Source organism: Rosa chinensis, chromosome 5, assembly GCF_002994745.2.
Source record: "Rosa chinensis cultivar Old Blush chromosome 5, RchiOBHm-V2, whole genome shotgun sequence".
Taxonomy (NCBI): Eukaryota; Viridiplantae; Streptophyta; class Magnoliopsida; order Rosales; family Rosaceae; genus Rosa; species Rosa chinensis.
In genome coordinates this window covers 80,682,638-80,821,106 of record NC_037092.1, presented here as the reverse complement: position 1 = coordinate 80,821,106, position 138,469 = coordinate 80,682,638, and the positions used below count along the sequence as shown (strand labels likewise).

Here is a 138,469-nt window from a genome sequence, read left to right as displayed (position 1 = left end):
GTCTGCATAGAGGAGATGAGAAATAGGAAGAGCAGTAGGTGAAATTTTAAAACCAGACAGCAAACATGAAAATTCTGCTTGTTGTAGTAAGTTGGAAAAACCCTCTCCAATGAGCAAAAAGAGATAGGGAGACAATGGGCAGCCTTGTCTGATTCCCCTACTTGGAGTGATATGGCCAAGAGGGTTTCCATTCCATAACACCGAGAAAGAGGCCGTTGAGACACAATCCATAATCTTCCTGACCCATTGTACATGAAACCCCAATTTCAACATCATTACCTCCAAGAAACACCACTCCACCTGATCATAAGCCTGTGCCATATCCAACTTAATTGTCATTGCCCCACAACCTTCTGTCTTTAATCTTTTCACAACATGGGTAACTTCAAAACCAATCATGACATTATCCAATATATTCCTGTAAGGAACAAAAGCTCCCTGAGTTGGAGAGATGATCGATGGGAGAACTTCTTTAGGCGGTTTGCAAGAGTCTTGGCCACTAACTTGTAGATCACATTGCAAAGACTGATTGGACGGAATTGAGAAACCTCGGAAGGGGACAGTACTTTTGGAATAAGAGTCAAAAGAGTGTGATTAAAAGGCCTTATGGAGTCCAGACCATTCAATACCCGTAAGCAGAGAGCGGCAATTTCATCTCCAACAATATTCCAAAACCATTGATAAAACAATACTAACATCCCATCCACTCCAGGGGATTTCGATGGAGGCATCCGAAATAAAGTGCCTTCCAATTCAGCACGCTCAAAAGGCTGCAGCAAACTCCTGTTTTGTGTAGGTGTAACCATGGGTTGAATGTTGGCCAGGACTCTCTCCATTTCAATTCCACCCGATTTGGTAAAAAGGTCTGAGAAATAAGTACAGAACAAGTCCCCAATAATATCTGAATTAGTTTGCCAAACTCCTTGAGAATCAAAAAGACCAAACACAGTATTATTTCGTTGTCTGCCTGAAGCCTTTTCATGGAAGTACTTGGTGTTCCTGTCTCCAAGTTGTAGCCAATCTGCTCTTGATCTCTGTCTCCAAAGAACCTCCTCTTTATCCTGCAACTCCACAAACCGTGTCTCCAATTCCATAATAGAAGCCAAATTAGCATCTGTAAAAGACTCTAAATAGGCCCCGTCCAACCTACGTTTCACCTCCCACAACTAGTGTGTTATATTACCAAAATCAACTCTACTCCAATGAATAAGAGCATCAGCACAAGAAGAAAGGCAATCCTGTGCAGAGTTTCCCATCGCAATAGAAGCAGCCCAGTTATCTTTGATGACCTGAGAACACCTGGGATCAGACAACCATACTTCCTCAAAATGGAACCTTCTTTTTCTTCTCATTCTGGATATCACCAACTGCAAGTCAGTGTGTAGAGTAAACAGCAAAGGTCGAGGATCCGAAACTTTACTAACCAAATGTATGCAAGAGATGTGAGGAAAAACAGCCAATAAAACAGTATTTGCAACTCCACGATCAAGTCTTTCCTCCACCAATTCAATACCCTCTCTCCCATTAGACATGTAAACGGATACCCCTCAAAAGGCACAGAACTGAGATCACATTCTTCCAACACCGCCCTAAACCGCAGCATTTGACCCATTGGTCGTTACCTTAAACTAGTTTTTTCCTCCACTGCAACAATCTCATTAAAATCTCCAAAGACAAACCATTCATCTAAAACGGTAGAGGAGATTCGGCGGAGAAGCTCCCAGGAATGGAAGCAAGAATTAGTCGAAGGATTACCATAAAAGCCAGTAATGCGAACTCTATGCTCTGAATTCACAGCAACTCCATCAATATGACCCACGGATGAAGAGATAAACTTAAATTCCCAATCAGAATTCCACATCATCATTAAACCTCCACCTCCAGTTTCACTTCTACCTACTACTGTACAAGACAAATTCAAATCTCCACATAAACTAACCATTTGTTCTTCTTCCAATTGAGTCTCCATCAGAAACAAGAAGTCAGGTTTATGGGCCCTTAGAAAGGTTCCAAGAGCTCGTCGTGTCCGGGATCAAGCTAGACCCCGGACATTCCAACTGAAAATCTTCATTACAGGGTAGGCGGGAAAGAATGCCCAACCTGAGAATCAGATTTCTCCTTTGAAGAAATACTCAACTGCTTCCCCCGCCTTCTGGTATGAACAAAATGGACCAATTCTTCCTCTGCACTCGGGACTGCCGATTTCGCTTTGCCACTATCTCCAAATCTGCGCTTAGCCATTGGTGGAGAAAATGTAGTAGGAGGAGATTTTCTTGGACTCACACGCTGAATGTCAGTTGGGCAATGTAAGGGGACAGTAACCAACCCAGAAAAATCAGCAGGACTAGGATTAGATTCACCAACTGCCTCCGGATGAGTATGGTATGAGTTATCACCAACCAAATCGGAATTAAACATAGGCATGGGCCTGTCAAAGTGCAAATCAACATAGTTAGGGCTTGGGCCTTTCTTCCTTTGTAAATAGACCGGGCAAGAATGCCATGGAGCTCTTGAGTCCCGTTTTAACAAAACTGTCTCCCACAATTTCGTTTATCATTCAACTGTTCCTTTTGTTTTTTGTTTCCTTGTTTTATTCTTTTTTATTTGGTAAAAGACACTAGACAAACTTCACGCGGGTGTTGAGTTTTTAAAGAAAAATTATGATGAGCACTAAAACGTGAAGAAGTTATAGTGTAATTATAGGAGATACTTTTTCAATTTAGTTTTAGGGGAAATGATCATTTACCCAATTTTAGCTTAAAAATTGCCCACTTACCCAAACACTCTAAGAGATTATTTCCCTAATACCCAATTAAGTATTTTTTTAATTCATTTTTATTTATTTTGGGACAATTTTGCCCTCTCCTTCTTTGTCACTTCGAGAAATAAGTCATTGGAGATCTTGCTTGACTCCGGTGGCGGACTCCGGCGACCGGTGATCGGACTCCAGCGACCGGTGACGGAACTCCGGCGACCGATGACCGAAATTCAGCAACCGGTTACCGGACTGGTGACCGGATTCCGGCGTCTGAATTTATTGTGTTACACCCCACATCTGATGTACCCTTTTTACTGAGTTACACGAATTTCTATATGTTTACCGTTCGCGGTTATAATTTTAATGTTTAGGGGGGTGGCTAAAAATTGACTTTTTATGGGTTAATAATTTGAGAAAATTTCCTTCATTAAAGTTGTAGAGGACGTTAAACCGAGCGCGTGCATATGTGGTACGTAAAAATCGGAGTTCGTATGCAAAAGTTATGAGTGAAATAAGGAAGTTACTATTCATGATAAAAATTTTGATAAATATAGAAAGTTACTGGGTAGGTTTCCAAAACCGGAAACTCACCCCTCTTTCTCTCTCCTCTCCCCCGACTCTTCCCCCTTCCCTTCGGGTTTCTCTTCTTCCCTTCGATTCTCCACTTTCCAGCCACCAACCGGCGTGCAGCCGGTCACCACAGGGGCGCCACAACCCTCTCTTGACACTAGTGACCTAGGATTTTGGAGTTTTGGCCGTGAAAGTTCATATCGAAGCAAGGATTGCTCCGGTTGCAGTTTTGGGATTTCGCCGATTTCCGGCAATTCCGGCCACCAGGTTAGCATCGAAGGTTCGGTTTTTGATGGAGATCATTTCCCCTAAGGTAGTTTATTCCAATTTGCATTGTGGAGGTCAAATTAACGATTTTTCATTTCTAGAGTTCTTGAGGTTTCGGGCCTTTTCTTCACCGGCTTGATTCGACTACTTCAAGGTAAAATTGGATTATGTTGCAGTTGGGAAAATTGTTGGGTCTGTTGTGTAGATGCTAATGCCGGAATTTGGTGGTCATCGGAGGTAGGGGTCGCCGGCGCGTGGACCCCACGCGCTGCCACTGTAGGTGGCGCGTGGTGGCGCGTAGAGCTACGTTTTGATTGTAATTTTAGTTCCATAAATCCTATAATGATTGTAGAATGTGATACATGAAGTTTGGTGGAAATCGGAGGAATCACGAATTGAGTTTAAATAATTAATTATCGATTTTCGTGAGTTCGATCGCCGAATTTCTTTCGGATTCACTTTAGATATTACATCTATGAAAGATTAATGTTGGAGTATTAAGGATGGATGTTGTAGAGAGTTGGGGAGTTGGATTTTAGGAAGGGGGATGTTTTGAATTTCCATTTCTAAGTATCGTAAAGTTAAAATTTCGTCCTGTGAAATATATATTTATGAATGTTATTCGTACAGGACGAGAGGAGTCTCCATATGAGGAAAATCACGAGCGACGTCAGGATTGACCGCATATTGTGAGTGGACTTTTATTTTCAAGGATTGATGCATGCAATCATTTATTTGCCTCCGAATGATAAATTGTTTATCGTATTACATTTTCGAATTTCATGATTGATCTCTGATATTATTTTTAATTTATGCGGATTCAGAATTTATACCATTTATTTTATATTTATATTCGGCTAATTGAGATTATTATGAGATTTACGAAATAAGATTTCGATGATGAAGTAAAACTTTATACTTATTTATACCTTATTTATTTTGAACTTGAGATGATCTTGGCGTGCGGGGTCACGTCTTTATACACTTGGATTCTTATTTCGTGAGATATGTGGGGAAACTATACAGATTTATTGACTTTCGACGATCTTCTTCCTCACCATACGCGGGTCATGTGATTAGGTCTCCTCCTCACTTACTTTGTGTTTGTGAGTGGCAGTTGAGGTAGCTTTCTCCTCCTCACGTGGGTGGTAGTCGAGGTAATGTTCTCCTCCTCGCACAATCTATGTGTGAGTGGCAGTCGAGGGTAGGTTGAGCCTGAGGGGCTCCATTCCCGTATGGTGAACTCTTTTCCCCATATCCTTTTGTTGTTGTTTTTGACTAGCGGGGCTAGTCGGTTTTTCTTGAGCGGAGCTTCTCGTGGTTTTCTTAATTATTGCATACATCGGGAGTTTTATTGATATAAATGTGGAAAAGTATAAACTCCTTTTTCCTTTCAATTATTTATTTTTGTCCACTCACGCTAACGTTTTTATATACTTTTCCCTGGGCCCTTCGGTTTCAAATGCCCAGATTGCAGTATTGCTGCTCGGTGTACGAGTGTGAGCCATAGTGACCGCACCTGCTTCCGCCATCACATTCTGTAGGTTACCTGTTTAACCTACTGCACTCCTTGTCCATTTATATTCCTAGAATGCTCTGATTACTAAGGGATATGTGACCCAAACTTGTATGAATTATATTTGAGGTCTATGACCTAACTTTGGTGATTGTAGTAACTTTTACCTTTCGGAGATTATGTATGATGTTATTAGCTTTGAGATGGGATTGGTTGAATTTGGGAGCAGGGTGGCCCCAGGAGTTATGGTTGGATTATTAGAAGTGAATTTTGGTTTTCTGCAGGATTTTGGGTTATCCATTTTTAAGGGAGGTTATGCCGAATTTTTTTTGGTAAATCTCCTTTAGAGGTGGGTCCCGCAGGGCCACTTCGGGTTCCAGGGTGGAATTCGGGGTGGGTCTTGTCATATTGCCCCTAATAATACCCAGTAACCATATTATTGCCCCCCAGTAATCATATTATTGCCCTCCAGTGAATTGCATAAACTCTCAAAACCAAAATGAATACATTACAGACACAATTGATCAATTTATATGCATATTATTGCCCCCCATTACTCATATTATTGCCTCCCAATAATCATATTATTGCCTTGCAATAGACATGTATAACTACTCGATAAAACTTTCACCAACGTGGCCCGCTCGGACTGAAAATATATCGAAGAGGAGAGAGGTAGTGCAGAGTTCGATCAATCCCATATCTGTCAAATCCGTAGAGTTCTTAATCGACAATGACTCCAGCCCCAGACACAGAGCTATGTCGTCGAGCTGGGACCCAACCACCGAGCACAGCCCATGGAACTGGCCAAGCTTGAGAGCTCTCAGTCTGGGACACTTGGAAGCAAGAACCTCCAAGGCCAGTCCACTGTTCCTCACGTTCTTACACACATCTAGTTCCAGCTCTTCCAGCAAAGGAAACCCGGAGAAGAAGTTGATCAAAGCCGCCCGCCCAATCTGAGCGTCCTCTGATGTGAAGCCGTCGTCGTTTGGATCCCCACGCGCGTTGGCCAACGACGATGTATCGATGAGATGGATGACTCTGAGCTCCGGGCAATTGGTCGATATGGCCAAGAGAGCCTCCTCCCCGACGAACCCTATGTATCTGAGATCGAACATACAAGCGACGAAGAGCTGCTAAAGCTTGGGGTAGGCCTCGGTGATGAATCGGATCTCATTGGCTCTAAAACCCTCGGTAAACGACTCCGTCAAGAGATTGAGCTTGGTGAGAGAGAGGGCCACGTTGGGATGGGAGGAGAGAGAAAATAGATCGAAGAGGGGAGGGGGGAGAGAGAGAGAGACTGAGAGGAGAGAGATTGATAAATTTAAATTTAATAATACGGGCAAAATTGTCAAAAGATGTTAGATTGGGTAAGTGAGGCTAAAAAACTCTTACTGGAGTAAGTGGGCAATTTTTAAGCTGAAATCGGGTAAGTGGTCACAGCCCCTTAGTTTTAACGGAAATGATGGAAAAAGTCACATTAGAGTATGAAATGATAAAAATGTCACCTAGTTTCCCACTTGATAAAAAGGTCCATTATGAATTGTTAGTGATATTAATTTAGTCCTTATTAATAATGAAGTGATGTTAAAATGTTAAAAAAGGTCAGTTTTTAATTTTTTTTTTATTCTGATTCTACCCTTAAAGCTAATACCACGTTTATAACCGTTCATATTCAAAATTTCATAGCTCAAATTTTCTCTCTCATTTGATTAGAGATTCTCTCTTCGAGTTTCTCTCTTCGCCGCCAGCTTCTGATTGCGCTTGGTCTCTCTACGATGATTTGAAATCTCAATTTTGAGTGATTTTGGAGCTTCAATCAACAGCTTTCTTCTCTTTTTCCTATCTCTGGCTTCGTCACTCTTCCCCGTGATCACGTCACTTCTTCTTTTTCTTCCTGTACTCAGTCCTCAATTACAAAAAGGTTGACTGAGACCGTGAGATTGGAGGCATATGAGACTATGACTTCATCTGTATCACTCTTTCCCTATTCAAGCATGCACGCGATTAGATATCCCGAACGGTTTTCCAATCCACGACCGGTATTGGAATTTCATCTTTAATCAAGGTAAGTCTAGGTTTGGATCAGTGTTTTTAGTGAGATTTCCTCAATGCATCTCGACATTGTTTGCTTCGAATCGATGAATATTTGTTTTCACGAGCTTGAATACTGAGAACTTACGTATTTTGAAATAATTCTCAAGTAGTTGGTAGAATTTTCAACATATTTGGTTTTTAGGTTTTGAGATTTCTGATTATCTTAGTTGCTTACTTGATTTTCAAAGATTTGAGGACAAATTTGATGTGAATTAGCAATTTTGTGTGCTTTGATATATAGATTTGGTACTGTAGCTTACTGATATGTGATCTTTCGATTAACTTGTGATTATCTCCGCACTAGTAGCTTACTTGAATTCGTAGAGGTTTGATTTCGAAGCCAGAATTTTTTTTTCAGTTGAGCTTTTTGATGGGGTTTGAATTTGCTATGCAATTTTATTTTTGGTAGGAACTATGTCGTCAGTGGACATGGCATAGGAAAAGTATTATTAACACACTTAGTTCAGCAGCGCTATCTCTACCATCTTCTCTAATAGATTTTAGGTTGGCCTTTTTTTTTCAAATTTGTTTCTTCAATTTGTGGCTGTGTTTATGTTGAGTTACTGATGAGGGTGTGGGCAACTGTAAGATGTGAGCAATGTTCATCAGGTTCCTGATCACCAGGTTGGTTAATGGTTATGCAACTTTTGGCATGAAACTTGTGTTTGTTGTGGATTTCTATTTAATTTGTTGGGTTGGGTTGTGGATTTTATTGATTGTTAAGCAACATTTGGCTCTTAACATGTGTATTGTTTGTGTTTATTTCTGTGAATTATAAATCAAAATGATTAGTTTCCTTTCCTCATTGCATCTACATATCAAACTCATTGGGTTATCACTTAACGTATCTGAAATCCAGATTCTGGTTTCAGAATCGCTAACAGCTTATATTTCTGTAATGTCCACTATGTGTATGAGATATGTCCTCTGGGTGAATGCGATGGCCTTTTGCTTTGCAACTTTGGTATGGAATTACATGTAGACTAGTTAGTGTGGCGAAACGAATTAGATAATAAATGCAGGTAGCTAGTTCAAACAAGTCAATCTAATATCTTGCAATTTGGATGTGCAGATGATAATGGATTCATATGCCAATGATGCGGATGTCTTAAGAACAAATAAAAGATACGAGAGATGGAAAGTAAAATAAAATCATTGCAGGAAAAGGCTCGTATAGCTGCAGAGTCTGTAGGCTCTTATATCAGTATCCTTCTTTCTTTGTCTTAAGCATTACTGATGTTATTTTAGCAATTGGAGGTTTTGATTATTGACAATATTTTCCATGGTTGTCATCACTAGGATAGACAGTGGTTGCTTGATATAATAGCTTTTGTACTAAGGAAAGAGAATTAATTACATATTTTGATATTGAACAGCTTGATCTTTGACAACTTTAGCTTACCAGGAAGTAATAGCTCTGTATAAGGCAATCAAGACACTCCAAAGGCAACTATTTAATCCTTGTTACATCTATTTGATCCCAACTTGGGAGGGGATTATAGAGGTAGCTCATTGAGTTTAATTATTTTCTTGTAATAATGAAAGTAGTTGGGTAATTACAAAGCTTTTCTTTGTTTTTGGGTTATCTAGGTGTCCTTATCATGTTGCTCTATTGATTGAATGTTTATTTCAACTATAGCTTATGCTTAGTGAGTCATGTTTGCAGTGCTCTGTAAAGAATGTGGAGTTTAGTTGCCTTGGCATTATGATCTTCAAATGCAAGGCTCTCTTTCTCTATATATTCTTTTTCTCGGTGTGTTTTTGGCTCATACTCCAGCATATGCAGAGATTGTCTTGAATTTTCCATATAAGCTCTTCGGGAAATGCACGAGGAGTCCGCTTAATATCACACCTGTGAACACATCTGGATTTGTACAAAGCCATAGCAAAAATTAGTTTCAAGAAAAGTATAGCTCTCTTGTCTAGTTATAGGCTCAAATTAGTAGGATTTTTTTTTCATCTCATCATTGTATATATTTGTATCAGGAGTGGTATATCTAATTTGTCCCTATATAATCCAGACCAGTTTATACTTGACTAAATTGATAGCAACTTGCATTCATTTACTTCCCTGCCGTAAATTGAGAAACCTTCTATAAAGATCAATTACACTGTTAAACATTGACATCGATATAACAGTGACTTTGCCAAGACTTGGCAAGTGACATGTGATTGACAGTGACTTCAATTACATGATCAGTGACTTGGCCAATGATTCAAGGTTAACAGTGACTTGGCTAGTGGCCTCACTAACTAAGGACTTGGGCTGGCTAATGACTTCACTGGCCTGTGACTTGGTTAGTAACATGTGTATAACAGTGACTTTGCCAGTGACTTGATGTTAACAGTGACTTGACCAGAGATTGACAGTGACATGTTCATGACTGTGACATGGCCAGTAATTTGGCCAGTGACTTGAGGTTAACAGTGACTTTGCTGGTGACTTAAGGTTAACAGTGACATGGCCAGGGATTGACAGTGACATGGTTAATAACATGCAATGTCACTTGGCCAATAACTTGGTTAGTGTTAATCTGGCCAACTCAGGCAAATGGCAAGACCAGGTCACTGTTAACCTTAAGCCATTGGCCAATAACCTGGCCAGTGACTTAAGGTTAATAGTGACTTGGTCAAGAATTAACAGTGACGTAGTCAGTGACATGTTCATAAAAGATCAGTTTGGCTGTGTCTTGGCTAATGAGTGACTTGGCCAGTTACTTGGAATATTACTTTAGAAGGTACCTAAGGACATGAATTTCTTTACAGTTACTTGTTCTATATATTGGCTTATGACATTAGTTGTTTTAACATTTACTCTGCCAAATCACGGCTGGTGACTTGTTCAATGTCTTCCACTAAGATCCATAGACTTGTTCAGTTTCTTAGCTAGTGACTTGGCTAATGACTTGGCTAGTGACCTGGCCAGTGACTTGGCCACTTATTTTTAGTATACAGTAACTTAACCGATGACCTAGTCCATGACATTCAGGTTGTCAGTTCCAGCGACATTCACTTTCTCTGTAACTTGGCCAGTTACTTTAGAAGGTACCTAAGCACATGCATTTTTTTCAAAAGATCATTGCAAAAAAACTTTTATATACTAAAGCAATCTCTGTAACTTGGCCAGCGACTTTCACTTGGCCAAGTACATGTACAATTACTTGGCCAGCTACATGTACAGTGACTTGGACAGCTACATGGACAGTTACATAGAGATTCAGTGACATTCAGTTCCTCTGTAACTTGGTCAGTAACTTTAGAAGGTACCTAAGCACATAAATTTCTTTCAAAAGATCATTGCAAAGAAAATTATATATAGTAAAGCAATCCAAAAACTATATAACATGTATTGAAGAAGCTCTCCAAAAACTATATAACATGTACTGAAGGAGCTCTCCAACCTGTCCTATTCCCTAAACAAATTTCTACAATTCGTTGTGTGTTGAGTTCCGGCTGTGCCTACTTTCTGCAAATGACTTTACCACATGGGCTCTAAATTTCAAAATATCATCATTTGTTAGTTGGCTTGGAACTGTCTCTTTTTTTGAAATTTTCTCCATGTTGTACATCACAAAAAGCCTGCAATCCAATCTGTTCGTCACATAAAAATTGAAGTTAATGAATTTGAACTTTACATTAATAGCTAATTCATGCACAATTCTAATAACAAACTAAGCACTTCAGTTTGTTCATTCTCCAGCAATAAGACAAATAATAAGTGAAACTCAACCAAAATTGCTTTAGTCATTCAGCAAAAGAACAAAAAATAGTTAATTCAGCTGGACCCATAGCAACAAGATAAGATATTTTTTTTTTTTTTCAACTCCAAATTCCCTAACACTGTTCTTAATTATGTCATCCCTTGCATCATAATCATTATACCTAAATGACTGCTCAGAAGCCAAGCGTAACAAATAAATTTTATTGAAAACCTCACACAAAGTGAGATCTTCTTCTATGTTAGCTGCTCATCACTGCTAGTAAGGTGCAAAATAGTCGCAACTACTAAATGGTCAACACACACAAGGCAACCGGAGTACCACACCACAATTACATTATACAACTAAACGCATCACATACATCATTGTTATTATCATTCATTTCATTCCACAGAACAGTGAATTGAGTATTCGAAACCTGGTCGGTAACAGCCTTGGCCATGCGATGAAAATCCTTCCTCATCACGGAGTTGTGAATCAAACTGGTTGGCTTGTTCTACTTCCTGGTCATAGTGGTGTTGAGCACCACATACTGGTCTTTGCCTCCAGCCTGAATACTTAACAGTCTTCTTGTTAGCCAAACCTACTCACCAAACAATCCAAATCGAATCACAACAAAATCACATATTTGTAGTGTTTATTATTAGATGTATTAGAACAAATCAATCATTGGGTTTGTTATTTTATGAGGCAGAGTTAAATTACCGGAATGCTTTTAGGAGTGGAGGTTGTAGAGGTTGTTAGGCTCCTTGTTGAAACGGACGCCGGCTTGACCCCGGCCAAACTGATTGACTAAGGAGTTGTTCTTCTTGACAATCTCCCAGATCAACTGTCCTGGAACGATGCCATTGGAATCTAGCAAAAGTTGTACCAACCGATACAAATGGATTATTAGATAAACACAAGACTAGAAGCTCCTGCTCCGGCGAAGAAGCGCAGAAACGACGGCGTAGGGAGACCGAGCGTACTGGATGCCATTGGAGAGGGGGAGAGGGAGAGGGAGAGGGAGAGAGAGAGAGAGAGAGAGAGAGAGAGAGAGAGAGAGAGAGATGAATGAGTCCGAATGGATTGGCCCTTAGTTTTATCAATTAATTGTTCTATTAATTTGTTATCGAGTTATGATTTGTTGGCGCCGAGACAGTGTCTGGTTGGACGGCACAGGTCGTGAGCGACTTGGATTGTGGCGGCACAGGTCGTGCCGGAGTGGGACAGTGCAACCTCGGCTTGAGTGTGCGATCAGTGGGTGAAGAGATGGATGGACATTGGGCCTGATTTGTTTTGTTGGACTTGGACCTAGACATCTTTTATCGGGGCTCTTTGGGCTTCTAATTAGTTAGTTTTTTCTTTCTAAATAATTCCTTGCTTTACTAGGTTTTAGTGAGTATCATCGAGTCTAGTTTACTCTGCCTATTTACTATGCAATAGTTAATAGTCTATAGGCTCCCTGTATGAGCATAGAACCGTCAAATGATTAGACATAATCTATGTATCACTGTGTTACTACCTCAAACTCTTTATTGACCCCATGACGGCAGAGGGAGGATATGTGATAGCCATTTCTGACTTGAATTATTAATATATCAATATGATATTCATTAAAAAAAAAAAATTTAAAAAAAGGTCGTGATTTGTTGATTGAGGTCCTTATGAAGCATGATTTGTCTTTTATTTGTTATATAAGTTTGGACTTTGGATCATGAAATTAATTTTATAATTCATGTGATTTTTTTTATAGGATTTTGATAAGAGCTACAAAAATGGTGCCGCTTGAAGTATGAAAACTCAGTTGCATAAGTATTTTGATGGAGAAAGGTCGGACAAGAAGCAAGAGTTGATCGAATGTTCTACCTTAATGAAAAATAGAGCAATTTTGTTATTTATTCTTGTTCGTGTGGCTTGTGATGCGTTGGCCATACTTATTACATTGTTGCTTCTGAATCAACATTTAGTATTAGTGATAGGTTCCTAGATATCATGGTTTTTAGTGTATATTCGAGTTGACTTTTCAGTACGTAAGAGAGGTAAATTATGTAACTTTTGTCCGTCTTACTTTATATATATATAATAAGAGTTAAAAATATGATTAAGATCATGTGACATAAAAATGTATGATATATATGTTGAACGCATATTGGTGAGGGAAAACAAAATAAATCCTCTTATGATTTATGACCTAAATGTAAGTCAATATATCATATTTGCTATAAAAATAAAAAAATAAAAAATATATATAAATAATTAATCATGTGGTACAAAAAATACAGAAAAAAAACATTAAAAAATGAATGATTTTTTTTTTGAGAATAAAAACAAATGGTTTCTTCATTTTTTTTTTTGCACAGCTAAAATAGAAAAAAAAATAATAGTTCATGGCATTTTCTTATTGATTGGACATTAATTTTTGAAACTCAAGTTTGATTAAGAAATGTATATTTAGTTAAGATTTATAGAGTGATTAAATCATTGAAATGACTAAATTTTTTATTTTAAAGATAATAATTTGTTTGAAAATTCTATAGTGAGGTTATTTGAGGAAGTTTAGTGAGGTTTAGTGAGTAAATTTAGTATTTGAAAATTTGATAAGAGGTGTAAATAGCATAGAGGTCAAGTGAGTAAATTTGGAGGTTCTAATAGAAAAACTCTTTTGTATCAGGCTAAAAAAGCAACATCGAGGTTTAAGCAGCTTAGAAACACATTAGGATGCAATTCTAAGAAACATCACTGCGCTTTGTGCATGTATATCTAGAACAACTCATCAATTGTAAACCATATACTTGGGCGTCGCACTAAATTTCTGGTACCCCTTAATAACTTTGTTCACGGCATCAAGGAAGTCCTTTTCAGTCACCGTCTTCCTCCGTGCACGAATGGCAAACATTCCAGCTTCTGTGCACACGCTTCTTATATCGGCTCCAGTGGAATTAGGGCACATCCGAGCCAGAAGCTCAAACCTAACATCTCTTTCACAATTCATGGTCCTTGCATGGATCTTAAAAATCTGAGTTCTACTCTCCATATCAGGCAGACGGAACTCGACCTTCCGATCCAATCTTCCGGGGCGCAACAATGCCGGATCTAGAGTGTCAGGCCTGTTTGTTGCCATCAACACCTTAATGTTTCCCCTTGCATCAAACCCGTCGAGCTGGTTCACAATCTCAAGCATTGTACGCTGAACTTCAACGTCTCCGCCAGCACCATCATCAAACCTGGCACCTCCTATGGCATCTACCTCATCGAAAAACACAATGCAAGCCTTCTTGGTCCGCGCCATCTGGAACAGCTCTCGAACCATCCTAGCTCCTTCTCCAACATATTTCTGAACAAGCTCACTCCCAATGACACGAATGAAGCAAGCATCTGTTCGATTGGCCACGGCTCTAGCTAGAAGGGTCTTGCCAGTTCCTGGAGGACCATAGCAGAGAACACCCTTGGGAGGGTCAATCCCAAGCTTGACAAACTTCTCAGGGTGAAGCAATGGTAGCTCAACCACCTCGCGCATCTTTTCGATCTGGTCCTTACATCCACCAACGTCGTTGTATGTTACATCTGGCTTCTCTTCCACAGTCATCATGGTCACAGTTGGATCAATTCTGGGAGGCAGAGGAATCTGAATTTGAAATTTCTGTTGGTCGACCCCAACACGCATGCCTTCTTCTATATCAGTTGGGGAAACCCTCTCGCCCAAGCCGACCACAAACTTTGCAATATGCGCAACGTTGATGACGTATTTTGCATCTTCGGAATTAGGGTTAATTATCTTGGTGCATCTTGCCACCTTGAGAGGTTTCTCCCCCATCATCTTTCCATCCGAAATAAGATCCCAGTGGGTAGGAGTAGCTAGGCCAGTGTCCGATTCCTTAATGCCACATAAACTGTTCAAGGTTTTAGCCTTGTCTTTGATTTCCTTCTCCACGTTTTTGATGGGAGTTGAATAGGGTCCTGTTCCATATGTTTTGAGGAGTGCGATGTCGTCCTCGTCGAGGGGTCTAGGGTTTTTCTGGTCTTTCATGTTGTCCTCCGGATCAGGCGCCATTACAGTAAAGGTTAGAAAAGTTTCGAATTGATTTGAGTTTAGAATACTGCAGCGAAATGCTGTAAGCAATTGATTTAGTTTAGTTTGGCTTAAAGCTTGAACCTTCGCTTATATAAGCTTCGCCAGTTTCCATGTCCGTTTAGGATTAGAATTAAGAATCAGAATTAAGATTAGTAAAGGAAAGCAGTAAAACATAAGGACAATATTTTTGCTAGTTTCCATATCCGTTTAGAAATTAACTTTCAGTCTTTGCATAGGAATACTTTACATATTTGATTACAGATTAAGACAGCCCTTTTTTTTTAATTAGATTAAAGTCCAAAATTTAGACCTCATATTAATTGTAATCCGCATCGATTTTTCTTATTAATTGCGGTCCAATGACTCAGTTGTCACCTCGGATTTATTTCCTTTTCCATCTCGCTGACTCAATCCTCATTAATTTTTCTTTTTTACATGACTAATATGCCCTTGTTGAATGTCTTTGCACATAAAATGCAAGAATTAATCATATTAAAATTAGCAATCTGATTAGTATCATATTTGATGTGTATCTTTCTTAAATTATTCTTATTGATCCGGTATAAAATTATGAAATTGATATGACATTGAATACTATATTTATTGTAAATCATCCTAAAATTATTCTAATTTAAAAGATGTCTTCTATAAGTTAAGAATCTTTTCTAAAGCAATTTTTTGATAATGTTTTTCTTCAATACCAAAGCTTCTCTGGTTATGGCTCTTGTTCGTAATGTCAAGTTTTATATGAACGTCATTCTCTTTCTTTAACATTAAGCTTTCTTGGTCAATGTATTTTCTTATCGGCCCTATATGATTATGATCTTTTTCATGTAAATCATTCCATGGATGGTAGCTATTCTTCTTCTTCTTCTTCATTTTTTTTTTTTAACATTTCTTTCTTAACTTACCTTTAACCTAGAAAGGAACATGTGTGTGTGTGTGTGTGTGTATTTTGTTGGTTGATTAACCACTATTGTTACCTCATTCTAAGGTAAATATTGAGCTGAAATTGTGATTCAATTAGTGAATTTAGAATTATTTACCTTATTTGGTTCTAAGGGTAAAATAGACTATTAAAAAAAAACAAATGGACCGCAATTAACAAGAAAATATGCGCGGACTACATCCAACTTTTATATAACAAAAAGGACTTGGATCAAAATATCTCTTTTTTTTTTTAAAGCAGATTAATCCGTTTTGAGCAATGTAAACGTAATAAATAGCCAATACTCAGATTAATGTCATATTGAAATTTACTTGACTCTATTAAACCCTAAATGACATCAGGATTGAAACTTCCAGCAGGGACAAAATTGGAGTTGCATTGCAGAGCTTGCTTCAGATGCAAATTCAAGCCATAGTTGTTAACCTCAAGCGCTCTCAACTGCTCTTGCTGTTGAGCCACCAACTCCTTCATATGCTTCAATTCTCGGCTTCGACCCTCTAACTCTTTCTGCCGTTCAAGTAGCACACACACAGCTCGCTTGAGCACCATATTCTCCTTTTCAAAGCTTGCACCGATCGATTTCTCGAAACCCTTTAACAGTTTAACACTTTTGCAGCGCGTGCCCTAGCATCCTCCACACTAACACAAGTTATCAATTCTCCGATAACCAATTCAACCCAATCCGCAGTACCATCTTCAGGAATGGGTTTCTGATCTTGTGGTACTTTTTCAGCAGAACCAGAAGTAACCCTATTCTCCGTCAGGTGAAGCTCGCTCAGGCTCTTGATGGTGGCATCAATATCGTAGCAGGACTCTTGCAATGCTCTATCAAGAATCTGGAGATCCATAAATTAGGTGAGAGAAAAAAGAGCGAATTAAGTTCGAGTGAGGAGCGGAGAAGTGATGAAGAAGTCTGATTCAGAGAAGAGAACTCTGAAGTATGAGGAAACTTCCTTAAATACAAATGCATGGGTTGCAAATGGAAGATTAGCCGCGAAATCTTAACTAAGCTATAGTTTCCAAATCCGTGTAGGATTTGATTTTGTCGGTTTGCCCCAACGTACTAGGAATTCCAAAGTCTTTCAGGAATGGTGCGGACCAAGCATTTTATTTCCACGTGTACAAACAAAAGTGAAAAATAATTTTCTTTCACAATTAATGTGATTGGTTACTAGAATTGAAATTCGACCTTTATCAACATTTTTGTTGAAAGATAGTTGAAACCAATTGCTACTACAAATGAAATTTTATTAATACTTTACTCAATTCAAAGTTTCAAATAAAAGAATTCTTCATGAAAATATGTGTTCAAAGATGTAGCGGCTCAAATAGAAAGCGAGGCCAAAATGTAATCTTATTCACAAGCTCCCAATTTTTCTTTTTAGAAAATTAGAGTATATATTGTTGGAGAGGAAGATATCATGTTAGAAAAGTAACAAAAGTTAATATAACTTATAAGTGGGTGACTCACATCTAATTGAACCGAAGTCTTTTGTGATTATACATGTCTCAAGTTCCAATGTGGGAATTAGATGGTTAATTGATTTCACTTGCAGGCCTAGAGCTAGGTTGCACGTGAGGGGGTTTGTTGAAGAGGAAAGATCCATATTAAAAATTACAAAAGATAATAGAACTTATTAGTGGATGACTCACACCCAATTGTACCGAGACCTTTTGTAATTACAACCCAACACCTAACATGTGGTTAAGTTAGGACAATATTGAAAGCTAAGCTATTGAACCAAAGATGAAGGAAGAAGAAGATGAGAAAAACGGAGAGAGAGGGCGAGAGAAAGCGTATAAAACGGACCGGGCTACATTGTATATTCTCTGTTAATTGTGAACAGTATATCAACAGCCTATTTATAGGCATAACAAAATTACACTAACACCCTTTCATATTCCTAACACCCCCCCTCAACCATAGGCTTGGGTACAAGCATATGGTTGGATCTAATTTGAAAAGAAAACCCCCACAGAAAATCTTCAACTGATGTGCTTCTTGAACACTGAAAAATGGTAGAACTGGTGCATCTTCAATTCAACCCATAGTTCTCCATAGCACTTCAATGTAAATAATTGATGGAGCTTCCATTCTCAGTTCAAATTCTAGAGTGCAAGAGCTGCTACCACACTATTTCCCTCAATTACCATCATACGCCTGTAGCAGTCACTGAGAATAGGAGATAAACAATAAGTGGTCAGAGAAGGTCTTGTTGAAAATTCACTGGAAGAAAGAGCCCAACATTATGCCACTGTGAAACAGATTTCTTCTCAACTGCACATGCTACTGCCAGATTACTTTATACCCTGTTGCTACAATGCATAAAGTCTAACCCCAATGGTATCAAACTCTTCAGCTATTTAGAACATGTGAAAATCTAGTCTACTCCAAGAATAATGAAGAATCATCAAAGTGAAATACTTATTAGCCCAAAACAGATATCTCATCCTTATCAAGCTGATATATCACCATAGTATTACATCAAACTTCACAAGTTTTGTATCACATAATTGAATCCATGAAAAGCACTTGCTGAACCACCACCAGCAAAGACAAGAGATAGCAACCATGCAATATAGGCCATGCATACCCGTTCTACTCATATGACTAGTAGCTACAATCATCAAAACCACTCATCAATCCCCTGCCTCATCAATTTGAACACCATATTACTGCATTCACATAGAGACCAAGTGAACAAGCTGCTGACCCTTTACCAAAAAAGAAGATGGAAGATCATTATTTGCTAGTACCACTAACACTTCCCCAATCTACCAATATGTCCATGTAAGCAGAACTCCACCCAAATATAGACCATGACCAATAATAGTTGTATGCACCTCCAATTGAACGTATCCATACTTGTCGAACCAGAGCCATCCATTCAAAAAAGGAAAAGAAAAACTTCTTCTATTCAACTAAATTTTCTTCTTTTAACAATCACTTAAATCTTCTTCTTCAAACTGCATTCAATTCTTCTTGTTCAAACTGTATACAACTTCAAAATTCAACCACTTTTCTGTGGTGACCTGAGAGGGGGGTCACACAGCGCCGTGACTCCGAGCCAATGAGGAATCGACATGTCACGAATGACATCTCGATAGCTCATCAACCCGAAACCGCAAGGCCTTTTGAGTTTAGGTTGTTGGTTTACAAAACGCTTTATTGGACAAAAGTCACAAAACATTCTAGCAACCGAACAACATATTTTCGCAAGCGGAATTTTAAAGTGAGCTAAAAGATTTGGGCTTACAATCGGAGTCCAATTTGGAAAATAACAATCACGAAGTGAAAACAAGTATGAGAGATGCGCCCCAGGGTTACGGGTCTCTCGAAATTTTGTGAATGAGCGAATAGAAAACAAATAAATTAGTGAGGAAATAAATAACCAAAATACTTCAAAATCCGATAAGGGACCAAAACCTTCCTTTTGATAAAACTAAAGAGAAATGCGCCAAGCCGGGCCATGTGCCTCCCTTGTACGCTTCCCGACCACATGCTCGAAACCTGCACACTATAGTAGGGGTGAGCTTTCGTCCTCGCATGCCCAATAGGGGCCGACCCAACCATTCTAGGTTTGAAAACAATATACTTGAAAATATTTACGACATAATATTGTGATAGTTGCAGCAATGAGGTGGTCGTAGTTCTTGAGCAGAATGATTGCTATACCATTTTCCATTCTGGATCAATGTCCATAGTAGTCTTGATGAATTCTTTGTCAAGAAACGGTACTCGAGCCTCAACACCCCAAGCTGAAGTCGATTTGTTGGCCCTCAGACAGTCGTACAGGTGAAGAGCTTTAATCTGTTGAATAGTCACAAAAATTCAGTAAGAAAAAGAAGTCATAATAGCCATCAATGGTAGTAAAATAAAATCCAGTAATATTGCAAGTACATAAACATATGGCACAAAAACAAGAGAAGAGAACAATCCAGAGATAGTGTATATGGAATAAGTTCTGGCATGTTTCTTGGTGAAACTCCTCCTTGTGGAAATACAAGTAGCCACCAAAGATTTCATCTGAACCTTCACCAGAAAGGACCATTTTTACTCCCAGAGATTTTATCTTACGAGACATAAGAAACATTGGAGTGCTGGCTCTGACAGTCGTCACATCATATGTCTCAATATGGTAGATAACTTCTTCAAGTGCATCTATGCCTTCCTGAGATATGAAGCAAAAAATAGAAATTATTTCTTATGATTAGTATATATCCAGGCCTTTTCCTGGGATTACTAATGTAGAAAAGAATTGATGAAAAGTGAGAGAATGAGATAGATTGGAAGAAGTAGAATGAGTAGGAGCGAGAAAATCAAAACAAAAACAGCTGATAAATTCCAACATCAGTTTGTATATATTGCAATACTTGAAAATCTATACCAACTGATCGAATGTCATAACTCGACAAGGGTTCAACAAGCCTGCTCAATACATACCAATATTGGAAATCAAAGCAATCAAGCTGAAATAATTAAATATATAGAAAGCTAGGTAAGAAGCAGTTACAATGTGTTTTCTAATACAATGTGTTTTCTTTAGGAGTAGTTTAATTGCTAATGCCACTCACCATATAAAAGATCTGAAACTCCAATCTATTTATGGTAATCTATACCTCCCATAGTCATAATTAATTCATAACGTTATTCAATTCAATTGTCTCTGCTGCTTTTCTTCATGAACTCATAATTATGAATCTTGAAGAAAGTCTTATATCCCAAAATTTGTTACGAAAAGCATAATCTAAGTGAAGGAGCTATCACGAAAAGCATAATCTAAGTGAAGGAGCTATCCAATAGAGAAAACATAAATTTCAGCTGCTAGTTGCGTATGATTCTTTAAGATTGATATGGTAAATCTATTGAAAAGAAAGGAGCACAGATTAATGGGTAAGTAGCTAGGGAAGAAAGAGAACACGCATACCAGTTATTAAGACGTCTTGAATGAGAAGAGCACAGCAGAGGAGAAGAGGATGAGACGTACGTCATGATCGTGAAAAACCCTAGATTTGTGCGTTTGCTTTTTTTTTTTTTTTTTCTTTTTCTTATTTGTTAACCCATGGGTTTTAACTCTGGTTAAGAGAGATAATTAAGTTGTGGTCCATTAGATTTAAGTAAATTGATCCAAGGGCTAAGAAAGGAGCTTCACACTTTAATTTTAAAGCGGAGCTCCGCTCTGGATTGGATCTGTATATATATATATATATTATCTAGTAACCAAAAGGCTAAAAGATATATATATATATATATATATATATATATATATCTTTTAGCCTTTTGGTTACTAGATAATAACTCTTATCCACGTCATTTCAATTTTTATCCAATTTTTACATTAAGTTTAACTTTTGATATGTTTTGCAATATGTTCATTAAGATTTATTTGTCTTATGCTATAAAAGATATATGTTTTTTAACGAAATCACACAGTTCCTCACCTGCTATAAAAAAATGTCGAAAAAATATAATCAGATTTGATAATTAATTACTTATTATCGTGTCCTACAGTCCTACTATAAATATATAAAATGAATTAAATATGACGCGACACTGTGTTTTGCTAGCTATAGACTCATGTCCAACATTTGTTACGAGTCATAGTATATTAAAAAGTATCTTCGTCACTAACAATGAGCCCAAAATTTTCTAAGGCCCGTAATAGACTCAAAATCTAACCGTTGGAAAAGAAAAATAAAATAAATGGCCTGAGGATCGGACCGTTTGGAGAAAAGTAGCCGTTGCCTTGCTCTCAGGTCATTCCCAACAGCCTTAAATACCAGAGCCTCTCCTTCTTCTTGCTCACAAAAGCAATCGATACTAACCATCTCTATTACTCTCTTGCGCTCTGTTACTGCTAAAAGCTCTCTTTTCGTTTCATTTGTATTACTCTGCTGCTTTAATTCTCTCTGCATTTTCATTATCAATGGCTGAAATGAAAGATTGCCACCACCACGTAGTGGAAATCCCGGTGGACGAAGAGCACCAACAGAAGCTCTCGTCCTCCATGACCATCATTTCGGCAATCCAACACCACCCATTGATGGAAATCTCCGAGAGCCCCGGCCATTTGCTTCTTCTCAAGCTCTGGCGAAGAGAAGAAGACCTCTTCGGCCGGCGGATCGCTCGGAGGGAGACCCGAATGGATCTCATCCGCCGCGAAATCTTTCAACTGTGTTGCTTCTTCTTGATATTTCATGCCTTTTTCTTGACCATCTTGTTCACTTCTTCTGTAAACTCCGAGAAGGGGAGTTGCCAGAAGTGGTGGATTCCGAGCATTCTTTCGGTTTCGACTTCTGTTGTGTTTGTGGTTCTTGTGCAGGTGAATCTGTGGAGGTACTGGAAGGTGTGGGGGCAGTTGCAGAGGGAGAAAATTGAGAATCGAGCTCTGGTGAGGTGTATACAGGAGTTGAGGATGAAGGGAGCGAGCTTTGATCTGTCCAAGGAGCCGCAGAGTGGGAAGAGGTTGAAGAGCTCGAGTGTCGAGATCAAGTGGAAGCCGATCACTTGGTGCTCGCAGAACTTGATCACCATCTGCCTTGTTTGCTTTGCAGGTTTGTAATCTTTGTTGTCACATGTATAATGTGCGTGTTGTGAGAGAGATGTTATATACAAAGGGCGCATGAACTTTATTCTTGGTGGTCTAGGAATCTGATCGGCTTCTTTGCTTTGCAGGTTTGGTGTTTCCTGCATCCAAATTAATGCTTTGCAGCGGCTTCTGAGCTTGGGGAGATTCTTAGTTCATCTTCATCTTTCTTAAGGTATTGAATCGTTTTTTTTTTTTACAATCCAACTGAATGTGCATGTTGTAATAGAGATGTTATACATAATCAGCACATACAATTCATGAAGGAAAGCATTGACAACCTGTACTAAATGTAGGTGTTTCCTGCCTTGCAGATTTATGATCTGTTGCAACTTGTGAGCTCAAGGATCTGCGGCGACTTTGAGCTCGAGGAGTTTCCTTTTGATGATCTTTCTCAAGGTATACCGTTGATCTTTCTCTAATCTAATGTACATGCTGTGAGAGCAGACTCATACAATTCAACCGTGGTTTTTGACAAATTTTATCCTATATACAGGCTGTAAATTTGAAAGATATTGCAACTGAGAAGGGAAGCATTGCGATTCATTGCAAAGTAAAAGTAACAAATCATGCTAATTGCAAGAGCATCATTATGTTTAGAAATGAGATTCTGCTTGCTCCTGAAAAAGTGCTTTGTTAGGCACAATTTTGGTTGATTGTGTGAAACGCATCGGAAGCCTACTGCCATCAAGTATCTGTCATGGTGGCTCTTTCAATCGTCAGATCCATCCTTGACTTCGAATCTTTACAAGAGAACTGTCCGATCACCATCCAGACTCATGCCAACAATCAAAGTACATTCCTTTCAGGTCTCTAGTATATGAAAGAGAGGAAATCGATCTTATCTCCATAATGACCTCCCAAATCTAGTGCCTGCTAAGAGATGAGGATTATGCGGCATCTGCGAATGCGATCATATCTCTACTACTTCCAGTCAAATAAAGGGGATCACTACTACTTCCACTCAGATAAAGGGGATCACTACTACTTCCACTCAGATAAAGGGTCAGATAAAGGGGATCACTACTTGTTGTGCACTCTTTATAGAATGATGTAATTTCAAATAGATGTAACGATGCAATGCTCTCAGTCAATTAATCTACTCGTTTACAGCATGGAACTCTCTCTCTACACAATTTACAGCTGTACAAGACAATTGTCCCATATAACATAGTAGATTAGTACTATTACTTCAAAATAAAACTTTCAGCTGTATAACAAACTGTTCTTTTTCACATGAACAAGGGTGCTCCACTTACAAGCCAAAAGATAAGTGTGAAACAGAATCTAATGGTGGTCAAATATCCCAAAGAAAACCTAGAGAGCTGAATGAGCACATGGAGCAAACAGAACTAAATGGTGGTCGCATTTTATAATCCAAAAGACGCAAGAGAGATGCAAATCGCAAATGCATTAGCCCGTGCTTGTGAAGCCGAAGATCCTCACAATACCTGTAACAAAGAAATCCGGGAAACCAAGAAACCAAAAACAGCATCAGTTGAGTTTGTTCTGTTGAATGAGCTTGGTGGAACAGGAAGCTTTTCATGTTACCTTCATTGATGTTGTCCTTCCCAGCATATGCAAGTAGATTGCTTTTAGGATTCCAGTCAACACTGTTCATGGCAGGCCCACATGGAATTTGATGCACTGTACGCCCAGTTTGAACATTTGACTGTTTTATACGGCAACAATTTGATGACTTAGATACAGCAAAAAGTCAAGTGCAGTGATAAATCAGCTTCCTAGAATGACAGGCTGCAACACTTCTAGTAGAGGCGAATATACTTCTTGAAAAGATGAATGACAAGAGTAAACCATACTTACTATGTCAATGAAACAGTCTGTACTGCCAGAAGCAAGATACTCTCCACTGTGGTTGAAGCTTATTGTCCTCACAGCCGATCTGAGGAAAGGTACAAGAAGAGGGTCATACCACGACAAGGACTGCAGATGATTAAAGCCTACTTAGCTAACTATGAAGAAAAAAGTTTACAGTGGCCATGGTTACTCAATTCACATACTTTCTATGATGTTATGGATTATGATAGGGAACCTCAAGTAGAACTCACTTAATTTTTGTAAACGTTCGCACACAGAGCAACTCTGAGATATCCCATAGGCTGACCAAGGCATCGGCACTCCCAACAGCAAAATATCTGTCATAGTACAAAGGGCACGCAACACAGACCAAGGCCGTCATGTGACCTCTTGAAAGAATTGTTGCAGGGAAGAAATAGAACAACATAAAATACCTAAACATTTTTTAGGATGGGATCCATGAGAGGGGGAATGCTTATGTAGGTAGTTCAACTATTATAGCAAGACAATAGCATAACAAGGTAAAAGTTAGAACGGTGTTGTTCTTTGAAAATGAAGAAACAATAGAACTTTGTATCATACCTTCCACATGGGTCAATTGCAATGCAGTGGCAACCAGCTGTATGAGCCATGAGCCTGTCAAGTGGTTGAAGAGATGGGTATGATAGTACTTCAACAACACCTTTCTCATCTGAAGAAATACAAAAACTTAGTGTTCCAGCAGATAGAAAGGGAAAAGAATTATTGTAATAAATTGTTCTCACCCTTTCCAGTTGTCACGAACAAAATATCACTTGTTGTGTTCCAAGCAATTTCATTTACCTGGAAATGAAGACTAAACAGTATAACCATGGACTAGGATGAAGCATTAAAGTATAAGGATCATAGAGAACAAATAAGTTATACCTGTTTTCACAACTATGCATGAGTTCTACTACCATAAATTAGTGGAATTGATTGACAAATAACTTTGAAGAACAAATCATGGTATGTAAGATAATGGATATAAACATGAAAAGCATTGATGTGACTGAGAAGGAAGAATTTATTTGTTGACAGATTTTATATATTACAGCTTCAACATGGACTAGACACCAAATACAGCTTTGCCCATGCAATATGAACCATATTTTACATCTGTAGAACAACCTCGTTCCTTTCTAATATCACACCTGCAATAAAAAAAATGAAAAAAGCTCGGATTCAAACATCATGAGAGAGATTAATTAACATCATAAACATACTGATAACTATGAAACAGACAGAAGGAACAAGGTTTTGTAACACATGCATTCCTTCTTAGGATCAGATTTTGAGTTGCCTTTGCATATCATACACATGAACTGAATATCTCAAGGTTGAGCATCAATTCTTTTCCCAAAATCCTCTACTATTAAAGCTAAGCCTCATATACAACATGAATTAGAAAGAAGGAAAAATAGACAGAAGGAAACTAAAAAAGGCATCTATTAGTTTTTTTTACCTCGCAATGGAACTTCCTCTTGTGAATTGCCTTAAACGTCCGAACATCCAAAATTGTCAATTCGTTGTTCTACATTTTAAGGAGAAAATGCAAAGACCATTAGAAGAACAACAAACATCCATAGCTAGTGATCGATACTCACTAATCACAACTCAAACAAATAAACAGCTCAAAAATTCTCCAACTCACACAACAGAGCTTCCACACAACTAAGCATACCGTATCACCAACTGCTATGAGCTCGCCATCAGGTTTATATGCAATGTTAATGTTCAGGCCACTAAGTTCCGCTAGCTGCACACACTTCCCGGCTGCACAGACCAAATTACAAAATCACATATAGCATCACACAACCGTTGTCCTAGCCTTATATCGAACAAATCAATAGATCAAACAACTCACTACGATCATCCCAGAGACGAACAGTTTTGTCCATAGAGGCAGTGGCAACCAACTCGGCATGCTTGGGATCCCAACACAGATGCTCCACACTATCCCTGTGCCCCTTCAATTCAACAGAGTTACCCTGCAACATGTATACACACAAATCTACATATAACATCGAATTTACCTCACTATATTGATTGAAATTAGTAATAACTACAAGTAAATCAGAGATTCAGAGTACCGGAGCTTACATTTCCATGAGGCTCAATGTGCCAAACCCTAGCGGTCTGATCCTCAGAACCCGAGGCGAGCTTGGTTCCGGTGAAGTTCCAAGCCACCGATCGCACCTTTTTCACAGCGAAACAGTCAAAATCGAGAGGAGCAAGAAATGAAGTAGGGCTTGGTGGATGTTGAAATTGGAAAACGAAAGGTCACAGAAAAGAGAGTTACCTCCTTCTCATGGACACCGTACTCTCTGCTTAGGAGATTCTTGAACGGCGTCGTCTTCTCCATCTCCGGCGGGTTTGAGTTTCAGATCAAAGTCACTGAAATTTGAGTCTGATTGGAGCGCAGAGAGAGAGAGAGAGAGAGCGAAAGTGAATTGTGAGTAGCGGGAAGAGAATTGCCTATTTATATGTCATTATTTGGGCTTGACCCGAATTATGGTTCCGAGGAAATTGGCTAAGGGCTATAGCCCAATGCGTAACAAACCATCCGATTGGACTTGCATAAAAGAGGCCCATGTGAGGATGTTAAGGAATATTAAAGTTCGAGTGTAAGTTCAGCTCAGTTGCTTAAGTTCGAGTCGGGCTTAACCTCGAAGTAAGTTTTTTTTCAAGCTCAAGTTTGGCTCGACTCATGTATATATTTTTTTTAAGCTTGAGATTAATTGAAAATGACCAAAATTTGAAATTATGCAACTTGGAGCCACGATGTCCAAACAAGGCCAAGAGTAGGAGAGACATTTCTTGGAACATTTGCCGAGGAATGATTACTTTTAACTAAAAATGTAGATAATTTTACTAAAAAATGGGAGCAATTTTGTGTAAATTTTTTGAGATTTTTTAGTGTTTAATCTCAGGAGTAGGCTAGAATGAACCAAAAGTTTTGTAGACCAAAAGGGCCCCACCGACGTGGCCAGTTCACAGCCTCAGAATTTGGATACTTTTTGTTGACAGTTATTGAGACGTAAAGTGTAATTTATGTGCCGTGATGTAAAACGAGGAGGGGTTTCTGGTATTTATCTCCAAACCCAGCTTCCTATAGAAGTAAGTTGCATCTACAGAAAACCAAGCAGAAGGATCCAATTCATATAGAATTGATGCTCGGTTTCGAAGAAGATGACATTGACATGCATCCACAAAGGCAGCAAAGAAAACTTGGACTGTGAATAACCTCAAAACTTTCTCAGTGTCTGGGTCACTCTTCTTATACTTCAGAGTAAGATCAAGGACCCAAAATCGATCAAACTGGCGAGATGATTGGGTTCCATCAAATAGTTCTGCGCTCACTTCGAAGCGGTGAGATAGCCAGCAGCACAAGTTATTAGCTGTAAAAAAAGACCAAAGAGAAGGAGCCCAGACCAGATATTTTTCATGGTTTTGATGCCAGGAAATTCTGATGTTTCGTAGAGAGGAAGATTGGCAGAGACTACTATTTTTAGTCTTGCAAACTTCTCTCCTTCTCGATGCAGCCGCCTATGTCCTTCTCCCCTAAAAGCCCCTGTGTAACTTCATACCTTACAGTTTCATCTAACTTGTCCTATGTGAGTTGACCTGGTCAGTCTAACAGAAAAACAGACGGCATCTGTTGGTCTACAAATCTTTTGGTTCATTCCAGACTTCTCCTTAATCTCATAAGAAGCAAGGTCTAGCGTTGTAGCGGCTTTTGAGCTTTGGAGAGTCTCCTTGGAGACGATGGCGGACGCACGTGAAGACCAATGAGGACAATGGCCCTTTTTTTTTCTTTTTCTTTTTTAACCAAGTAAATCATTCATCTCAAGTCAAAATGGCACGGATACATACATTCTCTTGTCAAACTCAAGGGCAAGTTTAGGACGTGGTATGCTAGCACCACCTATTAGACAACCAGTGCTCACTTATTCAGCGAGCCCAAGAACTATGAAAATTAACACATAGCAATTAGGCAAAATTCAGAAATAAAACTAAACTAAATTTTCTCCTTGCCCATAACACTTGGGCTAGGAGCTTTGGAAGGAATGTAGAAGTGATTTTCTGAGTCGATTCTCTTGGATCCCAAAGTCGAAACCCTGAAGAACCCGAGCCCAACAGTTTGGTCCACCAAAGAGCCCACAACCAAAGGGTACTCTTATCAGCATTGAACACCCCAAACTCCTTTGATTTGGGCACCCAGATTAATTCGGGCCACCAAATCCAATTGGGCCCCCAAAATGATTTGGGCACCCCCACTGCTGCCTCGTTGGCCATCACGGCCGATGTTGCCGTCGTCCATCGTCCACCTACCGCCGAACTGCTCGCAGCCAGGTCCTCAGACCATATTACCTCTTCGACATGACCTGTTTTCCCCACCGCTGAACTCAACACCATGGTCGAGTTTAGGTGGCCAATAAACTCACGCCATGGTCGAGTTGGTATGGCGTTTAATATTGTCAGACTTACAGACGTGACCTGTTTTCCCCACCGCTGAACTTGACGGCAGGAACCAATTGGGAGGAAATTAGGAGTTTAGGGACTTTTTAGGTGAAATTCGAAGGTCAGGGACTGAAACGATGAAACCCTATAAGTATAGGGAGTAAGCAGTATTTCCCTTTGTTTATTGTTAAATTCTCTTTCATTTTGATGTTATTTCTCCGTTTGGCCCCTAAATTTAATCATATACACACACACTAATTTTTAGTCTTGACCCTTGACAAAAAAGAAAAATTTGCAACCCCTACCACAATTAACCATGTCTTTAAATTTTTAAATAAAGTATAAATAAACAATATTCATATGATACTAACATTAGTTAAACTCTATTACGGTTCTAATGTTCTTTTAATTTGTTATTTTGTTCCTTTCTTTGTTGAAAGATTGAACTAGCATTGGGATTTTAGTCTAGTGTATGGAATTCGAAAATAACTATAGAATTTCTAATTCATTTTTCATTAACTGCTTGGCACTTGTTTGTTTAAGAAAATTTATTGATTGTTTTATTTTAACTGATTGCAAAAAGTTTTGCGTATTGAGAAATACATTGATTGAAATTTAATCTTTTATTCACTAGGAAATCTATAGAACCCATAGATTGAAGTTTTGTCTCATTCATCAAAGTTTTGTTTTATGGTCGTTCAATTCTTCCCCCCCCCCCCCCCCCCATGTACAAAAAATTCCCTTGAAGAGTTTCCTCATTCATAATGAGGTTTTTCCGTTTTTGTAATCCGCATACAATTTGATCGTGGTTTTGACGAATTTTAGTTCTCTTCACGGTAAAAACTTGAGAATGGAAAGCATTGAACAGAGAGCTGTAGCAAGAAACAAGTATATTGATGACCGCACCTTAACACTTTCTGTTCAAAATAATAACTTTCAGCTACGTCTAATTTCCTATATCCTTCGAAATAATATATGGGGCAATAAGCAAGAATAATGACTCTAGAACAACCGTAAGACAATGTCTTCATGCAGCACTACTAGCTAAGACCAACATTAATAGCGCATCATGCAACATAGTTTTGGCTCCTCAAGCACAAAAAAAAAAACACAGAAAACAAATCGAGAGAAATATAAAGGCTTGACGCTCAAGTTTACATCAAAGCGGTGGAGAATCCAAATTACAAGACAGTTAAAACATAAAAAATTAAAAACCAACCAGCATTCGAATGACTGTCCCCAGCAATCACTCTTCTTTTGTTCTGCCTCGTAGTTTTTCCAGGCCTCTAATTTCTCATGCCCCGAGATTCACCATAATCATTCGGGTACAGAAACTAAAGTTTCACCATATGAAGTCGTGTGAAAATAATGCCTACACCTGCGCAACTCTTCAATCGAACGCTGAAGACAGCTGGCTTCTCTTCTTTACGGCATTCAATCCTGACCAACTCCTTGCTGCCAAATAGTTGAATCACAACTGTACCGCCTTCTGTAACAGAACACAGATGCCAACCACAGTGTAATGAAGTGAACACATCTGGTAAATCTTATTTTCTAAATCCAAAGAGTTTAACCCAAGATTCAGGCACCGCATACTCTGTCATTCCCCAAATTTCGCAACCAACCCCACCATCTGTCTTAAACCACACACAAAGGCATTCCCCTAAAACAACCCTCATGTCTCTGTCATAATCTGCGTACCAAAAAGGCAATGTCATTTCACGGAACTCCTCCTCTGCCGAATCAAAAGCATACACACTCGCTGGGCCTGAAACTCCACGGCCGTAGTTAATCCAATGGATTGCTTCATTTGAAAGCGTCCCCACCTCGTGATGGCAGTCTGGTGAAGACACAAGTGAGGAGCTTCAATAACTTTCCAAGAGTTGGCCCTCAGTGAAAAGATATAGACATGAAAATGTGTGCTATCGCCCGGGATTACAAAAACAAGCTTGTAGTCATCTGTGGACGACACGTAACCAAAACCAGAAATTACAAAGTCTAGGTCATTTTTTACTCCCTTCTCGTCGGTGCATTCAGTCATCCTTGGACTAGGTATTTTGCGAAAAAATCCGGTTGATGGATTCCAGATAGACAAGGCTACCAAACCAGTTAAATAGGAGTCACCTAGAAGTACCAAACCATTGCACGAGGTCCTTACTAGCTGGTTACGTTCCTCTGATGGGAAGGTGAGGTGTCTGACTGAACCTTTGAAATTCTCTTCCCATGATTGAAATTGAGGGGACTCCCAAAAATATTTGGGGTCGATGGAGACGAAGATCCTTTGGCTGAGGGTTCCCTGCTGTAATGCTAGTTGAAGTTAAGATTTGGCGAACTGAGGATCGGAAAGGATGATAAAACGTACGCCAACGTTTTGACACACAAGTGAATCGGATCAATGTTTTGACCGGCAACCCGCACAGAATTTTCACTACAATATCTTCAGGGATATCGAAGGCCTCCTCCTTCTTCAACATTGACAAGACCTAGAATGTGTGAAGAGATTCAGAGAGTGGGTTAAATCAACTTAATATAGTATGCAAGTACTTCATCTGTAATATCACTGATTCATAAAGCAGGTTCAAATTAAATTAAGAACATTGTGATCAAATAACAAACAGAAGTACAAAACAAGCAGTATTCAAAATTTTGCTCCATAACATGTATTCTTAACTCGTACATCCATCAAAAGCTTGCAAGTTTAAACATAAGAAATGCTAAATAACTCACAAAAGTGCATTCATGTTTGATTGTTCTACAGACTTAAGGTATCGTAGAGCCCAAAAGGACTGTAAACCATGAAACACAAATGAATTCTTCAAATAGAAAGAGGGGTATGGATTATGATCAAAACCCTTGCAATTTTGCAAGATTAAACAGAAAGCAAATCTGCAAAGCCGGCTCAATTCACATTAGGATTTCTAGACGCGTATTTGGTGATCGAATGAGACAAATTAACTTATCGAAGCTACTGCTACTAGCTTTTACCACTACGTACAACTCAAAAGCCTATGCAACAAGCTTGATGAGTCTATTTAAAAGAAGCTTAAAAGAGTAGATCAGGACCGCATCATATAATATTTCAGGTCCTAGTTTTGCAGCTCATGTAGGATAGGATCATAGGAATAGGATTGAAGAAAGAAGAAAAGAAACAAAGAAATAGCTTTGAACGTAAATATGGAATGAAGGTTTAAGAAAGGTTATTAAAACCATCAAAATTTAGGAAAACTTAAATAGAAAAGCGCGCTGTAGGGATATTGATTAAGGAGGAATCCGCTAGGCTATAGAGTGGAAAAAGAAAAGTACTGAAAGCAACACGTACAGACAGTACTACAAGTATATATAGCTGAACCTAACTAGCAGTAATATATATATATATATATATATATATATATATATATTTATATACTTAAGAACAAGAAGTCAAGAACCAATACACCATAACCCCAACTGGCTAACTGTCTAACTCTCTCTGTTTTCTCCGTAAATAACCAATGGATCAAAAAAATGTTTCTCCTTGTTACCCTAAATGGCTGACTAAGGAGAAAGCGGAAAATCTGAGAAAGGAGATGAATAAGAAAAGAAAGAAAAAAAAACCTGAGATGATGAAGATGATCTTTTCTGGTTCTTAAGACCAGCTGTTTGACTTGAACCTGAGGCACTTGACTTCAGAATCCTCTTCATTTTCGGGTTTAGGGACAAGCTGACAGACGGAAAAAAAAATAGAGCTATAAATAAACAGAGTAGCCAAAGCACAATCATATTCTGTCGATTTCTAATAACTGGCTTAATGCCATTTAACATGTGCAGACTGCAAATTGATAAAACTTAAAGCAAATTGATACAAACTTATTTGCTAAGCCTTCAACACATGAGTTCTTTCATGGCATATTAGCATTGCTTGCTATTTCATAGTTCACTACTTGCTATTTAACTTGATCTCAAGAACACTAATCTGTTAATGATAAAAACTACTTGATTACAAAAACCACTCATTCACATCCTCAAAGATTCAATCACTTGCATCTTGTGTATAAAGGAAACACCATTACTTACGGTTAAACATAGGCTTAAACTACAAAGCCCAATGATTCCCAGTATAAATAGCCTCTACTCGATCAATCCTTTGTGAGTCTGTCTAGGGTTTGGAATCGTAAGGACAGCGACGATGGACGAGAAGGAGGAGATGAGCATTGACGACAATCTCAAGGTGTCAGCGTTTGACTCATTTTCTGTTGATGTGCACAATCCAGATGAGATCGGTAGTTCGGTACCTTCCTCTTGTCTTCTTAGTCTTCCTCTTGTTGATCCATGCATGCTGATGAGCACCTTCCTCTATTGTTCTTTTTCCCTGACGATGAAAATTTATAATTGCAATTATTTATTAAGAGTAGTGTTAGGGATCCCAAACTTTGTACCAAAATTACTTACCAAATGACATGACACATGCCATATTATCAATTTAAATGTTGACATGGATTTCCTTGTTGGATATAAAATAAATTTCATGTTTTTTTTAAGAATTAAGAAAACTTATATTAAATAAAAGTCACAATTAAACAAAATACAAAATTAATTTAGAAAATGAATAGATGTAGTTGTTAACTTGTTATAGCAATCTGGCGCTCTGCAACCTTGATACCCAGATCAAACTATATATTAGAGAAGAAAAAAAAAAACAATTCCCACATGAAAGATTATAACTGGGTCTTTGATGTTTGAGTTTTGAATCAATCTCTACGAGTTTCTTAATGTCTTTCTTTATTTCTTTCTTACCTAAAGCTTTTGCAGGTTAATGAGGCCTTGAAACCATGGCTTATTCCGGTCGTCATTGGATAAATAGAACTAAGTAGGGATGAGATCAACTAGCTTGTCCATAAATTGAGAATGCTGATGGATAATAGACTTCAAATAAAGAATTGGATAAGAATCAATATTGGTCTCTCTATCTGTTTTATTCTTCATCCTTTTCTCCATGAAACCAATAACATTGGCTGCTCTTCACGAGAAGCAGTGTAATTATATTTGTAATTGCTTTGATTTTTGTAAAACATTAGGGTTTTGATAATATACAAAATATTTTCTCAAAAACATTCTGTTTTTAAATTGAAAATAAAGAAATTCATGTCATTGAAATTTATGGAATGATATTGATGAAGTGTTGTATGCCACATCATTTGGTACTCAATTTTGGTATAAATATTTGGTGTCTCAAGCATTTTCCATTTATTAAACGTCTGGTGAGCATAGATATGAGACCGGACTAGTATATTTTGTTTCAAGGAATGATATATACTTATATAGCCTGTGACTTTAGCGCCCTGATTTGTAACTTCAGAAGCAGCGCCCTGTGCCAAAAACAAAAAGTCAAAAACATTGACTGCATTGTTTGCTCTTTGTGCAGACAAGGATGCTTGAAATTCACAGCTGGTACCGGGATTTGCTAAGCTTGGCTATGGAATGAGGTACGTGTTGTTTGTTGGGAAAAGTAATGGAATAGAATTAACAACTCCAATCACAAAAAGATAAATATGCAAAGAAATGAACGAACAAAGGAAAGAAAACACTGAATATAACATAGTTCGACAAGATGTCTGCATCCACACTCTACAGGCCGCCAACAACGAGAACTTACACAATAAAATAATGAGTAGGTACAAGAGACACAACTTCAAGAACACTAGCTACTTGAGCTTGGCAAGAAGCATTTTTTGACGAATGGTTTTGCCTAGAGGTGGAGATAACATTTTCGCTCAAGTAATGAGGAAAATGTACGAGATATGAGAAGAGCAAGGATAAGTTAAATGAACGAGCGTTAAATGTTTAGATACTTGGCAACAAATGCGGTAGCATAGCTTGAATTTAACCAAAAGAGTCGACTTGAAAAATATAAAGATACATTTACTCGACAAAACATACGAGCTTTCTCTATCTGCTATACAAACAGAAAATGAAACAAGGACCCGACAAACATCAGAAAGTATCCTTGGCTTGGCGTATGACACCCAATGCTTCCGCCTCACTTGCTGAGGCTGAAATATTTAACGACTGCCGGATCTCTGTACTGGATGTGCGAAGAAAAGGATTGCAAGTCTTCTCCAGTAACAATGTGGTAGGAACCTGATACATGACAACAGATCCAACAATAAGGGCATGAAAAGGGTCATGTGTGCATCAACACACATGAAACACTGTCATATGAAACCAATATAAACATAGATATTTTCTTGCTCTATGAATCAGATGGATTTTGGGATCTGTGAATCTGCATCGGGTGTAAAAGCTACTACTCTGACGAGATGTAATCACATTCTTACTATCCAATTAGTGGCTTTCCAACCGGATCCAAAGTCACAGATCACTAAATCCAACCTCAAAAGACCACACTATTAAAATAAGAAGCCAGCATATTTACCGTAGGCACCCCTTTGCTGCGAAGATGTGCGACACGGGCTGCGTAGGATTGAAGTTCTTCATTCTCAGGCTCAATAGATAAGGCAAACTTAGAGTTACTCTGTTACAAATGGTTGCCTCAAGTCAGTTCACTGTCCTGAACTTTAAAACATTATATAGCTTACAGAAAACTGAAAAAGTAACATGACTAACCAATGTATATTCATGACCAAAGTATACTTCTGTATCATCTGGCAAAGACATGATCTTTGTAAGGGAAGACTGCATCTGTAACAGACAATCAACTGATTAATAAACAGATTTTAAAACAATAAACAGATTTTAAAACACATACAGAGACACCCACACAGAGTATATATATAACTATATTATTATTTATGAAGTTGAACAAATGTAACAAGATAATTATTGCTTTGAAGTGTTAAAAAACCAAAGGACCTTCACTATTAACTGCTTTGACCCACCATTAAGTTGCGAAGTTTTGCTTTTAATGTTTTATCTCAAGGGCGAGCATTAATCAAAGAAGACAAATGCCAACACATAACTACAACTTTGTTTTCTAACATTTACTGCAAAATTCTATAGGAAATTTCATCTTCTGGAAGCAACCCCTCAAACAAACTTCTGACAAACTCACTATTTTACAGGATGTTCCCTCCTCAAACTCAAACATAGCACCAGTTTTGACTGATCAAACAATAGTAAGGACATAATACATAGGCCAAGAATTACCTGGTCAGGTGTTCCTTCAAACAACTTGCCACATGATAGGCTGAACAAAGTGTCTCCTGTAAATATTGACCCTGACCCAGGAAAGTAGAAGCTGATGTGACCTGCAAGCAGCAAATTAAGACCAAGACATAAATTACAAATCAACAAGCAAGGAATGATGGTTCATCTGTAAATGTCTTAAATGTGGAAGCACATCTATAAAGCTAATTTGCAGTTTGCAATGTAGGCACTATGATTCTAGGTCAGCACATTTACACGATTCTAGTAATCTTTGTATACCACAATTCCATTTGTACAAAATTTCAAATATTAGTTTTGCGAGAAGGAGCTGACAGCATGATTCCCAGATCATATACAAGATAAATGGCATATGATGCTTACAACAGTTTAATTATTCACAATAACTGGAGTGGAAGAAAGAAAAGGTGGTAACAGAACATCACAATATGCCCAAGAAGTACACACATCCAAATACATAAAGAAACACTAGAATTAAACTAAAAGAGAAAAAGAAAAAAAAAAGAAGAAAAAAAAGTAGATTTCACATATGGATTAAGTGTCCAGTCAATGTGATTCTAGCAGGTAACACTAACGAAAGAAACTTGCAAATTGCTTTGAGAGCTACCGTCAGAGTGCTAGTCAAACACCAACAATAATCATATTTTATAACAATGGAGTAAGGCAATGGGGTGTTTAGCAGGAGAGTTCAATGGATTAGTCGAATGTAGTCAAGTAATGAAAATGACCTTTGGTATGACCAGGCGTCCCCATAACATGGACCTCATGGCCTGCAAACATCCATTTGTCTCCGTCATTCAAAACAATGTCAATGCCAGGAATTCTGTCTCGGTCTATTCCTGAACCAATCACCTACAAACAACAATTGCATAAGTACACATGCAGAAAACTAGTGAGCCTAGAAGGAAGAGTTTTCTGTAAACTATGTAGCAACTATTGGCCAAAGGAGATCTAGGCAGTTCTGATTCAGATTCTTCACAAATCTGAAACAATTAACAATAATGGCTTCGTACAAATATAAAATACCTTTTCTAATGTTTGACATTGTGCCATATGTTCACAAAAAAGAAGGGTAAGTATCACACAAATGCTACCTGATCTTCTGCCAACTCAAGAAATTGGTACCCAAACTTTCAATTCGGTCAATAAGGTATCCTATCCATTGAAAAGAAAAAAAATCTGATACATACATTAACCGCCATCATTTTTTCCGCTGAAATGTGTCATGTGCTCATCCCCTTCACTTTCAATTTCTTAGATATTCATCTGTGCCTTTTTACCCATTAAACTTGCGGACAACACCATTTAAACTTTGAACTTTCTTAACCCGTGACACTTTTCCATCTTCAGGGACTCCCTCCAGCTCATAGAACTCAAAGACGATGATGGAGTATCACAGTCTTTGAAGTCCGAAGAAAAGCTACTTCCATGGTGGCCAGAGAGAAAAAATCTCTATCACTGGACATAGATATACCTTCTTCTTTTTCATGGCAGAAAATGTAGGTCCCAAAATTATTTCAATAGTTTGGGCACTTTATTGCTTGAAAGTTTGAGTACCAGCTTGCCTTAAAGGTAAAATTTTAAGGTCCTGTACCATTTAAACCAAACACCCCCCCCCCCCCCCCCCCCCCCCCAAAACAAAACAACAACAAAAAGAAAGTAGCAAGACAATGCAGGAGAAAAAAATTTGATATAATTCTAAATAGGTTACTTTAATCTACAATGTAAGCAGTTTAATATACTACATCATGTATTCTCCTATGGTCCTACATAATGACCTTTTTAAAGTAAATGACTTCAAATGTAATGCTTGAGCATATGTATGGTCTAGAGTGGTAAAGCTGTTTAAATGTCATATAAAGCCAGAATGCCAAAACATACATTCAGATACAACTCTGAAAAAAGAACCAAACTTTAAATAATTGTTTCAATTAAGATTTACTCTGCTTGAGAACGTCTACTGAGCACTAAGACTACGAGAAAGAAACTAAAATACAAATGACAAAAACTAAGCAAGTGATACTGGACAGCTAAAAAAAAATTCAGCAAAAACTAATACCATACCTTTGCACCGTACCTTGCTTTTAACTCTGCATTTCCCCCAGTGTGATCATGATGATGATGAGTATTCAGTATATATGTCAGATTTCGGTTTTTCTTACTCAAAGCATCTATAACAGGAACAGCTTCAGAAGGATCTACAACACCAACTGTGCCAGTATCCACATCGTGCAGAAGATACGCATAGTTATCTCTAAGACACGGTACCTTAAAATGAAAAAGAATATTAAATTCAAGTTGCAAGCAATGAGCATGAACAAGAACTTTTTTTTTTCTCTTTTGGGTCTGGAGATATTAACTATTGGTTGAGGTGAATGAGTATGAATGCGTACAAATTATGAGTGCACTTGTGTATTTGCATATACACAAACATATAATAACAAGCACAACCACAGGAGAGAAGAGGGGGAAAAGGCTCCGATGTGGAAATGAACAAAAACAAGATTTCAAATTTCACTTTGGAACAAGCATTTTACCAGCTGAATACAACATTTGCAAATCGAAATATCCACTTTTGACTCCGACAAAAGCTCATAACTTAATTACAACGCATCCCTACAGCAATTTGTCTAAAGCAGTGTAAATTACCTCAATGAGTTGCAATAAGCCTCTGCGGCACCAATGCAACTAACTACTTTAATGATCCATGTCACCAGCAAACTTAATCTAGAAATAGTGAACTACATTATCACTCTATATAGTTCAGTGATCATCACATCAACAAAATGCCGAGCCACATGGCCCACATTAAACTAAATTACTAAAGCCTTCAAACTTTCGATCCGACACAACGAAATTTTCGACATAACTATACTCAAAGCCTATACTGATCTAGGCACTCAAATCTTTCGTACACTATTCCAAAGCAAAACCATAGAGAGATCTGTGAATGCTCACCAATTCGATTTGCAACGAGGCCGAGATTTTGGAAACACTGCAGAACTGAGAAACTTCAAGCGATCGACTCGCCGCTCCACGCAAGGATTTCAACGGCACAGACAAAAGTTGCATGAATCCATACAAGAGGCCTTTCCTAAAGCAAAGCTGCCTCATCCCAGGCCAAACACACAGCCCACTCCTCCCCTACAAGATTTTCAATTTCCACAAACAAGACCGATTCAGCAATCAAAATCAGCAAAAACAAAAATCACAAGATTCAGAACACAATTCAGAAGAGATATTGGGAAATGATGAGAGAAATAGAGAAATTGAAGTGCGGAGAGAGAGAGAGGATGGGGACGAACCCTAGAGCAAGGGAGGGAGACCATGGCGGAAGAGGCCTTAGAGATCGTCGTCTGCATCTGTCTCTCTCTCTCTCTCAGAGAAATGGCTTTTGCTTTTTCATTTGGCGCTTTGGGTTTGTGCGTTGGCACTTTTTAGTAGTTGAGTTCTGAACCGACCAGAAATTATTAATTATGATAACTTTTTCCTCTTTTTTGGAATATAAATCTCACCCACTTTTTTGCATAGTCCACCCTTTTCTTTGTATTGATTAATTGTATTTTCTTATGTTTTCTCAAATAAAAATAAATAAATAATAAAAAATAACTTAGACGTGCACCACATGTTCATCTTCTTCTTTACCAAAATCACAAAAATTCTGCTAATTAATTATGACCATATTTTTTTTTTTCGGACCCAAGTTCATCTTCTTTTTTACCGAAATCACAAAAATTAAGATGAGTTATGACCATATTTTTTTCTCCAAACAAGTGTTTGTTTTTTTCGCTGGAAAACACTCACCTGAAATTTTCAAAGAAAACTGTTTTTCCGACCAAGTGTTGGTGAAATTTCGTCTTTTTCTCGTTTGTTGATAAAATACTGATAAATAAAAGATGAAGTCTTTTTGGAATTCAAGCGGCATATTTTCGGACAAGTAGTATGATGACAAATAAGAAGAAATTTGGTGAAAATGAAGATGAAGTATCGCAGTTGAAATTAATGCTTTGCGGTGGCAACTCATCTGTACTTTTGACGAATTCTAATCTTAGCTTGAAAGATATTGCAACCGAGTATGAAAGCACTGAAGAGAGAGCTGTTGTTCGAAAAATGAATTGACTTGTGAACAAACCCATCCTGCACATTACAAGAACATGTGTCTCTTTACTTGCAAGAACAATAGTTTCTGACATAGTGTAACACATCTTTGAATGTGCTTAGTCTCGCTTGCATGAGCACCGTTAGCCTTACTGTATGTGTGCGCCTTGCATTCAAATTCTGATTGCACACTTCTGTTTAGGATTGCGAGTATTCAAGATGAAGGATAAAATGAGTGAGCATCTCTCTCACTACCTTGGAATTCTATATAGCCTGCTAAGGGAAGAGGATATGCAACTACTGCGCATGCAAGATACAAGTGTTAAACCTGTTTAGAGATTACTATTTCCAGTACCTGAATAGTACGCGTATACTTATTCTGTATTATCAATGCTAACTTCCAAAGCAATTAATTTACTCATTTACGTAGTCCTTGTTCAATTACAACTGGCAAAATGGACCACAAGGGACAAGGAACTAAACGGCGACCATTTATCATAGAATAAAAAGTTAAAAACTGCAGCTGTTGTCTAATACCGCACAACACTGTTTTGGGATCATGGAATTTCAGTATCGAAGTTAGGGTTGCATGCACAAGAGTGCTCCACTTACAATCCAGATTAAAATGGCAAAACAGAATCTAATTATCAGACATTAGCTCGAACTTTTGAAGCCAAATATCCTAAAGATACCTGCAACAAATTAAGGTAACCAAAACATCACATCAGTTAAGATTGCCTTGTGTTAATGGATTAGCCTGGTGTGAATAACAAACAGTAATTTACCTTCACCAGGGGGTTTGATCTTGTCATCCCCAGCATATGCAAGTAGATTGCTTTTAGGATTCCACTCCACACTGTTCATGGCAGCCCTACAAGGAATTTGATGCACCGTCCGCCCAGTTTGAACATTTGACTGTTTTATACAGCAGCAATTTAATGAATTAGGTATATCTGAATTAAGCAAAAAAAAAAAAAAAACATATAGATAAAATAAAAAAATGGCAAGACTAGCAAGGTAGAATGACAGAATGCCGCCTTTATAGTCGAGCTCTCTTCCATAAGGGAGAATACTGCTCTTCAAAAGCTGAATGACAGAGTAAGCCCTTTAAGATAACTTACTATATCAATAAACCAGTCTTCACTGGCACAAGCAAGATACTCTCCAGTATGGTTGAAGCTTATTGTTCTCACAGGCGATCTGAAGAAAATTACAAACAGAGGTCATAACAGGACAAGGAATGCAGATAATTAAAGTCTTTGCAGCAAACTAAGGAGAAAAAATGTACAGTGGCCATATTTTACTCAATAACTGCAGAATTACAATTTTGTTAAAATAATAGTACGATAGGAAAACTACAGTAGAACTCACTCAAGTTTTGTAAATGTTCGCACACAGAGCATCTCTGAGATATCCCACAAGCTGACCAGGGAATCGGCACTCCCAACAGCAAAATATCTGTCATGGTACAAAGAGCATTAAAGAGTATGTGACAGGGTTAAAGTAGGAAATCATATAGTGCCTTCAAGAGAAATTTGGAGAGAGAAAAAGAAATAGAACAATGTAAATACTGTATATAAATGCATTCTAGGATAGGATCTATGGAGTGGGCATGCTGATAGTAGGCAGTGTTCAACTATTACAGCAAGTTAATGGGCAGATGAGATAAAAGAGGTTCTTCCTTTGTTAAATGAAGAAACAATACTACTTTGTAGTATACCTTCCACGTGGGTCAATTGCAATGCAATAGCAACCAGCTGTATGAGCCATTAGAGTGTCCACTGGTTTAAGAGATGGGTATGATAGTACTTCAACGGTGCCTGATCAGAAGAATATATAATTAGAATATTTAGCCCAGCAGGTAGAGAAAATAAAATTGATTGTATTAAACTGTTCTCACCATTTCCAGTCGTCAAGAAGAAAATATCACTTGTTGTGTTCCAAGCAATTTCATTAACCTGAAAAGGAAGAAGACTTAACAGGACTTAGGGGCATCCCTTGAATTGAAGCATTCATGCTGATACAAATAACTTACTCATGTTCTTCCAACTGTGCATCAATTCTACATCCGGTAACTAGTGGAATAGATTGACAAAAGCCTTTTGAAGACAAAAACATGGGGATAGATGTTGTAGTATTACAGCTTCAATATGGACTAGTCATCAAATACAGCTTTTTGCATGTGATATCAAATCATATTTCGATTTGTAGAAAATAACTTATTCCTTTGTAATATTACACCTGTAACGATAGAATGGAAAGTTCGGTCTTGAACTTCAGAAGAAAGAGAGATTAATTAATATTTTACATATGCTGATAAACCCTCTTGTGATTTGTGTTCCAGATAAATTCCTTATTGATGTCAGTTTTCTAAAGCTACCTTTGCATATTATACCCAAGCATTGAATTTCTCAAGTTTGAGCTTCAAAAGTTCTTCCAAATGCCTAGTACTATGAAAGCTAAGCCTCTCGAGAACATGCAACAGACAAGTCATTAAAAAAAAAACATCTCTTTGATAAGTTACCTCATAATTGAACTTCCTCTTGTGAATTGGCTTAAATTTCCGAACATCCAAAATCGTTAGTTCATCGTCCTACAATTTAAGGACGAAACAAACAAAACCATAAGAACACCAAACATCCATATCTACTGAGGAAGCAAACATCCCTCATACAACAGAGCTTTCACACACAAGTAAACATACCCTATTACCAACAGCAATGTGCGTCCCATCCGGCTTATATGTAATGTTAATGTTTTCGCCACTAAGCTCCGCTAGCTGCGCACACTTCCCAGCTGCAGCACCCAAATACACAATCACATACACCATCATAGCATCAAAATTCGTACCTCTACACCCAAAAAGCTATCAAATTGACACATCAAATGACTCACTCCGCGCATCCCATAGCCGAACGGTTTTGTCACCGGAGGCAGTGGCAACCAAATCAGCATGCTTGGGATCCCAACACAGCTGATCCACACTATCCGTGTGCCCCCTCAATTCCACACCTTTAGGCTTACTCTGCAACATAATAAGTATATAGTTTTACATAAACCGGTCCAACACAAAATTTTCATGCTTTATTCATTGAGATAACAACAAATTTCAATGCTTACATGTCCGTGAGGCTCAATGTGCCAAATCCGAGCGGTTTGGTCCACGGAACCCGATGCGAGCTTTGTGCCGTTGCAGTTCCAAGCCACAGAGTGCACCTTTAGACGGTGAAAGAATCAGAATTGAGTGGGTAGAAAATGGGAGGGGGGGGAAAGAAATTAGGGTTTAGTGGATGATGAGATTGGAGAGGAGATGGTATTTTACCTTCTTCTCGTGGCCGTGGTACTCTCTGCTGTTGAGGTTCTTGAACGGTACGGCCTCCTCCATCTCCGGCCACCCAGGTTTTGATAATTTACAAAATTTGACGACTTTGTTATAAGAACGAGCGAAGTGTTGGGGAGGAGTTAGGAGTAGCGGGAAGAAAATCCCCTCTGTATCTGAATAGATTCTGTGAGTAATTGTGCCCTCACCAAATAAAAAAAAATTACACATTTTGTTAAGTCTCTCACTTTTATTTTATTTTTCTATGTACTGGAAGGGGTAGTTTAGAATTATTGTGACTTAAAAAAAAAAAAAAAAAAAAAAAAACTATTGATGTGCTGTATTGTGAGAATAAACAGCTGTGAATTAAAATAGTTTCGTGTTTGATAAATAATATTTTTAAAAGTGTTGTCAATACATAAAACAATTGCAGAGTGTGTTTTGATCCACAACAGCTCTTAAAAACAACTTGTAGGCTGCTTCTAAAATCTACTACGATTGACCTATAATTTTTAATTAAAGCTGTTTTTTATTTATTTACCAAATATAATCAAATCTAAAATTTCGAACAAAAGATGATTTTTTCAAAAGCGAAACAATCACAAACGGAGCTGAAGTGGTGTAAGTGAACCAGCATATCTCAACATTTGATATTTATAAGTAATTTTAAAATAAAAAAATGCACTTGATGTTATCCAATCATCCATTCTTGTTGGAACGAGCACAACATTAGAGATGTGAGAGACCTAAAATGATATGTATAAATTTAGTGTGAGCACAACTAAATACGACGCGAGCATAACATTAGTAATGGTTATCATCTTTGTAGAATATGTGTGAAATTGAAAAAGAATCTCGAGAGATAGACATATTAATAAAATGGGATTGAGTCTCTCAATGGAAGAGCTCGAGAGGGAATAATAATGGATCAAAAGAAGCAACTATAAGAAAGAACAAGATACTATTCTACTAAATTATATAAGTCATTCATTGTAATCGAATCTCTGACTTAGCCTAATTTAATTCAATTTCAAACTCCTCTCACTACGCTAATCTCAAATGTCATCGGATATATCTTTTTTTTTTGTTACAAACGGGGCCTACAAGGCCCAAACACAAAAAACAAACATACTAAGAACTAGAGTAAGCACTTCTTCTTGCTCTAGGCACAGAGGCTATGTCATCTAGGTAAGGTTGAGCAGCATGAATGGGAGTGTCATCAAGAGTAATGAAAGATCATGGTTAATACTATCTTTGGCCAAGGCGTCTGTAGTCATGTTGCACTCTCTGAAGATATGCCTAATATGAGCATCCCCCATGTTGTTCATGAGATTTAGGCAACCACTCAGAAGAGAACCAAGAGGATGATTGTCAAGAACAGCACTCTGAACCAGCTGCACCAACACTGCAGAATCAGACTCAACCTCAAGTTGAGAGATGTGCAAGCATGCAGCCATTTTAAGCCCAAAGTACAGACCCCAAGCCTCAGCATCAAGGATGTTCCCAACACCTAAATTCACTTGAAATCCACTAATCCAGTTGCCAAAATGATCTCTGATCACACCCCCAGCACCAATCTTGCCAGAAGAGGAGCTCCTAGTACCGTCCACGTTCAACTTGTAAAAATTGTCAGCAGGTTTTTGCCAGGCAAGATAAACATTGCTATAAATAGAATCAGCATTTTTCCTTAGGTTGGTCCCAGTCCACTCATCAGCATAATTCCAAACAACATTCAAAGGGCATGTAGGCATGGCAAAATTTGGATCAAAGACAACATTATTCCTCCATTTCTAAGTGAACCAACAAATGAAAACAAAGAGGCTGCACCATTTAACATTTTTCTGGATGATAGTTTGACAATGAATTTGCGCAGCAGTCCAACCATTCCAATCAAGAGAGAAAGAATTGGAAATGCTACCAGTTTCAGAAAGGCTTTCCAAATGGCAGAGGCTCTAGGACAATCTCTGAACATGTGCAAGAGGGTTTCATCTGCAACATGACAAATCGGGCATAAAGTATTATGAGTAAAGCCTCTTCTAGCTTTTTGGACATTAGTCAGCAGCTTTCCATGCATAACCACCCAGAGAAAAGACTTTGAGTTTTGGAGGAACATTAATTTTCCAAATAGTATTCTAGTGTGAGCTGTAAGGCTTGCTCAGATCAAACTTGAAATTATAAGCAGATTTGACAGAAAATTTACCATTGGAGGTAGAACCCCAGATAAGAGAATCACTACCACCATTCACAAAGCCAGTAGGAATATTAACAATTAGACTCACAATGTGGCTTGTCACCAAAGTAGTGAGAAGATCCAGGTTCCAGCCAGTCTCATTCCAAAACTCACATATGACAACATTAATATTAATAGTGGCTGAAGGAAGAGCAAAACTGATAAGGGGAAAGGAAGTAAGCCAGTGGTCAGTCCAAAACTTAATACACCTGCCATTGCCAACTCTCCATTTTAAACACTTTCTAAGCAACTCCGCTCCATAGGAGATACTTCTCCAACTACTAGAACAGACAGTAGGAGGCTTATAATCTCATCAATCAGAAGGTTTCTTGTGAGATACTTAGCCTTGAAAATAGAAGCCCATAACCCATTATCATTTTGAAAAATTCTCCAACTTGCTTTGGAAAGCATTGCCTGGTTCATGTCAGCAGTCTTTTTAATTCCCAAACCACCCAAAAACTTGGGTTGGCACACCAAGTCCCAGTTGACAAGGTGGATTTTCTTTCGGCATTCAGTGTCTCCCCAGATAAAATCTCTATTCAACTTGTCAATTTTGTCACAGAGGCTGAAAAGGCAGCCTGGCAGTCTGCATTGCATAGATAGGAATTGAGGAAGTAACTGATTGGACTAAAGTAAGTCTACCAGTCATGCTAAGCACCTTACTTTTCCAACTAGATAACCTACTCTAGACTTTATCAAAAATGCCCGCATAAGTATGCTTGTTAACTTTCGAGTGAATAAGAGGCATACCAAGATATTTTCCAAGATCATTAGTTCAGGGAGAGCCACAAGTCCTGGCAACCTCAGTAGCAATTATCTTATTAGTATTTGGAGAACAAAAGATTAGAGACTTCTGGTAACTAACAACCTGTCCAGAGAGTGAGCAAAAGAGATCAAGCCATCTTTTGAGAATAGTGGCTTGATGAGTGGTGGCCTCAGCAAAGAGCATCAAGTCATCAGCAAAAAATAGGTGAGACACCATAGGACCAGATTGAAAGTCTCTGACAGATTTCCATTGGCCAATATCCACAGTAGATTGAATGAGATGTGATAGCTTTTCCATGCAAATAACAAATATGTAAGGAGAGAGGGGGTTACCTTGTTTAATCCCTCTCTGAGCTTTGAAAGATTTAGTAAGCTCACCATTTAAACAAATCTGGAAGCTGGTGGAAGTAATGCAATGCATGATCAACTTCATAATCGGTATAGGCAACTGAACTTCTCAAAGCACACTCTCAATAAAGTCTCATCTTAATCTATCATAGGCTTTAGACAAGTCAACTTTCCAGGCAAAGAAACCCTTATGACTACATGACTTCTTGAACTTAAAGAGCATCTCCTGAGCAATCATGACATTATCTAAGATGTGCCTTCCAGGAACATAGCTAACTTGATTAGGACTAATAAGAGTTTTCATCAAAGGTCTAATCCTAGCCACAAGGATTTTGGAAATCACTTTGTATATGGTGGTGCAAAGACTAATGGGTTTGAAATTGGCCATGTGTTGGGGTCCATCAATTTTGGGAATAAGGGATATAATAGTGTGGTTCAAACCAGCAGGAATTTTGCAAGATTCAAAGGCCCCTTGAACAACCTGAAAAATGTCATTAGAACAAACTTGCTAATGATTTTGATAGAAAATAGCTGGAAAGCCATCATAACCAGGGGCTTTAAGGCCACCAATAGCAAACAAGGCATCCTTAACTTCAAGAAGAGACACAGGTCTACTAATGCTCCCCAGACAAGTTTGATCAATAGTAGGAAAAAGCCCGAGAATAACAAATCTATTGTCTTTAGGGTCTTGTTTAGAAAAGAGATCAGTAAAAAAGTCAACAGAAATATTTTTCATGCCTTCAGAGTTCGTGCACCAGAAATCATTACTATTAAAAAGACCCTCAATCTTATTTTTCCTCCTTCTAACAAGGGCAGTCAAACGGAAGAACCTAGTGTTCCTGTTACCTTCCTGCAGCCACTTATCTCTGCACTTTTGCCTCCAAAAAAGGTTCTCTTGATCTCTAATATCCTCATACTCCTTGATGAGGTCAGTTTCCAGATTAATGAGGAAAGGGTTCTCATATCTGTCTCTTGCTTTTTGAATACCACCTATTCTAGCCAACAACTTTCTTTTCCTCTGGAATAGGTGTCCAAAAACCTCTTTGTTCCACTGAGATAGAGCAGCACAAAGAGCATTAATTTTGGAGGGAAGATCACCAGATAAGGCATTCCAAGTGGAGGAGACAAATTCAGAATAATTAGAGTGAGAGAACCACATAGCCTGAAATCTAAAGGGGACAGCATTTCTGTTGATGTGAACATTTGAGAAAGACTGCATCATAATGGGACAGTGATCAGATCTTGTCTTAGGCAGGTGCTGAATAAAGGCCTCAACAAACAAGGATCTCCAAGCACAACTGCAGAAACCTCTATCAAGTCTTTCCTTCACATAATTGTTACTCCAAGTGAAACAAGAGCCCTTGAAATCTTGAATCCCATGTCAATTAAAGCATTTCTATTGATCCAGCTCCTAAGACCACTAAATCTACCAGTCAAGGAGCCACAACTTTTATCTGCATCAGAAATAAGTTCATTGAAATCACCAATAAACATACAAGGAAGATTAGTAGAATCAATAAGATTATCTAAATAATTCCAGAGAGAGGCTCTAGAGGTGTGGTTAGGGCTAGCATAAATCACATAAAGCATCTAAGGAGACTTTCCAGGAAGAGTAATCTTCACATAAATTGATTGGAAATTGTCATCAATAAAATCAATATGAGTTTTAGAGCTATTCCAGAGAAGCCAAATGCCACCAGAGAATCTAGCAGCCTCAACAACTCTAAAATTAGAGAATCCCAGCTTTTTCAAAGAGTCTTTAGCTTAATGAAACTGCACACAAGGTTCACAGATAGCTAACACATCAATAGAATTAATTTTAACAAGATCTGCAACAGCAAACCTAAAATTTTCACTTCCAGCACCTCTAGCATTCCAAAATAAGACTTTAATCATTGAGAGGTAGTGAAAGAAAAGGCCAAAACCCAAATTAAGCACCAACCATGCCCTCCTCATCATGAGGAGGTAGGTTGTCATCAACTATTAGTTTGCTATTGTCATCAAAAAAAATTTCAGCAAAACAATCAGAGCCTTGGCTTATAGAGGATTGAGTAATCATGTCAACAACAGGCTCCTCAAGGGGGCAGTGTCCAAAGATAGCCGATATGCCATCACCAGAAACATTAGAGTCCATGTTTTCAAAGGAAAGTCTCTTAAAAATATGATTCTGATGTTCAGTGGCAGATGAGGTGTTACTTTTAGCTTTTCTTTGGTAGAAGACATCAGGCTTGGAACCACTTGAACTCCCAAAATTAGAGACATCTTTCATTGGAATTCTGGAATCCACCTTGGTCTTGAAGCTGGGATTTTCATAAAATTTTGGACCAATTTTAGATGGTGAAGTGCCTCCATCATTTGCAACATTCTTCACAGTGGCTTGAGAGTTACTAGCATTTTTGGCTTTCGAGGACACAGGGGCTTTTTTTCTTTTTCTCTTGGAAGCTTTGCCAAAGTTTCACAATGGAAGAAGTTGTTTCAACAGTATTATCATCCATGGTCTTAGCAGGTAATTGAGACTCATTCTCCTCCTATAACACAGCAAATCTAGAACTAGAGTTACTGTTCTTTTTGGGGCCACTAGCATAATTGCTCTTCTTTTTATTCATGTAGCTCATGAGCATCCAGGGGCCCATATCATCTTTTAACACAGCATGAGTAGCACTAGAGTCAGCCTTAGATAAACCATGGGACATGTTCACATCAGAACCATCAACATCATCACAATTAGGAGCAAGAGCACTAGTAATGTCAACCACATGGGTTTTCTGTGGAGAAGCCCCACTAGAGTTAACTTTTAGAGAAGGACATTTATCTTTAGGGTGCCCAAAACAGCCACATTCAAAGCAAATAAGAGAAATGCCTTCATAAGCAACTTGAAAAGCAGTAGATTCAACCTCAACACAAGGCCTCAAAGGTTTACTTAGGTCCACCTCAATGCAAACTCTAACAAACTTACCCCTCGATTGACCAAGAGTAAGCTTATCAACTTTAACAACATCCCCAAGGATTTTTCCAATCTTTGCCACAGTAAACTCCTTAAAATATTTCACAGGCAGTCTAAAAATTCTAACCCACAAATCCATTTTGCCAATTTGCTCAGTCATAGGATCGAAATCCGGTCTCCATTTTTTCACAATAAGAGTTTGTCCAGCCAAAATCCAAGGACCACCACAAAAAGCATGATTCATATCTTCTTCAAGAGTAAATTTCACAATGAAAAAATCATTGGGGAGATCAATTAGCTACCAACCACCTTTAAACTGCCATTTCCTTCTCAGACCTCTCAACATAAAATCAAAGGTGTTGGTAGAATTCGGCTTAGCCATGAGTTTGACCACCACAACACAACGCCATTCATAATCAAGCTTATTATGAACCTTCTCAGAGAAGGAAACATTCATACCATGTTTGCCTAGAGAGTAAGAGAAGTCCTCATCAATGAATTCGAAATCCACCATAGTTTGTCGAAAACGATCCACTGGATTCTTAAGAGTACTAGCATAGGTCATCTGAGGTTGTAAACGAGATGAGATTTGAATAGAAGAGTCCAAATCCTCCATACGAAGAGCCTCCAAGTCGAAGCTGATATCGTCACCGTTGTTCGCACGTTTGCGTTGAATCGGCATTGGAACCTTATCTCCACCACTTCCCGGTGGAAGGGCGGAGAAAACAAAGGCCGGCGAAGCCACCAGGGAGATCCGGCAGCCAAGAAAACATCAGGGAGAAGGAGGTCAACGGAGGCCAAGCAGAGTGAAAGTTAGGTAACGGCAAAGAATTTAGAGAAGGCGCGTGGGGCTCGTTTCAGAGTTTTCTCTCCCTAATTTCAGATAGCTTTTTTACCGAAAAATATATATATATATATATGTGTGTGTGTGTGTGTGTGTATACGAAGCCGTTCGAGAGCGGACGTCCACAACCCAGAAAAAGTGCTAACGTCGCTCCTTCGGCCTCGATCGAGCGTTGACAGCGTGGCGCGGCTTGCCGAATGGACGTCGGGGGTCTGCGAAGCCGGTCTGCGGTTAGGTGGAGTCGCTGGCGACCGTTCTGCAGTGCTGCACAGAACCTGCAGTTGCAGGTGAGGTGGCTGCCCAGAAACCGACAACCCCGACCTCCTCCGACCTCGATCGCTGCCCAGAAGAGGTATGGGACTCCTCCGGCCTCCCTTTGGCCAGCCTAGCGCCGCCGTCGCCGCCGCCTGGAACCGCTTGCTGCGTCGACGTCCAAACTTTAGTGAAAGTGCGGACGTCCGCCTATGATCAGGCCTGTGATATATACACAAAGTTACCAAAAGACATGTATGTTTTTAACGTTCCATAATGCCTCGATGGTAAAACAATCACATGGTAGACCAGTAGTGGTCAAGTTGGTCAACCATGGAGAACACAAGTACACGAGTTAGGCGGCCGTTAGTAACAGTAAATAGATTTCTCCTCACTTCGGCTCCACAACTCTGAAGAGAAATCAGAGACCCAATCAAACTTCACCAATATGTCCGATTCTCCGTCGTCGTCTGAATCCAAATCGCCAAGTGACGCCAGCTCGTCGGATTTCTCTCGCACTTTCAAGTACCTATTGGGTCAGTTTCTCCTTCACTTGTTTTCTCAGCTTTACAGATGATCACGCAAATTGGGTATTTACTATTTACCCCATTTTTCTATTGCATCAGCTACCCAGTTGTGTTCAAGAGGAATTCCATTCATAGTCAATGCTGTGATCCTCAGAAATTTCCTTAAAGTTGAAGACTTTGCGGTAAAAATCACAATGCCTATAACTTTCTCTATGATTTTTGCTTTGTTTCAGTATAGCCCACATGGAAAGATGCAAGCTTTAGTTTGTTTATACGCTTAGAATGGTATTGGAGAATAGTCCAATCTCATAATGCACTAGAACTCTAGCAAAGCAATGTCTGTTATGGGTTTGAGGAATGTTTTCATTTGATTTAGGATTGTTTTATTGAAAGTAAGTTCTGTTTTTCTGCAGCTATATGGAGTACAGTTTCCGCTATTTGTGAATTGCGTGTTGTTTCTCAGCCGGGAGGGGTTTCGGCGAGCATGTCTGCGACAGGACATGAAAAGGTGATTGTTTTGGTTTTGTTAGTAATGCATTTGTGTTGCACTAACTAAGGACTTGTGATCAATGTGTGTTATGCTGCAGCGATGGTACTTCTACAGAAGAAAATATAGCAAAGATCATGAAATTTGCGTGGTTGGTTCCGCCGTGTGGAATTATAATTACTACTGCAGCGTCTGGTTTTGTCTTTTGGTGGAAAGGCTTGAGCTTTTCTGATCCATATGGACAAGGGATCTTGATTACTGGTACATTCTTGAATATGTCTTTGTGTTTCTTTTGAAAACTTCATGGTGTTGCTGTTGCTTCTCTATGTCTATGGATATTGTAGCTAATCTAATTTTTATGACTATGATATATATGTTTGGTTAGAAATCCACATGTGGTTTTTGAATCATTGGTATTGCTTAGACTTCAGAATTGTTGATCGTTGGAAATCTTAATCTGTTTAACTTTGCTTGATTGAATTCATTATTCATTTTAATGCCTCACTCACCTGAGTTATTTTCATCTGGCAGGTGGTGCGTGTATATTAGAACTATTGGCAGAGCCCTTGTATATCCTATCTCAAAACTTGCTGCTGCTTAAATTAAGGCTGGCAGTTGAAACTGCCGCTACTTTTTTTCGCTGCATAACAACAGCCATTCTCTTTGGCATGCGAGCTGACATGGTAATATCTTTAATCAAACTATTCACTTTGCTCACATATTCTCTATTTCCATAATAGCACCAACCAGGCAGTGTGTAACAATCTTATTTGATTTCCCTTTTGTGATATCCTCGGAAAATGTGATGATGTCCATAAGTTCCTTAGCCAGACATGCTTTTCTTTAGTAGAACTTTTTATTGGTTACTGGACATGGAACAAAACTTGTAATATACTTATTATTTTAACTAACTATTTGAGAGGCTATGAAGAAACAAAGTCAAGACTGGCACACATAGTCTACGATATAGGACCCAATATATGGTAAAGTCATATTTCTTCAGGGTGTTCAAGATTGCTTAGATCCTTGTAAAATTCTCTGTTGTGAAACTGGCACCGTTTTCTCAGATTTTCTAGTTGCCACTCACTAAGTCTAAAGGTATTCTTGCCTCAATAAAGCTGTTATCTTCATTTTATAAAGTTTCCATCAGGATTAATGACCAATTATGGCATGGGAGTGGTATACTTCCCCTGTTAAAAGATTCATCAGTCGAAGCACTTCTCTATACTTCTGTACGTTGTGGCTAGAAGTCACTGAATGAGGACTAGTATCTTTGAGTTGGTGGAGTCCTCTGTTATCCAGGATTCCAATCTGAAAGGGGAGGAATTAGTAATGAGCAAGGTATAGAAAGGAAACCCAGTGGGAGAAGTATATGTGGCTAGAAGTCAGTGAACGTGATTAGTAGTAACTTTTGAGTTGGTGGAAACATCTGTTATTAAGGTTTTCAAAACTGAAAAGGTGTGAACGTTTAAAAATGAGCCAGTACATGTAGGAAATCGAGGGGGTAGACTACAACTGATGTGCCTAACCGCATCTACTTAAGGATCATTATAATTGTTGACCTTAGGGCATGGTTGTGATGAGCATGAGAAGCTCTGATGTTCTATTCATGTCTTTTCAGTGTCATGTATTCCAAAAATAACTTACCAAGTTTGTTTCTATTCTGACAATGAGGGTAGTACATCTCTTTGTTTGTTGGAATTATGTATATGTTTCATTTATCTATCTTATGGCCTGTTCTATGTTTCCTTATATAGCTTGTTATGATTTAAACCCCACCAAGTTGGTGGTTTTCGGAGTCAGATGCAGATTCTAATTAAAAGGTCCAATTGATCGGTTGCAGGAAAAAGAGATTATATTTGCATTGTCACAGACTGCTTATGGACTGTGCTTGTTCTCAGGGTATTGGGTCTACTTTCTTTGTTTTCGTCCATATAGAAGTTCTGCTCTTTTCCCCTTCAGGTATTATATTCTGTTCCCAGTTGTACATTGTTATATATATACACTTCAGGATGGTGAACATCCATTTTCTGTAACAACAAGGAAGTAACTTGTCAAGATAATGCACTTAAATTTTTAAGCAATGAATATAACCCAGCATTGACTGAAAAACGTTCTTTGTAAAGTAACTTTTAAGTAGAAAGAGAAGGAACTATTAAGATCTAGGTGAAACTTCTGGTCATCACATCTCTTGATTTCTTTGATAGTAGAAAACTGGAAATGACTTATCTGTTCAGGGCAAGTTTTTGTGTAAAGTTCTTTGTTGGTCCTGGTCATATCTGGGAAGCAGTAAACCTACAGTGCCCTGAGCTTAATGTGAATAGAAATGACGTGTGTGAATAAATAGTTTATATTTATATAGTACATGATCAATTGTGTGTCTTTGTGTAGTTGGTTGGAATATTGTTGCAAGTTATACTCATTATTTACTCATCAGATTCATTGTTGTGGTCCAATATTTTTTCCTATTCATATGTAATGCATCCAAAATGACAATATGCAGTCTTAGCTGGAAGGATAGATTTATTAGATTTAATTATAAGGTCAATGTACTGCTCTTGACAGCTTAATACCTTTCACAGAGCAAAGAATAAGAAGAATTATGATGGGGAGCTGTTAAAGATGTGTGAGTTGTTTGCTTTGCAATCCTGTGTGAAATTGATCCTTCAGGAAGGACAAAATTTTGTTCTTTTACAGTGGGCGACATATTATAACCAAGCTGTATATGGATTTGTAGACAATTTAGGTAATTTTCTTGGTTATATTTTGGGTCATACAATAATCACTTTCTCACCATGATAAGAGCTGATTTTTTTTTCTTTTTTACCTAGACTATTTTGACTGAATATTATGTCAGTAATTTGGAATTTTTCGTTTACTAAATTTATTACATTTCAGGGAGCCTGGTGGTGAGGATGGTGTTTCTTCCTTTTGAAGAAAGTACCTATGCTACATTTGCAAGGTCTGCATCAGGTTATTCCTATCCTCTGTTTCATGATAGTTATTTTCATTCTATACCTGATTTGTCTTGCTCTTAAGTCAACTTCTACCTGCTTTTTGTTTCTAGTGATTTGCGCTAAAAATGATTACTGGTTTTGCTTCCATGTGAGAAAGCTTTGCGGTTTCATTAACAGTTTAAAAGTTATACTCTCAAAAGTTATGCCATGAGAAAGCCATTAGTTGTGTGGCACTGAAATAGCATTACATCATGCAGGGTTCAATTTTAACAAACTTTAGTTTTCTCCTGATATCTTTAATTGACAGGAAAAGACCCAGATAAGGACAAGAGGTTGGGAGGTAGCCTTACAGAAGCCCTTAAGCTGGTTTTGTTAATAGGTGTGTGCTTTTCCTTTTCCGTGTACTCTGTTTTATACAAATTAAACATAAGCATATGTGTATATATAGTCTCCATAAATAGTTAAGTTATTAGCATCTCAATCCTCAGACAACTGTGACAAACCCGGATAATATCTCTCAAAAAAGTAAAAGATAAAGTTCACTTTATCATGCAGATATGCCTTGATTTATGTTATTTCAAAAGATGAGATCAAGGTAGTGAGAATACTTATGTTGACATTTGACTTTATTCCTTAGTGATCAAATTAGAGGGTCCCTTCTGGTAGGGAATTCCCATGGGACTCTGATTCGATTTCTCACCACTTAATAAATGCTACTGGTGAACATTAGCATTATTTCTGTAGGAAGGTTCTGATTTTGACATTGATTAAAAGAGGAACAAACATTGTTTCTACAGCTGTTTCTTCTTTATTATTTTCTTGGTCTCAAGCTGCTTGGATGGCCTGTAGGTCTTATATTTATGGCGTTTGGCCCGAGTTATGCTTATTCTCTCATCAGATTGGTGTATGGTCAAAAATGGAGTGATGGGGAAGCATCAACAGCCCTGGGATATTATTGCTTTTATATTATTGTTTTGGCTGTGAATGGTGAGTAATGTTCAGATTCTGTTTTTTAATATTCATGGGCTTATCAGCATGCCCCTCTCTGTAACTGTCTTGCTTAGCCTACTACCAAAACAAATAATGCAAAGAAATAGTTATTAGTTCTGGTATAAATAAACGAGATGTGAACACTCACAAGTCTAATTTCCCATAGAATGTTGAACTCCTATATTTAAAAGTGAAGGGTATACCAATCTACTAAATTTCTATATTTGGAACTGTTAAACCTTTTAAATGTTGTGAATGTTTCAAAATGGGTTCACCTATATGGAGTCATTAGTGGTCTGGTTTTAATTCAGATACTTCACCTGTATGCATAAAAGTATCAGGCGAGAACTGAAATTGTTCTTTGATATGCAGGAACTTCTGAAGCATTTGTACATGCAGTTGCCAAGAAGAACCAACTTCTGTGGTCAAATCTTCCATCTGTTCTGATAACAATTATATATGTGGTACTGAATATCCTGCTGGTAAACTCCGCTGGCGCAGTTGGCTTAATTTTGGCAAATTCATTAAGTATCCTTTACTGAGTAAAGACTGTATGGCTGTTTTCTGAAGATCCCTTAGTAACATTTTTGTTTGCATTCCAACTGTTTTCTTCCTGAAACTTCTCTGTTCTCACTTTCTTCTCTCTCTCATCCATCTTCCTTCCCACTCTTTATTTAAGTGTAAAACTATAACATTCTGAAATGGACCCCTGGGTCCTTTTTATTTTTTTGAGAATGGGACCCTTGGGTCTTACCTTTCCTCTCCTGCTTATTTTTTAAATTCTTTTGATATCCTTTGCACTCTTTTTTCAAAAGTTAACTTTTTATAATATAAAGGATCTGCAACATTATGTCATTATTTTTGTAGCAATGAGTAAAAACAATTGGCCTCAAAATGTATCTGAGGCCAATAATAAAGAACAGTTGATGATCTTTTGTTTGTACAAAATTGCAAGTTGCATAACACAGTAATATCGATGATTTCATCAGTCTCAATACTGTGAACAGAGTTATTTGGATTGTGCGTTATTCCAACTAAGTTCATTAGGTCTCTGGTTCCTTGACACGGTAAAGATATGATTTTGAGAATATTATACTCTGGGGCATTCATCAAGCATTACTTCCAGGTATGGTTTATTCATTTTTCTTGCATGTTTCATGAGTGGTTTTAACCTTGTATGCGCTAATTTTTCTGTTTTCTTTTCACAGGATTCTTCCTCATTTTCTTTTTACAAATGCTTACCTGAAGGATGGAAGGTCTTGCTGTTTTCAGGAATAACTACTATCATTTCTGAGAGAATATTTCTAGACAGGAAGAATTTCTGGGCGACTTTTGTTGTTCATTTTACCATTGGGGTTGCTTGCTTCTGCACTTCCGCATTTGTCATGTATGTGCCCTGTTTCAACATTAAAGTTGTTGTTATCATGATATTCTTTGTTACTTTTAATTGGAGATTATCACTCACTGGTGATAATTGTACTTTCCATTAACAGATATCGTCATGAGAGATCCCTTATCAACAAAATCATTCCCATCAACAGGATTTTCCCAAGCATCAACAAAATTGTCCGCTTCCGTGATCACTCAGACTGAAAACAAACTTTTTCCAATCTATCTATGGACGTGGAGAATATTTCCTTTGCCACTAACCTGCTTACAACTTCGTATGCATATCTGGAATTGGGGATTCCCGATTACGGCATGCATTTTTTGTATTGATGCACCAAGAACAAGAAGATGATGGAGTTGCAGACAGGAAGACAAGAGCACAAGTGGGAAAAAACACTGACATCATAGATTCTGTTCGAGTTTCCATCAACAAGCGTACAACAAGATAGATGGATAGATAAAAGTTAACAAGGAGTCCCATTTAGTGGGAATTTTTGATAATGTGTACACGAAGATTTCTTCTTCTTTTTTTTTCTTTTTTTTTTTTTCGAAAGGATACACGTTTACATTATTTTGATGTTAGAATTCCAAGGCGGGGGGAATTGTCATGTAAATTTCCTATGGCTTAAGATTTCAAACGCGTAGAATTGCAGAAATGTAGAACCCCGGACTTCAGAAGTGCGAAGTCTAAGCCTTATGGCTTAAAATTTACATATAGCAAAGAAACGTTAGCTGAAGAAGTTCAGGCAAACTGGAAACTGGAAAGTAAAAAAATGCTCTACATATCAAACTCAAGATTGATTCAAGGCCAGAAAAGCAGAAAAATACGAAGTCATGATGAATCTTGCACACTTCCAAAGTTGCAGTAAACTAGTATAAAATAATAAAAATTCAACAGAATTGAACAATACATTACCTCTTTCACATCCTGTCGAAAAAAAAATTACCTCTCTCACATTTTTTCGTAGAATTCCATATCTTTAATGCATGAAGCGTGCTCAATGCAGCAAATTTCATTCCCCCTCAACCAAGATTGCAGACAAATCATGTTTAATGAGCTCCTAAAGTTACCTATCAGTCTCCCTCCAGTGCTAAAATCAGACGCAGAAGCCACTGTGCTCACTTGAAAGGCCGTTACATCCTCTGCTATTAATGCCAGAACATGATATTTGGGGCCATTCATCTTCCACCGCAGCAATGTTGGAGATCACATGCATTTTCAGCTATGTACTCGAGAGAGTCCAGGGCGTACTTGTCTACTTCGTGTGCAAACCACTGCCTTGATTTCTTCAACTACCTTTCTCCAATCTTTCAGTATTGGAGCTTTTCCTCTACTTCCACTTTGTCTCGGTGCTTGTTACAGTGCTCCGTCTCAAATACAAATAAATTAGGTTTCAAATTTGACTCGTCCTTTTTTTCCTCAATTCTAATAGTGTCAGATTACTATGGTTTACTTAAATTTTAGCATTATCAAATGCGATCTTACTCACGTCAAACAATGACGCCATTTTGACGTGCGTACAGTTGGTAAATCACTGTGTATCTTTTGACTCTCTCTACCTTATAATAGATGACACCCTATTCATTTGCCAAAAGTAATAATCGTACTCAAATTCTTTTTTTATTTTTTCCTTGTTCGGTGCTTTGTTTATATTATTGAATTTCCATATGCAGTAAATTCAAAAAAAAAAAATTATTATTTAATGGTTCCGGACTACCACGTGACATCATTATGTGGTGGTCTGAGCCAATAATATCACTTGAATTTTGTGAAAACCTTGCAGGGGTGAAAAACATTAAATTAAGAGTCCAATCAGCAACAAGTACGAATCATATGAGTCCATGACATCAATCCAGACCACCACGTGTACCAAGGTCTGAGATCATATATTATAATTTCTTTATGAAAAAAACTACTCCCACAAGCAAAAGGAGAAAAAACAATAAATTTACTGTGTAGATACTGTAGTGTGGGTGAAAGTAAACTAAAGCAGTGTGAAACCAGAATGAGGTATAAATTAATCCACCGACGCAATTCATCTTGAATTGAGATTCCACAGAGAGAGATAGAGATAGAGAGAGAACGTCTGGTAGGGAATCGGGATCGTCCCACCAGCTCCCTCCACACAGTCCACACACAGAGACGACGACCGGAAACCACGACGACGACGACGGCGATCGGACCCTGGGCTACTGAGATGACATCATCATCGGGCGTTGGTGGAAGGTACATGGCTTACTCGCCCTTGCCGTCGGCCCCTCTCTCTCCTCACCTCTCCGGCCTTCGGTCCGTCTCCTCGTCCGCCGCTCTCGTCGCCGAGCAAGAAAAGTATGCTTCCTTCTTCCGAGATCTAATTGATTTATAACCATGGCTGTTTATCTAATTCATATTCAATCGAATACTGGTTCTGGTTGTACTACTATATATGGTTGTAGATGAATCTAACTGGATGAGCTATACTTAATCCGCAACTGAATTGTTGGCGATCTGATGCTTCTTAGCTGCAGTATTGTTGATTTCTTGATTTCTTCTCAAAGAAGAGAGCTCGATTGGTTTCTTACGATTGCTTGATTGGTGATGTGATTACTTTTGTGTGCAGATACCTGTCTGAGCTATTCGGGGAGCGTCAGAAGCTCGGTCCATTCCTGCCTGTGCTGCCAAATTGCTGCAGGTTGTTGAACCAAGGTCAGTTTCAAACTTTCGATTCAGCTTGTGAATGGTTACGATAACTGCTGTTACTAGTGCATGTAGGTGTTCACATGTCGAGATTCAAGCACTAATATAACTTTTTAACAACTGCGACCAGTAAGTCTGAACCGAGGACACTGTGCACGATTTGACTAACTTTACTGGTCAGGGACCCATTCCTATAACATGACTAAGCTAACAAACAGTTAATACACTAAGAGTGGTGAGAGTAGGTAGCATTAGATAGTCTAGGTTCCATCACCCACTTAATTGACATACAGTTACTTTTAACTTGGTAAAATGCACTGTGCAGTAAGGTCTTAGAGATGCTCTGCTAATGCGCCCAAGCTGTCATGTTTGTTAACTTGATTTGGGCAATTACTTCTGAATGATATAAAATAGATTGCAAGGATAAGCAATAGAAAAGTTTGTTTTCTTGTACTAATTAAATTGAATTGGAGTTGTATATCTTGAAACTTCAGGTGAACTTTATTTGCTAGGGAAGGATATTGAAAACATTGTTTAAGTGATTAGTTTGGTAAGCCAATTCCAACTCTGAACTAGGTTTGGATCATATACTTTGTTTCGAGTGTAGTACGCACATTAGTGCTATTAAATTGACTTAATGGACTTTGGCTCATTGCCAACATAAGTGTATTTTCTTTGTTCATTTAAGACTTGGGAGGACTCCCTTTCCTTGCGATTCCTCCCTTTCCTAGCTTTTACAGATGATAACTTTTGGAAATGTTGAAAAAGTACATGTATTGCTAGGATTTAGTAATTGTATGTTCACTTCCATGATTTTAATCAAGGAGGAATTCCTCTCATTGTATCCCTTTCAGTACCCATTTTTGTCAAACATCTCTTTCGGGTCGCTATAGGTAGCTTGATTAGTTTGACTTGGAGCAGATCTTGTTGGTTTTGTTTCTTAATATAGATGCCTTTGTGTTTTTTTTTTTCCCTTTCCAAAGTCATCTTGAGGCTGGAATCATCTTTGAGGCCAGAATCTTTTGGTTTCATGAGTTGGAGAGGTGTGAATTTAACAGGGATTGGGCTGTTTTTATGCTGTTTTTATGTACTAGAGGATAACTGCTTAATCAATTTGCCCATTGTATATAATATGGTACTGCCGATGTTGTTACATGGTCATTGGGAATTTATGGTGAGGACTTCATTTTCAGATACATAAAGACTACAAGATCAAAGCGAACCTCTGTTTGGTCTATAGTTTTGGCTTGTAGTCGATATTGGGATTCAATATGAGAAAGCTCAGACAACTAGTTCCTAGGCATACCTGATCTAGAAGTCCTTTTTTGAAACTGAGAGTGGATATTGTGTGCTTCTTTCTTCCTCTGTTTTCTTTCTGTGTGTATTTGTACTTTGTTTTTCCTTCTCTCCTAGAGTAATCTTGGTAGCTGACATTGTTGAGAACATTTGACATTGATATTTCAAGTTTTAAGTGCTTAGGTCTGATAGTGTTACACAAGTAGCGGTCTTTGCCGGGTGTGTATTCTTTACTGGATTTTCCTTTTCTCTAACAACTTGGGGTTCTCTTGTATGAGTTACTCGCTTGACTGGTAGTAGTTGTAAAGAATCTATCACTATCTTTTCAAATAATAGGTTTTCTTTCTTCATTAACTTTTATCATTAATTGGTAGTTCAGCACTCTTTAAAGTTAAATTTATTACTTGAGGGAAGCATTGGGTTTAACTGACTCAGAAAAAATCCGTGTTGTCTCTCCATTTTGTCGTGACTGCTAACCTTATAACAAATGCTAACTGGTACATCTTATTCTTGAAAATTTGACATTTTTGGAGCAGAAATATTGCGTGTAACTACACTGTTGGGGAATGCATCAGTTTTAGGTCAAAGTGGACTTGAACATGCTAGCCCCCTGGCTTCTGGAGGAATGTTTTCAAATGGAGGTGCCGATATGAACGGATGGGCATCACGGTTTCAATCAGAAGTACGGATACTAACCATTAACTTAACATAACCTTATTGTCCATCTAATTTTACTGTTCTTTAGAAGCATTTCTGACACGATCTTTTACATCTCATGCTAACTCTTTAACATTTGTTTAGATATGCAATTTAATTGCAACTTTGTGACAGGTAGTCTGAAGCTAACATCGAGATGCAAAGAAATAACCAATTAGCTTTGCTTCTGGAATCCTCCTTCATTTAGATGGTTCTCCATTTATTCTGCGTTTTTCTTTTTGAAACAGACTAAATTAAATTGTTATATCTCAAGTATTACACATGACATAAGATACACTTCTCCCTTACTAATGGGGAGTGATCGAAAGGGTTTGTTTGATAGGAGATAATGGGAGTACTGATTGTCTTGTGTGGTGTACTAACCCCTCAGTTATACTTGTGCAACTATTAAGTTTGGCTACCATCTTTGTCTTCACTTAGAATTTTTAAACATCTGAGATACTGGATGCCTTTATATGGGGTTCAAAGGGAGGGGAGGTGGGGTGGGGGAAATGAATGCATAATGATGTTATTTTGTTTCTGCTAGATACCTTGAAATTCATCATCTTTTACATTCTCAGTTCCATTGTGCCTGCCATACTGTACAGTTTGAATGATTTATTTGTTTATTGCTTGCTGATTTTACATATTCTTGAATCTGTAACATGATGCTTAATGAATATTGGGATCTTGGAGGTTTTTCAAGGACCGATACTTCTTGTTATTTTAATGCAAAAAGGAACAACAAGCACTATTATATGTTATTCGTTTTAACATAGTTTGGATTGTACTGTCCAGATGTCAAGTTTATTACAGCCCTCATCAACACAAAATTGGCTTAGTCCTCAAAGTAGCTCATCTGGTCTAATTGTTAAGCGGACAATCAGAGTGGATATTCCCGTTGACAAATATCCTAATGTATGATGAAATACTAGATCTTGTTTAGTTTCTCAGTGAATTTCTCTTCTGCCTAACAACTCTCCAATTTTTTGCAGTATAACTTTGTTGGGCGGTTGCTAGGTCCTAGGGGTAACTCGCTTAAGCGAGTGGAAGCAACTACTGAGTGCCGTGTTCTGATCAGGGGCCGTGGTAGCATAAAGGATCCAGCCAGGGTAATGTACTTTTCTTAGATAATTGCACATAGGCTTATCAGTGGACTTTTCTTAGATGTATGCAGAAGAATTCTGACCGGCACTTATGATGGAGTCTGTTACTCTATTTTGTAAATAAAGTTTAATTTGCTGTTCAGTTCTCACTCCTTATTAAGAGGATCTAATGTTACTTCACTGTAATATTCTTGTTTTACAGGAAGATATGATGAGAGGTAAACCGGGGTATGAACATTTGAATGAACCTCTTCATATACTAGTGGAGGCAGAACTACCAGTTGAAATTGTTGATGCTCGTTTATTACAAGCGCGTGAAGTACTTGAAGATCTGCTCAGGCCTGTGGTATGTTTTTTCTTTCCTTGTGAAGAGAATTTTTCTTTTTCTCTAGTAAATTTTGTTCATTCTGCCTGCAAGCCTCACTATCAACTATCTTGGCATGATGTCTATATTAATTGTGTAGGATGAATCTCAAGATTTCTATAAGAAGCAGCAGTTGCGAGAGTTGGCAATGCTCAATGGTACACTTCGTGATGAGGGTTCTCCCATGTCTGGTTCTGTGTCACCCTTCAACAACAGTCTTGGTGGTATGAAGAGGGCAAAGACCAGGGGGTAGTGGATTCTCATTATTGGAGAGCTCTTGGAGCTTCTTTGTTAGTTTCTGCGAGTAAACAACAGTTCTCGCGCCACAGATGTTGCTGTGTCAGCCAATCCTCCAACTGCCATCGGGGCACTGGCAACTCCATTGTGTGCCGGTTCTAACTTGTTTCTATATGAAGTGTGTGTACCTACTGTTCAAGAGAGGTTAACGTATCGCATAGAAAGAGGACAGTTTGATTTCAGGGGGTTTGCTTTGTATGTTGCACTAAACAGTTTGGTCAGAGCATTAGCTCTCCTAGGCTGTTGAAAAAACTATTATAAGTGTGTGATGGCAGTTTTGTTGTGGTCATGGGTTTATGTGGACAAGTTAAGGATGGTTTGTATATGAGTAGTGAGGCGAAAAATATGGTCTAACGCTGTTTTATGGATTGGAGTATGGTGTACTATTTTAGATTGCATTCTGTAGTAATTAAAAAGCTTTCTTGATGGTGTTCTGGGCAAGGTTGATTCGTATGTTATTTGTTTCTAGCGCACTGCAAAATTTTGTAATTTGGTCGTTGTATTTGAGCTGTGATTACAGGTTACCATTGAGCTCGAACTTTGAAGAAATTTGGATTCTTCGATGATGTATGGTTGACTCAATGGCAATCGATTTACGCTTCTGAGTTATCTGGATACTTTCTGATTTTCTCTTTGGTCTAAAGTCAATATCATCATAAACTCGCTCAAAATTTTTAGCACGCTCCGGAGCATATGATGCTATGAATTTTTCAGCCTCTGGATCTATCATTTTCCATTCATTCTCATGGTTGAAAAGTCATGGTAACATTTTAGCACTAGCGAGCTCTTTGGAAGTTTTGCTCAAGTGTTAAAAGCACATGGCTCATCATGTGTAGGGCAGCAAATTGATCATTTCTCCTCTAAATAGGAAGACGAGAGAGAAAAGCAATGTCCCGAAAATCTTACCACAGAACTGCGTTTCATGAAAGTATCTACTAAAAGAAGAATCCTTAACAGCAAGAGAATATTTACAAGGTGATCTCAAAGAAGGAATGATTATATCATTCTACATGCTCTATATCATTCTACATGCTCTATATCAACTGGGCCATTATTGTAAAAGCATAGAGACCTTATACAGCAGCTTCCCTGACTTGCTCTAAATACCAGAAAGTGGCCTCAAATTATCAAACCTTCTCTTCACCTTCAGTCTTCATCCTCATCCTCAAGATCGTCAATTCCAATCCATCGAGTGAATGCAAAAAGGAACTCCTTGAAGTTCACCATTCCATTTTTATCCCAGTCCATCTCTTCTGCAACAACAAACAAGAAAAAGGTTTAGTCAAGAGAGTTTCTCCAACATCCAACTTCAGATCATTTATCAAACTGAAGTAATTCCTATGAGTACAACCATAGTTCATCTGGATGCACAGAGATGAACAATACTGGCTACTTGATACTAACATCTCTCAGCATCCATAATTGTTCAGAAGTAATAACAAATATATATATATATATATGTATAGAGAGAGAGAGAGAGAGAGAGCAAACCAAATCTTTTCATGGCTATTCGCCCAGAGGAGCGTTCTCCTGTCGTAGTTTCATTAATGGACTGAACCATTTCACTCTTGCTGACATAACCATCCTTGTTCTTATCCAAGAACACAAATGCATCCACCAATGTTTCGAAGGTGGCCTCCAGCTTTGGCATTCCCATATCCACTTTCTAGCAAAGTCATGGAAGACAAAGAGAATGAGAAAAAAGAACGAAAAAAATACAATAGTAAAATGTAAATTGCTTTGCAGACAAATGGTAGCTTAAAAAAGAATCATATAATCAAGTTTTATGTTCTGGATACTTTTTGCCCAGCATTCTGATCATCCTTCAGAAGAAAGACGACGCAAATAAGAACGATGAACTCATTAAAATTGATTCCCATATCCTCATTAATATCGCATGCTGCAAAGAGATCATCGATTTCCTCATCTGTAAACGAGACTTCCAGTTTTGAGAAAGCTCTTTTCAATTCATCATGATCAATGATGCCATTTGAATCCTCATCTGTAGAGAAAATCATGACAGTTAACAACCACTTGGGACATTTTAGGGGAGGGGGAGAGTATGGAATGGATACACACCAAACTGCTGAAAAATATCTCTGCAATTTCTTAAGCTCTCATCAATCTTTGGGAACTTCAAGATTATGCTGTTGAATGATTTCATGACACTTCCTTTAGCTGCTCTTCGCTGCATAGCTTCAACCATTTTGGCTTCCAGCTTTGTTTCAGATATCGAAAGACTCCCACTATTGGCCTTTCCCACTACAGCCCCCATTGCCAATTAATAAGACAATATTTGGGAAGCAGGATTGGATTGACTAATGTGCCTGCCAAATAGAGTAAATGAAGACTTCAAATGACATCCGAACAGCTAATGCAGATAAATGCGAGGCACAAACTACAAAGTGATACATGCACACAAATCCAATGAGACAAATCAAATAAACAAATGAGTATGACTAAAAAACTATACGACTCAATTCCAGCCTTCCCAGATCACAGAAGTCCACTTTGAATGAGATTAAAGTGATGCCCAAAATAAGGCATCATGCCGGTGAACATCTAACATGTTATTGCTTTGAATGTAAAGTTTCAATTATGAAAGTGTAAAGTAGTACTGATAGCCGAATATAATGAGAAAGTGAAGCTCTGATTAGGGGACTAGGAGTAAATTCTGACATTAGGCATGCGCTATGTACTTCAATGCTTTACCAAGGGTAAGTGATGCATGTCTACAATTGAATGTATAAGTAACCAGTTAAAAGACATATAGATCACATGCTACTAGATTCAATTCACTCTCAAATGATCCAAAAATAACACCAACAACTACTTTCTCTTTTGCATTCCTGAGAACATTCTGGAATGGTAAATTGTTCTATGCTTAGTTCATTAACAGCAAATCGATTGACAAAACTAAGAAACACATGAAGAACAACGAGAAAAAAACAAATGAAAGTGAAAGTGCAAGCTTTGACCAAATGAAAAAGATCATAACTTGAAAAAGACAGAAGAGGCACACCAGAATTTCCCAGGCTCTTCTAGACTGTTACAAGATCAGAAGCACCAAGATGTGCACTTGATCAGAAATGGGCTTCTCTTATTTATGCCTGACAATCAATCACAAACCAAATAAACAGAGGAAACCACCTCACAAAAAATCGTAAGGAGAAAGATCCATCAAGCAAAGATCAAAGCTTTGAACAATAGGATGGTGTTGGAAACAAACGAAGCAATTAGCCAAAGTTAGAAGCATAAAAAGGAACCTGTTAGTCACCTTGATGTTTCCTCGTCTTTGGCTTCTGAACCAATATTTGTGCTCAACCCACCACGTATTGTCGTCCCTCTCCACCCATCCAACCCCTTCTTTCAAAATTTACAACAAGAACCACCTTCGCTGACTTTTCACAAATTATAAATATACAATTGGTCCCTCACCTAACCAGCTTTCTCCAATTTATAGTTGCCCAGTATTGCCTGGACCGCTGCACGTATATAACAAAGGTGATTTCACAGGAAGCATCCAAAAACCATATCTGGGTGTGAAACTTTGCTTGCTTATGTTACAAGTGGCAATCATGCATTAATTGTTACATTGTTTTCTGGGCCAAAATGCAATTTTTTGAAGGAAGGTGCCTCTTCCATTCAATTTCCCATCTTTATCAGTTTTTTAGTGAAAGGTAACATAAACTAATATAATTTTCCACTGATGGCTCATAATCCATGGATAATTGCTATAATTTGTCCTGAATTAATCATACTCCATTATCCAATAAGTCTTTCACGGCTTTAAGTTAAGCTTTTGTAGGGTCTGAAAGCGACGTTCCACTCTAGTTATGCTTTGGATATTCTTCAGAGACGTATTCATGCAATTACATTTCGAAAGTAAATGTTCCTAAAAAAAAATTTAGACTTTTCTTTGCTTATTTACTTGTAGAAAAACTTTTACCAACAAATCAAAAGAAGGGAGTTGTGCTCTAACTATTTAGAGTCATTACGTAATATTTTTTTTTATTGAACAAAAATTAATTAATATGAAACAACATATCTATTCCGGAATTGCACGACAATATTTTGCTAGCATTTTTAATGGTTGGTTCTATGCTAAGTTTATGTGGAATTTTATATTCTACAGTTTCCATCCAATAAAAAGTATCTTCCCACCCCTCGTTAGTTCCAGAGGACCAGAGGCGGAGCCAGAAACTTAGGATCACTGAGGCACAAAAATAATAAAATAATATTAAAACATAAATTTTTTTAGAAAATGACAAGAACCAACCATTACAAGAGTTTTCCACATCACTAAAAAGTATCAACTAGTGACGGAGTTAGAACTTCATCATAAGTGAGGACTTTTAAAATTATGTCAAGTTTATAATAGCAAGCCACATGAAAAAATAGTAATATTAATAATAATTAGTGCTGCATGAGAGCATTAAACCTGTGAAAAAATTTAAACAAATATTACCCTAGACCTTAATGTAGCAAAAACTTGATCAACCCACTGCACTAAGCTAGCTATTTGTTATCTTAGTAGCTTAATTATTTATATAGTGAAAAGTTGATTGGGTCACGGGACCCAGTGTGCCCCAATGTGGCTCCGCCACTAATTAGTTCATAAGGACACTATTAATTGAGACCTCCTTTCAATTCAAGGTTAGCACTACTAAATTATCTTAAAGATTGAGTAGTGCTAGAGAACTCAAAAAACTATACCAAATTGCAATTCTAAATGATGTGGCATTTGCCACCTCATCCCTAATTATTTCTAACATGTTTTTTTATATCAATTAGTTTTGATTTACAATTGCAACTAATTGCTATATTATTATTTTTAAGAAAAATTGACAAAAATATATTGTGAATCTGCAATCCCAAAATTGATCTACAACATCATGGATCTTCATATACTACCATCGCCTTCGTCGCCTGCGGCACCAACATCTACTATTAATATATGGTTAAGGGCTTAATGCATATGTTGGCCACAAATGTATTTGAAAGTCTATTTGTAATCACTGAGGAAACTTGGTCTAAATGGTTGTTGGTGCATAAGCCCTTCAATAATCCCATGATCAAATTCTCCAAACATGCTTTTGTTCTTGAGATACATCATGAATATCTGGGTTGTTAAAATCATCATCGCTTGAGATTGGAATAAAAATAAATTGCAATGTATCAAAATAAATCCAAAATAAAGAAGATGACTGTCAAATACAACAACTACAAGGTATACAATGGCTTTGAAAATCAGAATCTCTAGGAATTATGATAAACAACTGTGAGTTGAGAGGAATTAAGATTTATCCTTTATTTATGCACTTTTATATCTAATCTTCGTCAATCATCATCTCCAAAGATCATAGCTTTGTCAGAGCAATTACAATCAATAGAAGAATCATATCTGACCAACATGTTTACATCCTTTGGAATGATTCCAGAAATTAAAACAAAAGACAAAGAATTTAGTGGTGGTGGCATGGATATGGTGGCTGTTGGACGATGAGTTTTAGAGATTTTAGGTTTTCTTCAAGACATAAGTTTGGGCAATTGTAGGATTGATTAACTAAACAAGTTTCTTCTTTTATTATTTGTTAGAAATGAGCAAATTAATATCGACATATGTTTAAACAGAAAGAAAAAGAAAAACAGGAACATCCCTGACGCAGTCAATGCCACATCATTTGGGATGGATATTTGGTAAAAAAATTTGGGCATTTTCCTTGATTTATAATGTTAATAAAATTCACAAATGTTTGGCCTCTTCATGATCGCGTAAAAGACACATTGTTGGTTCTTAACAGTCCTTTAAAGTTTTAATAGCAGTAATGTAATAGTATAGCAATTGTCGAGGCTGCTTCACAGTACCAGTTGGGGTGGAGGGCTGCTTCACAATAGCGTTGGGGATTGGATATATATATGTATGTTTTCTGCCAATTTTAGTGCGGATAAATCATTGCACCAGGACTTTGATCTTGAAGATGGCTAAAGGTAAATCTTAGACGTAAGATATATGTTGGAATATGAAAAAGGGCAGTGGGAAGCTACCGACCTTTTTCATGGTCTCATCTCAAAGTTGTAGAACTCTTGTTGGAAAATAAAATCACTCTCTCTCTCTCTCTCTCTCTCTCTCTCTCTCTCTCTCTCTATGTGGACAAATATAATCAAATAGATCATGTGTAAAAGGGCACCTCCTTGAACAAGGAGCCGCTTGGAAACACAACTATGGCCTCAAACATGAGGATGGAGAACAACGTAGACCAGTTGAAAACGGATCTAAAAGGATCATTGCTAACCTCTCTTCTCAATTTTAGTGGTGTAGTTTACACTTTTATCAAGAGATGTTAGGTGCAATAGATATGTTTTTTTGCAATTTTAATGGTTTAGTGTAGACTCTTATCAAGATGTGCTAGGTGCAATAGATATGTTTTGGGTAAATTCATTCTATAGTACCTGAGGTGTGGACAATTGGACACTTTGGTACCTAGTCTTCAAAAGATGGCAATTTGATACCTGAACTTATACTCAATTTGACACTTTGGTACTTTTGTTAATTTTTTAGTTAAATGTAAGGCTAAAATTGACATTTAGAATATATGTACAAAAACAAAATAAAAAAGATGAGTTTTGTGGGTTGATGACCGTTTTTTGTAATTTTAACGGTGTAATGTAGATTCTTATGTCAATTTTTGGTTTCAAGTTCCAACTGGCAGATTTAAGTGAACCTAAAATTTGTCCTCATCTACATTCCTTTATGGACTATAAATGGAATTATTTCAAGAAAAAATACTATCTATTGTGTCCACATCTAAAACGGAAAAACAAACACGGGTTCGAACAAAAAATAATGAGGGAGTGGCAAAATAAATGTGAATTCACCACAAATAGAATGAATTCATGAAATTGCTGACCCATCATTCAATGAAAGAATCTCATTTCATGTTTTGTTGAACTATTTATGTATTATTATTAATTGAATATGTAAAGTTAAAATTTAGCTCCGATTGATTTAGAGATGGATAAAATTTAATCCTTACCAAATGATAAGCTAGGAAAAGTAAACAAACCAAACTAAAAAGAATAATGAGAATCAATTCTCTAAAGTGGGCCAAAGTCCATATGCAACTGCTTGCACGTATAAATTTAGCTTACTTAACACGCGTACAGTTTAAATTTCCAACTAATAATTAACTTTTTATCTTTTATATAATTTTATTTTTGTCTTCCTTACCAAGTAATAAATCTAGCTTGATGCGATGAAACCCTACCACATCACCCTTTTCATTCAGAAAGTTGACATCAAAGCAAAATTTCTTTCTTTTTTTAACAAAATCTCTTCAAATAATATAAAAGAAAAAATATAAAACAAAAAAAAACAAAAAGAGGGAAGTAATAATAATAAAAAAGAGTGTGGCAAATAAGCAGGTGCCGAAGAAGGAGCCCACGTGTGTCGAAAAAAAGAAAAAGAAAAAAAAAGAAGGAGCCTACGTGGCGGGAAGCCACGGCCACAAATCAAAATTGGGCTTCAAAGGCCGTCACTTTTTTTTTTTTTTTTTTTTTTGGTGCCCCCCTTTATGTTTTTTCTACATAAACCCAAACCCTTTTTATTTCTCTCTCATTTTATCTATCTCAAGCTCAGTCGGAGAATCCCTCTCTCTAAAAACCAGCACAGAAAACCCTAGTGCCGGTGAGCCACCGCCCTCCGCCTTATTTTCATCTCGATTCACTCAATTCTCTCTTTCTTTTCGTCTTCTCCGGCCTCGCTTCTTCGATTCATCGGAGAATTTCGAGCCTTGGGGTTTTTGATTGTCGTTTTATGGGGTGTGGAATATTAACATGTTTGTTTTATACAGTTGTGAGATTTGTTTATTGAATTAGTGGATTAGAATAATGAATTTCGGTGTTTGTTTTTGTTTCTGTATAGATCGCTTTGATTTTTTAGCTCATCAACTTTGTTATATGCTCTGTTTTTTTCAAGTGTTGAAAGTCTGGACCTTGTTGTTGTTTGATGAATTATGGTTGATAATAGAGGGATAAATCATGTTTTTGATGTGAAATTTTGTCGACTTTCGCCGGATTTTCTAGTCTAATGGACTCGAAATATGTGTTTGAGGATTTTTTTTTTGTTAATAGAAGTGCTTCTTGGAGAAGCACTGGATGAGCTTTACAACAGTAAACACTATTAAGGATAATTTATAAGCAGGTTTTGGACATGCATAGAACTTTAGTGTTCTGTCACAGTATGGAGTAGCAAGAAATCGTTATTCTGTTATCTGTGTTTCCTTTTGTTGGTTGTGGCTCTCAATTGTATGTCATGGAGATTTAAGTTCTGATTTGATTGTGTTTAATTCTATATAGGGGTTTAGGAGTTTGCCATGGCTTCGAAGCGGATCAGCAAGGAGTTGAAGGACCTGCAGAAAGACCCGCCAGCTTCCTGCAGTGCTGGTTTTGCTTCTATCATCTCATTTATTTTCACATTCTTTTCAAATCTTCTGAAGATATGGCTTTAGTATTCACTAGTGTTCTTCTATTCACTGATAGAATGTTTGTTGTCATATGTCATTTTTCCCATTTGATGCTTATCCTGCTTTAGATAATGGTCTTTGTTACTCAGCACTCTGTTACTTGTAAATTTCTTATGATTCCACCCTGAAAGGATTGGTTACCCTGTTTTTCACTGGTTGGATGGATGTAACTGTGATTTTAAATTATTGAATAAGCTTTTTGACCAAATGTGTATTTCGTCAGAACCCGGTTTTTTATGGAGAGGAGAAAAGAAGCGTTAAAAGTTTTTCTGTTGAAGTTTACTAAGATGTTACCATAGGTACGGATTTCAACTTACAGCTTCTTTCTCAACAGGTCCTGTTGCTGAGGATATGTTCCATTGGCAAGCTACGATTATGGGTCCAGCCGACAGCCCATTTGCTGGGGGTGTTTTCCTTGTATCCATTCACTTCCCACCTGATTACCCTTTCAAGCCACCTAAGGTACATATAGCCTTGCCATGAAAAAATTCATTTCTTGGTACCATCTAGGGGGCTAGCTTTCATCAGTCTGTTTTAGGTTTTCGACTTTAACACAATTCGGAAGTTTGTTTCTCTATTTTCCCTTGGGGATAACCATATTTTGCACTCTTCATGCATTGAGCAGGTTGCTTTCCGGACAAAAGTGTACCATCCCAACATTAATAGCAATGGTAGTATCTGCCTTGACATCCTCAAAGAGCAGTGGAGCCCTGCTCTGACCATTTCCAAGGCAATGCACTAGACTAAATCTATGTGAATTTTTTTTCTTTTCTTTAGTATCATCTTGCTGCATGCGTATGTTATCTTGATAAAAAATGATTGTTTCTTGCAGGTCCTTCTCTCCATATGCTCACTGCTGACAGATCCAAACCCAGATGATCCTCTGGTGCCTGAGATTGCTCACATGTACAAGACTGATAGAGTCAAGTATGAGACTACTGCTCGATCCTGGACTCAGAAGTATGCTATGGGTTAGAGGCTCTTCTTCTGGCTGATGAATCTATTATGTTTTATGATCCTTATAGTAAATAAATAGTTTTAAGTGGAAGTGAGTCTAAGATGTTTGTTCTTCTTTGGGTCCGTGTTATTGCCTCTTTGGCTTTGGTGGATGTTTATGTAGTCTCATTAATTAAGCGAAGACAATGTTATTTTCAATAGGTGGTTAAAGTTGTTGAAAATTTGATGGAGATTTTGTCTTTGTTCTGTCTTTTACATATACTTCATGTTGCCTGAGAAAATGTCGAGTGCTGGTTTGTGCCCTGGTTTTCCATTTCCATGAGGCATTTTGGTGCCATTACATCCTCAACCATGTTCTCATTGCTACTCTGTCTTAACTAGTGTGTTAGTACTCTTTTCCTTTTCACCAACCTTCTCCATTCACTTTTCCAGTTTAGAAATCTTAATTTTCAACTCTGTTTGTTTGGGATGTGGCGATTGACCACTTCCCACCTTTTTCACAACCTTCTCCGCTCCTCTCACAATACCTATACATTAAATTTCCTACTGAAGTTCCAAGTCTCTTGACTTCGTTGGATTCACTGCATTGTTGTTATCAATTGTGGTATCTTCAATTACACCTGAAAAATTTGAGGTGGACATTATTGCTGATACTGAGTTGGTAATTGTGAATCAGTACAGACTATACATGCAGTTCCCGGTAGAGATTAGACAACATTCGACTATGCTGCCTTCTTTTGCTGCTTGTGTGCCAATTCTTCATTAGTAGATAGTAGATTAAAGCTAGTGAGGTCAAGCATGGTAGAAAGGCTTGTAGTATGCCAAGTGCTCGAAAGAATTAGTTACAATGGACTAGTCTTATTCTTCGTTTGAGGATGGAATAATATCTAGTGAGGTTTGCTTATTCGGCAGTGCCCCCATGTTGTTGGGTGGGGTACTAAAAATTAAAAAATATCTGGAGTACTAAATTTTAAAAATATATCTGGAGTAACAAAAATTAAAAAATATATATCTATGTTACGTATGGCATGCCTATAGTTTGCTGTATTCTTGTAGCAACTCTTGCAACAGCCACACACCCAGACCCGACATTAGTAGATACCCCATGACCGGTGGTCTTGGCCGCCAACAACTGTTATTGTCTGGGCCGCCAGTGTATATCATAGGTGAATGGTAATCATATAACTGTGGTGGAAGCGGCGAATCACCCGATCGTAAGCCTGGTAGATTAGCACAAGCAAGAGCTTTTCCGACGCGAGTGGTTCTAGGCCTGACATTGAAACATTGAGACGAAAGAGAGCCTTCGTTGCCATTGTATGTAAGATCAATATCTTCCAGTTCCACATTCTGGCATGGCACGATCGGACTACATGCAAGGTTTACAGCAATTGGAGTTGCAGACGAGCCTTTGATGTTCTTGAACCTCACATTACTGATCTGAACTTCCGACGGAGTATTCTGTTTGCATCTATCCTCATCTCCCGAGCAGTAGTTTTGGTCAATGATGATAGGATTCTCGACATTCACCATTACAATATCCTCAAAGAGGATATCCGAGGCAGTACTTACACCAGGAGAATCAGGCCATGTCTTTATTCTCGCGCCATTGGTTGTGCCAACAAGGGTGCAGTTCATTATTGTGACTCCAAACACGGGCTTTTCATCAGGCTTATATCCAAGACTTCCTATGCTTATGCCGTGGCCTGGTCCGCAAGTAACGTCGGTCACTAGGAGCTGGTTGGTGCCTTCGCCAATGGCAATACAATCGTCTCCGGTAGCAATATTTGTGTGAGTGACATTGATCCTTGTTGAACTCCCAATGTCAATTCCATCCGTGTTAGCATCGTTTGTAGGCGATGTAATGGTAAGGCGGTCGAACACAATATTGGTGCACTCGGAAATACTTATGTGGTATTTCTTACTATCTAGTGAAGTTATGTCCATAATTATGGAATTGGTGATGGAGGAGAACCTGATATCTCTGATATCACCGTCTTTCGAACCATGTGCTCCTTGGCCGTCAAAAGTTCCACCACCCCATAAGGTGAGCATGTCAATGGAGCTAAATGCAACCCAAGTATCTGAACTTCGGTCTTTTGGAGCCTGCAGTGTTCCTTGGATCTTAACCTCAATCGGAGCCTTGCAAGGACCTTCGAATGTTGCTTCTTTCAACTTGTACGCACCGCTTGGAACAACAACCTTACTTGACGACTCTGATGCACATGCATCTCTCCATGCCTTTGCCAAACCCTAAAGACATTACCAGAAAAAAATAACAAGTTAATATATGATGACAAACCTAATCATATGCATATTTGCAATTTGGCATTCATACAGAATTTCCAGAGATAATATTGTACCTCTGCAATATCAGAGCCGGGCTTTCCACCATAGATTGAACTAGTCACATCAAACACATCGGCTTGGGATGTAGTTGTAGACGCTAACAATGAGAGCACAAGTATTGCCAGGACATTCACCAATTTCAGACCCATATGTTTTGGTTGAAAATGCGAAAGACGAATAAGTTTAAGAGTAAGTAATCTCCACTACAAACCAGTAATCTGAATTACGTACTACATGTACTTATGGGGAGTATCTTGTGTCCTATTTCCACTTGGGAAAGCAATAATATTACAGGATAGTTATGAGGAGTATCTAGCTCATGTCCTATTTCTCTTCAATAATCCCCTAACTGAAATAAGAAAAGGAAAACATGGTTCAGAGGGTATTTGAGATCGATTCGTGACAGCTTGATTCTTAGCCATTTTCTTCTTGCCCTTATTTGCAGACTCCTCTTCGACAAGCTCGACGAGCTTCCAACTGTTCTGTTCAATGAATCAACCTACATGAGGTTTGGAACTATTAGTGCTGCTGTCCACGAGTATAACCATATCTGCAAGTATTTGTATACAATTTTTCTGATAACTAATTTAGTTTTCAAGGAAGTTATCAACCACTTTCCGACGAGTTATTCTTCCATATGCACAAAAGCAGTGACGGAGCCTGGGGCAACAGGTGCATGCCACCCTCCTACATCTTGCCAAAAGCTGTATCCATTTCATGTATATCGGGTTGATTATTGGGCCTTCAATATTTCATGTATAAACTATAGAGCAACTAGCAACATCAAGCTTATTGGGCCCCTTTAGTCCTTATGCCAGTAGGTAATAGACACATGTGAAACTAGGAAAATAAGATTCTCGGATGCATTTGTTGCTTCTATTTTCTCGGTAATAAGTTGTGGCTGATCCTCTGTCATCGTTTTATTATACTTTAATCACAAAAAAATCATGGATGAGTGATGTCGGAATTCACCCAAGATTATCATATATTCATATTTATTCACTTAGTAGGAGGCGGAGTTGACTCGAGTACATGTACATCATTCACGGCTTTGGAGCCATTACCTGGTTGATATACCAATATATACCAATAGAGTTGGCACTTCGTCAGATTTAGATTCTGCATGGCTGCCTCCGCATGACTATTTTTCCAATCTCGTGGTGTACTGGAGAGTACGAGCTCCTTATTGTCCTTCCAGACATGAGAAGATAGGTTTAGACTCAATGGGCTAGCATTATGTTATGAGTAGGCATGTTAGTGACTCCTGATTGTATTATTTATTCTTTATTTAACACTTCATTCGATAAAAAAAAGAATCGGATGAGAAAAAAAAACATAAATAAATAAAATAATTCTAATGTTTTAAAATTTAAATTATGATGTCTCAACTCTCAAGTACATAGAATAGAGTTCTTCTCTAATGATTAATTTGTTTTTGATAGAATCTTCTCTAATTCTTGGTTTTTATGAATATGGAATAACTGCGGAACGTAGTCAATTGATGTAGGGCATGGTACTTCCCAAAAATGGGCCAAACCTGAACAATAAATGGTGCTGTTCTGAAAATCTAAGGTCATTAATGCTGGTGGCCCATTGGCTTTGGATTCATCACTGTCCTTTTGTCCTTGTTTCTTTTCTGTCGATCTCATAATTTACCGTTAAGGTAGGTAATTCGATGAACAGAATTAACTACATGAAGTTAGCAAACTTAACTAATCGGCTATATATATATATATATATATATATACAGGCCTTCTCCACTGCCGACGTCCGCAGTTTTTCATTGGTGCGGATTTCCAGTTTTGACCCACTTTCCGATCATATTTCCACATCTTAACCGTTCAGTTTTTAGGTCCTAATGTATAGATCACATCTGCAAAATTTCAGCCAAATTAGTGATCGTTAAGGCATCCGAAACTGCAATTTACAACAATGTACACGAACTGTTCCGATTCGGCAGATTCGGTCCGTTCGTGTAAATTGCAGTTTTGGATCCTTTAACGATCACCAATTTGACTGAAATTTTGTAGAGATGATCTATACATTAGGACCTAAAAACTGAACGGCTAAGATGTGAAAATGTGATCGGAAAGTGGGGAAAAAATGGAAATCCGCACCTTTTTTCGTAGGTGCGGATATCCGCACCTGAGAATGATTATATATATATATATATATATATATATATATTTATTCAAGGTTCTAAAAATCGCTAGGCGCTAGTCGGGCGGGGCCTAGGCGGTTTTAATTTTTTTAATTTTAATTTATTTTTATAATATACAAAATATAAATAAGAGTGTGTATATATATAAAAGTATGTATAATATATATTGGTGTAATTGGATTCTGCATGATTGCCTCCCCATGACTATTTTAACAAACTTAACTAATCGGCTATTAGAGAAATGCAAGGGAATTGATGAAAGAGTGAGTGATTCTTGAAAAATTGAGAACTAGAGAGAAAAGAATCTGCACTAATATAGTGGAGGATTATTGACTGTGAATCTTCATTTTCAAAACAAACACTCATAGGAGTCGTTTAGATACTCTTAACAAAAGGCAAGTGATAGAGACAAACATTGAAGACGACACATGGTGACATGACCATACGATGAGCTTAGTGAGGTCCAAGAAAAAGAAAATAATGAGTTTAGGCTCCCCGAGTTCATGAAATCCTAGGAATTCATAGATTTTTGAACACGAGAGACATGTTCAAGAAAATGGATATAAAAAAGTTGAAAGAAAGGCCTATTTCTTCCACTCTTATTTTGGAAAGTAATAAACACAAAGAGCAAAGGAATTTTATTTGCTTCATTTTCAAGTAGAATAAACTACTCGATACTAAACCTAAAATGCAGTTTGCTTAAACAGAAATTGCCAAAGTTACCCATGAGAGAAATGTAATGTGATATATGTAGCATTCCTAGCTACTATTAGTTACGGATTAACTTACCACCACTCAATTCCAAAAGTGAGGTTGAAATCCAAAGGCTCCAAAACAGTAAATAATCTTTTGGGTATCTGGAGCAGCTGGGCATGTTGGCCTCTAATGAGGCATGTGAAAACAGAAGCCTCTACACTATATACAAATGATAGAGATATCAATGGGGACCCTTATGAACACTAAAACGACAATACCAACCCACCATAATTTATGGCATGTTTCCACCATTGCTTGCTAATTGCTATAGTGGCATCTCCCTCTTATTCATCTTCCACAAAATCATGGGTGTCCATTCTGGTTTCGATTCTGTTCAACTTTTCAGCCCTTTTGTTACTAGAATGGAGCATGCAAATTTTGCAAAGCACAAAAAGTGAGAGAGGTGCATAGTTATGGGGAAGGGGGAATAAGGGACTCAAGGACAAAGCTAGACCCCTTTTTGTGAAAAACTGTTGGCCTAGCTAGCTGGAATGCTGGATCAATAAGCCTTCAAGATAACGCAATTTGGCTCTTCTGCTTCGCTAGACGCTAGGTCTATATATTTACTCACACTTGCTTTTGTTTGTTGGTTAACTTGGTTTACTCTGGCAATTGCAAAATCAACAGCCCCCGGTGCATAAGGCACATGGGTATGCTTCCCTTTGTTGAATGAAGTGAACCGACTCACATTTGCAGTATTGGAGTCGTTGTACAGGCCGGGACAAAAGCAACTACTTTATTCGAACTGTTTTCTTGTTCAATCCAAGCCCTGAAGTTTGGTTTTTGAACAAGAACTTGAGTCGAATTATGACCTTTGCATCAGGGTGGCTGGCAAATGGTTTACGATTGCAGCTGAGGTAGGATTTTAATGCGTAACATGATAATCATTTAGAGTTCAAATATTTATAATTCAACATTCTAACAGCACTTTCTCATGTTTGCAGTGAAATCTCTCACCTGAAATCAAATTCAAACGTAGATGCCGAATGGGAGAAACTTCTCTCTTTAGGGATGAATTAGAACTCGCGACATCCTTACATTCGCTAATATATAGAAGATTTTGATCAATCTCCAAGAACAACATTAGAAAGTGCAAAAGCCAAAAGTAAGGTGACATCTCATTTTCTTTTGGCATTGGACTAGCCATTAGCCACTAGAGATTAACACTTACCTTTCTTCCAAGTGAAAAATAAAAAGGTGCACTCCAATTCCAATGGCCAAAATAATGCATTGACCTGCGAGTGCAAGGAGGTATCTTGTCATGACAAAAGCTGTAGGTCAAGATTTTGATGTCGGCAAGCGTTCTCTAATGTGTTTTTTGAGGTCAGGATTAATTGTTAATTAAGATTCTTCATAGAGAAAAGATAGTGAAGCGTGACAATCTTCTGCATTAGATTCTTATTTCGTACAACATCTTCTTCTTCAATTCTTAAACAAGTCTGCTCAACGAAACACAATAGGTATAGATAGGGCGACTAGTTTAGCTGCCAATTAGTTTCTACATTCTTCCTATTTCTTCAGTATTATAGAAATTTTTTTTTTTAAAAAAAAAGTAAGTTTAACAAACTTTTACTCTAAGGTCACATAGTCCGAAACATATATTTAAATTATTAGAACAACACCTACATATACTAATGTATAGATCATTTTTGTAAAATTTCAACCAAGTTGATGATGTACAAGGTATCTAACTCGTTTAAACCAATAGACGAACTAAATCTGTCTAACCTGAACCGTACTAGCTTTAAGGCAGTTATCAATGTCTTAATGACCATCAATTGGACTGAAATTTTGCAAAGATAATCTATACATTAGTACCTAAAACCTGAACGGTCGAGATATCGATATGAGACCGAAAGTGACCCTAAACTCTAACCTCGCTTTGAAATTTCAGAGCGAGGCATCGCTCTAGATAGGATCTCGATCTATATATATATATATGTGTGTGTGTGTGTGTGTGTATAATCTATATATAATCTATGCAAAAATAATTTATCGAACTGAAAAATTATTTGACATCCATGTGTATCAAATAACATGACATCATCCAACCAAGAAAATATTCACCAAAATTAATCCATCGTTGCTCATGAAAATTATCTCCCATTTAATCTTAGTTAATTACTAGTTGACCAAAATAAACTGTAATTAAGTTTTTACAACCTTTATTAATTATCTGTATTAATTATCTAGATCTGGGCAGATACTTGTATATGGTTTTTTGATGACACATACTTGTATATGGTTGAGGGACAAAGATTATTATTTCAATAAACATTGAAGTTGGTTGGATGAAATAAAAACTTTAAAAAATGACAAGAAGATAGGTTGTTCACTTGTTTGACCAGAGTGGGAATAAGAAAATCACATAAATGAGAAAACCAAAGCAAAAGAATGTGGAATACATAAGATTGAGTGAATGATTAAACAATGAATGTGAATCTGGAAGACAACAAATCATATAGTCCTCATCAACCCTATTATCATCCTCCTCCTCATGAGTGATGAATCCACTATATTTGTGGCGATAACCATGGGAGCCCTGAGCCCCAGCAGGGATTCACAGTTTCACACACACAAATCCAACTGACTCAATTCTCTCTCTTTTCTCTGATCAAGGAAAGGAAGACAACCCAGTAGTCGACAGAGACAATAGACTTGTGAAATAGACATTACAATGGTGTTGTGCAGCGGAAAACTCGAAATGCCGGGTGTCAGAAAACAAATAATCACGGGAGTGCCCTTTCCTTGTGCTTTACTGGTTTTTCATCAGTTTTCTCTGAAAAAGGTTTTGTGGTGGTAACTTAAAAGAGTTGTTTCGTTTACTTAAGGTATTAGGGTTTCACGGGTATTGCTTGCACAAACCAGGTTCCGTAGAGAACTTTTATCATGTCACAGAGTTTCAAATTTTTTAGCGACTAAATTTGTTTGTCCTGTATTTGAAGATTGAAATACGGGATATCATATGCTTTAGAACATTTTTGAAAAAATTATATAGAACTTACATTTAGAAATAATACTAATCACAATAGTGTGTTGTGTTACACACATAGTATATTTAAACGTGTGAAATGACTTCCATCCGTTACTTTTAATCAAGAAATTCACAAGTATTCAAAGCTAATTAGTACTATCCCCTTAACATGTGCTTCGCAAATGTCAATTGACTTTTATTTTTTTTAAATTAAAAAACCTCTCTTAATTTTAGGAAAGCTTCTTCTTTTTTCACGGGAGGTATTGTAAGTTTTTCAAATATGATATATAGTGTATTGACTATCTTATCCTCATATAGAAATCATTTATTTATTAATATTTATATTATGTGAGGACATTTATGGAAGTTCAAAAATTTAACCATTCCCTAAAGAATTTGATTAATTATATATAAGATAAGATATAAGATATAGCGTTGCAAATTAATTAAGTACATTATGAATTCGGGACATTTAATATTTCAATATTCGACCTAATCAGAGTGAAATAACGTCTATTATAAGATTTCTGAAACTAATTATCCTAATCGAATGGTTTATGGGTTTATGAAATTCAGTTTACCTGTAGTAAAGGGAAGGGAGATACACACCAAGTATGATCGGAGACTCATTGTCAGATCCAAAGTGTGATTCTTGCTGAGCAATATCTTCTAGCTAGCTAGCTAGCTGCAACAAAATCTTGATGGTGGGAATCTAATTGATCGTCGTTTTGTGGTGTTTAGGGTTTATTAATGGAATGTCTGGGGTGAATAGATGCAATACCGACACTGGTTAGACGACAACACAATACGCAGAGAGATGTAGTAGAGAAAGAGACGAGTGAAAGGACAGTAAAGAAAAGAGCTTGACTTAGGCGGGTCTAAATAGACACAGTAGGGCAAGCTAAGCTCGCAATAGAGCCAGACAGGTATGGACTATAGAATGAGTTGTTAGACGGAGAGGTCCTGAAAGTGACCTAAAACTGCAACCCTTTTGGCTCTGGGGTTGAAACTGACCTGACCTTCCTTACCGACGCGAGCTCCGAGAGAAAAAAGAGTACGTAAGTAACGTAACTGGTAGGCTGGGAAGTACTTTGAGACAAGACTTGGAACGAAACGAATGAAACCCTGGAATCCAATTTCCGAACAGTGCCATGGTCAATGGTCAGTACACTAGAGTATACAGTGCCGACGACTCGATCGTATTACTAATTACTCTCTTTCAGAGTCAAATGTGTAAACTAGCTACATGCAGTGCAGAAATGCGGGTAGTAACTATATAGCGAGGGACAACAAGACTGTGTAACTAGTACGTCATAAATAATGCCAAATGACAAATTTGTTCTGTGTGACTGTGCTAGGGTTTCTGATTTCTACGCATATGATTTGTATATTTTCATAAACTAACATTTATATTTAAGAGTAATGTTAAGTGAACCACTCATAATTCACATTATACGAAACCTACTGATTTACTTATAACATTATTCTTATACCAAATAAAATTTAAAACTAATTCTCTTGCTTGAGAATATTTTTTATGTTTTTTTTTTTTGAAATGGCTCGTGCTCTAGAGTATATATGCACACATAAAAGTCAAAATTTCAATTCATTTATTTTATACGAATTAAGTTATGGATTTTGGTTAACCCAATTTTTCCATCTTTAATTAAAAAGAGTTGATCGCTTCCTTTAATTGATATATTGATAGTTTACATAACTCATGCATGCATATGCATACATGCATGACCAAAAAAAAGATCTCATGCGTGCACTAGATCGATGAAATGGTCGGGTGGAGACCTGTAACTATCATGCATTCTGTGCATGCATTTGGGGTTGGCTTAATATTTGTTCATAGTGAAAATAAAGAAATGGGTGGATGACTCGATATCATATTCTCACGCATTTTATCTATTTCACCAGTTGGGCAATTGGCTTAGTTTGTCCTAGCTGCAATGGCTCACATATAGAGGGAGATAGATTTTGTGCAATGGATTGGCGAAGGGTTTTACACAAAAACGTAGTGGGAAGAATGACAAAGAAACCATAAGAAGATTTCTATATATATTAACGTTTTGTATTGGCATTGCCGCATTGGTGTCTGGTTTCATTTTACGTGATGCACTATCTATACCAAACTTTGCTTTTCTTATCTTCTTATTTTCTAGCAGTTCACCCTTCATATTCAAATGACTGAAATGAGTGGCATACGTGCATGGCCTTTTGCGATTTGGATTAATCATTGAAAGCGTGTAGTACTTAAAAGGGTTATGCGCACCTTGATGACCCAATCGACCTGAATTCTGATTGTAACACCAAACTTATGTAAAGCTAGCTTTGTAAAAAAATTGAAGCTTTTAGTGGATCACATACATCTTTGAAGATTTTGCTTTAGCAAATATATGCTTTCGTTCGTATTTATGATGATGAGTCATTAGTGAATACCGATCAGACATCAAGTGATGCAACATATAATGATTTCGACCAAACCAACAACAAATCAAGAAAATGATATCCTTCTTTCTTTCTTTTCTTTTTTTTTTTGTCCTTGACCAAAAGCCCTAAAATGAGCCAAAGTTATCCCACTTATCTCAGTAACAGATTTTTATTCCCACTAACCCAATTTGAATTGAAATAACAATTTTACCCTTAGTCTAATTAATGAATTACAACCACATGCCCTTCTCTCTATCTCTCTCACAAATTTTTATTCCCACTAACCCAATTTGAATTGAAATAACAATTTTACCCTTAGTCTAATTAATGAATTACAACCACATGCCTCTCTCTCTCTCTCTCTCTCCTCTCTGGTCGGCAACGATACGAGGACAACGATGACGTCGATGGAGGTGATTCTCGATGAAGCTGAGGAGTCGACGCTGTCAAGGACGCGCAGCTTGCCGGCGATGGTTTTGATCGGATCTGACGGCGCCTTTTATCGCTGCTTCTGAGCGACAAATTAGATTTCTGTCTCCGTTTTGGAGGAGTAGAATCTTTGACTGATCTGCTGAGATAAGCGACGTGGCGGTGGTGGTGGTGGAGCTCTGGCGGGGTCGATGGTGACATCAATCTCTCCCTCCCTGGCGAAAGTTCACCAGCGAGCCCACCTGGGGCGGTTTTTCGGTGAGATTGAGCACGGCTTCACAGCTTCACAGAAGGGAGAAGGGTGCCCAAATCAATTTCATCACCTGCCCCCGCGACTAGTACCTCTAAACAGCTTAATCAAGCCGGTCCTTCCCTTTTCTTTTCTTTTTTCTCTTTTCTTCTTTTTGGCCTTTTAATGAGAAATTTTGGTAATATAAAATGTAAATTATTGGAGTAACAAGCTACAAAATGGTGTTATGCCAAGGACAATACAGTTCTATTGGGGGGCAATAAATGTTTTGAATTGATGTAATCTCCTCATTTTTTTTTCTTTAATCAAAGTTTTATTTGTGTAGTTTTAGGAAAATTAATTACCATTTTGGTAATCTAAACGTCTATTTGGGGGCAATAGACGTCTACTGGGGGGCAATACATGACTGATAGTCGTCTATTGGGGGGCAATACATGGCTGATAGTCTTCTATTGGGGGCCTCTATTAGGAATAGATGTCTATTGGGGGCAAAAAAACTTTTCGGTGAGATTTTCAACAAATTTTGGTGGGCGGCAGCTGGTGACTGGAATCCGGCGACCGGTGATCGGATTCCGACGAAGTCTCCTATGGTTTCTCTCTCTTCCATTCTCTCTCTCTCTCTCTAAGTAACAAAGGGGTGAGGGGTAAAATGGTATTAAAAAAAATTAAAAACTAAGATTTCTTTTTTATGGGGTATTAGGGGAGACTCCCTTAGAGTGTATTGAGTAAGAGAGAATTAAAAAAATTTAATGGGGTAAGTGGGAAAAAAATCCCTAGAAATGAGGTAAATGGACAAAACCTTTTTTTTTTTTTTTTTCTCTGAGAGGTAATCAAAATAATACACATTTAATGAATTCAAGTCTAATTTGTGGTACACGAATATTTATAAAATTGGTTAAACAAGTGTCAATATAATCTTCAAAATCGATTTATCGATTGTGTTTAATTACACAATTTAGCGTGTTTGAATATACATGAGTTCAAATTGAAATTAACTTCAAAGAATTTGCAATTCTTTAAAAAACACAATACCGACTTTGTAATTTGATGTCCAAAAATTCAAGATATGATAATTTTTTTGGGGCCATCATTTTGATTATTAAAATATTTGTAAACATTTTAAACACATGGATCAAAATAGGAATACGAAAGATAAAAATACTGTTATATTAGGTTAATACTTGCATAATTGCAAGTGACATGGCATTACGTACATCGTACAAAGTATCATACAAATTAGTATGTCAGTGGCGGAAATTAATACACACTTTTCTTCATCTTTTCGTTTGTATGAGAATAGAATATTTGACTTGCACAAAGAGAGGCAACCTTAAGATCGAAGAATAAAATGCACTAGGAAACAACATAGAGACTTTACATTAGTGAGAGAATTTGCCGTGCCAACCTCTAACACTCAATCTCATGATTACAAAATGAAGACGAATCTTACTCCAATTTGTTTGGCTAGCTTTTTCTAAGTGTCTTTCTAAATGTTTCCAATAAGTTTCTAAATGTACGCAGCTGATTTTATATTAAATAATATATAGTTAAATCTAGCTAAATTCTCTAAAATATCCTCATCTTACAAAACAATGTCTCAAAAGCATACCTAGCAACATCTTCCCTTTCTCTTCTTATCAGTTAGAAACTCAAAGTTTCAAGATACATGTTTTGCTAGGAATGGGTAACTGGAGAAATTTTACGGTGCTAATTGAGAATCAGTTTTGGTTCAACTAATTCTCAATTAAATTCAATTAAAGCAAAAAAAAACTTATTTCAAGACGGAAGAAAGGTGCGAATCCATATGAACTGCACTTGTTTCACTCATAATAAGCCTTCATCTCATGGAATTGATTTGTTGTATCTATACTACAAATCAAATCAAGAAGTAATGTTCAATGAATATTAGGTGATGTAGTACAATCTCATCGTGCATCATTTTCTAGTCTAAGATGAAACTCTGGCCTCCGAGAACTAGCTGAACAAGAAAGAGAAGCAGTAGTGTTCACCTGGTCAGTTGCTGACCAAAGAATTTATGCTCAATAACCCTTAGATTTACATCCAAGGGTGGAAAACAAAACACTTTAACTTAATAATAATTATCTCTGCCATTGGATTTACATCCAAGGGTGGTTGAGCATTATTTTCTTAGTCAATAACTGACCAGGTGAACATTTTCGGAAAGAGAATAACATGTAGTAGAAGATGAACCAAAACGATGTTGTCAAAAGCTTCGAATGAAGCGATCGATGACGGGTTTTATACAACGTTGAAAATCATGATCTCGAGACCTACAATTAGTTTGCAATGAATCCACAAAAACTATGAAAGCAACTAATAATTAAATGTGAAATTCGAATTTTCCAACTTATGCTTATGCTGATCTAGAATTTTTTAATTTTTTTAATTTTTAATTTTATGATGAAGTTCGGATATTAGCTAAACTTGCATGTTTGTCAATAGTTGACAATTCAAATAAATTCAAACACCTTATTCTTATATTTTAAATTAAAAAAAAAACAAATAAAATAAAATACACCGACATTACGTTACGGGAGAAACAAATTTGAGTTAAAATATAAATTTCCAATTCCCCCTCTTAAAATTTCCAACAGTTTCGGAGTGATTCCGATTGATGGCGGGGGAAACAACGCAAGAACCTTGTGATCAATAGCAATCGTAGTCACGAAGCTGGGAATATGAATCACCTCCATAATAATAACGCTGCCATTGTTCGGTGAGCCATGCAATACCTATACACAACACCGTACGGCGTCGTATCTGCTGCTGTTGTAAATGAACTAACCACCTTCAACAACTCCAGGAATTCCGATGATGGCGATGAAAATTTAACCTAGTATTAATTAATGAGGGCCGACGCAATAACATTGATTATTAGGGTTCTGGGAAATTCTGAGCGGCAGGATTATGCAAACGAGAGCGTGCGTAGAATTATTGACCCATCATGGGTTTGGGACTGTGATGGTGATGGTGATCAACATGAGACTTGTACTATTGCTAAGCATATAGAGTAATGGGGGGGAGTAGGCATCGGCAGGGCTAGAGCTGCTCTTCTGCAACTGAGAAATCTGTGCCCAGTTTTATAGGGGAAAGTGAACCAAACCAAGCTTAGTTATTTTGGTCGTGTGGGGAACTGTTTCCTAATATTGTTCACCTTCTTCCATGCAACTTTATTAGTTGACTTTTAATTTCTTAAATGGAATTTTCTTCCCCAAAATCTCATCATTTTGCCCTTTTATAATTTATTTTGATACTTTATAGAAATTAAATACAGTTAATATATATATAAATAATATTAAAGTAAGAAAATGTTCTTGTACTATGCCCACAAACAAAATTTTAGGTTGTTTTGGAGAAATTTTTCTTGTGTTAATTGATGTGCTAATTTTAATTTGATTTGTACTATGTAAAGATTAAAGAACATAAAAATTACCACCATGAGGAGTATGAAACAAAAGCAACCTAAAATAACGTCAAATTGAAACAAAGTCATATGATTGAGAATACAGAAGGATCTGATCTCATACTATTAGTGTTCTCACCAAAACCAATTACACGTCGCCTGCTGTGATTGTTGGCTTGTACTATCCAAGCAATGTTTAATTTTCTTCTAGTAATTTTGACAGATCATAAAAATGAAATTAAATAGCGACTCGCACATGCAACCTTCTTAAAATGCACAAAACAACATCTTGAGCAGAACGTATACTTAGGGTAAAATAGCGATGGGTTCCTCCATACAGATGGTGATGGCTCAAACGAATCCATAAACTCCAAATCCAACAGACGGAACTAAAATTTTGTCATCCTTTCCCCATCAACAAGTAAAGTCCAAGAACCCCAACTTCTTTTGGTTGCAACAGTCCAAAGAACCACCCTGTAATATTTACTCTTGTCTAAATGCGATTAACCACCTTTAAATCTTTAATTAACAGTTAAAGCACGGTTTCGAATATAATAAAGATGGCGCGTGAAGCTCAAAAAAAAAAAAAAAAAAAAAGTTAAACTCGCTCGTGCTTTCCTTTGCTTTATCCAACAGCCCCAATCGTCACCGTCAGTCCAACTTTGCCGCAAAGTCCCTCAAAATATACTAATTTATTATTCCCACCCGTTTTCTTTTAATGCGAAAGCAATAAAACCAGGACACGACACGTACACAAATCTCGGGGGACACCATAGGAGCTTAAATAATAAATAAATAAATAACCCAATAAAATAAAACTAAAAAGAAATTAAAATTGAAATAAAAAGAGAACAGAAGGACAGCTGGGGGAAAGAAGAAGAAGAAGGAGAGCTCTGTTTTCTCTCTTTCTCTGTGGGTTTGTTTTCAGCTGCTCTCTCTCTCTCTCTCTCTCATTTCTATTCCTGGTTCATTCAAGTTTTCAATTCTCTCGAGAAAATTCCGGTTATTTTCTCGGGAATCTCTCCTAACGGCTTTTCCCTCCGCCGTGAAATTCCGTTTCCGTTTTCTATATACCTCCTCTGTTTCCGGTTAGATTCTCTTCGCCTGAATCGGAACACGCCGATTTTGATTCCAAAGGTTATTTTTTTCTCTCTCTTTGATTAAATAAATTTTGTTTGGTTTCGGAATTGAGTGATTCGAAATCCAAATGCAATATTGTGAACGATGAATTTCCCAAGTTTCTGGAGTGATGCGTTTTGGTGGCGGATTTTGAAGCGCGTGATCCGAGCTTAGGCCTACCGGCATTGGCGAGATTCAATGCGTGTTGAGGGAGAAGAAGGAGGAGCGTTTAGGTTGATGAAGGTTGAGACGCTGTAATGGCCTCACTGTTTCTCCTTCGTCAGTTTTCTGAGCTGGAACGGGGTTTCGGGGTTTTTCGGCTATTTAGGTTGATTAGAGGGACTGAGTGGACATGTGTTTAGGGACTGGTTTTGGAAATTTTTACTCGAACAGAGTTTTTGGTTGGGGAACAGGGAGAGTCGAATCTGTGGAAGGTGGTGATTTGGAGATGATGAGAATGAATCTAGGGATTGATGGTGAGGAATCGGGGTCTGTGTTTCGGATTATTTAGGGGAAACTTTACCCGCTTCAGATCTATCTACAAGAATAAGTGATTTACTTTTGAGGTTTAATTAGTGATTTATGATGAAGGAGTTGGTCTGGGGACATTTTGGTGTGTGAATTCAATGCGATTGTTTCCTTTTCGTTTCGTTTCGCCAAACGCAGCAAACAGGGTTCAGAAACGCATATAGCATTTGGTGGATTTGGATTTAGGTTTTGTGGTTTTTAGTCCAGCTTTGGATTGTGGGGGAGTGGATTTCGGGGTTTTCGATTTTAATTTTTCAAGCTATTGTGTTATATTTCATTTTTTTGTCCTACTAAGTAATAAAGTCTGTTACTTCACTTCACTTCTGTTCTTTGTAATGAAGATGGAACCATGTCTAAATGTGAATCCTAACTCAGCTGCTTACATTTCTGACAGTACATGGTGACATGCGTATTCTAGAGTTTGCTGTGGATTTGCCTTCTGTGACTGAAATTTTCGGGTCAAAATATTCAACTAATCTTCCTCTGCCACTGGATTAGGATGTCAGGTATGGTTTCTGGTTCACAAGATGTATCTTTTTTGAAGAAAAGTTGATTGTATTCGGGGCTGTATCTGTTAGAAAAGTTGTGTAGAAGTTTCAGACAATTATGTATTTTGTGGTGTTGAGGCTAATTTATGTTACCAAGGTATGTAATTTGGTACATTTTGTTCATTGAAGGCCTAGAAGGGTGGGGAGCGCAAGATGAAATTAGAGATCGAAGATCAGATTTTGAGAATTCTGAAGAAGAGAGAAGACGTTCAAGAATTTGCAACCTCAGGAAGAAGGCGATAAATGCTTCAAGTAAGTTCACCCATTCTCTTAAGAAAAGAGGAAAAAGAAAAATCGACTACAGGGTTCCATCGGTTTCTATAGAAGACGTACGGGATGCAGCAGAGGAGATTGCTGTCCAAGAATTGCGTCAAAGACTGCTTGACAGGGACTTGTTGCCTGCTAGGCATGATGACTACCATACTTTGTTGAGGTAAGTTGAATATCTTAGTGAACATGGTGCCGGCCCAGATAGACCTTTTTACTTCATTTTCAAATTCAGATATGTTGATTATATAGCTTAATGTTATCCTCTTCCCTCCTGATGTAGATTTTTGAAAGCTAGAGACCTTAATATTGACAAAACAATTCAATTATGGGAAGAAATGCTTAAATGGAGAAAAGAATTCGGGACAGACACCATTTTGGAGGTAATGAGGATAATTTATGTTACTAATGATATAGCTGTAGATATATTATGTATTAGACTTGAAGTTTTTGGTGCGCTGGGAAAGAGGAATTGTCTAATTGTACTACTGAACTAAGACCTTGAAATGGAATGTCATCTTTGGCAGATAATTAATTAACATCTTATGGTTGGAATGTCATAGTATGTTCAAAGGATACTTTGTCTGTTTTTTATTTAATTATTTGTTCCTGTTTTTGGTCAGCTCTAACTTATTATCATTTTAATCAACATGAAGGATTTTGAATTTGGAGAGCTCGATGAAGTATTGCAATATTACCCTCAAGGGTACCATGGTGTTGATAAAGAAGGGAGGCCTGTTTACATAGAGAGACTGGGAAAAGCCCATCCAAGTAGGCTTATGCAAATAACCAGCATAGAGCGATACCTAAAGTACCATGTCCAAGAATTTGAGAGGGCTTTACAGGAAAAATTCCCTGCTTGTTCAATTGCTGCAAAGAGACAGATATGTTCTACAACAACTATTCTGGATGTGCAAGGCTTGGTATGCTGACACCTACATCTTAGTAATTTCTTTTTTCTCCAAGTTTGTATTGTCTTTAGCTGTGATTGCTACTTGCAAAATTTGAACCGGTAAATTGATGTTCATCTGAATTTCAGGGCATGAAAAATTTCACGCGCACTGCTGCAAATCTCCTGGCTTCCATGACAAAGATAGACACCAATTACTATCCTGAGGTAACTCTATTAGACGACTATTAGTTTTTTCGTTTTCGGTCATAAAATATTTAAACTTGTTTATGAGTGATATAATTATCTAACTGTTGAGCAATATACAGACATTACACCGGATGTACATTGTGAATGCTGGTCCTGGCTTTAAGAAGATGCTTTGGCCGGCCGCACAGAAATTTCTTGATGTAAAGACAATTGCTAAAATACAGGTAAAGGTTATTGCTCCGGGCCTGTAGTATCTCAATTTCTTCCTCCTTCCGCCTTGAATATGGTACTAATTATCTGAATATCCAGGTGCTGGAACCCAAATCCTTGTGTAAATTACTGGAGGTGATTGATTCAAGGTATGTTTACCTTATACTCTGCAATTTTCTTTTGGCAGTGCCTGTCATCTCACTGTTACATATATCTCCTTTCAGTCAGTTGCCAGACTTCCTGGGTGGATCATGTACATGCTCTGCCGAAGGAGGCTGTCTCAAGTCTAGTAAAGGTCCATGGAATGATATCGAGATAATGAAGGTATTCCTTATCTTACCTGTCTATTAGATACACTTTTTATGCTTGTTTCAGGTTTGATTAATCTGAGGTTTTCATGTGTATTTGTAGCTTCTGCATAATGCTGAAGCAACATTTGTGAGGGAAGTAACCAGGGTGTCTAACAACCAGCAGATATTTGACTCGTATGTTCAGATACGGTCACTGAAGGTTAGTTGAAAATTATTATCTGTAGTTTTTGACCTGGCGATAGTTAGATGAAGCTGATGGATATAATTTCCTTTTATTTTTCACTTATTAATCAGGCATCAATCGCCAAATCAGGGTCAGATATTGATGATCCTTGTTCATCACTAGGACGAAGGACTTCTACACTTCCTGCTTTGGCTGCAGTAGATGAAGAAGTGAGTTTTAAACTTCGGATTCTCAATATTGTGTGGTTCTATACTTCTATATATGTACTGTATGTGGGTTTATGTATTGATTAATCTATTTTTATATACGTCAAGGCATCTGACCAAGGTGCTTACTACACTTGTGACGATCATTTTCCTCTGGTTGATAAATCCATCACAACTAATCTGGGACATGATCAGGATCAATCACTTGATTGTCGTATGAACAATGGTTCTCGTGAGGCAACATTAAATTCAGAAGGTACTTGTTCTTGTAATCTTATTTGGCAACCAATTTTTCCATCTTCTAGTGTGTGTGTGTGTGTGTGCGCGCGCGCGCGTGCGTGTGTATATTCGATTAACAAGTTGCATAGTTGTAGATGTTGATAATAATGCTCTTTGCATAGTTGTATATACTTTTCCATCTTTGATGTCAACATACCTTTTGGCTCATTTCCCAAATTCATGGCTATTTTCAGATAGTTCAGTCAGCCATCAACTTGACACTGTTAAGGATAAAATTGAGAAGAGAAATTTCCCTCGTGTGGCGAGATTGATGATATCTTTCCTAGTCAGGCTAATACCATTTTCTCATATTTTAAGATTGGAATTTTGGAAAAGGCAGAACAACAATGTTTACCCATCTAATTTGGAGGAAAGCATCCCGGATACTAATTCACCGGCACCTGAAGCTGTGGAAGAAGACCATGTCCTTCCATGTTTACAGCGTCTTCAACAACTAGAAAAAATATACGAGGAACTCAGCAACAAGCCTGCTACCATTCCTTTAGAAAAGGATCGAATGCTTATGGAATCATTGGACAGGATTAAGTCCGTTGAATATGATCTTGAGCAAACAAAAAGAGTATGATATGTTTGACTGCTTTTAATAATTTTTTTCAAACCTTTAGTTGGATGTATGAAATTACTTTTTCATGTTACAGGTGTTGCATTCTGCAGTGGTAAAGCAAGTTGAGATTGCTAATTTGCTGGAGAATCTAGACGAGTCCAGATTTCATGTAAGTTTTTCTTCAGCAAAACCTTTTTCTTATCGTCATTTTCAAACCAAAATATGCATACACAGTTACACACACGGAGCGAATATTTCACATTATAGAGTTTTAGCATTGTTAAGCCGAAATCTGAGATATGGATCTATTCTATGCAGCGAAAGAGACTGTTCTGTTGAATAGGTAATCTTAGTGGAACGGAGTAAAGAAGTATGATGATGCAGCTACAGCAATATACAGACTGGGAAGAGACACTTGGAATTTAGAATACAGTTTCTTTTTGCCCACCCCACTTTTTTTTTTTCTTTTTTATTATTTTTTTTCTTAAACCGGGCTGTAACCTTTTGCTGCTTTTGGAACAGAAGAGTGCAGGGATGAAAAGAGAAAGAAAAAAAGAATGAATGAAACTTTGTACAATGCGGCATCACTTTGTTTCAGAGAAATATTACTAGGTCTTTTAACTCTCTCTCTTTAGAACAGATCCAGTGCCATGTACATAAAGAAAATTACAATGTAACAGAGGTTCCAAGTATCTTTCAGGCCAACCACACTAATTTAATTTATACTTGCATTACCTATTATCAAATGATGCTAGAGTTGCAAGATTAAGAAGATTTGGTCATACTTGCATCTGGTTACAACAAAAATCAGAACAATTGTTCATAGTCGAACAATAAGTGAGAAGAATCCTAGTTCTAAAAGTTGAGCTAACACGCAATTGCTTTATGATCAAGGGTGACAATTTTTGATCCCTCAAGGAACGAGTGACTAAATTCTTGATCACTAGATGAGAATAAACACTTTCGGAGCTTAAAACTTATTGATGAAGTTTTGGTAAATCTATGCTACGGGGGACCATCTTTGATCATCAACATCGTTAGTTTATAATTCTTGTCCGTGGTGACAGCAGGATTTAGTTGGAATGGTTGAGCTAACGCGTAATTCCCATTAAGATGGTGACCGAACCATCTCAACTGAAATGGTTAAATTGCCACTTATACGCGCAACAATGGGAAGGAAATGCTTAAATTGCTTTTATATTAAGACAATGTATAGGAATAGTAATGGAGATTTGGGTTTCTCCCATGAATGAGGTAGCCCCAATTTCACGTGTCAAGCTACTTTACTCTCTTAGATTTGTAATCACAATTCTGAAGAAATAAAACAACAAAAAACACAATTTGTTAATTTATTGCATAAATTTGCAATCGAATAAATTGATTCCTTAAATATGATATAAACTATTAAATTAAACATCGCATGGATCCATCGTGATCTATCTAATTTCTTGTAACGTGTCACCCATTTAACGGAGCAATATCATCATTTTAATCAGTTTACATTTAGTGGATGGTTACTCTTCTTATTCACATTAAATAAATCAGAATGATGTGAGATAGCCTGTTATGTGCCATCGACATTAAAGGCTGTTCTCATTTTGATTCAAAGAACTAGAACGATGATATTGCTCCAAATGAGTGGCAAGTGAAGAGCATTCAGAAGTAAAATGTTGATAATTTATTTCTAGTTCACAATGTTAATTTCATTAACTGTCAATTTTGTTTATAAATTTACAGAAGAATCAAGTTCAAGAGAATTTTGATAGATGTTAATTTTATTCATATCACTTGAATAATAGACGAAATATAAATCACACCGATTATCAGTCTTTTCAATTTATTATTATTTTTTTTTCTAATAATTTTAATAGACTAATCCGACATCTGGTTGATGAGGCCTCACCGAAGCTCACAATCTACAGTGAAATTCCAAAATACAGAAAACAACTAATTAGAAACCATCATTAACTTTAGATAAGGAAGGAAAAAAAAAACCACAATTAACTTAATAGGCTTAGATCTTCCTAGCTTTATGCTAGTCCAAAAACAACATTATACAAAAACAAAAACAAATTAAAAAAAAGTCAAAAAATAGATTGAAGATTAACGCGGTTAACCATGTCCTGCTGTACTCCATTTTCAGTCTAAGCATGACACTCTCCTTCCTTCAGGTGTGTTAGGTACTAATAGTTGCCACCATTTCTTCCTTTTTCATTTTAAGCCTGTGTATTTAAAGCACCAACCCTTTTTTCTATCTATTTTCTGGTTTTCTCTCCAGAAAAAAGGAATATAAGAAAGTCAAGGACACAAGCTAGAGGCAAAAAGTGACAAGCTTGATCTCTGTCTTGGGTTTCTTTCTGTGCTGTCCAAGAACCCAGAAAGCATGGTGTTGAATCAGAGCTTCAGCTTCTGTTTTGCTGCTCTCTTCTTCTTCTTCATTTTGTTGGGTCTCCCTGCTTCTTCTTCATCTTCTCCCACTTTCATTTCAGGTATTGTATTGCTCAATTGAGCTGACTGTTTCTGTATGTTTAGTTGGATTGAATTCAGATAAGCTTAGATTTATCAAAGCTCTGAACTTTTTCATGTTTTTGTGTGCAAGTGCAGATGGTATCTTTGAATCTCAGGTTTCTATTGGCCGGAACCTACTGCAGGCCAAGAAAGGTTTCATTTCCTTCATACCCTTTTTGTGTTGTTTATAGATCATAAAGTTTAGTTCTTTAATCGAAATGTAGTGCTGCAAGGTTTAAAGTTAATGTTTCCTGTTTTCAATTTTAGTGTGTTACTGTATTGGACAATGGAAGTATATGTTGAAGTTTTCACTAGTGATCTGTTATTGGAGAGTTGGTTTTGGAATTTGGATGATCAACTTAGTAATCAAGTATTTGTCTGTGCTGATGTTTCAGTTTCTGGTAGTGAAATTCAAGTCAAACTGGCTCTGGGATATGAATTGACTAGTGAAAATGAAATTGGGGATCTTGCCCAGAATTCTACTATGTTTGCAAATGGTTTATGGGTTGATCATATATCTGCGTACATGGGCTGTAATGGACATACCAAGGTTTACTTTAGTTTTAACTTGGGTGTTGGAAAAAGAAAGTAAGGGATCTTGGAATCAGGCTTTATTTTGAAGCCAAGCAACTGGGGCAGATTTTAGCAACTTGATTATGCTGTGTAGTCTCACCTTGCATCTATGGATACCATTTGAGTTGCCCATATTCCATGTGATTATTGAGAAGTGGGGATGCTAGTCTTCTAGTGTTTTGGCAATTATAGTACGAGAAGCTTATCTTTTGGTCCTTTGAGAAAGATGGAACGCTAGAACTAGAAGCAAGCATGTTGGGGATCATAGATGGCATAGCGAAAGATAGAACAGAATAGAGGATAACATCCATGATTCAATTAGGTTCTTTTTTTGGTTCTGGAACTAGAAGCAAACCTTATATTGTTTCATCCTAGGCTCTTTCTTTGGTTCTGGGTTGCATAAAACTCAATCTTATCTGCATCTTCTTTTTGGACATCTTAACAGAGGTAGTTAGTTTGATGAGATTATGTCTTCTGTTATCTGCAGGTTGTCCAGTAAACTTTGAGTTTTTGAACTACACCATCATCACAAGCCAATGCAAAGGACCACGATACCCTGCTGAGCAGTGTTGTGCTTCATTCAAGGAATTGGCTTGCCCTTATGCAGATGTATTGAACGACTTGACAAATGAATGTGCTTCTATTATGTTCAGCTACATCAACCTCTATGGAAACTACCCTCCTGGCCTTTTTGCCAACGAGTGCCACGAGGGGAAATTGGGTCTTGCATGCCCTGCATTACCGCCTTCAACTTTGGCTGATGATGTAAACGGGGTTCATACCACCACCTCTCCATCTCCATTGCTAATGCTCACAGCTGGTTTCCTATTGTTGCTTTTCCGGTTACTATGAATCTCCAGACTATTTTCCACTGATTAGTATACTCTCAAAACTTGTGAGGGAGTGACAATTTTTTCATTCATCTCTGGTTTCATCCATATTGTGGTAGGCATCCCTTGTTAATTACCGAGTTACTGAGGTTAAACATCTGTGATTTGTAATATTTAAGCTCCCTTTTGTGGAATACCTTGACAGCTACTATATGCTGCAAAATTGTTTAATGCCAAAGAGCGAACCTTATACGCGTTGAAAGATCAAATTTGCAAGTTGTTCATTTACAATTTATGTGTCAAAATGAGCTGGAGTTGTGTGCTGTGGGCCCCTGATGCAATTATCTTCATATCATATGTTGCCTTGGACTTTTGTTTTTCTGGCTCTGGATAATTGAGGCCACCACTAACTAGGGACCAAAATGAAAACTTCAGCAGAATCATATCACTTTCTTCCAACAGGCCATAGCTGTTCCAATTGGAGACTTCACATGGCTGCTGTTGCTACTCCATCTCTTCCCAACCAGAACAAGTTACCATCCTTCTCGTCGAGAATTCCGGCCCCCATCGTTTTGCTTCAAATGTGCAGCAACTTTCAAGAAGTAAGACAAGTTCATGCTCAATTGGTTGTATCAGGACTAATTGAGCGCCCTATAAATGGTGGGAGGCTTCTTCAGGCCTATGTCACAGTGTCAAACTTTAACTATGCATTATCAACTTTTGATAGCATATCTAATCCTGATGTGTTTGCCTACAATACAATGATGAGAGGTTTAATACTGAGTAAGTCCCCTTATCATGCACTGAAGCTCTATAGTAGGCTTTTACTAGATGGTTTAAAACCAGACAATTACACCTACACCTTTGTTCTCAAAGCATGTTCCCAAGTGAATGCGCTCTTCGAAGGTAGAGAAGTGCATGGCCGGATAATTAAGGCCGGAATAGCACCAGATACTTACATTCATAGTTCACTGATAAACATGTACTCGAGTTCATCAGATGGTTTGGTCTGTGCAGAGCGAGTTTTAGCTGGCTTTTCCGAGGATAACACACTTGCTAAGAACTCCTTGATTTCGGGTTACCTCAGTCAGGGTCAGGTAGAAAGTGCTAGAAAAATGTTCGATAACCTGGTAGCAAAGGATGATGCATCTTGGAGTGCAATGGTAGCAGGGTACACAAAGAATGGTATGTATGCAGAGGCATTAGTCATCTTTCGAAAGATGTTGAGTTCTCAAGTTTCTCCAAATGAATCAGCACTTGTGAGCTCATTGTGTGCTTGTGCTAATTTGGGAGCACTAGACCAAGGCAAATGGATACATGCATACATTGATAGAATTGGGGCTAGGATTAGTGTCACTGTGGGTACTGCTCTTATAGACATGTATGCAAAGTGTGGCAGCATAGAAAATGCCTATGAAGTTTTCAGGAAGATGCCACAGAAAGACGTAGTTTCATGGGGAGCTATCATTTCTGGTTTCGCCATTCATGGGCGAGCTGCAAAATGTTTTGAATTGTTTGATGATATGGTTGCTGGTGGAATTCACCCAAATGAAGTAATTTTTGTAGGTATTTTATCGGCTTGTTCTCATGCCGGGTATGTTGAAACAGGATACAAGTACTTTGACCAAATGGTTCATCATTATGGGATAAAACCATCCATTGAACATTATGGATGCATGGTGGATCTTCTTGGTCGTGCAGGGCGGCTGGCAGAGGCAGAAGGGCTCATCATGTCAATGCCGGAACTGCCTAACTCGGTTATATGGGGTGCATTTCTTGGTGCTTGTAGAATGCACAGTGACGTGAGGAGAGGTAACCTTGCTTTCAAGCACTTGACTGATCTTGAGCCAACGTCTGGTGACAGATACAAACTTGCAGGAATTATGTTTGCTAATGCTGGGGAAAAGGAAAATGCTACTAAAATTAGGACGATCATCACAGATAATGACTTGGAGACAACTCGTGGAGTAAGCTCAATTGAGATAGATGGTGTAGTCCACGAGTTTGTAGCAGGTACCATCAACCATAGCAGGCACAAAGAAATTTACAGAATGTGGGAGAGGGTTAATAGGTTATTAGAAATCCATGAGCTTGAAATTTGCATTCCATTCTAGCATACTTGTAATATAAGTCTGCATTTGATGCTTATTATCAGGTTGATAGTGCAATGAGCTTGGAAAAGTGCAAAACTGAGGAAAATAGCAAATCGACATTTGAACCTACAAATATCTTGATACGATACCATACTTGGGCAAAGCCTCATCGTACGCTTTATCGTTCAGAATTATATAGAGGCTTGCGTTATTTGCAATTTATTGGAAATATTAGTTACATCATAGATTGCTTATTCTAGGACGATCAGTTCAAAAATAAAAGATGTATACAATATGGAAAACTCTTAAATGTCACCCCGTTCTTCTCTACAAAACCCCTTTCTGCTCAGTTGGCAGTTATAAGAATACGAACCTGGACTCCACATCACTTACAAGCCACGGAAGCGCCCAGAATCCCAGATAGATAAACCAGCTCAAGTATTCACCATTGTTTGACTTTTGACTTCTGCCGGAACTGCTTCTTTGTCACGCACCAAGGACCGGGGAAGGTGCTCAACTGTATTATTGCAGGTAAATTAGATTAAATAGAATGCGATCAACACTAATACTTGCAACTCCAACCAACAAGATGAAAGCTAGAACTTGATATGTGATACTGTTCTAAAAGTGCATGAAAGACAAAATATGACCAGAAGGATAATACATTGATCTATAACCAACTCAACCAATGCATTCAAAACAAGCGTTTCTGCTAAGATACATGGGGATGGAAACACTTGCAATTTTGATGTTTGAAATGTATATGCAAATGCTTCTGTTGAGCTTACACTGCTGATTATTTTAGCCCCAAACCATGCAGTATCTGCACCAAATGGAGGGGGAATGACAGTGATTCCATTGGACACAGATGGAGGGAGAAGTCCATGTAATTCCTTCTCTAATCTTCCTGTATGAAATATGTCAAGATCAATATACTCACATGTAATATACCCACTTTACATTCCATAATTGACTGATACCTGCAAGTCCTGGTAAACATGCACTGCCTCCTGCCAAGACTACAGTCTTGAACCAAGAATCATCGCCTGTTAGTTCTGCCGAATGGCAATGGTCCATACAAAGAGCAACAGCCTGGTGCAAACCCATGGTACGCCTACCAAACATAAAATTAGAAAATTTGTATAAAAATTTCCTGTGAAGTTCTGTATTCTAATAAACTAAGCGGTAAAATGAACAGAAAGCATGAGTAATAATTGGTGCTATATGCTGAAGAAATTTTTTTTTTTTTTTTTGGGGGGGGGGGGGGGGGGGGGGGTGTGTGTGTGGGTGGAAACAGAAAATAAGTAGCAGAACTTCCAGTAAAACATACTTACACTCCTGCAAGTAGTGGCTGGAATAAGATCTCTCCTGTTTGAAAGCGCTCTTTTGTAAGACGTTCTCCAAATGAGGCTTGTGTGTTTTTAGAAATTTCAGCTTCATAATCAGCAGCTACATAACATAGTTGCTGTTGGTGTTTAAACAACAACATTAGCCAACATCATACGGGTTTTTGAGAAACAATGAAACATGCAATTGAAACATATCTTCTTCTTGATTTATCATGATAAAATTATAGTTTGCAGTTCCAACACTTGCAAGGAAAGCATGGAGGATTATTGAACTTCTTCCCCTAAGACGATTATTGAACTTCTTCCCCTAAGACGCTCAACTCACCTCTACAGCAGTAGGTTTCCATATATAACATCAGGCAATTTGCCATACAAAAGAACATAGAAATAGACACTGCTGTTATAAAGAACAATTGAATGCTAGTGGTGGCACTAATAGTTTCTGAACAGTCTTATATGAGGATAAATATTGAATACAGCATGCACCACAAACAGATAAGAACTTTACCTCTTTTATAGTCCGGATGGTGTACAGTGATTCAAAATTGATATTTTTCTGCTGCATCAGCTCCCTAAGGAACCCAGTAAGCTTTAATGCTCCCAACCCAATAACTTCTACACCCACCTTCCGCATAACTTTACCATTTAGAACTATGAACACAAAAACAAAGTTCCAATCAATTCCATCAACCAGAAACAAAGATAAAAGAAAACTACTGGAACTGAAAAGTTCAGTACATGAAATTTCAGGGGAACATGCGAACAAATTTAAACAATAAGCATATGCCTTCGACAGATTTACAAGTCACACATGCCTTGGGCAGATTGCTAGGTAAAGATATATGAGAGGTAAACTAACTCAAAGGACTGAGCAATAATATGACATTACTGAAATTAAAGAACGCAAATCACATATAATAATAAAAGAGAAATTATAGACATTCCCCCAGAAAGTATAAAGCATTATGGAGAACAATTTTAGAATTTATTAAGCCCAAAATCAGGAGGAAGATTAAATAAAACTTAGGAGGGCTTACTTGGAACAACAGAAGTGACCTGGAAGCCAATATTTACAACAATCCCAGAAGTTCTTCTCGCTGCATATAAAGCTAAACTTGCCTACAATTCAGAAGCAGAGAATAAATAAAATAACAGAACAGCACTAATCATAGAATTACCTGGTCTCATTGTGCTTCAAAATTAATTAATGATTCAAATCCAGTTTGCAAATCTGAAACCAAGAGATCCAGATAGCGGGCAACGGGGAGAACTAACCTGATTAATTGCACAAACAGCGGGGACATTCATGTCAAACAGTACTCTATATATGGCATCTTTGAGCTGTTGTCTCGATGCTCTGGCAGATTCAGTATCTGAATATAGGCACATGAAGTAGGTGAAAAGTGTAAGTAATGAAGGACGTAAGAATAAGAAGATCAGAATCATAACACCAAGAACTAATGCAAGCAAGGAAGATATCACTCTAGAGAATAACGAGATAGTAACTCACCATCATAATGACAGATTGGAACAGAAACAACCACAGGCTGCAAAAATGGTTTCACCTGCATCCTATATACATAAGCACGTAAGAGCTCTATGTGCTACCAGAGACACAAGCCATTGACTATTTGAGAGTCAGAGCCCACATGCAACATGATGATTAAGGTAGTCTAGTAGATTAGTAGTTCAGTCTTGCATGTACTCCTAATTGAAAATTTTAGTTCAAATCATTTTAACTGTGCTCACTTGTATTCACTTGGCAAAATAGTCTACCTTAGATAAGAAAAAAAAAAAAAACAAGTAGAATAAACTGACTGAAAGAGTATAGCATTGGGAAGAACAGGTACCCGTTGTTTGACCAGAACATGTTAGTAAAAATTAAAATGATCGAAAGCATACCTGCTATAAATAGTACCAAAAAAGTGGTGTAGTCTGGAGTACATAGGAGACTCAACGTTACCAAATTCCTGTACATCACATCACTTTAGAAGAGACATGGCAAGAAAATTCCAATTTATTCAAGTATGAACAAAGGCCTCACCAAAAAGGTTGCTGACCGCCCAGCTGGAAAATCATCTTTACTCCAACCAAACTTGCAGTAGCCAGAGCCACCTTCTCGACCAAATAAAAAATGAATCATGCACCAAATATCATAAAGCTTAATTACTAAATTGCTATATATATATTAAGTAAAGACGTTAAGGACATTCACCGTCGATGATAATAGCACCGCCTCTCTGACCATAAATAGACATCAAAGGCAATTGAGGCAAATCAGGCAATGGTCTGCAACCAAAAATTAAATCATCATCAAACAAACAACGGAGTTCATTTGAAAACTAGACAGGCAATAATATATAGTATTTAGCTTTTGGGAAATGGAGTTGAACATACTGAATATGGTAACCGGATCGCAAATGCGTATCGGAGAACAAGATGCTCTCCCAATGCAGCTCCTCCTCCTGCTGCTGAGTCTGCCAGAAGAAAATCCAGAGCTCATTGTCGGCCACCAGCGACCGCCACGCCTTGCACACCACGCGAAGCCTCGCCGCTCCCTTGGGCCCCACCAGCCTCACAATTTGCATCAGCAGCTCCGTCGGAATAGGATCGAACGCCCCCAGAAACGGCGCCGTCGCCGAAGAAGAAGCCGAAGAAGACGAAGACGAGGAGGAGGTGGAATTCTTGCGGGTGGAAACCGATTCCCAGACCTTTCTGAGTAGCGCGGCCATGGTCAGAACGGCGTGTCGTTTTTTTTGGACGGACTTGGAAACTGACTGAAGCTGGGAGAGTGGTTGGTGGTGGCGCCGAAGAGGAAGAGGAAGAAAGGAGGAATTGGATGACGTGGGTGGACTGTGGTTGCGCCACGTGACACGCCTCGTGAAACTTGTGCTTGTATAGTAGCTCAGCTCTCCCTCCACTCCTTTTAAAGAAGAAAGATATAAAGTGTTAACTAACTGGTCCTTATCCTCTGTTGTGGATATGATAACGTCCTATTATCTAGCTAGCATAATTATCTTTCAGTTGTTGATAGATGTTTGTAATCTTTAGAGTTCTAATTGTACTACGTTTTGTATACAGCAGCATGGTTGTATTATAAATACAATTATTCAATATAAAGAATTCATTCAGTTCCAATAATTCTTCAAAAAGGACCCACATGGTCCAGTTCAGTTGGCAAGTTGACTGTGCTCCTTAAGCAAGTTGAGGGACTTGAGGCAGAGGTCTCAAGTTCGAGCCTTGTGTATGGAAAAGACTATGCGGGGAGGGCAAGCCCACCTATTTGGTGTACTCGATGCCCGGAGGGGGGGGTGTCGCTGCGTCTTTGGCGCGGCACTGTGCTGGACTTCGGGTAAAAAAGGCCATTGTGTGCCTCCTTGTGGTCCTTCCCAGTACCTCCTTTTTAAAAAAAAAAATAATAATAATAATTCTTCAAAAAGGAAGTTGCAATTTGTTGCACTAAATGTGGGTTGAGGTCTCTAATAAAGTTTTGATGGGTGATGGAAAATCAAGTTTGAAAATATAGGATTGATATCGGTCGTGTCTATTTGTGTAGTGATATTTTGATTTATGTTGAAACAGGCGGTGAATTTTTCGTTTCACTTAGACTAAAAGAAAGAGAAATTGGTCTATACGGTACTTAAAATATTGCTCATTATCAATTTCGGTACCTCATTTTTTGAAAATATTATAAAAGTACATGAAGTTCTTACCCCAACCGAAGATAAGTACCTAGAGTCGTTAGCTCCGTTACGAAGGTTGCAAGTTGTCAATTTTTGAATGGTATTTTCGTCCCTTCATGTCTTTATCCATTATTATTTTTTTGCTAAATATATTTTTGTTTGTTCTTCTTCTTCCCTTCGGATCTTCATCGAAAAAAAAAAAAAAAAACCATTCGGTTTCTATTATAACAAAAGAATCTCGCTCTGCAGGCAATCTGTTTTACCTAATCTCACACGCCGAGCACGCAATTGTGATACGGTGTCACTAAGTACTTCCACATGGGCTCATAGAGATGCTCTCACTAACATAGACATTTATTCTAACAAATAGTAACAAAACTAGATAACTATAACCAAGCCCAAGAGCCCAGTCTCAGGCCCAGGCCCACGAAAACCAAAGCAAGCAATAGCAGAAGCTATTATGCCTTTGCCAATCATCACCACCTTGCCACGGTTTCCGGCGGAAGGCCCATCCAGAGTGGCATCAGCGCCACCTCCCAAATGCGGAACCAAAAACCAATCAGTGCCGGAACTGAGTGAAGAAATAAGGAAATCGAAACCATAGTTAGCCAAAACAATGACTGATCCAAAGCCTCGATTCTTCGATCTCGACTCCAACCTATCGCCGCACAGTAGAAACCTTATTTTCAGCCGTTGCCGCTAACAAAACTCGCACCTATTCCAAACGTCGCCATAGAAGATCACCCCGTTCTCCTCTACTGTGCAAATGACAACCTCGAAAACACCTATTCCAAGCCTCAAGTCTGCTTCCCTTGCTTCACCCTAGGACCACGCTTGACGCCGACAGATCGCGCCTCTGCTAGAAACTACGAAAAGGATCAGATCCGTCGACGCCGTTCTTTGTGTTCAACTAGCATCGCTCTTTCGATATGATTTTCATGTCACATGATCTTAATAAAAATAATAATAGATTAAGCCTTGAAGGAACGATAATACTCTTCAAAAATTGCCAACTTGTAACCTCCGTAACGAAGCTAACGGCTCTAGGCGCCTATCTTTGGTCGGGGTAAGAATCTCATGTACCGTTCTGATATTTTCAAAACGTGAGGTACCAAAATTTATAATGAGCAATAGTTCAGGTACAGTACAGACCAATTTCCCAAAAAGAAAAGACAAGTGATAATAGGTGGGTTCAACTGAAGATTATTGGGATTGAGCGGTTGGTTTGAATGAAAAATCAATACTAAAAACATCGCATTCTATAAATTTGTTCATGTGTCATTGTTGGGATTGAGCTGAAGATCCTCACTTGAGCTAATGGTTGTTAAAGTGAGTTATGATTATTAGTAGCATTTGTGGTCGATACAGATTCGATGAATATGTAAGACAACTCATACTTTCGGCTTGATCGACAAAAGTTCAATATACCAATGAATATTATTATTGTTGAAAGGTATTAAGTATTAACTTGCCAATATTTTGTGGTTAATTTGAACATGGTATACTATGACTTGCAAAGGGGCTCATTATTTGGTAGGGAGATTCTATTCATATCTCTTAAATTTGCATTTGGACCTTCCCTTCTAAAATTTACACAAAACTTCCAATCTTGTTGATAAAAAAAAAAAAAAAAAACTTCCAATCTTGCCTTTTTTTGTATAGAAAATTACTCATAAGTATTATTTTGGAACTTTAATTAGTCATAAGGCCACCTAACTTTTCTTGTACACATAAGGCCACTTGCATCTTCAAATTATTTCATCCCTGACGATTTTGCCCTTCCACCTAATAAATCCAACCTGCATCGAGCCACATATCAATCAATCACTCATTCTCTCTCTCTCTCTCTCTCTCTCTCTCTCTCTCTCTCTCTCTCTCTCTCTCTCTCTCTCTCTCTCTCTCTCTCTTAATTCTTTCGAATCCAATTGGACCAACCATGGCATGGTAAAGGTCCACTATGCCCCCAACATGGGCCTTAAGGGTTATCTATATGGTTCCGTTCCAAAATGGGTCACAAGCTTGCTTGACTATAAATACTTAATCCCTCTATTACATAGATAAGAAATTTTATTTTTGCTCAAAAGCCCATTTTCATCGCTGAACGCCTGAACCCGACCCACTCTTCTTTATCTTCGTGAGTCTTTGACCCATCAAAATAGCACGAAACGCCATAGATGAAACGACGAAGAAAGCTCTAAAGCTCAAGGTTGGAAGACTTCTGCGCTGCATCAACAAGGTGCGCAACGCCGAGAGTCTTTTCCGTGCGTCCTATTCCATCAAGATGCAAGAGCTCCAATTCGACGTTGAGGAAACTCATACTAGCAATCATTTGAAACATTGTTGTAAAATCCTCTCCCATCATTTCAAAGATCTGCTCCAGTTTGTCCTCGGTGCCTTTGGTATCGCTAATGTGAGGCTCATAGTTCCACAATTCGACTTAGATTTGGAGACTCAAGAGTATTTCACCTCATGGATCATGGCTGAGTGCGATGCTGTCGCTCCAAATCCAAACGCCGCCATTGGTGCCACTGCTGCTCAAACTTCGGTCGTCGCGCCAAAAGCAACGGTGACTCAAGTTATGTACAGCTGCACAGTTTGCACTGAAGTTAAGAAAGGTGCTTAAGAAGAAATCAATTGAGCAAATTAAAATCAATGATATTAAAAGTGTTTTTCTTTTCTCCTACAAAAAAAAAAAAAAAAACTCACTATGTTTTTGTCTCAAAACTCTCTCTTTTTATATCTACCTTTATTAATTTTATTAGCTCAGCTTATCAGAGAATGCACCTGCAAGAAATTGGACCATTCAAACAACAATTTTAAAGATTGAATCCTCTACCAATTTAACATTCAACCACTTATCAATGTCCTTTCCAGAGAAATGCTCGATGCCAGAGATTAAGGCACACATTCCACAGATCAACACAGCAAGATCAACCACTATGTTCAGCTTCTCCATTCGTGCTTTGAACCAGGTTGCAAGAGAATCGGCCCCGGTCTCGGCGTTTGGAGTGACGGCTGGCGCGATCACTGAGGAGGTTTGAGCCACCGATGAGGTTGGAGCGGCGGCGGCGGCGGCGGCGGAAAAGGTACCAGAGGCGGCGGAGGAACCAGAGGCGACAGAGGCACCAACGGCTGCGGCGGCGTTTGGATCTCACTCGATCCATGATGCGAAAAACTCGAGCGTCTCAAAATCCAAGTCGGATTGTGGAATTTTGAGCGCCACATTGGAGATTCCAAAGACATCAAGGACAGAATGGAGGAGATCTTTGAAGTTTTCCGTGAAGATTTTACAAGAATGATCTAGACGATCGCTGGTGCGAGCTTCCAAAGCCTCGGATCGGAGCTCCTCAATCTTGATCGAATGAGAGGCACGGAGAAGACTTTCTGCGTTGATGTAGCGAAGAAGTCCTCCAATCTTCAGCTGCAGGGCTTTCTTTGTCCCTTCATCAATGGCGTTTCGCACCATTTTGATAGGTCAACACCCGAAGAAGATGAAAAAGACTGGTCGGGTGCGCTGAAAATGGGCTTGCGCAAAAGTGAGATTTGTTTATCGATGCAAATGGACGGATCAGGTATTTATAGTCACGCGGGCTTGTCCTTTTTTTCTTTTTTTTTGGAACGGAACCAAATCGAGAGCCCTTAAGGCCCATGTTGGGGGGCACAGTGGGCCCAACACCAAATTCAAAGTAGTATTCTTTTCTAATGAAAAAAAAATGTAATTTATGTGTTTCTTAGAGCATCTCCAACCATTTAGTCATAAGCTAAAGCCATATGCAAAATTTGACTCCCCTAGTGTCATCACTATTCATTCAATTTTTCCATCTCCAACCATGTTTAGTCAAAAGCCAAAGTCATTTGTTAATTAATCATTTTAGAGAATTAATTAACTACAATATGAATTTATATATCATACATAATTATGTTATATAATTTATCGTCATTAATTGATTAAAAAAAATCTATTTATTTATTTTTGGGAATCTATATATTTGTGCCACGTGTCAATGCTATTCGGATCCGATATCTTATCTCTATCTCGGTTGAGATTTTATTTACCACGTGATAAGATAAGATTTTATATCTCAATTTTATTACCGATTTTAGTGCCACGTGTCAGTCGTTGAAAGGCTGGTTAGATTACGTTTTTGATTTTTATCTGCCACGTGTCGTATCCTATCTTCAGATATCCTTTTCCAACCCTCCATAAATACGGAGTCATTCACTCCATCATAGCTCACCAATTCACAAACACATCTCTTCTCATATCAGAAGCTTAGAAATTCTGAACTTCCTTTTCATTTTATATTTTTGGTTCCTTGTTGCAATGTATAGGTTCCGGAAATTGCTGATGCAAGAGGAAGAAGATGCCATTACAAGAAATCGTCAAAGAGCCCTGGTGATGCAGGCAGCTTCCTCTCATATCTTGAGGATCCAAGAGGAAGAATCACAGTGGGGTGGTTCACAGCCCGGGCGCCAATACATCGCAAGAGATCGAGAAGCTATGGATTAACGACTGAAAGCTCTATACTTCACTTCGCCGTGCAGGTTCTAGGGCGATGTATCTCACAGAAGGTACAGAATGCGACCTCATGTGTTTGACCAAATTATGCATGATGTTGCCAACCACGATCCGTACTTCGTGCAAACTGATGATGCCTTCGCCAAAGTTGGTTTGTCTACCGAACAAAAGTTGACTTGTGCTATGAGGATGCTTGCTTACGGGCTTCCGACCGACCTGTGTGATGAGTTTCTAGACGTAGCTGAATCTACAGTTTTAGAGATCTTGTCGCACTTTACTAGAGCAATCTGGAATGTGTACCACGATCATTACCTTCCTCGACCAACTCCGGCAGATTTGCAGCGATTGCTCGATGTTGCCGACAAAAGGGGGTTCCCTGGAATAGTAGGAAGTCTCGATTGTATGCACTGGCAGGTGAGGCTCCTCGAGTTTCGTACCATGTAGGTGATAGAGAATATGACCAATGCTACTACCTAGTCGATGGGATCTACCCTAAATGGGGATCTTTTGTGAAAGCAATTAGAAATCCAATTACGCCAGAGCAAGCTTATTTTACAAAGATGTAGGAGTCATATAGAAAAGACGTGGAGAGGGCTTTTGACATTCTCCAAGCTCGTTTTACAATAGTAAGAGGACCCGCCCGTGGATAGGATAGAGAGAATCTCCAATACATCATGATGACCTGCATTATTTTGCACAACATGATTGTCGATGATGAGTGTGAAGAAGATGAAGAGTCGTCTATTGACCTCGATGATATCCCCACCAAACCAAGGAAAGCACAAATATATGAGAGGTATGAGGATGATCATGAGGTTGAGCGCAACCGTCCTGAACTTGAGGAGTTCATGACCCATTACCAGGGGGTTAGATGCCCAATTGTGCATAAAGTCCTTCAAGAAGATTTGGTTAATCACCTCTGGAACATGAAGCTGCAAGCAGAGCGGAACCGCAGATGAAGAGATTGTATTTTCACGCTTTCAATAATTGGCAATGTGGCCATTGTGTGGTTTGATTGTTTGTGTGTTTATGCTTTGTAATGTTGTGTAGTTTTATTTTATTGTTAGTGTGTTTATGCTTTTGTAATGCAGTGTGTTTTATTGTTATGAATAAAAGTGAGATAAAAACAAGTTTTTGTTTTTATTTGTTAACTATAAAATAAAGCAACAATTTTATTTCATAATTGAAAAACATAAGTGAAAAAGTACAACTAATAAAATATTTCTAATTTCTCCCCATCCATTGAGTCTCTTGAACTGGCACATAGAGGTCCAAGTTAGAGTCATCTTCACTATGTGGTGTATTTTCTTCGGGAGAAAAGGAGGGTTGGCGAAATGCACCAGCACTAGAGCTTTGTTCCTCCCTCTCAATAATCTGTGCTTGCTTCCTCTCCCAATAACTCCTTTTTTTTGGTGTGAAAATTGACGGATCTACTGTCATTGTGCGAGCATCATCTGCGTGCTGCTCAGCTAATCTAGTCTCCTCCCTGAGTCGCAGCCTGTATTCGAGATCGCGCTCTTCTTGGTCTGCAATCCTTTGCATTTGCAATAAGAGTTCACCTGTTTCGTCTTGCCTGGATTTTTTCTTAGCAGCCTTCTGAGCTTTTTGACCTGGGGGGCGTGCATGCACATTTGAAGAGCTTGAGCTGCCGTCGTCCTCTAAGTTGATAGAGGTAGGAAAACTTGAGCTACCGACATTTATGCCCGGAGGATTGCTAAACTTTTTTGTATCCTTTAATATTGGCCAACAATGTTGAAACGTAAACTCCTCTCCTTTAGCTAAGGTACGATATATTGACTTAGCTTGTAATTCCTATACATAAGAAGATATTAATCATGTACTATATATATTTATACGAAAGTCATTATACATAATATGCTAAAATAACGGTAAAATTAATTTTAAAAATAAGAATTAAACGTCAAGAATAAGGATGATTACCTCGTCGGTGGCATTATCACCACTTCCTCGAAGAAGTGCCGCTTTGTTAAGAGCTTGACGCCATCGAGCACATGCCGGTCTAATCTTTTTCCAACGACCGTCACACCCTCCTCCCAATCTAACCACGCCTCCGGCAGGCTTGCAAGTCTCGTATACTTCATGTATACGCTCCCACAATCTTTTTTTCTCTTGACTAGTACCCTTAGAGCCGTCTTCACCAACGGTAACTACAGCTATGCACAAGGCTATATCTTCGGCGTCCTTCCAACACTCTTGTCTTGGGTTAGGCATCTTCCAAAAAAATTGAAAGCTAGCTAGATGAAGAACAATGGTGAAAAAGAATGAAGTTGGGAGGAGATTGGAGATGTTTTGGAGTGAAAAATTATGAAGAAGAGGGTTGGTATTTATAGAATTTGTTAAAGTTACTGTTCCAACGGGCAAAAAACATTTTTCTGATTTTTTAGAAAATTTTCTTTTATTTTTTCCATTTTTTTTTTGGGTTTAAAACACATTTACTTTATTATTAACCGTTGATTTTAATCCATACAATTTTTTGAACGGTCAGATTAGAAATTCAGTATATATATATATATTAACTTTTTTATGTTTAGAAAGATTATTTGATAAAAAAAAAAGTTTAGAAAGATTTAATCTGGGCATTTCATTTTAAATAGAATTAATGAAGTTGAATATAGGCCGTTAGATTTCTTACCGTTGGAAGACTTCTGCCTGTTCTGCACAGCCGGGCCCCATGTGTCGGCTGCATCTCCAGCGCGTGTCTCCCGCGTCAGCCACTGCTGTGCCGTTATTTTGTCGTCATCCGCGAGTCCCTTCTGTCTTCTCCCTCTGGCGCATCATCTTATTCAGCTGCAATTGCAGCACATGCAGCCGGGGCCCACCATTTCTCTTCCCTCCCGGCTTTGGCTTTCGTTCTACAAAGTTGAATCATTTTGACTCAGCTTTTGGCTCAATCTTCAAAATGGCTCCACATGCTCAATGGTTGGAGATGCTCCCCACAAAAGCCAAAGCCAAAATGGCTTACGACTCCACTCGTTGGAGATGCCCTTAAAGTTTGACTGTTTTGGGTTGTGTGAGATTGGGTGGGGTTAGCGCATGCATGTATTTCTAAAGTGATGATTTTTGGCCCTTCCTTGCAGGACTGAAAGAGAAGTTCTCAAATGTGGAATCTGTGTGCAGGAGAGTATGACCTACTGAAATTATTATTTCCTCCAGAGATTATGAACAATTTAAAGCAACAAGAGAAGCTATGGCTAATGTAATGATGACGTTAAAAGATGAAATGGTCACTGCTATTGGGGTCTACGACATAGGAGCAGGCATCGAAAAAACAATCATGGTGGAATATGTCCGTGTAGAAGCCCAAAAAGAAACTGATATGGCAACATCTCTGAAGATATCATGCATCGATCCGTAGTCATCCCTCATCCATCTTACAGTCTTACCATCCAACTGTAGGCTAGAATCTTTAAGTGACTCGACCACGGAATGTACTCTGGCTCTGGCATAATAAGACAAAAACGTAAATATGAAAAAGTCAGTTCTGCATTGCAAACATAAATTCTTTTCTAATGAAAGGAAAAAAACGTAAATTATGAGGTTTCTTAGAGTTTGATTGTTTTGAGTTGTGTGAGATTGGGTGGGGTTAGCGCATGCGTGTATTGAGTTGTGTGAGATTGAGGAGTCTAATAATAAATAACTGATGTCAGAATTATTCCCGTTGGTTTTAAGTTTATATGTGTCTGTTCATATTCACTTAGTGAGTTATTTTGCACTTGGCTATCAGGAGTTAAGGCGTGCAGTTGTTTAATTATCTCAATTTGAAGGTTTTATTGTGTCAACAAATATTTGTTTTTGTTTTTTTGGACGTGCTTATTGATTATGTGTCGCTCTATTCACAATTTAATTTTTTGAAAACACGAATTCTGGGTCGGAGTGCAATCCCTCCGCTGCAGTTTGGATTTAGTTAACCTAAAATGGAGCATAATTTCCATTGAAGCCTATTCACCTTCTTTGTAGGCTTGAATTAATATCTATCCTAGTAATTTCACGGTTTCAAAGAATCCACCCAACGGAATGTCTGTTCTATAATGAGGTTTGAATACGATGGGTATATCCGTATATGTAACTAGTTTTCTGCATATAGAATTATTTTTTGGACTTGTATTTGCTAGTGTCATAATTCACTGGAGTTCTGCAGCAACTACACTTACAATGCTAGAGGCCACCATAACAAAATAAAAGTTCACAAAAGATTCACACACACACACATATTCGAAAACCAATTCACACATGAATAGAAATGACTACTAAAAAAGCTACATCAATAACATCCACCTCATGCACATTTGTATACAATTAGCTCTCTTGAATAGTTGCGTAATAACATTGGATACACTCGTTTGTATGAAAGAATTTCTCGTCAACGGGAATAAAAGTTAGGTCGTCCTCATTGTAGGCCAAAGTTGAGAGTTGAGATGGGAAAGTCCCTAGCATAACATAGCTACTTCTGTGTCTAAATTTCCAGTAAAACAAAAGGTGAGCTCTGATGGTTTTCTTTTTCTTCTTCTTTGCTTATATATATTCATACAGTACCTGATAGTTATGGTTACGCTTATGGTTCTTTTCTGAGAATTTGATTTTGGGTTTGCTAATATAATCGTTGTCTCTCCATATTCCGTTTTGTTATCTGCTTGATGCTATTGTCCAATGATTGAAACAATTTTGGCAATCAAGTTGGTCCAATCATGTGAAACCATGAATTGTATATGAATGTTTTATGTGCTGGTGAGAAATTGCAGAAGATTGCTTAACTCAGAAGGTAAATATGTGTGGTCTAGGGAAGAAATGAAAGTAAATAAAAAAATCTAGGGTCTTTGTCGGGTCTTTGTCAAGTTGCCTCCATCAAAGTCTCAATCTTTGGATTTAAGAAACAACTCAGCTATTCTTGTTCTGGATTCCTTTGAGCTTCCTTTGATGGTGTCATGATGTGTGCTTTTGGTAACTCGGTGACTCGTGTATTATAAATTTATAATGAAGGTAAAATGCACATTATACATAAAGTACTTTTTAGTGATTTGTGAATTGCAGTCAAATCCACAAGCTGATGATTACTGATATGTATCTCATAAATTATGTTTTGGTTATTTATGAGTGAAATTCTTTTCTAATTATTTTATGGATAGCTGTTATGATAGCTGTTCATACCTTTTCACACCTCGTAGGTTGATTTGTTTCTTTGCTGATTGTTATGTAACTGACTTAAATACTTTTCGTGCTAGTTGTGGCATTGTTGATGAAATGGAAGGTGTTCATGATGATATGGGTGGCGAACTTTGTGATAGAGAATTGGCTAGCTTGGAGTCTGATGCTCATGCAAGTAGAGGAGAAGACATCCAAGGTATTCCTTGGGATAGACTTAGCATTACTAGAGAGAAATACCGGCAAACTAGGTTAGAACAATACAAGAATTATGAAAACATCCCTAATTCCGGAGAAGGGACAAGGAAGGTAAACTTCTTTTTGTTAGTTATTTACTACAGTGAAAATTTCAATTGACTTGTAAGAGTATTGGATCATGATTTTCTTCTCTATGGTAAACAGGACTGCAACATTACAGAAAAAAGGATCTTTATATTATGAGTTTCAATGCAACACAAGATCAGTGAAACCAACTATCCTTCATTTTCAGGTGTGCTGAGATGAACATATAGTGTTACTTACTGGCTAATGTTTTCTGCATATGTTGTGAATCCTGTCTCATGCACATACCATCCAATTATTATTTATGTTTTCATTGATATCTTATAAGTAGCTTAGTTGGCTCAAATGATTTAACCCCCATTCTTGCCTTAATAACAAAAGTTTATGGAAGTCTATAACAGTTGTTTTACATACTCTGGGTGTTTAGCTAACCTTCCTAACTAGCCATCCCCTCTAAAATGCAGAGAATGCATTTTCAAAAGCTACAAGAGGAATACCGAAATGCTAAAGTTATAAGCCAAATATTTTAGATTTATACAGTTTCATTGTTAAGATTCTTTGTCTACCCATAACAAGAAATTGACTTGAGCTAGGCTGGCTTTCTTGTAATGTAACCGCTTGATGTGGTTCTTTTGATTAATATTTCTCTTATTTGCTTGTTGTTGCAGTTGCGTAACTTGGTCTGGGCTACATCAAAGTATGATGTCTACCTTCTGTCACATTTTTCTGTCATTCATTGGTCTTCATTAAGTTGCGAAGCATCTGAGGTTCTAAATGTTTCAGGACATGTCACACCATCGGAGGTGAGTGATTTTCAGATCACTTTTCTTTGACAAGAAAATTTAATTGCTCGGAATTGATGCTTTTATATATATCTCCCTTGTAGAAACATCCTGGAAGTCTCTTGGAGGGACTTACACAGACTGAAGTTAGTAGTCTTGCAGTGAAAGATAAGTTGCTAGTTTCTGGAGGATTCCAAGGAGAACTTATTTGCAAGGTGAGTTACAAATGGTTATATGAAGTATAGTAAATTAATTATGAATGGATCATATAGAACAGACGAGTGCTTATTCAGCAGTTGCAAACCTCTGGTATTCTCGAAGAGTCCCATTTACTTTTACTTTTTCCTTTGGAAGAACAAATGAATTATATAATCTTTGACTTGCCTGCAGCATCTTGATCAACCTGGAGTTAGCTTTTGTTCGAGGACAACTGATGATGATAGTGCCATTACAAATGCTATTGAGATTTATGACAATCCCAGGTGCTTGTTCTTTATTATTATTATTTTTATTTTTTAATAGAGGCTGGAAGTCTGAAACTTCTTATTTCCAAAAATGAGCTTAACTGATCTAGTCTCTTTGAATTTTACAGTGGTGCAGCTCACTTTACAGCCTCAACTAATGATTGTGGAGTCAGAGACTTTGACATGGAGACATTTCAGCTTTCTAAGCATTTCCGTTTTCCTTGGCCAGTGAATGTGTGTTTCCTGCTTTTTATTTCCGTTTGGTTCAAATTATTGGATGTCAAATTGTTATTTGATGGTTATATTCCTTGCACTTCCTCCATGGGCGGTCGTGTTTTCCTTTCTGCACTTGATATATGTCATTCTTCTTGAACTGTGAATCTCAAAATGCCTTGCTTCATTTCAACCAACGCTGTTTTTGGGTTGGCCACATTCTACGTGTAGAGACATAGTCACTAATAGCTTCATGCTCTCAACTTTTAAACTTTACTGAATTGCCATACAGTATTATGCATTGTACGTGTGGAGACCTAGTCACTAGATTCTCACGATACTGAACTTTAGTAAACTGAGATACGCTTTTATGCTTCTTTTTTTTGTATCATACTTCTCTGAGTCCCGATGGTAAACTTCTTGTGACAGTTGGTGACAATCCAGATGGGATGTTGGTCGACTCTCAAACTGGAAAGGTGGTATTTAATTTACGCTTTTGTAGACTTACTTTAGAGCCAGGAATTGAAGGTTTACTGATATGGATGAGATTCTTGTAGACAGTGATGTCTTTATGTGGACACTTGGATTTCTCGTTCGCATTAGCGTGGCATCCTGATGGTGTTACCTTTGCTACTGGGAACCAGGATAAGACCTGTTGGGTTTGCGATGTTCGAAACCTATCCAAGTCAGTTGCTGTTTTAAAGGGAAACCTTGGAGCTATTCAGTCAATTCGTTATACTTCTGATGGTCAGTATATGATGGCGGCAGAGCCAGCAGACTTTGTGCATGTCTATGATGTGAAAAGTGGGTACGAGAAGGAGCAGGAAATCGATTTCTTTGGTGAGATATCTGGCATATCATTCAGTCCAGACACAGAGTCGCTTTTCATTGGAGTATGGGATCGTACATATGGTAGTCTTCTCGAGTATGGAAGACAAAAGTGTGTTGCTTAAGGGATCCTGATATTTAACTGATCGATTCGTATCATATTTTGTGATCTTTTCGTTTTGTTAGCTCAATTTCATATTAGGTAATTATCACAAATAGTACCTGAATTTATCATCTATCTTATTGATGGTACCTGAACTTCAATTTTGATCACAACCAGTACCTGAACTTTTCGATTTTATTTCAAATGGTACCTATCACTAACTTCCGTTAATGTTCCGTTAAAAACTAACATGGGCCAAACATGTGACTCATTTTTCAAAGATAAATTTGTAAAATTACCTTTTTTTGTTTGTTAATAATATCACTTATTTTCACTTATATTGTGGCAATATGGCTATAAAAAATGAGACTATCAAAAGGAAAAAATTTCAACTTCAATTAAAAATATATATGAATGACAGGAAAAAAAAATTACGAAAGTTTAATTTGATAAGCTTTTGGTTTTAAATATTTTATAGTTTGTCAAAAAAAAAAAAAGTTTTATAGTTTTATTTGAAATGTTTTGTTTGTATCTATAAAACAATTAATTTTTGTTGAGATCTTGTTTTTAAATTTTATTTTCATAAGAGGGTAGAGATACATTTTTAATTTTATTTTTAATTGAACTTATATTTTTATGAGCATATTAATTGATCAAAATATCTAGTAAACAAAATTATTTTAATGGGTATTTTAGTCAAACTACTCTTGAATATAGGTAATGTGTTTTGCACATGTTAGTTTTTAACGGAACATTAACGGAAGTTAGTGATAGGTACCACTTGAAATGAAGTTTTTTTATTTTTTTTTTATTTATTTTTTTTTTTTTAAATTAAATAGAGGATTAGGCGATATTAGTTCCTCTGCGACAGCCGATTTGGGGTAACTGGCACCCACCCACAATCTCGAAAGAAAGGGGGCCATCGCAACCGCGAACCTACCACCCATCCCGCTATTTTATTTTATTAAAAAATGAAAAGAAAACACAAGAAGAGAGAGGGGGACAAGAACCCAAACCTCTCTGAAAACAAAATGAAATAAAGTACTCAAAGTGAGCACTGAGCTAAAATAGTTACAAACTAATGAATAGAGCAATCATGCAGCATAAACCACCGTTGCATGAAATCTATCAAGCACTTCCGAATTAGCTAATATGGAAATTCGGTAACCCTTGCAGATTGTGAACAAAGGCAGCTGATGCACAAGGAGGGCAAGAGTCCCACCAATAATGCCCCTCATGATCCACCCCATAATTAGCTAAGCAATCAGCCACTTGATTCCCTTCTCGATAAATATGTGAAAACTGAATCTGCATAGAGGAGAGAGTGGTACAACAATTGACCCAATCAACACTTAGACGACAAGGGACTGAGTAATTTTTATTGGCAAAAAAGTGAATTGCTACCGCTGAATCACACTCAATCCAGAGAGAAGTCCATCCTTTTCCTGATGCTATTGAAACTGCATGAATAATGGCTTGAAGCTCTACTTTTAGGGCAGTAGCAATACCCAAGGAACCAGCAAAACAACCCATACAATTACCCAAGTGGTCACGAAAAATACCTCCATAGCCCGCGAGTCCTGGCGTCCCACGAGCAGCACCATCTGTATTAACCTTTAATTGAAAAGCACAAGGAGCATGCCAATTTACCTCACGAATTTGATGTGATCTTGAGGCTCAACCACTGATTCTAAGAGCACTGAAAATACAAAGCTCATCTACTGAGTTACGCATAGTTCCTAAACCCCAAGAATCAACCTCTCGAATTTGCTGCTTGATAGAGCGAATCAAATAATCAGTAGTTAAGCGACGCTCATCAAAACGGATAGAATTTCTAGCCTCCCAAAGAGAGTAGAAGCCAGCTCCCATCATTCCCCACCATAGCAATTGCAATTGAGTACCAAAACCATGTTGCAGTGGGTAAGAGAATAAATCATATATATCCAAGAAATGAATACTGACTTGAAACCAAGATAAAACTGCAGGCCATACCTTCATAGAGAAAGAGCACTAAAAAAAAAAGGTGGTGGGCCGTCTCAGTAGATGCATGACAGAGAGAGCACATAGAAGCAAAAGAAAAGCCTCGTTGAAGTAAGAGATCATCTGTTAAAAGCTTACCATGAAGAAATTTCCATAAAGTAACAGAGTTTCGAGGACGAAAGCATTGACGCCAAACCCATCTATCCCAAAGAACAATTGCCTGTTTACTCCTCTTGAACTCATAGGCTATAGATAAAGATAAACTCCCATCAGAAGAATCCAACCACACCAGCTTATCCTCCATGTTTGAATAAGGAAGTCTAACAGCTGAAATTTCTGACCAAAGTGCAGAAAGATCAGCAATCAAATTTGTAGAGCAATACCAAGAGCCATCTCTGATGAAATCAGAAACTTTGGCACATTATAATTTGCCAAGCTGATGCACAATACCCAATCTATCAACAACTGAACCATTAAGCCAATTACCATGCCAAAAATCAATTGATCGACCATTGCCCACTAACCATTTAGAGTTGTAGAAAATATCCATAAACAAGGGTCGCATGCCAAGCCAAATAGATGATTTTTTATAGTAAGAACATGGCTGACCTGAATGTTGAAGAAACCGAGCAGAAAAAAAAGCAGCGGCCGGTGTAGACTTAGTTAAGAAATCCCAAAATTTTTTTAGAAGGAAAGCCTTATTAAGAGCCATAATATTACGAACTCCAAGACCACCCTCTTTCAATGGAGCACAACACTTTTTCCAAGAGACTGGATAATAGGCTCTAGAAGACACATTGCCGGTCCAAATAAAATTCCTCATCCAATTTCGAACTTGTTGCAATACAGTCCTTGGCCAAGCATAAATTGTGAAACTATGGGAAAGCATACTAACCACCACAGAATTGACCAGAGTTACCCGTCCTGCCATGGAAAGAGAATGCCCTCTCCAATTAGACATAACATTACGAATTCGATCAGCCAAGACTTGGAAGTAAATTCGCTTTGGGCGGCCAACAAAAATTGGCACACCAAGGTACATGAAAGGCAATTTACCCACTGAAACACCCAACCAGGAATATATTAGAGTACGACGATGAAGAGCTGACTTCCCCAAATAAATATGAGACTTGGTTTTGTTCACCAATTGACCCGAGTTGAGTCCGTACTCCTCAAAGAAAGCCATAAGATTTAGTAGGCTTCTTTTATCTCCCTTACAAAAAACCATTATATCATCAACAAATAAAACATGAGAAGGGACTTTCACAGCACGAGGAGAGGTTATAGCTTGGACATGCCCCATATCAACCAGACGCAAGATACCACGGCTAAGAACCTCTTCAGCAAGGCAAAAAAGAAGAGGAGACAGTGGATCACCTTGTCGAACTCCACGGCTACAACTAAAAAATCCCACTGAAGAGCCATTAAATAAGATAGAGAGCCGAGCTGAAGCCAATATAGAACTAATCCATTCCACAAAAGTTGCATGAAAACCAAAAGCGTTAAGAACCCTTCGAAGGAAGTCCCAATTCAGAGTATCAAAGGCCTTTGCTACATCAAACTTAATGGCAACATTCCCGCCACGACATTTATTATCCAACAAGTTAACACACTCAGAAGTCAGAAAAATGCAATCAGAGGTTTGTCTTCCTTTCAAAAAAGCAAATTGATTCGGCAATATAATCCTGGAAGCAATAGGAGCAAGACGGTCTGCTAGTATGCGAGTAATAATTTTAAAAGAAACATTAGCCATAGCAATGGGCCAAAATTGAGTGATAACATCAGCTTCTTGAACCTTTGGAATAAGCGCCACAAAGCTGGAATTTAGATTAGGCAGTATATAACCTGACTGAAAGAAAGATCTAACAGCACGGACCACATCCAACCCAACTACATCCCAACAAGCCTAAAGTGACCAGAATAACCATCCGGACCTGGGGCACTATCAGCATTCATGAAAAATACAACATTTTTGACATCTTCAGTAGAAGGAATAGCAAGTAAAGAGCCATTTTCTGAATCTGAAACCATTGAAGGAATAATATTTTCAACCAAACCTGTATCAGCAATATTTCCATCATCTGAAAAGGCACTTGTAAAATGCTGAACAACATGATCACGCAAAATATTAACATCATCCACCAAGTCATTCCCAATGCGAAGAGAAGTGATAGAGGAGCGTGCTCTTCCAATTTTTGCCAAAGTATGGAAATAGCCAATATTTCTGTCACATTCCCTAACCCACCTCACCCTTGCCTTCTCCGCCCAGAATTTTTCCTGAACCAATAAAGCATTTGATAAAGCATCCTGGGCTAAAAGCTCTTCAACATGACACACTTCAGTAAACCCATCAAGAGATATGGCTAGTTGATTTTTTTCAAGGGCAGCGCGTGCACTATCCACAACAGTATGAACATTACCGAAGACATTAACATTCCACTCCTTCAGAATAGGTTTTAAAAGCTTAAGCTTCTTTTGTAGAATAAACATAGGACAACCACATACCTCAAAGGATTGCCATGCTACTTGAACAATTTTAAGAAAATCTAAGTGCCCCAACCAAAGCTTCTGAAAACGGAATGGAATTGGACCTTGTGCAATGTATTTGGTGAATGAAATCAAGAGAGGATTATGATCAGAAGAGTGCCGAACCAAAGTGGAACAACTAGTCATCGGCCAATAGTCTAACCATGGAATAGAACAAAAGCACCTGTCCAACAACATTTCAATATGTGAGCCAACTCCTTGACCATTTGTCCATGTAAACGGTGACCCTTTAAGATCAATTTGTGTCAAATGACACACATCCACCATATGCTGAAAGTCATCACAAGAAACACGAGTAGGTAGTCTACCACCCGTCTTTTCATGGGCTCCTAAAATCGCATTGAAATCACCAACTAACAGCAAAGGACCCGAGAAGCTTGTCTTTATTTGCTCAATTGCAGACCATAAAGGACGACGTGCCACACTAATTGTTGCCACATAGACAAATATCAGACCATGAGCAATACCACCAACAGAAAACTGCACAAACATATGTTGACTAGAAGAAGATATCATAGTAGGAGAGGATATGTTTGTTGAATGAAAAACCCAAATATTAGGAAATAACTGACCTCTATCATTGACACCGACCAATTGCATACCAATAGATCTCCAAAAAGAATCAGGAATATGTGTCAAAGATGTCATTGGTTCCGATAAACAAAGGAAATCAGGGGAGTGCTTACTAATCAAACTACGAAGAGCAGTTCTTGTAGGAGCATTAGCTAATCCCCGAATATTCCAAAAAATAATCTTCATAAATTAAGCTTATGAGGAGGACCCTTATTTCTTGCGGGGTAACGATCCACAGTGCCCTCTTCTGGCTGCTTGTCCTCTCTTTGCTGTTTGCGGAGTCTCTTTTTCTGCCCTTTAGAAAGAACAAGGGTCATATTCTTAAGGCCTGTATCACCCCCCATCATAGAATTCACTGCTTGTAATTCAAATTGCCCCCTAGGAGGGGTTCCATCAATACCAGTTGTGCATTGGTCTTCCTCAGTGAAGTCATGGCCACTAGTTCTCCCTTTCGTCAACTCACCTGCTGCATTTTCTAGAGAAACATGCTCCTCAAGAACTTGTTCAGTCGTTTCCGAGGAGCTCAAGTCATCCTGCCTTGCATTAGCAACTTCAATATTTGCTTCCAATGGCTCCTCTATTACTCGCTGGGCAATAGTCTCCATTTCATCCAAAGCCGCCTCCTCAATAACAGTTTGTGCAAACTGAGCAATTTCTACCAATTCCCTTTCAGAAGATTGGACCCTAGGAGAGTCGTCATCAACTGTCAGAGTTGGAGCAGCATGTTGATCCTTTGTAACAATTTCATTAGTCATATTTGGTGGAGAAGCATAGACCATCTGCATATCATGCCTAATATCAGAAGTGACCATATTACGCTTTACCCTGTACTCTTGACGCACTACAGTAGTCAAAGGCTGAGAAGGCTTCTCACGCTGTTTCTTGTTCCTTGTCGTTTAGTTGCTTACAACGATCAGCAGTATGGCCAACCAAACCACAATGGGTGCACAAATTTTCATAGACCACTTCAATGGGAAAACAATGATTTTCACGCTCAATCATCAATGAAGATGGTAATTCCCTGGCAAGATCCACATCTACTAAAATTCTGGCATAATAGCCAAACTCACGCTCCTTCGTAGCCCGGTCTAATTGCAATGGAGTGCCCACTCCATGAGCAATCTCCATTAGATGTTGAGGATGCCAATAGTCTTGGCTCAAACCATAAAATCGAACCCAAAGTTGAGCATGGGTCTGTGGGAGAATGTCTCCCGGCACAAAATCTGGCTTCCATTGAGCCAATCTGAAAATACCAGTAGCAAGGGTGCATGTACCCTCTCCCCAAACTCTTCGCAAATCATCCTCTGTTGCAAAGTGAATGTCGAAGTATCCTTTCCCCAGCGGAACAAGACGCCATGGAGCTGAGGGCTTCCACAGAGTGTTAAGCATACCCTTGAGATCAGCAGTCTTCAAAGTTGCAGAGCCTTTACGGAGCAGTAGATGACCAAGGAGGTTGGTTTTGAAACTTTTCAATTGCTCCTGATAAAGAGCCTCATTGATCTTAATGTATGTTTTATCTCTGCGAACAATCGGTGCAGGTAGTTGGCTAAGAGACACCGATGATTCAATTGAATTTGAAACAATTGATGTGAAAGTTTTCGCCTTGGGTGGAGGAGGAGCTATGGGTGGAGGAGTAGTCGAGTCAAGGAACCCCATGAACGCCCTAATAACCAAGAAAGATATAGTCCAGCTTGCAGGTCATTGCATTAATCAGTACTTCAATCTCAATTACTCTGAGAATCAATGACAGATCCTAAATCAAAGTATATTGATTTTCTGATTGTTAACCGTTTCATGTATCTACTTTCAAACCAATATATTCTGTAAATCACACAATTAGTTCTTACCTTAGATAGTCTACAATCCTTGTATAAATCCAAGCTTTGTACTGTAAAAGTATAACAAAGACAAATAGATTATTCCAATCTTTTCTTCTGTTCTTTATGGTATCAAGAGCCTAATTTCTATAATTTTTTTTTCTCATTCTCCAGTCCCATGGCCTCCTCATCCTCCACTGAGAATACTCCTTCTGTTTCCAACTTCCTCACAATTAAGCTTGACCGAACAAACTATCCCCTATGGCTTGCCCAGATCACCCCCATTCTGAAAAGTAGGAAACTGTGGGGTTTTGTTGATGGTACCAATCTGTGTCCCCCTTGCTTCCTAAAAGACAAAGTAGGACAGCTCACGGATCAAGTTAATCCGGACTTCGAGCCTTGGATTCTCCAAGATCAAATGGTCCTTAGTTGGATCAATGGTTCTCTCACTCCCAAAGTTCTCTCAACTGTCGCACGCTCCACTTCTTCTCATGCTACGTGGACTGCATTAGCTACCCGATTTGCTTCTCAATCACAACTCCGAGCCGACCTCCTTCGCACCACTAGAGGTACTATGTCTATCTCAGATTACCTGGACAAACTCAATTCCATTGCAGACAACTTGGCCCTTGCCGGTTCTCCTTTTCCTGATACAGACCTTGTTAACATTGTCATGACCAATGTTGGCCCTCTATACGAAACAACAGTCAGCTCGGCTCAAGCCCGTGATTCTCCTATCACGTATGAAGCCCTTGAAGCTCTCCTCCTTAGTGCGGTACGCCGCGTCTCTGAATATGCTCATCCTGTTGCTACCGACGGAATCCATGCCCTTCATGCCACTCAATCTAGGGGACGAGGTCGGAACTCATTCACCTCTGGACGTGGGGGTTCCAACCGTGGAGGATCGCATTCTCATGGATTCACAAATTCCAGTTCTGCTCATTCTAGAGGGCGTGGTATGTTCTCTCTTTCTCGTGGCTCCTTTGGGTCTCGTAGATCTTCCATCTTGGGTCCAGCCCCAGGTACCACTACCAACAATGGCAACTCCTTCTTCAATACTGGTCGCATTCAATGCCAGATCTGCTCTCGCCCAGGCCACTCTGCTATTGACTGTTTCAACCGTCTCAATTTGTCTTATGAAGGTCGTGTCCCATCTTCTCGGCTAAATGCCATGACTGCTCATCACTCTCCTTCTGAAGAAACATGGTTGACAGACACTGGGGCCAATTCTCATGTGACACCAAACCTAGGTAATATTGATTATCCTAAATCTTATAAAGGTATTGATAATCTTGGTGGAATTAATTCTGATTCTGGATTGTCTATTAAACACATTGGCTCGTCTAAGCTTAATTCTTCCTCTTCCTCTTTTCATCTCAATGATATTCTTCATTGTCCCTCTGCATCTACGAATCTTCTCTCAGTCTACAAATTCACTATTGATAATCATTGTTATTTTATCTTCTATCCTGATTATTTATGTGTTAAGGATCTGAAGACGGGGAAGATGCTCTACCACGGGAAGAGTGAAAATGGCCTTTATCCATTCCGGTTTCCTTCAAAAACATCCAAAGTCTCTAGTTCATTGGCTTATGTTGGCTCTCGTGTCTCCGCTGAAACTTGGCATTCTCGCCTTGGTCATGCTTCTTCTACTATAGTATCTAAAGTATTATCTAATAAAGCTGTTCCAGTATTAGGATCAAGCAACTTCTCTTTTTGTCAATCATGTCCATTAGGGAAAAGTACAAAACTTCCCTATCAATTATCAGATTTTGTTTCAAATTTCCCATTAGAATTAATACATTCGGATGTTTGGTGCTCCTCTCTCTTATCTCATCAAGGTTTTAAATATTATTTACTCTTTGTCGATGACTATTCCCGATACTCTTGGATATATCCAATGAAACAAAAGAGTGAAGTTTTCCAATTATTTATCACCTTTCGTACTCACGTTGAAAAATTATTTAATCGTCCTATCAAAATACTTCAGTGTGATGAAGGCGGTGAGTACAAGAGTCATATTTTTCAATCCTATTTATCCACTAATGGAATCTTCCAAAGATTTTCTTGTCCAAAACACCCTGAACAAAACGGTTTGGCTGAACGAAAGCATCGCCATATTGTTGATACTGGCCTCACTCTTTTGGCCCATGCACATATGCCATCCACGTATTGGGTTGACTCGTTCAATACGGCAGTGCATATCATCAATCGTCTTCCATCCCGAGTTCTTAACTATGCCTCTCCCTATGAACAACTTTTTCATCGTGTGCCTCAATATCACTCTTTAAAGGTCTTTGGTTGTGCTTGTTTTCCTTATCTTCGTCCCTATAACTCTTCAAAATTACAGTTACGGTCCAAACGTTGTGTGTTCTAGGGTTATTCACTCAATCATCAAGGATATCGTTGTTTTGATCCTTCTTCGGGTCGTGTTTATTTGTCTCGTCATGTGTTATTTGATGAGTCCAGCTTTCCATTTACCGAACCTGCTCTCACTTCAAACTCCTCCATTGATTCCTCAACAGATCAATCCATAATAATTTTTGGCCCATTATCAGGCCCAAGCCCATCTCTATCTCCAAGTCCTTCTCCTTCTCCACGTATATCTGCTTCTCAACGTCAATCTCAGTCTCCTTCCCCATCTGCCGCAAACATTGCTCCTCCTCCAACCCATGAACGTCCACCACCCACACCATCTTTACAAGTTTATACTCGCAACCCACAACGCCCAGTTCTTACTTTTGGTGATTCTTCTCAATCCCAATCTCCAACTTCCTCTCCTCTCCTAAATCAGAGTATTCCCACATTGATTTCGCCCTCCTCTCCCCAGACAGATGCATCACCAATTACCCACACCGATCCCCTTTCGTCCACCTCCCTCCCTACTGACAATCTGATTCCACCATTATTATCCTCTCCTTTGGTGTCACAGGTGCAAGATCATGGAGGCATCGTAACTCGCAGCAAACATGGAATTAGCAAGCCCAATCCCAAATATGCTATGCACTCCACTCTCCTCGCTCTTCCTCTTGAGCCTACTTGTTATACACAAGCTGCAAAGTATCCAGAATGGCATGAAGCAATGGATCATGAGTTAAAAGCATTGCAACAGGCAGGTACTTGGTTCTTAGTTCCACCATCCTCCTCAATGAATATTCTTCCTAATAAATGGGTATTCCAAATCAAGAAACGCTCAGATGGGAGTGTTGAGAGATATAAGGCCAGACTCGTCGCCAATGGCTTTCATCAGTAAGAGGGCCTTGATTATACTGAAACATTCAGTCCAGTTGTTAAACACTCCACAATTCGCCTCGTTCTTGCTCTTGCAGTCAGTCATCGTTGGCCAATTCGACAGTTAGATGTGCAAAATGCGTTTCTCCATGGTTATCTCAATGAGGACGTCTATATGAAGAAACCTGTTGGCTTTGTCGATCCTAAATTCCCACTACATGTCTGTAAGCTCCGCCGTTCTTTATATGGTTTAAAACAGGCCCCTCGGGCTTGGTTTCGGTGTTTTTTGGATTACTTAGAAGAACTTGGCTTCCTGGAATCACGGGCTGACTACTCTATGTTCACATTCAATAATAGAGGCATCTATATCATTCTTCTCATTTATGTGGATGACATATTGATCACGGGTAACAACTCTTCTCACATATCACACCTCATTCATAATCTCAACTCCTTATTTTCAATAAAAGATTTGGGCTCTATTCATTACTTTCTTGGTATTGAGGCTGTCTATAATGGTGATCATTTGCATCTGACACAACATAAATATATTGTGGATTTGTTGAAAAAGACCAAGCTCCATGATGCTAGACCTTATCCTACACCTGTTTTATCTGGCAAAAAGCTTAGTGTCTATGATGGTGTCAAGTTAGAGGATCCTTCTGAATATCGAAGTATTGTTGGGGCTTTACAATACCTCACTCTCACTCGTCCTGATATCTGCTATGCTGTCAATCAAGTTTGTCAATTCATGCACTCACCAACTAATGTTCATTGGGTGGCAGTCAAGAGAATCCTACGATATTTGAAGCATACTCTTAATCATGGGTTAGTTTATCAGCTAGGTTCTCACAAGTTAGTTGCTTATTCGGATGCCGATTATGCCGGTGATCCGGATGATCGTCATTCCACGGATGATCGTCATTCCACTGGTGGATTCTGTGTTTATCTTGGTCCCAACTTGATTTCTTGGAGCTCAAAGAAACATAAAACAGTCTCCCGGTCCAGTGCTGAAGCTGAGTACAGGCAGCTTGCCTACACAGCTGCTGAGTTGTCTTGGCTTCGATCTCTCTTTCGTGATCTTAATGTATTTCTCTCATGTCCCCGGATCTGGTGTGATAATCTCAGCTCTATATCTTTGGCCTCCAATCCCGTCTTTCATTCCAGAACCAAGCATATAGAAGTTGATTACCATTATGTGAGGGATAAGGTTGTTCGACAAGAGCTGGCAGTTTCCTATGTTTCTACTGCTGACCAAACCGCTGACATTTTCACCAAGGGCTTATCTACTCAGCGTTTCCAATTTCTTGCTTCCAAGCTTCCAGTCCGTGCTCGTCCTCTCAGCTTGCGGGGGAATGATAACCAAGAAAGATATATTCCAGCTTGATAGTCCAGCTTGCAGGTCATTGCATTAATCAGTACTTCAATCTCAATTACTCTGAGAATCAATGACAGATCCTAAATCAAAGTATATTGATTTTCTGATTGTTAACCGTTTCATGTATCTACTTTCAAACCAATATATTCTGTAAATCACACAATTAGTTCTTACCTTAGATAGTCTACAATCCTTGTATAAATCCAAGCTTTGTACTGTAAAAGTATAACAAAGACAAATAGATTAGGATTAATTTCAGTTTAGCCCCCTGAGGTTTGGGGGTGAAATGAATTTTTACCCCCTAAACTTTTCAATTTCAATCAGCCGTGTCCAATTTTTACTGTTCCGTCCAAATTGGACGTTAAGTTTGACTTTTGAGGGTTAAAATGGTCATTTCAACATAAAAAAATAAAAAACAATAAAAAAAATAATTTTTTTTTTTTTTTTTTTTTTTCTGCTTTTTAGTTTTTATTTTTATTTTTTATTTTTTATAATTTTGTCTCCAACCTATATACCACAAGTTATAATAGGTTTATAAAAATAAAAAAAATACTCTAGGTAGTTGAAAGCCGCTCGTTGGTCTACGATATTTGTGACATATCTCCGATAAAGTGAAGAATTTAGGATATATTCCAAATAAAGTGAAGAAATATTTGTAAAAAATAATTTTACACTTTATCTGTAAATAAATATCTGTATATTCCCAATAAAGTGAAGAAATATCTGTGTAAAATCATTTTTGGTCTACGATATTTGTGATATATGTCCAATAAATTGAAGAATTTTAGGATATATCCCCAATAAAGTGAAGAAATATCTGTAAAAAATGATTTTACACTTTATCTGTAAATATCTGTATATCCCCAATAAAGTGAAGAAATATCTGTGTAAAATCATTTTTTACAGATATTTATTTACAGATAAATATTGGATATATATCACAAATATCGCATACCAAAAATGATTTTACACAGATATTTCTTCACTTTATTGGGAATATACAGATATTTATTTACAGATAAAGTGTAAAATTATTTTTTACAAATATTTCTTCACTTTATTTGGGATATATCCTAAATTCTTCACTTTATCGGAGATATGTCACAAATATCGTAGACCAGCGAGCGGCTTTCAACTACCTAGAGTATTTTTTTGTTTTTATAAACCTATTATAACTTGTGGTATATAGGTTGGAGACAAAATTATTAAAAAAAATAATAATAATAAAAAATAAAAAGCAGAAAAAAAAAAAAAAAACTAAAAAGCAGAAAAAAAAAAACAGAATTTTTTTTATTTTTTTTATTTTTTTATGTTGAAATGACCATTTTAACCCTCAAAAGTCAAACTTAACGTCCAATTTGGACGGAACAGTAAAAATTGGACACGGCTGATTGAAATTGAAAAGTTTAGGGGGTAAAAATTCAAAATTGAAAGTTTAGGGGGTGAAATCATTTCACCCCCAAACCTCAGGGGGGTAAATTGAAATTAATCCAATAGATTATTCCAATCTTTTCTTCTGTTCTTTACGCCCATGGGCAGATAGCTTGAGCACCGGAACTGGATGCCGACATGGTGGAGTTTATCTCATAAGGTTTTTCGGGAGCTTAGACCCAAAAGTCAAATGAAGTCGAAAAGTTCAGGTACTGGTTGTGATCAAAATTGAAGTTCAGGTATCATCGATAAGATAAATGAAAAGTTCAGGTACCATTTGTGATAATAACCCTTTCATATTTGTTGGATGTAATTGTGGGACTTCTATATCCTGTGATATCCTTGCAGGTCAGTGAAAACTATATCGTGTAGACAAGTGTTGTTTAACTTAATTGTTTGATTTGAGGTCTTTCTTTCATTTGAAGTTCTACATGTTAGTGTTACTGTTCCTTGTGAGGGTCCTTGTTAATCTTGAGTGACTAATTGGTGCTAGATCATCATGTCGAAGGTACAATTTGGGAAACTTTTCTTGCTACATCAAGAGAAGAAAAGAGAATTTCGTTGAATAACTTGTTTTCAGCTTGTAGTGTGGAAAAGGAAATCTGAAGAGATATGCTCTGCATTTTGAACAAGACTAGCTGTTCATGGATTCTTATCACATATCTGGTGTTAACTGTGCCAGTTTCTTAATTATCACCAAAAAGGCACAGCCTAGCTGAAATGGTGCTGGCAATTGGGTTGAATTCCTAATCTGGAATGACCGAGTCAAGTAATAATCAGATGTGTGCCTGTTTTGGCTACTAGATTGGGTTACCTGCATGCTAGCTATGTATCAAATTCTGCATTAGATCGTTGCAATTGGTAATGTCCGTATCTTAGTTCAAGAGCATCAAATAGTAAATGAAGCAGCAATGTTTTGGAGCATCCTTTAAATGTTCTGATAGTAAAGTTCTTAAGGTTTTAAGGAGCATCCATATTTTATTTTATTTATTTTTTATTTTATTGAAAATTTTAATGGCATCCTTTAAACTTACATGGTTTCGTACAAAGTATAGTTCTTAGCAATGATGGTAAATAAGATGTTGGTTCTGGCATTTCAAGATGAAGCTTGTTCTGAGTGGCCCGGCGCTGAGTTCATATGTCAGCTCCTTGAAACCTAATGAAGTAGCAGCTCTACCTGTTAGCACCCGGAGCAGCTCCAACGATTTACTAACTCCTACAGGTGGAATCTAGCTCTAACGGTGAAGAGCTGGCTGGCCTATATATCTCATAATATTGGATACCAGTTACCCTCGTTGTGGTGAACTGGCGGGTCACCCCCCACGATCAGAGACAAGTTAGCCATGCATTTACAAGAACTAACTTGATATCTCATGATTGAAGGCCAGATTGTTTTGAATAGGCCGGAGTCAACCTAAAACCGGCCTAATCTTCATTCATACCTGGTTGCAGGAAAGCTTGCGGCCCAAGTTTTTAAAGGAAAGAACAATATATATAGGGGAATCAACATCCAAAATTGAGAATTGAGAGGAATGAAACAGAATTGACAAGAGACTACCTACATCTTGATTATAATAGTGGACTGTTTACACAAGTCTCACATGAGAAATGATTACCCTTTATTCCATCTGGTGTACAAATTAGTAAAAGTTGAAAGCAGATCCCTTGAATTAATCGGATATGACTCGCAGCCAAATTGTGGTTGATTTATAGGACAACATGTCCCTCTCATCATCATAATAAAGACTCTGATGTTGTAAAGGAGTTTCATACTAGTGGTTTGGTATATTGTTCAACTCTGATGTTGTTGTAACTTCTGTTTTTAGAATGGCCAACTGCAACTTGTGAGAGTGGCGAGTGCAAATTACCAGAGAGCTGGTATGTTTACTACCAACTTTGTACGTAACTTGTTGCGAGCACTTTCCGAAATTCACCTATGAGACTCGAATCATTGGATCTTGTTGTCGGCGCGAACAGTTAAGTTGATCTTTTATATGGGACCAAGCTTCATTAGAGGTAACTACTTATGGTGGTGTTGTCGCAAACATTTTATCAATGGCATTAAGAAATCAATATTTATCAAAAGAAATTGATGTATTCATTTTCAACAGTCACTGGGGATTGAAATCAATTTGCTAAATGGGACTTATGTTTATGTTTTGATCTATGTTTACGTACTGTCAATGGTAGTACTTTCAGATACACTGATGGATTTGTGTGTCATATCTCTTTTGCTGTAGTCTCGAAATTTGGCAAGATGAGAAAGTTTGAGCCAAGAGAAACAATGGGCCGGGTATTCAGACCAAAGTTGGCCGGCGCATATTAGTTATATTTATTTTTATACTATGGCTGTAGTATGCAACTACATGAACAAAATAGTTTCCTAATATCAGAAGTTAGGCGATTGTGGTTATCATTGTGCAAAGATTAATAATTTGATCGACGGACAATCAGAAGTTATACTGTTGTTGAATCCCATAATACAATTAAATAAATCTGCCGTTCACCCTTTATGTACTTACAGCTCACGCCATTTTCATTCCAACAAAATCTGTTCAATTGATTTGAGTCATTTGATATAATAAAAGATTCTCAAGTTGAACACTAGTCAGGTTCAGCTAAATTTCTTCGTAGGAATAAGAGTTGAGCAGCACCACATTTAGAAATTAAAAAAGAGAGTAATAAATCTTTAAAAGAGGAGTCAGCTTCAAATCACTGGAACAAAAGAAAGAGTCTATAACAGTTGTTTTACATAATCTGGGTCTTTAGGTAACCTTCGCTAACTAGCCATCCCCTTAAAGTGCAGAGAATGCATTTTCAAAAGTTACAAGAGGAATACCAAAGTGCTTAAGTTGTAACCAAATATTTTAGAATTATATAGTTTCATTGTTAAGATTCTTTGTCTACCACTCTACCCACAACAAGAAATTGACTTGACCTAGGCTGGCTTTCTGGCAATGTAACCGCTTGATGTGGTTCTTCTGATAAATATTTCTCTTATTTGTTTGTTGTTGCAGTTGCGTACGTAACTTGGTCTGGGCTACATCAAAGCATGATGTCCTACCTTATGTCACATTTTTCTGTCATTCATTGGTCTTCATTAAGTTGCACCACATCCGAGGTTCTAAATGTTTCAGGACATGTCGCACCATCAGAGGTGAGTGGTTTTCAGATCACATTTGTTTGACAAGAAAATATAATTACTAGGAAATATTGATGCTATATATCTCCCTTGTAGAAACATCCCGGAAGTCTCTTGGAGGGATTTACAGAGACTAAAGTTAGTAGTCTTGCAGTGAAAGATAAGTTGCTAGTTTCTGGAGGATTCAAGGGAGAACTTATTTGCAAGGTGAGTGAGAAATGGTTATATGAAGTATATTAAAAAAAAAAAAAATTATGAGTGGATAGTATAGAATAGACTGGTGCTTATTCAGCGGTTGCAAACCTTTGGTATTCTACCAGATTCCTTTTACTTTTACTTTTCCCTTTCGAAGAACAAATGAATTATACAATCTTTGACTTGCCTGCAGCATCTTGATCAACCTGGAGTTAGCTTTTGTTCAAGGACAACTGGTGATGATAATGCCGTTACAAATGCTGTTGAGTTGAAGGAATATCGATTTAGTGTGCCTAGCTTATCAAACTAGGAGTAGCAATAGGAGAGAAGGTTTTAGATTTCCCAATCCTACACGGATTGGTATTCCTTGTAACATTAGAACTAGTACTTTGTAATCCCTATATATAGGGCTCCTATTCTCAATAATATGACACACAATTCTCTCATCAATCTCTCTCAATACACATATCCTTAAACACGTTATCAGCACGACTCTAACCACAAAACAGAAAACCAAAACTCATTCACAAAGCAGCCCCTAGCCCAAGCTAGCCGAGCCTTCACTGCAGCCCGAGCACCCGTGTGTTTGCAACCTTGCACAGCAGCCCCTGCTGCCCCCTCCCTGCAGTCCTGCGTTCCAGCCTGCTGCCACCGAAGCATCCCTGCTGCGCAAACAAGCCAACGCACACCCACTGCATCTTTTTCCCGTTCCTGTGCACATCCGTCTTCTTGCAAGCCTCGAAACGTCTAGTTCGGAAGCTCAGATCGAAAAACTTTCTTCATCAAAGTTGTTCGTCTCTGTCTCTTCCATCTGACCTCCGAATTTCAGCCTCCGAATTTCAGCCTTATCGGAGTTGTTTTGAGACCGGTACACCAATCGAAGTGCAAGCTGTTCAGAAGAGAATCTGTTCCGAATTTTCAACAAGTAAGTTTTTAAATTAAAGTTCCTGTTTTCCGAATTTTAATTTCTCCTTTTTTTTCTTCGGGGACTTGCAACCTCCCTTCTTCTACATCTCACCTTTCTTATAACGTGGGTTCGATTCTTGAAAAGCGGAATCGTGGGGATTCACGCAATTAACGAACTAAGAGCGTTCGTAAGACTTCGGACTAAGAGCGTCCATAAGCATCGATTTAACGAACTAAGAGCGTTCGTAAGCTACGGACTAAGAGTGTTCGTGAGCATCTTTTTTGACCATTCAAACATCATTGTTTCGGTCTAATCCAAATTTCTTGGAAATCGATTTCTTGGTAGCATTACTGCTTAGAAATCTCATATTAGTTTTCGTGGAAGCATTGACTCCGAAACTAATACGTTCTTGCTTTCCTTTTTAGGATGTAAGACTTGAACGAGCTCGATTTTACTCCATTGGATTCTACGGGCACGGAATTTTCATGTGGACTCAAAATGTTGAGCTCCACCTAATTGCCCTTGATTTATTGCCTACAATCCAGGAGTCTTGTTCTAAAAGAACCACTCAAGGCCCTCAAACTGAGATAGATAATTCCAGGGCATTTACCCTGATGAAGCGCCACATGAAGATGGCCCTCCAGTTTGAGTACATGAATGAGGATAACACTAACAACCTTTGGGTTGCGCCTCGTGAACGTTTTAGTAACATTCACAATTTTCCGGACTTAGAAGCATAATGGAATAATATCCGCTTCTCTAAACTTTGAAAGAGTTATGAAATATTGTTCGGAGGCTCTCTACATCATATTATTGATGCATGATTGTGAAAAACACAAAAGAACAAATTGATTGAGAAGACCCTAACATGACTATAGGAGTCATGATGTTGAGGGTATAGGGTTGGACACCATGGCGCCACTTTTGGCCATGGTTGCATTATTCCAACGCCATTAGTCCTAGGGACCATATGTATTGTGTCAATACATCTCAATCAAGAGAGCATCCTCTTCATGGTATTTATGGAGTACCTGATCAATGGTAATCAAGATATCGAGCTATAAAAGACTTTAAATCTGGCGATGAAGATAGAATGCCACAGATTTTTATTTAGAATAGTCTTTTAATTTCCAAGAATTATGTAATGGCAATTATGCCTTAATCAATAAAATGACTTATTGGATTATCTCTTTTCCTCTAGGCGTACTCAATTAAGTATGATGTCTAGGAAAGTAATTGAGATTAGTGGTACTTAAGAGAGCTTCGCTCCACCGACATCTCTCTCTACTTCCCTGGTCATATTTAATTGGAATTACCGAACGAATTGAGTGACTACAATTTGTCTAATGTTTGATTTTACTTTGGATTAGATTATGGTCACGAAACTTTGATGTAATCATTGGCTATTATTAATAAAGTATCTATTACTTAAAAGATATAAGAGCCAATGGTTTTCATGCGGAAACGCATTGTGAGAATGGACATGAGTTCCTTTGCATCACCTCTAATGACTACGGAAATAAAAGAGTCTTAGAGAAACTTATGTGTCGATCTAGTGGGTTGTATGCAACCACTATTCGAATAATTGAATCCAATCATGTTATTAGGGATGATTTATGGGATTCCGACACATATAGGCTTTGGCACGACCGTTTGGGACATCCAAGTCGTGATATGATGATCCGTATATTAAAGACTTCACACGGACATCCATTTTTCAGAACGAAAAGAAGTAAAACTTGAAATTTGGATCAAGGAGGAGCACCTGCGCCTCACGGTGCCTTTCCCCTTCAAGTTCGGCCATCACAAGCCGACGCCGCCATCCCCCTGCGGCCCAAGGGTGGCTTTGACGCCACCTCTGCTCCCCTGACTCCAATTTCTACTTCTCAAGTCCATTGTGACTTCGTGGCTCAACCAAAATCCTCATTGGTTGTTTCTAAAGCCCATTATTCGTTCTGCAAAGCCTGCTCTTTAGCAAAATTAGGATCGAGACCATCCTATGCAAAGGACACTAAAGAAAATATACCATTCTTGCAAAGAATCCGAGGTGATATTTGTGGACCTATTCAACCACCATGCGGACCATTTAGATATTTTATGGTGTTGGTTGATGCATCGACACGCTGGTCACATGTCATGCTATTGTCCACTAGGAACGCTGCATTTGCTAAACTCCTAGCACAGATTATTAAGTTGAGGGCTCACCACCCTGATCATCCTATTAAGTCTATAAGATTAGACAATGCTGGGGAGTTTACATCAAAAACTTCTGATGATTAATGCATGTCCATTGGGATTGAGGTTGAACATCCAGTTCCTCATGTTCACACCCAAAATGGTCTCGCAGAAGCCGCCATTAAACGACTACAAATGGTCGCTAGGGCATTGGTAATGCGCACCAATCTCCCTATTTCTGCTTGGGGCTATGCAATTCTGCATGCAGCTGTGCTTATTCGTCTGAGGCCCACTGCCACTCAACCTTTTTCTGCGTCCCAGATGGTGACTGGGTATGAGCCTAATGTCTCACACTTACGCATATTTGGGTGTGCAGTATATGTGCCTATTGCGCCGCCACAGCGCACCAAAATAGGTCCTCAACGACGATTAGGCATTTATGTTGGATATGATTCTCCAACTATTGTCCGCTATTTAGAACCCTTGACAGGCGATCTCTTTACCGCAAGATTTGCGGATTGTCACTTCGATGAGACAGTCTTCCCGTCGTTAGGGGGAGATAAGAACATAAATGTTCAACAGGAACGACAGGAATTGTCGTGGTCTGTCCCCACTCTGTCTCATCTTGATCCCCGAACCGCACAGTCTGAAATTGAAGTGCGGAGAATTCTCGATCTTCAGAACGTAGCAGAATCGATGCCTGATGCGTTTTCTGATATCGCTAAAGTGACGAGATCACACATACCTACTGCAAATGTGCCTGCAAGGATTGATGTTCCTAAAATTAGAGGACATGACGCCACCTCAAGGGCACTTGAGCATGGCGCCAACGTCCACAGTGGTAGTGACTTTGTGGCTAGGCCCACGGCTCCTGCCAGGAAGCGCGGGAGGCCAATAGGTTCGATGGATTCTCGCCCAAGAAAGAAAGCGAGTTTGGCACAAAATAATCCATTAATCATCGATGTAAATAATCCATCTCATGAGAATATTCCGGATTATGGTTATGTCCAAGAGACATCATTGGGGGACGCTCCAATGTCAGAACCAACTCCAGAGAATAGAGAGATCTCCATGAATTACACTAGTGTACATGAGATGATGGATAGAAATTCTATGGCAATTGATGATGCATTTGCATATCATGTTGCAAAAGGAATCATAGAATATGATGATATCGAACCTCGCTCTGTCGAAGAATGTCAACGAAGAGCGGATTGGCCTAAATGGAAAGATGTGATTCAGGCTGAATTGGATTCACTAGCAAAGAGACAGGTATTTGGGCCTATAACGCAGACACCCCCAGATGTAAAACCTGTTGGCCATAAATGGGTCTTTGTTAGAAAGCGTAATGAGAAAAATGAGGTGGTTAGATATAAAGCCCGCCTCGTGGAGCAAGGTTTCTCACAACGCCCTGGAATCGACTACGAGGAGACATATTCTCTCGTAATGGACGTTATAACGTTCCGCTACCTTGTCAGTTTGGTAGTTTCCGAAAAACTTGACATGCAGCTTATGGATGTGGTTACAGCATATCTCTATGGGGATCTAGATTCAGAGATATATATGAAAGTTCCAGATGGACTTCAATTACCCAAATCAAGTGGCTCTAAACCACGGAGAGCGTTTTCAATAAGATTAAAACGCTCACTATATGGATTAAAACAATCCGGACGGATGTGGTATAACCGTCTAAGTGACTACTTGATTGGGAAGGGATATATTAATAATGAAATATGCCCATGCGTGTTCATTAAAAGAACAAGTTCCGGATTTGCAATCGTAGCAGTTTATGTTGATGACATGAACCTAATTGGAACTCTAGATGAGTTAAAGGAAACTGCTCAATATTTGAAATCCGAATTTGAGATGAAAGATCTTGGGAAAACACGGTTTTGTCTCGGTTTAGAACTCGAGCACCGTAGTGATGGCATTTTGATCCATCAGTCTGCATATACTCAGAAAATCTTAAGGCGCTTTAATGAAGATAAAGCAAAGCCTGTGAGTACTCCCATGATCGGTCGTAGTCTTGAGCTAGGAAAAGATCTGTTTCGTCCAAAGGATGAGGACGAAGAGCTATTAGAGGCAGAAGTGCCCTATTTAAGTGCAATAGGCGCATTATTGTACTTAGCTCAATGCACAAGACCAGACATCTCATTCGCAGTGAACTTGTTAGCTAGACATAGCTCTGCGCCTACACGTCGCCATTGGATTGGTGTAAAGACAATCTTTCGATACCTAAGAGGTACGATTGATATGGGCCTATTTTATTCCTATAGAGAGAAGGGGAATGACGGAAGAATGGGATCGGACCCCATTAGGCATGGAGCCACCGTCCACCATGACAAGGTGGCCGGCCATGTTGCCGCCAACGCCGTCATCACCACCAGGGGTGGCCGGCCTCACCCTATCCCCCTTCATCAAAACGACAATGATGTCTTGATGGGTTTTGCTGATGCAGGGTACCTCTCTGACCCTCACAAAGGTCGCTCCCAAACGGGTTATGTCTTTACCATGGGAAGCACTGCGATATCTTGGAGGTCTACGAAACAAACCCTTGTTGCTACTTCC

The 138,469-nt window shown here is 38.2% G+C and overlaps 19 protein-coding genes, 1 long non-coding RNA gene, 1 other non-coding gene and 1 pseudogene across 28 annotated transcripts; 10 read left to right on the top strand and 12 right to left on the bottom strand.

Annotated features, from left to right (window-relative positions):
* Positions 1-6,835: 6,835 nt before the first annotated feature.
* LOC121049590 lies at positions 6,836-9,223 on the top strand. Its single transcript, XR_005800834.1, has 3 exons — positions 6,836-7,179; positions 8,281-8,712; positions 8,875-9,223. It is a non-coding gene; the product is annotated as an uncharacterized LOC121049590 (long non-coding RNA).
* A 1,874-nt stretch (positions 9,224-11,097) lies between these two features.
* On the bottom strand, positions 11,098-11,189 carry LOC112168536. The gene has a single exon (XR_002924297.1). It is a non-coding gene; the product is annotated as a small nucleolar RNA R24 (small nucleolar RNA).
* A 2,493-nt stretch (positions 11,190-13,682) lies between these two features.
* On the bottom strand, positions 13,683-14,960 carry LOC112168419 (26S proteasome regulatory subunit 7). Its single transcript, XM_024305544.1, has one exon. The coding sequence runs from the start codon at positions 14,958-14,960 to the stop codon at positions 13,683-13,685; it is 1,278 nt and encodes a 425-aa protein (XP_024161312.1).
* A 6,765-nt stretch (positions 14,961-21,725) lies between these two features.
* Positions 21,726-23,754, top strand: LOC112202275. Of its 2 annotated transcripts, none has more exons than XM_024343211.2 (4): positions 21,726-22,485; positions 22,607-22,692; positions 22,832-22,916; positions 23,014-23,754. In XM_024343211.2, the coding sequence occupies exons 1-2, from the start codon at positions 21,858-21,860 to the stop codon at positions 22,651-22,653; spliced, it is 675 nt and encodes a 224-aa protein (XP_024198979.1). In that variant the 5' UTR covers positions 21,726-21,857; the 3' UTR covers positions 22,654-22,692; positions 22,832-22,916; positions 23,014-23,754. The 2 variants fall into 2 exon arrangements, with proteins under 2 accessions (XP_024198979.1, XP_024198980.1); XM_024343212.2 differs by having other exon boundaries at positions 22,814-22,916.
* Positions 23,755-23,827: 73 nt separating this feature from the next.
* Positions 23,828-26,796, bottom strand: LOC112165932 (THO complex subunit 3). The gene is made up of 11 exons (XM_040505394.1): positions 26,656-26,796; positions 26,457-26,552; positions 26,221-26,344; positions 26,008-26,129; positions 25,819-25,887; positions 25,100-25,157; positions 24,918-25,026; positions 24,587-24,673; positions 24,342-24,420; positions 24,069-24,189; positions 23,828-23,968 (listed from the first exon to the last, which is right to left on the bottom strand). Exons 1-11 carry the CDS (start codon positions 26,716-26,718, stop codon positions 23,931-23,933), a joined length of 966 nt encoding a protein of 321 aa, XP_040361328.1. The 5' UTR covers positions 26,719-26,796; the 3' UTR covers positions 23,828-23,930.
* Positions 26,797-34,598: 7,802 nt separating this feature from the next.
* LOC112167258 (hydroxyacylglutathione hydrolase 2, mitochondrial) lies at positions 34,599-39,443 on the bottom strand. Its single transcript, XM_024304259.2, has 8 exons — positions 39,284-39,443; positions 38,937-39,122; positions 38,043-38,246; positions 36,707-36,830; positions 35,961-36,061; positions 35,421-35,495; positions 35,230-35,328; positions 34,599-34,934 (listed from the first exon to the last, which is right to left on the bottom strand). The coding sequence occupies exons 1-8, from the start codon at positions 39,338-39,340 to the stop codon at positions 34,788-34,790; spliced, it is 993 nt and encodes a 330-aa protein (XP_024160027.1). The 5' UTR covers positions 39,341-39,443; the 3' UTR covers positions 34,599-34,787.
* A 1,035-nt stretch (positions 39,444-40,478) lies between these two features.
* Positions 40,479-43,590, bottom strand: LOC112166180 (THO complex subunit 3). The gene is made up of 11 exons (XM_024302955.2): positions 43,399-43,590; positions 43,197-43,292; positions 42,972-43,101; positions 42,781-42,872; positions 42,601-42,669; positions 41,977-42,034; positions 41,797-41,896; positions 41,448-41,534; positions 41,198-41,276; positions 40,862-40,991; positions 40,479-40,768 (listed from the first exon to the last, which is right to left on the bottom strand). The coding sequence occupies exons 1-11, from the start codon at positions 43,459-43,461 to the stop codon at positions 40,731-40,733; spliced, it is 942 nt and encodes a 313-aa protein (XP_024158723.1). The 5' UTR covers positions 43,462-43,590; the 3' UTR covers positions 40,479-40,730.
* Positions 43,591-47,246: 3,656 nt separating this feature from the next.
* Positions 47,247-47,897, bottom strand: LOC112164205. The gene has a single exon (XM_024300434.1). It carries the CDS (start codon positions 47,895-47,897, stop codon positions 47,247-47,249), a length of 651 nt encoding a protein of 216 aa, XP_024156202.1.
* Positions 47,898-51,087: 3,190 nt separating this feature from the next.
* LOC112201342 (protein RFT1 homolog) lies at positions 51,088-57,742 on the top strand. Its single transcript, XM_024342229.2, has 14 exons — positions 51,088-51,314; positions 51,405-51,487; positions 51,719-51,813; positions 51,893-52,053; positions 52,324-52,475; positions 53,636-53,754; positions 54,375-54,538; positions 54,691-54,765; positions 55,057-55,128; positions 55,599-55,736; positions 56,112-56,267; positions 56,813-56,865; positions 56,948-57,126; positions 57,233-57,742. Exons 1-14 carry the CDS (start codon positions 51,227-51,229, stop codon positions 57,330-57,332), a joined length of 1,635 nt encoding a protein of 544 aa, XP_024197997.1. The 5' UTR covers positions 51,088-51,226; the 3' UTR covers positions 57,333-57,742.
* Positions 57,743-59,170: 1,428 nt separating this feature from the next.
* On the top strand, positions 59,171-64,017 carry LOC112202428 (KH domain-containing protein At4g26480). 2 transcript variants are annotated; one of them, XM_040505457.1, is made up of 7 exons: positions 59,171-59,457; positions 59,729-59,814; positions 61,677-61,783; positions 62,596-62,715; positions 62,793-62,909; positions 63,106-63,249; positions 63,368-64,017. In XM_040505457.1, exons 1-7 carry the CDS (start codon positions 59,327-59,329, stop codon positions 63,518-63,520), a joined length of 858 nt encoding a protein of 285 aa, XP_040361391.1. In that variant the 5' UTR covers positions 59,171-59,326; the 3' UTR covers positions 63,521-64,017. The 2 variants fall into 2 exon arrangements, with proteins under 2 accessions (XP_040361391.1, XP_024199208.1); XM_024343440.2 differs by having other exon boundaries at positions 61,638-61,783.
* Positions 64,018-64,455: 438 nt separating this feature from the next.
* Positions 64,456-67,239, bottom strand: LOC112202429 (probable calcium-binding protein CML21). 5 transcript variants are annotated; one of them, XM_024343444.2, is made up of 6 exons: positions 66,831-67,238; positions 66,563-66,674; positions 65,644-65,891; positions 65,364-65,566; positions 65,056-65,230; positions 64,456-64,817 (listed from the first exon to the last, which is right to left on the bottom strand). In XM_024343444.2, the coding sequence occupies exons 3-6, from the start codon at positions 65,837-65,839 to the stop codon at positions 64,711-64,713; spliced, it is 681 nt and encodes a 226-aa protein (XP_024199212.1). In that variant the 5' UTR covers positions 65,840-65,891; positions 66,563-66,674; positions 66,831-67,238; the 3' UTR covers positions 64,456-64,710. The 5 variants fall into 5 exon arrangements, with proteins under 5 accessions (XP_024199212.1, XP_024199211.1, XP_024199210.1 ...); XM_024343443.2 differs by having other exon boundaries at positions 66,842-67,238; XM_024343442.2 differs by having other exon boundaries at positions 66,587-66,674; positions 66,831-67,236.
* Positions 67,240-71,113: 3,874 nt separating this feature from the next.
* LOC112166902 (ubiquitin-conjugating enzyme E2-17 kDa) lies at positions 71,114-73,285 on the top strand. Its single transcript, XM_024303827.2, has 5 exons — positions 71,114-71,251; positions 71,923-72,009; positions 72,424-72,551; positions 72,715-72,819; positions 72,922-73,285. The coding sequence occupies exons 2-5, from the start codon at positions 71,940-71,942 to the stop codon at positions 73,063-73,065; spliced, it is 447 nt and encodes a 148-aa protein (XP_024159595.1). The 5' UTR covers positions 71,114-71,251; positions 71,923-71,939; the 3' UTR covers positions 73,066-73,285.
* A 793-nt stretch (positions 73,286-74,078) lies between these two features.
* LOC112164204 (polygalacturonase) lies at positions 74,079-75,541 on the bottom strand. The gene is made up of 2 exons (XM_024300433.1): positions 75,407-75,541; positions 74,079-75,296 (listed from the first exon to the last, which is right to left on the bottom strand). The coding sequence occupies exons 1-2, from the start codon at positions 75,539-75,541 to the stop codon at positions 74,079-74,081; spliced, it is 1,353 nt and encodes a 450-aa protein (XP_024156201.1).
* Positions 75,542-88,686: 13,145 nt separating this feature from the next.
* Positions 88,687-93,861, top strand: LOC112166081 (phosphatidylinositol/phosphatidylcholine transfer protein SFH13). The gene is made up of 15 exons (XM_024302839.2): positions 88,687-88,959; positions 89,864-89,975; positions 90,147-90,450; positions 90,568-90,667; positions 90,941-91,207; positions 91,324-91,401; positions 91,503-91,607; positions 91,693-91,742; positions 91,818-91,917; positions 92,005-92,103; positions 92,199-92,297; positions 92,403-92,550; positions 92,768-93,153; positions 93,233-93,307; positions 93,457-93,861. Exons 2-15 carry the CDS (start codon positions 89,969-89,971, stop codon positions 93,475-93,477), a joined length of 1,839 nt encoding a protein of 612 aa, XP_024158607.1. The 5' UTR covers positions 88,687-88,959; positions 89,864-89,968; the 3' UTR covers positions 93,478-93,861.
* A 1,483-nt stretch (positions 93,862-95,344) lies between these two features.
* Positions 95,345-97,299, top strand: LOC112164882 (GPI-anchored protein LLG1). The gene is made up of 3 exons (XM_024301226.2): positions 95,345-95,627; positions 95,743-95,799; positions 96,707-97,299. Exons 1-3 carry the CDS (start codon positions 95,522-95,524, stop codon positions 97,069-97,071), a joined length of 528 nt encoding a protein of 175 aa, XP_024156994.1. The 5' UTR covers positions 95,345-95,521; the 3' UTR covers positions 97,072-97,299.
* A 145-nt stretch (positions 97,300-97,444) lies between these two features.
* On the top strand, positions 97,445-99,163 carry LOC112164880 (pentatricopeptide repeat-containing protein At2g20540). The gene has a single exon (XM_024301222.2). It carries the CDS (start codon positions 97,472-97,474, stop codon positions 99,161-99,163), a length of 1,692 nt encoding a protein of 563 aa, XP_024156990.1. The 5' UTR covers positions 97,445-97,471.
* Positions 99,164-99,231: 68 nt separating this feature from the next.
* LOC112164881 (actin-related protein 8) lies at positions 99,232-103,404 on the bottom strand. 2 transcript variants are annotated; one of them, XM_024301224.2, is made up of 12 exons: positions 102,889-103,404; positions 102,707-102,780; positions 102,536-102,606; positions 102,394-102,461; positions 102,002-102,063; positions 101,767-101,864; positions 101,529-101,610; positions 101,000-101,142; positions 100,477-100,607; positions 100,123-100,256; positions 99,931-100,049; positions 99,232-99,659 (listed from the first exon to the last, which is right to left on the bottom strand). In XM_024301224.2, exons 1-12 carry the CDS (start codon positions 103,221-103,223, stop codon positions 99,585-99,587), a joined length of 1,392 nt encoding a protein of 463 aa, XP_024156992.1. In that variant the 5' UTR covers positions 103,224-103,404; the 3' UTR covers positions 99,232-99,584. The 2 variants fall into 2 exon arrangements, 1 of the variants encoding a protein (XP_024156992.1); XR_005799731.1 differs by having other exon boundaries at positions 99,634-99,659; positions 99,931-100,045.
* A 5,349-nt stretch (positions 103,405-108,753) lies between these two features.
* LOC112164203 lies at positions 108,754-109,137 on the top strand. The gene has a single exon (XM_024300432.1). It carries the CDS (start codon positions 108,754-108,756, stop codon positions 109,135-109,137), a length of 384 nt encoding a protein of 127 aa, XP_024156200.1.
* A 780-nt stretch (positions 109,138-109,917) lies between these two features.
* Positions 109,918-110,925, bottom strand: LOC121049295. Its single transcript, XM_040506018.1, has 2 exons — positions 110,635-110,925; positions 109,918-110,505 (listed from the first exon to the last, which is right to left on the bottom strand). Exons 1-2 carry the CDS (start codon positions 110,923-110,925, stop codon positions 109,918-109,920), a joined length of 879 nt encoding a protein of 292 aa, XP_040361952.1.
* A 2,198-nt stretch (positions 110,926-113,123) lies between these two features.
* On the top strand, positions 113,124-116,581 carry LOC112165514 (annotated as a pseudogene).
* Positions 116,582-117,668: 1,087 nt separating this feature from the next.
* LOC112164202 lies at positions 117,669-121,633 on the bottom strand. The gene is made up of 6 exons (XM_024300431.1): positions 121,625-121,633; positions 120,440-121,532; positions 119,425-120,395; positions 118,644-118,751; positions 117,930-118,139; positions 117,669-117,833 (listed from the first exon to the last, which is right to left on the bottom strand). Exons 1-6 carry the CDS (start codon positions 121,631-121,633, stop codon positions 117,669-117,671), a joined length of 2,556 nt encoding a protein of 851 aa, XP_024156199.1.
* An 862-nt stretch (positions 121,634-122,495) lies between these two features.
* On the bottom strand, positions 122,496-123,281 carry LOC112164201. The gene has a single exon (XM_024300429.1). It carries the CDS (start codon positions 123,279-123,281, stop codon positions 122,496-122,498), a length of 786 nt encoding a protein of 261 aa, XP_024156197.1.
* Positions 123,282-138,469: the final 15,188 nt, after the last annotated feature.

Excerpts from the sequence above, each read along its gene's own strand:
- LOC112168419 (XM_024305544.1), bottom strand. The coding sequence starts at position 14,960 with ATGGCGCCTGATCCGGAGGACAACATGAAAGACCAGAAAAACCCTAGA.
- LOC112202275 (XM_024343211.2), top strand. The coding sequence starts at position 21,858 with ATGGCTGAAATGAAAGATTGCCACCACCACGTAGTGGAAATCCCGGTG. Across the intron at positions 22,486-22,606 it reads CTGCCTTGTTTGCTTTGCAG|GTTTGGTGTTTCCTGCATCC; the intron begins GTTTGTAATCTT and ends TTTGCTTTGCAG.
- LOC112165932 (XM_040505394.1), bottom strand. The coding sequence starts at position 26,718 with ATGGAGAAGACGACGCCGTTCAAGAATCTCCTAAGCAGAGAGTACGGT. Across the intron at positions 25,158-25,818 it reads AGAGGAAGTTCCATTGCGAG|GTAAATGAAATTGCTTGGAA; the intron begins GTAAAAAAAACT and ends CTTCATTTCCAG. Across the intron at positions 24,421-24,586 it reads CGAACGTTTACAAAAATTAA|ATCGGCTGTGAGGACAATAA; the intron begins GTGAGTTCTACT and ends ACCTTTCCTCAG.
- LOC112167258 (XM_024304259.2), bottom strand. The coding sequence starts at position 39,340 with ATGCAGACGACGATCTCTAAGGCCTCTTCCGCCATGGTCTCCCTCCCT. Across the intron at positions 36,831-38,042 it reads AAGCAAGGTACGGTGCAAAG|GTGATTGGTTCAGGAATAGA; the intron begins GTATGGTATTAG and ends TGTTGTTTGTAG. Across the intron at positions 36,062-36,706 it reads GACGCCTGGTCATACCAAAG|GTCACATCAGCTTCTACTTT; the intron begins GTCATTTTCATT and ends TGCTGCTTGCAG.
- LOC112166180 (XM_024302955.2), bottom strand. The coding sequence starts at position 43,461 with ATGGAGGAGGCCGTACCGTTCAAGAACCTCAACAGCAGAGAGTACCAC. Across the intron at positions 40,992-41,197 it reads AAGACTGGTTTATTGATATA|TCAAATGTTCAAACTGGGCG; the intron begins GTAAGTTATCTT and ends TGTATAAAACAG. Across the intron at positions 40,769-40,861 it reads GATCAAACCCCCTGGTGAAG|GTATCTTTAGGATATTTGGC; the intron begins GTAAATTACTGT and ends AATTTGTTGCAG.
- LOC112164205 (XM_024300434.1), bottom strand. The coding sequence starts at position 47,897 with ATGTGGTTCTCTCACTCTAATTATTCTGAATTTGTCTCCTCCACTTGG.
- LOC112201342 (XM_024342229.2), top strand. The coding sequence starts at position 51,227 with ATGTCCGATTCTCCGTCGTCGTCTGAATCCAAATCGCCAAGTGACGCC. Across the intron at positions 55,737-56,111 it reads TATTGTTTTGGCTGTGAATG|GAACTTCTGAAGCATTTGTA; the intron begins GTGAGTAATGTT and ends TTTGATATGCAG. Across the intron at positions 57,127-57,232 it reads TGCACTTCCGCATTTGTCAT|ATATCGTCATGAGAGATCCC; the intron begins GTATGTGCCCTG and ends TTCCATTAACAG.
- LOC112202428 (XM_024343440.2), top strand. The coding sequence starts at position 59,327 with ATGACATCATCATCGGGCGTTGGTGGAAGGTACATGGCTTACTCGCCC. Across the intron at positions 59,458-59,728 it reads CTCGTCGCCGAGCAAGAAAA|ATACCTGTCTGAGCTATTCG; the intron begins GTATGCTTCCTT and ends TTTTGTGTGCAG. Across the intron at positions 61,784-62,595 it reads CATCACGGTTTCAATCAGAA|ATGTCAAGTTTATTACAGCC; the intron begins GTACGGATACTA and ends TGTACTGTCCAG.
- LOC112202429 (XM_024343446.2), bottom strand. The coding sequence starts at position 65,839 with ATGGGGGCTGTAGTGGGAAAGGCCAATAGTGGGAGTCTTTCGATATCT. Across the intron at positions 65,567-65,643 it reads AGATATTTTTCAGCAGTTTG|ATGAGGATTCAAATGGCATC; the intron begins GTGTGTATCCAT and ends TTTTCTCTACAG. Across the intron at positions 64,818-65,055 it reads AATAGCCATGAAAAGATTTG|AAGAGATGGACTGGGATAAA; the intron begins GTTTGCTCTCTC and ends TTGTTGTTGCAG.
- LOC112166902 (XM_024303827.2), top strand. The coding sequence starts at position 71,940 with ATGGCTTCGAAGCGGATCAGCAAGGAGTTGAAGGACCTGCAGAAAGAC. Across the intron at positions 72,010-72,423 it reads GCCAGCTTCCTGCAGTGCTG|GTCCTGTTGCTGAGGATATG; the intron begins GTTTTGCTTCTA and ends CTTTCTCAACAG. Across the intron at positions 72,820-72,921 it reads CTGCTCTGACCATTTCCAAG|GTCCTTCTCTCCATATGCTC; the intron begins GCAATGCACTAG and ends TGTTTCTTGCAG.
- LOC112164204 (XM_024300433.1), bottom strand. The coding sequence starts at position 75,541 with ATGGGTCTGAAATTGGTGAATGTCCTGGCAATACTTGTGCTCTCATTG. Across the intron at positions 75,297-75,406 it reads CCGGCTCTGATATTGCAGAG|GGTTTGGCAAAGGCATGGAG; the intron begins GTACAATATTAT and ends TAATGTCTTTAG.
- LOC112166081 (XM_024302839.2), top strand. Across the intron at positions 91,402-91,502 it reads ACACCAATTACTATCCTGAG|ACATTACACCGGATGTACAT; the intron begins GTAACTCTATTA and ends AGCAATATACAG. Across the intron at positions 92,104-92,198 it reads TTCAGATACGGTCACTGAAG|GCATCAATCGCCAAATCAGG; the intron begins GTTAGTTGAAAA and ends CTTATTAATCAG.
- LOC112164882 (XM_024301226.2), top strand. The coding sequence starts at position 95,522 with ATGGTGTTGAATCAGAGCTTCAGCTTCTGTTTTGCTGCTCTCTTCTTC. Across the intron at positions 95,628-95,742 it reads TTCTCCCACTTTCATTTCAG|ATGGTATCTTTGAATCTCAG; the intron begins GTATTGTATTGC and ends GTGCAAGTGCAG. Across the intron at positions 95,800-96,706 it reads CCTACTGCAGGCCAAGAAAG|GTTGTCCAGTAAACTTTGAG; the intron begins GTTTCATTTCCT and ends TGTTATCTGCAG.
- LOC112164880 (XM_024301222.2), top strand. The coding sequence starts at position 97,472 with ATGAAAACTTCAGCAGAATCATATCACTTTCTTCCAACAGGCCATAGC.
- LOC112164881 (XM_024301224.2), bottom strand. The coding sequence starts at position 103,223 with ATGGCCGCGCTACTCAGAAAGGTCTGGGAATCGGTTTCCACCCGCAAG. Across the intron at positions 101,143-101,528 it reads GGTCACTTCTGTTGTTCCAA|TTCTAAATGGTAAAGTTATG; the intron begins GTAAGCCCTCCT and ends TTGTGTTCATAG. Across the intron at positions 100,608-100,999 it reads CCATCCGGACTATAAAAGAG|CAACTATGTTATGTAGCTGC; the intron begins GTAAAGTTCTTA and ends AAACACCAACAG.
- LOC112164203 (XM_024300432.1), top strand. The coding sequence starts at position 108,754 with ATGCGACCTCATGTGTTTGACCAAATTATGCATGATGTTGCCAACCAC.
- LOC121049295 (XM_040506018.1), bottom strand. The coding sequence starts at position 110,925 with ATGCCTAACCCAAGACAAGAGTGTTGGAAGGACGCCGAAGATATAGCC. Across the intron at positions 110,506-110,634 it reads GTGATAATGCCACCGACGAG|GAATTACAAGCTAAGTCAAT; the intron begins GTAATCATCCTT and ends TCTTATGTATAG.
- LOC112164202 (XM_024300431.1), bottom strand. Across the intron at positions 118,752-119,424 it reads CTCTTTCCATGGCAGGACGG|CCTATGAGTTCAAGAGGAGT; the intron begins GTAACTCTGGTC and ends CTTTATCTATAG. Across the intron at positions 117,834-117,929 it reads GGATTGAGTGTGATTCAGCG|ATTCAGTTTTCACATATTTA; the intron begins GTAGCAATTCAC and ends TCCTCTATGCAG.
- LOC112164201 (XM_024300429.1), bottom strand. The coding sequence starts at position 123,281 with ATGGGGTTCCTTGACTCGACTACTCCTCCACCCATAGCTCCTCCTCCA.